General features: G+C 42.5%; 8 protein-coding genes across 20 annotated transcripts; 4 read left to right on the top strand and 4 right to left on the bottom strand.

Moving 5' to 3' along the window:
• Positions 1–44,302: 44,302 nt before the first annotated feature.
• On the bottom strand, positions 44,303–62,217 carry hdlbpa (high density lipoprotein binding protein a). Of its 4 annotated transcripts, none has more exons than XM_058072807.1 (28): positions 62,097–62,217; positions 58,974–59,045; positions 56,990–57,105; positions 56,741–56,907; positions 55,671–55,886; positions 55,378–55,584; positions 55,067–55,282; positions 53,205–53,411; positions 53,025–53,132; positions 52,845–52,949; positions 51,046–51,124; positions 50,253–50,392; positions 50,074–50,178; positions 49,888–50,001; positions 49,708–49,794; positions 49,495–49,626; positions 49,204–49,422; positions 48,853–49,074; positions 48,555–48,773; positions 48,326–48,464; positions 47,118–47,251; positions 46,947–47,051; positions 46,664–46,798; positions 46,433–46,576; positions 46,174–46,353; positions 45,697–45,813; positions 45,482–45,619; positions 44,303–45,399 (listed from the first exon to the last, which is right to left on the bottom strand). In XM_058072807.1, exons 3-28 carry the CDS (start codon positions 57,063–57,065, stop codon positions 45,310–45,312), a joined length of 3,801 nt encoding a protein of 1,266 aa, XP_057928790.1. In that variant the 5' UTR covers positions 57,066–57,105; positions 58,974–59,045; positions 62,097–62,217; the 3' UTR covers positions 44,303–45,309. The 4 variants fall into 4 exon arrangements, with proteins under 4 accessions (XP_057928790.1, XP_057928787.1, XP_057928789.1 ...); XM_058072804.1 differs by having other exon boundaries at positions 47,118–47,257; positions 62,097–62,193; XM_058072806.1 differs by lacking the exon at positions 62,097–62,217 and adding an exon at positions 61,995–62,058 and having other exon boundaries at positions 47,118–47,257.
• Positions 62,218–66,515: 4,298 nt separating this feature from the next.
• Positions 66,516–98,678, top strand: farp2 (FERM, RhoGEF and pleckstrin domain protein 2). 2 transcript variants are annotated; one of them, XM_058072809.1, is made up of 28 exons: positions 66,516–66,663; positions 67,085–67,303; positions 77,479–77,583; positions 78,964–79,006; positions 79,112–79,190; positions 79,685–79,782; positions 80,284–80,398; positions 81,540–81,687; positions 81,766–81,861; positions 81,940–82,103; positions 82,187–82,255; positions 83,410–83,467; positions 83,625–83,880; positions 90,213–90,397; positions 90,884–90,973; positions 91,867–92,000; positions 92,066–92,147; positions 92,221–92,458; positions 92,988–93,118; positions 93,188–93,256; positions 93,338–93,427; positions 94,324–94,406; positions 94,501–94,619; positions 94,891–95,073; positions 96,385–96,530; positions 96,763–96,870; positions 97,743–97,894; positions 97,973–98,678. In XM_058072809.1, the coding sequence occupies exons 2-28, from the start codon at positions 67,103–67,105 to the stop codon at positions 98,064–98,066; spliced, it is 3,336 nt and encodes a 1,111-aa protein (XP_057928792.1). In that variant the 5' UTR covers positions 66,516–66,663; positions 67,085–67,102; the 3' UTR covers positions 98,067–98,678. The 2 variants fall into 2 exon arrangements, with proteins under 2 accessions (XP_057928792.1, XP_057928791.1); XM_058072808.1 differs by lacking the exon at positions 96,385–96,530 and having other exon boundaries at positions 94,891–95,054.
• A 3,089-nt stretch (positions 98,679–101,767) lies between these two features.
• boka (BCL2 family apoptosis regulator BOK a) lies at positions 101,768–109,226 on the top strand. Of its 2 annotated transcripts, none has more exons than XM_058072828.1 (5): positions 101,768–101,911; positions 102,016–102,337; positions 104,114–104,242; positions 108,513–108,676; positions 108,750–109,226. In XM_058072828.1, the coding sequence occupies exons 2-5, from the start codon at positions 102,121–102,123 to the stop codon at positions 108,810–108,812; spliced, it is 573 nt and encodes a 190-aa protein (XP_057928811.1). In that variant the 5' UTR covers positions 101,768–101,911; positions 102,016–102,120; the 3' UTR covers positions 108,813–109,226. The 2 variants fall into 2 exon arrangements, with proteins under 2 accessions (XP_057928811.1, XP_057928810.1); XM_058072827.1 differs by having other exon boundaries at positions 108,799–109,193.
• A 592-nt stretch (positions 109,227–109,818) lies between these two features.
• Positions 109,819–115,813, top strand: atg4b (autophagy related 4B, cysteine peptidase). 2 transcript variants are annotated; one of them, XM_058072823.1, is made up of 13 exons: positions 109,819–109,913; positions 111,300–111,401; positions 111,480–111,551; positions 111,619–111,717; positions 111,797–111,898; positions 111,968–112,040; positions 112,926–113,005; positions 113,081–113,277; positions 113,549–113,627; positions 113,693–113,838; positions 114,005–114,061; positions 114,151–114,244; positions 115,247–115,813. In XM_058072823.1, exons 1-13 carry the CDS (start codon positions 109,904–109,906, stop codon positions 115,318–115,320), a joined length of 1,185 nt encoding a protein of 394 aa, XP_057928806.1. In that variant the 5' UTR covers positions 109,819–109,903; the 3' UTR covers positions 115,321–115,813. The 2 variants fall into 2 exon arrangements, with proteins under 2 accessions (XP_057928806.1, XP_057928807.1); XM_058072824.1 differs by lacking the exon at positions 109,819–109,913 and adding an exon at positions 109,929–110,535.
• Positions 115,183–117,592, bottom strand: dtymk (deoxythymidylate kinase (thymidylate kinase)). The gene is made up of 5 exons (XM_058072829.1): positions 117,446–117,592; positions 117,236–117,344; positions 116,904–116,994; positions 116,631–116,828; positions 115,183–116,562 (listed from the first exon to the last, which is right to left on the bottom strand). Exons 1-5 carry the CDS (start codon positions 117,573–117,575, stop codon positions 116,452–116,454), a joined length of 639 nt encoding a protein of 212 aa, XP_057928812.1. The 5' UTR covers positions 117,576–117,592; the 3' UTR covers positions 115,183–116,451.
• Positions 117,593–118,805: 1,213 nt separating this feature from the next.
• On the bottom strand, positions 118,806–123,008 carry agxta (alanine--glyoxylate and serine--pyruvate aminotransferase a). The gene is made up of 10 exons (XM_058072826.1): positions 122,760–123,008; positions 121,450–121,642; positions 121,276–121,340; positions 121,112–121,212; positions 120,965–121,035; positions 119,755–119,938; positions 119,603–119,672; positions 119,261–119,356; positions 119,069–119,197; positions 118,806–118,996 (listed from the first exon to the last, which is right to left on the bottom strand). Exons 1-10 carry the CDS (start codon positions 122,916–122,918, stop codon positions 118,889–118,891), a joined length of 1,176 nt encoding a protein of 391 aa, XP_057928809.1. The 5' UTR covers positions 122,919–123,008; the 3' UTR covers positions 118,806–118,888.
• Positions 123,009–123,960: 952 nt separating this feature from the next.
• Positions 123,961–131,899, bottom strand: zgc:103559 (Allantoinase, mitochondrial). Of its 3 annotated transcripts, none has more exons than XM_058072817.1 (12): positions 131,851–131,899; positions 129,460–129,605; positions 129,241–129,392; positions 127,969–128,083; positions 127,753–127,899; positions 127,633–127,678; positions 126,541–126,634; positions 126,259–126,445; positions 126,058–126,196; positions 125,755–125,927; positions 124,673–124,705; positions 123,961–124,599 (listed from the first exon to the last, which is right to left on the bottom strand). In XM_058072817.1, the coding sequence occupies exons 1-12, from the start codon at positions 131,882–131,884 to the stop codon at positions 124,438–124,440; spliced, it is 1,428 nt and encodes a 475-aa protein (XP_057928800.1). In that variant the 5' UTR covers positions 131,885–131,899; the 3' UTR covers positions 123,961–124,437. The 3 variants fall into 3 exon arrangements, with proteins under 3 accessions (XP_057928800.1, XP_057928802.1, XP_057928801.1); XM_058072819.1 differs by lacking the exon at positions 131,851–131,899 and adding an exon at positions 130,316–130,703 and having other exon boundaries at positions 123,962–124,599; XM_058072818.1 differs by lacking the exon at positions 131,851–131,899 and adding an exon at positions 130,316–130,702 and having other exon boundaries at positions 123,964–124,599; positions 129,460–129,691.
• On the top strand, positions 124,062–141,327 carry ttc39c (tetratricopeptide repeat domain 39C). 5 transcript variants are annotated; one of them, XM_058072816.1, is made up of 17 exons: positions 124,062–124,587; positions 125,788–125,921; positions 132,013–132,033; positions 132,109–132,319; positions 132,667–132,715; positions 134,622–134,750; positions 134,844–134,958; positions 135,873–136,236; positions 136,306–136,474; positions 138,035–138,128; positions 138,213–138,320; positions 138,388–138,497; positions 138,572–138,695; positions 140,087–140,184; positions 140,255–140,359; positions 140,457–140,495; positions 140,574–141,327. In XM_058072816.1, the coding sequence occupies exons 4-17, from the start codon at positions 132,162–132,164 to the stop codon at positions 140,661–140,663; spliced, it is 1,752 nt and encodes a 583-aa protein (XP_057928799.1). In that variant the 5' UTR covers positions 124,062–124,587; positions 125,788–125,921; positions 132,013–132,033; positions 132,109–132,161; the 3' UTR covers positions 140,664–141,327. The 5 variants fall into 5 exon arrangements, with proteins under 5 accessions (XP_057928799.1, XP_057928797.1, XP_057928796.1 ...); XM_058072814.1 differs by having other exon boundaries at positions 132,007–132,033; XM_058072813.1 differs by lacking the exons at positions 124,062–124,587; positions 125,788–125,921 and adding an exon at positions 131,459–131,867 and having other exon boundaries at positions 132,007–132,033.
• Positions 141,328–141,781: the final 454 nt, after the last annotated feature.

Here is a 141,781-nt window from a genome sequence, read left to right as displayed (position 1 = left end):
ACTCATTTCCTTTTGGCCGAATTCCCACAACGGCTTAATTCCCTTTATTAGCTACGTTCCTTCTTCTTTTCTTTACCCAATGAAAACAATTCTCAAGTGTGTGTTTTGTTTTTTGCCGTTGCTCTCAATGTGGCCTTGATGCTTCTGCCCCCGGTTTGAATGGAGAACGATGAAGATGGGGGGCAGAATTCGGTGGGAATTTGTCAGCAGTGGGACACAACGGGGAGGGGGAGTAGTCTTTGTTATTCTTGTTGCCTTCATGAGGAGGTGACCCCTTTGTGTTAACAAAGAACACAAGGATGAAACCGAGCCCCGTATTTGTGCTTGATAAAGCCTCCGCACCCCCCCCCCCTTCTCCTCCTCCTTCTCAGGGGAACACTTTAATTTATGCTTCTTCATCTCCCCGAGCGTAAGCACGGCTGCTAACGTGTACTCAGGGAGGGGGGGGGGGACCTCTCGTGCGTGCTGTGTCAAGCCTTGACGCCATCGTGACAAAGTTCCTCATGCTTTCACTACACATTACTGACACGTGCACACACACAAAGTGCATGTGTGCTGAATAAAGACATCACTACGCACACCCAGTTGTTGTTTGTTTCGCTGCATTTCAACGCTGAGAAGCCTATCAAGGACCGACACTATAGTTGGCAGTATGCTCTCTCACCGGACACTTCATTAGGTACACCGTGTAATACTTTACCAGGTACACACACTTTTGATGTACACATTCGGAGAGGTACGTCCAACCGGCAGGTCCAATTTGGGGAGACTATGTCTCTCAGTTGGTCTCAGGATCCTCCAGGAGGAGCGGGTCGAAGTTGCCCTGCACAGGGAAGTCTGGGTTTCTCTGCACCCTGGACCCCTACCTGGACCCCACCCCATCGGATGGATAGATAATAATAATAAATGATACTTGATCTTGTCACATGTTATATTGCCATGCTATCTTATGTTAGTTATGGTATCCATCCATCCATTTTCTATGCTGCTTATCCTCACTAGAGTATGCTGGAGCCTATCCCACTTGACTTCAGGCGAGAGGGGTGGGGTACACCCTGGACTGGTTGGTTATCTAATCTTATGTTCATATTCACATAATAAACACATAATAATAAATGTTATACATATTTAATATAATAATAATAATAACAATAAAAAATAATAATAATAATTTGTATTTATTTTATATTTATATTTTATATTTATTTATATTAATACTATATACTATATATTATATAGTATTATATTATATACAATATTATATTATATTTATATTTTATTTATATATACTTATTGTTTTATTTCTTTGTCTCTACTGTAAAGCGTCTTTGAGTATTCTGAAAAGCACTATACAAATAAAATGTATTATTATTTCATTATTATTCAGTTATCTTATAGGCTCCAACATACCCGTGATTCTATTTTATTGTATTTTTATTCTATAATAATAATTATTATAATTATAATAATATATATTAATAACAATAATAAATTGTACTTTGTCTTATTTTATTATATGGGGTTGTCATTTAAATTAAAGGTTTTGCAGTGTGTTATTTTATTTTATTTTATTGATAATAATAATAATAAATTGTGGTTGGAATCTGAAATAAAGGCTGTCCTGAAGACCTGTAATTACATGCATTACTAATATTGTGTAGTATAAAATATGCAGTATATGTAGAGTATATAAAGTACGTATATAAAGCGTAGGTATTGCTTTGCCTGGCAACATGTTTGTTTACTTGTTCCCATCATGTATTTGTAGCCCCTCCAGTTGGCCTTCATTGTATGCCGAGTCAATGTAAGCGTAATATAATATGATTATGGTAATTACTAAGAGTGTGAGTGAAGGACTGGTGGAAGCACCTGCACCGATTGCCATACCGCACTAAAAAAAAAAAAACATGCAGACGGCGAACCTGGCTGACATCCTACAGATGACGCCACTCCGCACGTCCTCTCAGGAGCCAGTTGGACCTCCGTGAGACGCCAGCGGGCCCGCTGTGGTCGTCAGAACCATTAGCGGTCCAAAGCGGCGACTCAATGAAGCGCATTGTGCTAAAGAAGCCATGTAATTGAAATATCCAGAAAGAGATAACATTGACTCTAAATGATAGGAGATGAAGGGGTGCGGGTGGGGGGGGGGGGTCCAAAGAAGATGAGCCAGTGGTTGCCTTGAACAGTCTGCCAGGGAAGGCCTGAATAGACGAGCCATAGAAACATGATGAAAAGATCTATTGTTGCTCGTCAGGGCGGCCTATCTCTCAAGGACATCTAATTAATAGACAACAGCTGAGGCCGTTTCAAATGGTAATATTCTTCTTCTCTTAAATGCATCGTTTTCACTGGCTCCTGGCTTATTTTAACAGACATTAGATGGTGGGGGGGAGGTCAGTGAGGCTTTTCATGCTTTATTTACACCTTATACTTTGTTGGCGCAGGCATTTTTCCAGCGCATCTTCAATGCACAAAAGCAGCTTTCAATATTCTTCCCGTCTTTGGCACCATCTTCTCTTGGAGAAAACTTTGCTTTTCAGCCTCTCGTTTACAACGTGAAGAAAAGTTAATGGCGTCACAAAGAGCAGGTAACACTTGGAGAGATTATTGCACTCCTCGGTCCACTCCATCAGGTGGATCAGTTCCCGGCCTGCCCCATCCTGGGTCTGGAAGGGTCAGCCTGTTGAGTTCTTTGGTTCCTGTTCTGTCATTCGGGATCAGTTCTTACATTTGGACATGCATCGTTTCTTTAATCTCGATTTTATGGAACTTAACTTGAGCTTTTTTTCGCAACCAAATTTTCCAAAAATGACATATATTTTGTTTTGCTTATTTCTCATAATATTATGACTTTGATATTTTGTTTCAGATTATTCTTGTTGTATACAACTTTTTTTTACCTTAATATTCTGACTTTATCATGATCAAATTTCTAGTGTTTTTCATTTGTAATTATGACTTTATCTACATACTTCATTTACATTTTTATTTGATTGTATTTTTCCTAATTTTCCCAAAAGGTAAATTAGTTTTTTTTAAATTTACATAATATTACAACACAAATATTACAATATTACATTTAAAAGAACTCTATAATACTGACATAACTTTCTAAATATTATGCAATTTTTCTTTAAATATTTTGATAAATTAAAATTAAAATTAAAATTAAAATTAAAATTAAAATTAAAATTAAAATTAAAATTAAAATTAAAATTAAAATTAAAATTAAAATTAAAATTAAAATTAAAATTAAAATTAAAATTACAGCAGTTTTCTTTATTTTTTTTCAAAGACCGTATCTATTTAGTTTTGTTTGTTTCCCATAATATTACGACTTCAAAAATGTTAATATTTTTAATTGATGGGACTTGTTAGAGTTTAGAGTGCAACTTTTTTTCTTAATATTTTGACTTTATTCAAAAAAATTCAACATTATGCTACTATAATTATGTTATTTTTCCAGAGAATATTATGACGCTATTGTCGTAAAAATTTGTCTTAATATTCCAACTTTATTCTTGTTAAATTAATGCAGATTTTTTTTTTGTTAAATATTTTATTTTGTTGTTTTTTCCACTTGTTCTCATCAGTGCTTCTGTGCTTCCCCTTTGAAGGCTACATGTGGTTCTGTAGTTTTGTTTCTTCGTTGTTTGCCTTCGCCCTTCATCATTCGTCCACCATCCGTACAAGCATCGCACATTTCTTCATTTCCAACAAGTCCCTGCCAATTGTGAAGAATTTGTGATTATTTTGTGAAGCGTTTCAACATGAAGGTACGTGTGTTAGTGACCATGAAAAGGTACACACACATAAAAATGAGGAATCTGCCCCTTGTTGTGGCTCAGCACCAAAGTCCAGATCAACTCCCATCAGCGTGGAAGGTCAACATATCGCTGAAGCGCCGCAATAATAGAGACATTTAGCGGATGATGGGGAGGGGGGGGGGGGCACGTTAGTCACTGCATTTTTCATGTTGTCTCCCCGGAGTGGGAGAATGTAAAAATCAATAGCGGCGATGTTAAAGATGCAGCCCCCGGTGTCACATCTGTGCTGCCCTCATCTTCATCTGACTTTCTCGACGCCGCCACACGCCATGAACGATGCGCCTGCGCCGCTAACGAGCCACAAATTGGTGAAGGTGGGGCGCGTGTCCTCGGGCCTGGCGTCGAGGCGAGGTGAGAGTTCAGTCTTTAGATGCAGAGGAGGCAAATCGAGCGAGCGGCGTTGTCTTGGGAGTCGTTTGCCTCTCGATTTTGGAATCAATGAAAGGGAGCCGAGGAGGGGTCGTCGGCGGTGGGGCGGGGGGGGGGGGGGTGCGGCTTGTGTAGCAGAAAATGGCAGTAGAGTTAATGACCAAGCCAGTCCCAGAGGGGTAGTCCATATTAAAGCTATTTCAGCACTGACAGCACTCAGCATACGACCCCGCTGATTAATAACTAAACGCTGCTCCAATAAGAATAACAATAAGTGTCAGTCAGCGGGGAAAAGGAAGCCGCCGCACGCTTTCATTCGGACACGTTTTTAGTGTAATGCCTCGTTATTATGGTGGAGGATAAAAATGTTTGCCATATATACAAATTATAAAAGTTTCAATGAATCAAATGAATGTCTTACTACTATGTTATTACTATATTACATATATAATGTCATATAATAAAAATAATAATAGAAATGATAAATAATTTACAGTAATAACAATAAGAGCAATAATAATACAAATTATATATATATATCCACAAATATATATACACACATATATTATATTTCATATGAAATAATATACTCATACTACCTTATATGTATGAGTATATTAATGCAACCATGTACAATCTTTTTATAGGTTTCTGGGGACCACTTTGTTATTTTCATTTTATAAAAATACTAAAAATATATATTTCATGTTAGATTTTTTTTAGTATATATTATACAGTGGTGTGGAAAAGTTTTGCCTCCTTCCCAATTTCATATTTTTGGCATGTTTTTCCACACTTAAATATTTCATATCATCAAACAAATGTAAATATTACTCAATAACAACACAACTAATAAAAAAACAAAGCTTAATTTTTCACACAGGGACATGGGTCCCTGTGTGAAAAAGTGATTGCTCCCTAAAGCTAATAAGTGGTTGGGCCACCCTTAGCAGCAACAACTGCAATCAAGCGTTTGTGATAACTTGCAATGAGTCTCTTACAGCGCTGTGGAGGAATTTTGTCCCACTCATCTTTGCAGAATTGTTGTCATTCAGCCACATTGGAGGCTTTTCCAGCATGAAGCCTTTTTAAGGTCATGCCACAGCATCTCAATAGGATTCAGGTCAGGACTTTGACTAGGCCACTTCAAAGTCTTCATTTGGTTTTTCTTCATTCATTCAGAAGTGGACTTGCTGGTGTGTTTTGGATCATTGTCCTGCTGCAGAACCCAAGTTGGTTTCATCTTGAGTTCTCCTTCGGGATTTTTTGGTAAATTCGTGGTTCCATTTAAAGTTTACAAGGTCCTGAAGCTCCAAAACTGCTCCAGACCATCACACTACCCCCACAATATTTTACTGTTGCTATGCTGTTCTTTTTCTGAAATGTGGTGTTATTTTTAAACCAGACGTAATGGGACACACACCTTCTGAGTATTTTTGCCAAAAGGTTTTGGGGATCATCAAAAATATTTTCTGGCAAAATTGAGACCAGCCTTAATGGTGTTAATGCTCAGCAGTGGTTTTGGTCTTGGAACTCTGTCATGCAGGCCGTTTTTGCCCAGTGTTTATATGCATTTTTAATAGACGACATTGCACAACCAATTCCAGGCAGCACACCTCAGCTGTATCATCCTACAAATAAATTGACTTCAAAATTCAGAATTGTTAGTGTAAAAAGGGCGTGTATATGTTTTTTCAGCATCAATTTGGAGAAAAAGGAAATGCATTCCCGTAAAGATCAAACGGAAAGTAGCATCACCTTCCCATCATGCATCTGTGACAAGAGGTTCACAAAATTGCATATAAACTAGATTTACAGCAGGGTTTGTGGCGAGGACATAAAAGTCAGTAAGGAGTTTTTTCATTTTTACGGTCGGGTCGGCGTGTCAAAGCGGTCCTTCAACCCTCCTTGCAGCCGTAAGGGGCACTTGAAAACGGCGATGACGCCGGGGATTGTTCTGAATGCTGATGGTGGCGGCAAAGGCCTCGTCCTTACATATTTACCGCGACCGACGTGTCGGGGGGGCGAGTGGGGTGACAAGGCCAAGTCCCACGTGTCCGGCTACACGGCAGATTAAAGGTCGGCGAAGGCCCAAAGTGTTGCCCTCAATGAGAGCAATCATCATGTGGATGCGGCCTTCGATTTATGACGGGAACGACACACTCTCCGGGGACTCGTCTTTTTTTTGTCATTTCCAATGCGTGACACGCCCAAAAGGAGGTTGTATGGAGTGTTTGACAGGCTTGCAGTTTAACAAACGTGCGTTACAACCTAACTTGGTTACTATTTTCATGCAAACATCTGCTTGTTAAATCAAAACTGATTTGGCTATCTTGCCCTGTGGTATACCTTTAAATAAACAACGGAGCCCTATGGGAGTGCTTTTACGGTAAATGATTGTTAATGTTCATGTTAAAGGTTAAATAACTGTTAAATAACTGTATAATAACTGCAACTGGATAACTGTAATAGTTATCCTCCCTATCCGTGTGGAAGTGGTAAGTTTTTGGCTATTTAAGTTTAAAGGAAACGACTTGAAGGCTACCGTTTAGGTCGCTAGCGCTCTAGTTTGCGAGTTTAGATTGTTAGAGCAGGGGTGTCCAAAGTGCGGCCCGGAGGCCATTTACAGCCAGTTTTTCATTGGTCCTCAGCACACTAAAAAAAAATTATTTAACAAGAGAACTAAAAAAAAACAGTAAAAGTGGGAACAACCAGCAGTCACCAATAACACAAATCTGGAATGCAGGCTATTATTTGCTTTAAGAATGAAATAAATGTATTTGCATTTCTGCATGGGTTGGTTTATAAAATGTACTTTGATTTTCGATATGAGGTCGGTGGAAAAAAGTTTAGCGTCTCCAAAAGTGTCCAATAAGAGACTTGGGATGGGTCTGAATCCTGGCGAAATATCACAATAATGTGACATATGAGGTGTGTTAAGAAGGAGGAGTGTCACAACGCCATCTACTGTACAGAGCTGGAATGACAAGCTGCATTCACAGACAGTCCCATTATAATGTGTTTATGAGCGAGGGCCATAAAGCTGCAAAAAATAAATTGGTGAATCTGTTGATTGGTTTTCAATGAATCGCTTTTTGTCGTAAAAATGTGAATGTGTTCCGATTTCAGCCTCTCGAATGTGAATATTAATTTCTTAATTGTAATATTTCAGTTAATATAAAGACACACTGTGTGTGTGTGTGTGTGTGTGTGTGATGCAGTGTAGCTCCACACCCCCACTGCAAAGGACAGCCACAATAACAAACATATTGTCAAATTGAGACAAAAATGAAGCATTGTAATGTTTGTTTTGGTTGTCATTAGGCGGTGCAGGTGTACCTAATGAAGTGCATATTCCAATATGATAAATGGGCTCCACATTGTGCGAGGGTGTGTGAACCTCACACAATAGCATTAATGCGACATTATATAAGAGTAAATAGAGTCCTGGTTGAAGAGTTATTAATAGACGCTGGTATTCTCCTCCAGCATCTAATGTGAAACAACACCATTTTCCTTACAATGCTTCCCCGCTTCTTTTCTTTACGCGCAAACAGAGCACTTTGATAGCGGCTTTTGTCTGGCCGCTCTTCCTCCTCCATTATTGCAAAAGAATTGTCGCCGCACATCCACAGAGGAAGTCACACGCTGCAGATTAAAGCGGTTCGGCGTAATCAGCCGGCAGATTTTAATTGTACGAGCGCGGGCTGGCTCTGTTTTCTGCCTGACAAAAATCTGACAGTGGCTTTGCATGGCAAACCTGTTTAATGAATGACTAATCCAGCCCGAGCGCATTATGGCGAACTGTCACACGCACATTGTACCAATATTAACTTGAATTTACATTATCATCCGCTGGTAATGCCGGAATATTTAGATTCCCATTAACGCGTGGCCCGTGAAGAAGCAAAACAGCAGTGAACTCAATCTGCTTTCCTCCTCTTATGATTGGCTGTGCCGCGTGGAGGAGCGTTCTTTATTTGGGATGACACCTCGCAGGCTTTTCCCGCTCGTCGCCATCAGGCTGGCAAACAAAAGGCCTGCCCGCATTACTCAAAACGCTCTCCTCAAAGCGGCGAAGACAAACTCACGTTACACAATCAAGCCGGCGCTGTAAATCAGCCGGGACAAAGGCGAGCGGCACAATCGGACCAGAGCTACGGGACAATGAGTGAAGAAGTACTTTCCTGCTGCACTTATTTATCCCCTTTATCCCCCAGCTCGCTGTTTAACCTCCCTTTTTGTTTTGAAACACCCCATCATGACACGTATCTTAGCAACATTAGCCTCCAGCAATGCGATGACTGCTAAATGTGACGCAGACTTTAAATCAAATCAAATCAACTTTATTTGTAGAGCACTTTTCCTGCAAGGAGATGCAACACAAAGTGCTTTCCAGAATTAAAACAATTACCACAATTAAAAAGGAAAACAATGAAGAAAAAAGAAAGCCCCTCCTTCCCACCCTCCATACTAGACCCACACACACACACACACACGCAAGCACACAATCACCCACAGTAGGGACGACATGGCATGGTACTGAGGAACAAGGAAACGCCACCTTTGGGGCCGTCCACACTGGGAGAAGCTGCAGGCCGTGCCATCGGAGGACCAGCACCCGGGCCCTCCGACTCCGTTAGACGGGCGGACCCCCACATTAAAGGGAGGAACCCCCCAGCCGGCCGTGTCGAAGGGACCCAAGGATGGCACCCCCTCAGCATACCCAAGCAGCCCCCAGTGTGGAGGACCCCCCCCTGAGGAAACACTGGAGTTGGAGCTAAAGACTAAGACCATAAAATAGGACTAAAAGATAAAACATAACACTGGAGTTAAAAACTGATGATTAAGAGCATAAAATAGGACTAACAAGATAAAAACAAAACACTGGAGTTAAAAGGTGAAGAATAAGAACATAAAATGGGACTAAAAGGATGAAAACATAATAAAAGCTTAACAATATTAGTTCAGCGATATCAAAAATAAACATCCATTCACATGACCTCATATCGACCTTTTAGAATCAGGAAGTAACTGTACAAATCTATAGAATTCTTGTTCCCGGAGCTCACGTTCAGATCATCCAAGGTCAGTTGGGTTCTTTTTTTTTTAATCACAGGCCAGGTTTGAAGATGTTTTTGTGAATATTAATTAAACATTAAATATGTGTCAAAATGTTGGTCGGACCAGAAGCAGTGTTTTCTCGCCAGGAAAGGTGCATCAATGTTGGACACGCTGTGCATCCTCGCAGCACCTTCACATCCAACTTCTGAGCTCCACGGCACCAGCGGTGATTCTGACAAAGTGTGTCCGACAATGAGTGCTCCTCCTCGGGCAGGCAAGTTTGGAAGCGGCACCCTTATGTCTGACTTCTGACATCCACCACACCAATGGTGTGTCTGACAATGAGTGCTCCTCCTCGGGCAGGCGAGGTTGCCACACGTTCGGCTTCTCCTGAGCTCCATCGAACCAACGGTGCTATGTTTACATTCTGAGTTCATACGGTAAACCAGGGGTCTCCAGCCAGTAGATCAGAAGCTGCCAGTAGCTCTTAAACACTTTTCAATTAGCTCCTCAAAGACTTTATTCATTTATTATCAACTCCCATACCCAACTTATTAGAAAGTGGGGTTCATTCATAGTTAGCATAGTTAGCATTTTGGGCATGTGACCAATCACACCAGAGTGGGTGTGCCCGGAGACGGCCCGAGGGTGGAATAAATTAAAACAGACCATTGTGGCGGGAAGCTCAAATCCAAAGAAATACAGCTGGAATAGGTGCAGATTCTGGAAGATCAGCTTTCTGTGCTGGTTATGTGTAGCTGCTCTATAGGAGTCCACAACTCAATACAAAGGGTTGACAAATGAGCATAATAGGTCCCCTTTAATATAGAAATAAATCAATATGTATTGATAAATGTTGATAAACGTCATTCAGCATTTATATGCATGTGGAATTGAGTTCTGCTTGTACAACTATAGAAACGTGTTTTGTGTTGTCAACTGTTGATGACATTAGACCAGGGGTCTCAAACACGCGGCCCGCAGGACACTAGTTTGAGGCCCCCGCCTTGATATGAAAGTTTAATGTTAGCGCGGCCCGCACAAGTTTGATATGGATGCTGTATGGTATCATGTACCCAGAAAAAATTATTACGTTTGATTAATGTTCATGTTAAAGGTTAAATAACTGTTAATAGTTACCCTCCCTATCCGTGTGGAAGTGGTACGTTTTTGGCTATTTAAGTTGAAAGGAAATAACTTGAAGGCTACCGTTTAGGTCACTAGCGGTCTAGTTTGCGAGTTAGCATGTGTCTCAAGACCCTGCAGTTGCGCAATAAGTTGTAAATAAAAAGAGCATAAATGTGACTATAGTCGTGTTTTGTCATGTCTACAGGGCTCTAATAATGCTTTGTTAAAATTAATCTGAAAAAAATAATTTGTCTACCCACCAACTATGTGGTTTAAGTTTTTATTATTTGCCGTTTTATTATTATTATTCTTATATTTATTTATTACTAATTGATTGATTTTCTTTATTCTTGATTTGTTTATTTTTCATCTTGTTTTTTGTAGAAAAATAAAAAGCAAGATATTTGAGAACAGTGGAATGTTTTATCAGAGCTTTTCTTGTAGAAAATCGAAACCAAAGCAAAGTTTATTCATTTTTCTGTTTTTAATAAATGCGTTTTTTGGGTTTTTTTTTTTTTTGGAAAACCTGATGCGGCCTAGTCTCGCCCAGACCCTAGCTCCAGTGGCCCCCAAGTAAATTGAGTTTGAGACCCCTGCAGCTGTTGGAGTCACAAAGAAGTGTACGTAAATGCACGTAAACGTAAAAATCTACATTTTAAACTCTGATGTCTTGTATTCTTTATGCTATACTTTGAATACAGTATCAGGAGTATTGGCACACAGTATCAGTATAAGATTGCTGACACCAGCCTGAATCTGACCCAATATCAAATCGGAAATCAGCGTCACCACACATCACTACCGCACGTTTGGCTTGACGCAGTCGCCAGGTGCCGCAAGGAGGGGGGGTATAAAAAAAGGGAAGAGCAAAACAGCAAGTTTGGAATATTCCTGAGGCAGCACTTGGAAGAGGCAAAGCACAACACGGAGGCAAAATCAACGCTTTTTAGCCCGGAAATCCTTTCACCCTCTCACATTCAGCAGATCAGATTAAGAAGGAGCTTTAAGAAGATTCTGACACACACAAAAAGAAAAACTTGCGAGCCGTGGGAGGGGAGAGTCGTGTAGGGAAGGTGGGGGGGGGGACGGTGGGGGTGTAAGGTGGCGGAGAGCGGTTTGTAATTCTGAGGCTTGAGGCAATTCATCAGCCAAATGGAGTTCCCAATGCAGCATCTCGCCAATCCCTTTTGCCCTGTCAACGTTTTAATACACTGCAGCCATGGAAATCATCTTGGAAATTTGGGCTCTGACTTCCACGCTCGCTCGCTCGCACACTTCAGCAGCCTCCCATTCGACATGCGCGCGTGTCGAGGTTCACGACGTGGCACTCGTGTGACCCACTTTACTTCCTGTAGACCCAATATGGGTTGTATTTTATGTACATATTCACCCAATATTGTTGATATTTTATGTGTGTACAGCATTTAGCTAGCTGCACCATTTAGGTAGCATCCTACTGCACGTGCTGTCCCAAAGTGGGATGCCAAGCTGTTTTGATACCCTAACAACTTTTAGACCGAGGTGTCCAAACTTTTTTCCAGCGAGAGCCACATAGTCAACCATAAAATTATGGAACTTTGAATTTTATAAAGCAACAATACCAAGAAGATATACTATATTGTCATATTGGTGAAAAAGCCTATTATTGGATGCAATTGGCTGGCGACCAGTCCAGGGTAGATATGGATATGGCTGATACGGACCAAAACTCATATCCCGCCTCAGGCCCAAAATCAGCTAGGATAGGCTCCAGCATTCCCTAAGCATAAGAGGTGTAATCATGCTGCAGCCGAGTTAGCGCTTCCATCTTATGTTCCCCATGATCGCAACCTTTATACTGTCTTTTTTGCTGTTCACTCCCACTATGCAGCCTCACTTTTTTTTGAATCTCCGCAAGGATGTCTGGTCGCTCGGCGTAGCGAAGGCGTGCTCAAAGATAACAGCTGCTCCCGAGTGTAAACAATGGAGTAAGTGGCAAGTTATAAATGTAACAAGATGAACATCCATCGCTGCACACTTGCTAAATAATAAAGTAATAAATAAAGCACGATTAAACACAAAAAAAACACCATAATGAGCTTGCACTCAGGCGGCGCCATCTTGAAACATGGCACCTCTGCATTAAATCCAGTTTATATCGACATGAACCATATGCTTGTTTTTGATATTGTACGCAAAATAAATAGACGTTTTAAAAATATCGATATATTGCCCAGCCCTCGTCCAGGGTGTCCCCCGCTTGAGCTCCAGCATGCCCCCATGACCTTAATGGAGGATAAGCGGATGGATGGATGGAACTTTGGTCTTTTTCCCGGTTCTGCTGTTGGGTTGTTTTTTTTCTAATATTCCAAATATGTCAACTTTCTAATTGAATAATCTTCAAAATTTTATTTCTAATAATGTTGAGTTTTATCATATTTTGACTTTATTCCCATACTATTAGAACTTTTCCCCCAATATAATTTTTCAAAAATGACCATTTCGTTTCGTGTATTTTTCAAAATATTACAACTCTTAAAATGATTTTTTTTTCTTTAATATGTCAAATATGATACTACAATGACATTATTGGATCGATTTTTTTCTTGGAAGTATGGACCTTTTTTTTCCTCTGTAGAATACACATTTTTTTCTTTCAATATTTTGAGTTATGTTAATTTTTTTTCTATTTATACCGTTTTTTTAAAATTCAAGTAAATGCAAGTAAACCATCTCACTAGCCAAACTGATCGGCACTGGACTGCTGCGGAAAGTTTGTTTTTGATTCAAACTAAATTTCAAGACTGGACGAACGAAAAACTGGCAATACGGAGTTATTCCAACAAGTGAAAGAAAAACTCGAGGAAGTCGGTATCATGTGATGTTGATGTTTACGCTTTACTGCGCATGCCCCATTGACTATTCTGTTTGATTAAAGCACCGCATGTAGACACGCGATTGGAATATTCCTTTCCATGTATACCATTGCTTTCGGAAAGATCATTCAGAAAGAGAAAAACTCATGTAAACGTGGCTACGGTTTTCACTTTTCATTTCCTCAGTTAAGGGTAACACACCCCTTAGCATCACGGACTGTGGTGCTGCTGTGTCACGTAGTATTGTCACAGGTTGCTTTTTAGCATCATCTCCAAGCAAAGACACAAATCCCTCCGAGGTAAAGGGCTTAAACTCATCTGGTACAACTCTTTTGACAGGTTCAAATTCTTCAAATAAAAGGCCCACTAATTATGGGTCCTCCCAGCAAGGCAACGGCCTTGGTTGTCTCATTTTTCTTTTGCAGAACAGCACAGTCACGGACCATGTGACCTTTTGTATGGCACTAGTGACATTCCACCTGACCTGAAGTGATTGACCTAGCAGTGGGGATAGATCCATCCTTTAGTCTGCGTTCTTCAAGTTCCTTTAAACTGATATGTCTTTTCTGCCGTTCACTCCCTCATTCTTTGTATTCCATCCTTTTATTTTTAGTTGTTCCAACTTGCGTTTCATTAATTGCTTTAAATGGAACAGCAGTTCAGTTTCAACCTCTTCCTCAGTATCCTCTGATTTTGCCTTAAAGTCATCAGGGAGAACTTGCTTCTCAAAAAAAAATAAACCACAGCCTCTTTAATGTCATTCTTACTGCTGCCTGTCTTGACAGTGATGCCATACTGAACAGCAATTGAGTACCTCCGAAGTTGGGGTTTGAACAAAGGACTCCAAATTGAACTCCATTGTACATACAGTGGGCGGCACGGCGGTCTGGTGGTTAGTGCGCAGACCTCACAGCTAGGAGACCAGGGTTCAATTCCCACCCTCGGCCATCTCTGTGTGGAGTTTGCATGTTCTCCCCGTGCATGCGTGGGTTTTCTCCGGGTACTCCGGTTTCCTCCCACATTCCAAAAACATGCTAGGTTAATTGGAGACTCCAAATTGTCCATAGGTATGAATGTGAGTGTGAATGGTTGTTTGTCTATATGTGCCCTGTGATTGGCTGGCCACCAGTCCAGGGTGTACCCCGCCTCTCGCCCGAAGACAGCTGGGATAGGCTCCAGCACCCCCCGCGACCCTCGTGAGGAAAAAGCGGTAGAAAATGAATGAATGAATGAATGAATGTACATACAGTGTTCGATTTTCAGAAACTTTAGGGCAACCAACATAAAGTTTCCCGGACTGTTATGTTTCCCCTCCCAAGTAGAACACAAACGGGTGAAATAAAGGTTGCTAAGGGGGAAACTAACCTAAACTGCATGTAAACCAAAACTGGGTCTTGGGTTCTAAAAGGTGGCAAGGGAATATTTAATTCTTCCTGCCACCCACTAAGTCTATCAAAATGACCCAGTTAAAGAAAAGAGTGGAAATCACAAATCACAAAACACAAAATCTCACACAGCACAGTTTATTCTCACTAAATACCAAGAGAGTCAACTGATGGTGTTGACTCTCACACACTCGCAAAAAAAAAAAAAGAAGAAGAAGTGAGCAGCAAATGCTCCTTTTATACCCGCCCAGCCCTGCTGATTACTCAGACCTTCAGCTGGGAGTGGACACCACAGGTGCTTCCACTTGCTCCTAACGAACAAGGTGATTCTTGTGTGGAAAAAACAAAACTCCTAACATAATAAACAGTAGCACAGCAGATCATGGCGAGCGAGCATGTCCTGCTTGGCGGAGGGCGCTGCTGCACAATGAGCGCTTCGGCTTCAAATATGCCGCTATCGTTTTCAGAGTGGGGGATCATAATATTCAAATCCGTATTTAACCTTTCAAGGCAGAAGGATTATGCGGCAAAGTCTCCATTCCGAGCGCTTTCCTCGCCCCTGACTCCCCTGCCATAATAACGATCATTATCGTCATTGTGCGCAAAGAGGATTATCATATCGTTATATAAACCCAGGAACACCCCGACTATTACCCGCTCTTTTCACTCTCATCAGCGGGTCGTCACAGGTGACCACGCCGCTGGTCGTGGACGGCATGAATGGAACTTAGCGGACATTCCGTTATAACTTTTCATGCTTCACGATGACATTTGTCAAACAGTGTCAGACGATATCGCCACAAAAAAACGCAGTTATTAAAATCTAACATCAGTCGGGTTCTTACTTGGGTGTACTGTACAATCACACCATTTCAATAAAGTTGACAACCTGTCACTCAAAAACAAACATACTTACCCAGACGATCGTTCACCTCCGCTTCAACTGTCATCTTGTGGGAAAGCAGTCAAAATCAACAGGGTTCATAGTTACGTAAATATCAATAATTACGGCCTAACGTTTGGACTTTGACCCAACCTGCATTCTTGTCAGACATCAGTCCAAATCAATACGGATGACGATTAATCAGGTAATCAGCTCGGTCCTACATGAGGTCATATTACAGGAATAATGTTGTAATATTAGAAGGAAAAATCCTGAAAATCTTAGTAGCATAAAGTTAAAATCCTTTATTCATTCATTCATTTTCTACCGCTTTTTCCTCACGAGGGTCGCGGGGGGTGCTGGAGCCTATCCCAGCTGTCTTTGAGCGAGAGCCGGGGTACACCCTGGACTGGTCACCAGCCAATCACAGGGCACATATAGACAAACAACCATTCACACTCACATTCATACCTATGGACAATTTGGAGTCGCCAATTAACCTAGCATGTTTTTGGAATGTGGGAGGAAACCGGAGTACCCGGAGAAAACCCACGCATGCACGGGGAGAACATGCAAACTCCACACAGAAATGGCCGAGGGTGGAATTGAACCCTGGTCTCCTAGCTGTGAGATCTGCGCGTTAACCACTAGACCGTCGTGCTGCCCTAAAGTTGAAATATGACAGAAAAAAGACATTTTTTTAAAGTCATAATAAATAAATGAAAGGGACACTTTCACACACAGACACCACCTTACTGTTTTGTCATGACTTATTTCTTGAATTCATTCTGTGTCTGACCTTTGGCCCCATTTTGGGTTATTGAGGTGGGATGTATATTTATTTGTATTGGAAATTGTTTTCTGCATATCATGCTATATGTTTTGTGTTAACATTTTTGAACTTCCAGAACGGATTAATTGGATTTACATTATTTCTTATCGGAAACATTTATTCGGTTAGCATCCATTTCAGCTATAGTCTGCAACGGTTTCTGCAACAAAACTGAGCGTTTTTAGCCATCCTAAGCTTCTTTTACATATCACTTCCAAATGTGCAAACCTCATTATCTGAAACTTTGGCAGCGTTTAACAGGAGAATACTACATTCTAACTACATTTATAGGTCAGAAAAATGGAAAAAGTATAATAGTTCCCCTTTCCAAGATAATCACCAAGATCTTTGGGAAAATAAATGTGGTCCGACAAGACAAAAGTGGAACTTTTTGGAAGGTATGTATCCCATTACATCTGATATAAAAGTAACAGCGCATTTCAGAAAAATAACATCACATCAACAGTAAAATATGGTGGTGGTAGTGTAATGGTCTGGGGGTGGGGATTACTGCTTCAGGACCTGGAAGACTTGCTGAACCATGAATTCTGCTGTCTACCAAAAATCCTAATGAAGAATGTCTGACCATCCATTGGTGATCTCAAGATGAAACCAACTTGGGTTCTGCAGCAGGACAGTGATCCAAAACACACCAGCAAGTCCACCTCTGAATGGCTGAAGAAAAACCAAATGAAGACTTTGGAGTGGCCTAGTCCAAGTCCTGACCTGAATCCTATTGAGATGCTGTGGCATGACCTTAAAAAGGCTTCACGCTGGAAAAGCCTCCAATGTGACTGAATGACAACAATTCAGCAAAGATGAGTGCAAAGCTTGTTTTGCACTGAACAGGAAGTGATCATGTGACCAAATGATGAAGTTGATGGTTGGAAGTTGGGTGTCGTATTTTATTATAAAAGGACACAACAACATTGCCACCAAACATTGACCATTTTATACTAATATTTCCCATTTCCTGGTTTAATTAGTCAGCATGCGGCCATGTTGGAGCTTTGTGGTCAGGTGACAGGCGAGGATGCCAGCGACCTGAGTGGTGGGTTCAGGATTAAACACGTTCAGGCTTTTAATTAAATCATAGCTGGACTCAGTCTTACTGACAGCAAGGTCGCTAACGCATTAAAGGAAGTGTTGTGAGCAGATTGAGGTAGGCCAGGTTAATTAAGCAGGCGTTACCTTTCCCTTACCTACAGCATTCGTCTGTCTCACAAGGGCCAATGAGTTCCAGTTTTTTGCTGCTATCCTTGTGCGGACGTTATCTCACAAATCGTATATCTGCTCTTCCACAATGGCCACGCACAAAAAGCGGCGCTCGCCCGGCATGAACCCCGCAGCGGCGCAAATGGGACGCAACAAAGGCGGCGAGATAGCAACCGCTGTGTCGGAGGTGCTGAAGGACAAATCGCCTCTCTGAGTACCTTCATCTAAAAACGTGTCCATAATGTCCGTCTTATTACCGGCTGCTGAGGAGGTCAAGACTCTTGTGGGAAGCTTATTTCTTCCCAGAGAGCACCGTCATCGCGTACGCACTGTCTGGAGAAATTCATGAAATTCATGAACACGTCTTTTATCACTTTGTGCATTTAACAACTATTTAACAACTCCATGAAGACTCACAACATGACAAGACAAGAGATGATTTTTGCTCCAAAAACAATGTTTTCACGATTAACTTTCGTAGAAAATTTAGCCTTGGTTTTCAAAGACTGTCTGGGTTTTCATACAATTTTTCCCTGTACCGTGTCGTTCAACAAAATGAAGTACACTCACAAAGCACCGTATGCAGTGCTGACTCACTAACCATGCATTTTCTATAAAGTGCGACGACTAAATAACCCGCCATGGGGTCAAAGAAAACACGTGTTTTCGGTTTGTGAATTTATTGTGCGAATGCTTGATCATCCACACCTGTAAAACTGGTGTATACCATATCTAGATAGCACCTAGAACACAATGTATAATTGGCTTGTGGATTTCCACCATATTGGCAGGTGGTCCCACAACGTTAACAAACGTAAGAAACAAAATTCCAGCAACCTTGGCCAATGGACGTCACGTTGTTTTGTGCATGACGGAAGTGACTGAGCCCCATGTATGCAGGTCAGTGCACCTCAGTTAGCATTTAGCTAATACGAATGCACACTAGAAAATTATACTAAACTGTGGTGCGGCTTGTTTGTTCTAGACACAGTGCCACTGAGGAAAAGAAGAAACTGGAGGTAGCAGAGATGAGGATGCTGAGGTTCTCATTGGGAGTGACCAGGATGGATAGGATCAGGAAGGAGTACATCACATGTTAGAGGCCTTGGAGATAAAGGCAGAGAGGCCAGACTGAGATGGTTCGGACATGTCCAGGCGGTTGATTTGCTGTACCGACCCTTGAAGGTAAAAGCCCAACGAAGAAAGAAGACACATCCACCACAGTCCAACATCCACCAAGAGCGTTTTCATCTCCTTTGACACATTCTTTACCTTCCTCATCCTGTGAAGATGATGAGGGAGATGAGGAAGAGGCCAGATGCCATCTGTATTGTGGCTACAATCATGGCCGTCTTTTACGGCCGCCCACGCGTCAGACAACACCGCATTTTAAGTGACGGATACGACAACAGCTGCAAGTGATACTTTCAACATCTTGTGACCGTGAGGAATTCTTTGTTTTGTCTGTGGCTTCAAAAACCTTCGTCAGCTGTCTGTCCGCGATGGCGAGATACCACACACCAGACCTGATCTTGCTGGGAAGTCGGAATTAGTCCCATATTTTTCCCTTTTGTGTGCCTTACCTGTGAAATTTCATGAAAGAAAAGCAGGCTGGGAAAACCTCTTTGAATCGGATCAACACGATACTAGACAATATCATAAGATACAAAAGAATGTGCTCCAATCTGAGTGATAATCTAACTATTGTACGTTTGTATCTAAATCAGGGGTCTCAAACATGCGGCCCGCGGGCCAAATGTGGCCCGCAGGACACTAGTTCGAGGCCCCCGCCTTGATATGAAAGTTTAATGTTAGTGCGGCCCGCGCAAGTTTGATATGGATGCTGTATGGTATCATGTACCCAGAAAAAATTATTACGTTTGATTAATGTTCATGTTAAAGGTTAAATAACGGTTAACCCTTGTATTATGTTACGGGTCAATTTGACCCGTTTCAGTTTTTGTGTTGACCAAAGTACTGGTTATCCTTTCTTTTTCTTCATGAAATTTTGTGACTTTTCCTCATCTAGGGTCATGAACACAAAAACTGAAACGGGTCAAATTGATCCGTAACATAATACAAGGTTAACTAGCATGATTTGTTAACCCTTGTATTATGTTATGGGTCAATTAGACCCGTTTCAGTTTTTGTGTTGACCAAAGTACTGGTTATCCTTTCTTTTTCTTCATGAAATTTTGTGACTTTTCCTCATCTAGGGTCATTAACACAAAAACTGAAACAGGTCAAATTGACCCGTAACATAATACAAGGGTTAACTACCATGATGCTAGCATGATTTGTTAACAAATCATGCTAGTTAACCTTGTTAACCTTAACTGAAACGGGTCAAATTGACCCGCAACATAATACAAGGGTTAACAAATCATGCTAGTTAACCTTGTTAACCTTAACTGAAACGGGTCAAATTGACCCGCAACATAATACAAGGGTTAATAGTTATCCTCCCTATCCGTGTGGAAGTGGTAAGTTTTTGGCTTTTTAAGTTTAAAGGAAATAACTTGAAAGCTACCGTTTAGGTCGCTAGCTCCCTAGTTTGCGAGTTAGCATGTGTCTCAAGACCCTGCTATATGTTGTAAATAAAAAGAATATAAATGTGACTATGGTAGTGTTTTGTCATGTCTACAGGGCTCTAATAATGCTTTGTTCATTTTAATCTGAAAACAATAATTTGTCTACCCACCGACTATATGTGGTTTCTGATATTATGATACAGGTCGATATGATATGGTACAGTCCAGTATGATACAATACAATATAATATTTTGGGTTATTTCAGTTTGTCCCTGGTGTTCAGACTGAGTTAGGAAGTGAGCAGTGCGTCATTGACCATGCAGATGTTTATCAGGAAGGCCGGTGACTCCATTGTGAGCGTTTTGCAGGTCTTTCAATGTCTGGGCTGCACCGTGCTACCTGGAGATTGGCTGCAATTATATTCTCTTCATGGCTGGCTGGCCTGCAGCTTACAAACAAGCTGCTTATGGAAGCCCGCCGCAGATCGCCGATAATAGAAGCTTCACATCCAGTTGACACTATTTTCCCCCCACCTTCCCTGGGTGGAAAATAGCTCAATTGCAGTGACAGGACAGCGGCAAACAATCTCGGCACCTGCACCGGCCCAGGCCCGTCTTGCTCAGAAGCGCTGCCAGCGGCTCTGACAGGGATCGGTCGGGTTGACTTCATATTTACGCCTGTCACTTCCACGTCGCTTTGCTTCTGCTCGCCTTCAGTCGGGACTCCACGCTGGGACGGGAACAGGTCGGTGCTGGGTGACGGGCTCTTTGCTCTCTTACATAACAAACATTGGTCCAGCTAAACTATCGAGACGCCTGCGGGAAATGAAAAGTGAAGAAAGTGTGGAGTCTGTGCAGCTTCTGGAAAAACTTTCTGTGGGAGTTTTTGTCCAAGGGTGAGGTCAGGGGTCACATGACGCTCTTCCACACCAAACTCATCCAAGCATGTATTTATGTACCTTGATTTGGCCACGGGAACAGAAAAGTTCCCACAAGGTTAGCAAGGTCAGCATACACTTTCTCCACTCTTATTGTTGTTGTCTATTTAATTTTTTCCAAATATTAAAACTTTCTTCCGAAATAATCTTTGAAAATGTACTTCTTGTAATATAGATTTTATTCCCATAATACTATCATAACGTTTTCCCCAAAATAATTTCCAACAATGACTTTTTTTCTTATATTCTTTAATATTTTAACTCTTTGCTATTAAACTGTCAGAATTCTTCCTCATAATATTACAGTTTATTCTGATAAAATTGCGACTACTTTTTCTTCATGACAACATTTTTTTTCTCTTAATAGTTTCACTTTATTCTCATAAAATGACATATTTTTCCATTTCTGTTTTTCCAACTATTTCAACTTTCCTCTTGTACATTTTCTTCGTAATTATGACTTTATTCCCATAATATTTTGACTTTATTCCCACAACATTATTATAAATTGTCCAAAAAATGACAATTTTATTTTGTTTGTTTTTAATATTACAACTTTTTAAACAGATTTTTCCTTTAAAATGTCAACTCTATGCTACTAAAATATATTTTTTTAATTACAAGGATATTCCAAACTCTCATTAGAATACATTCATTCATTCATTTTCTACCGCTTTTCCTCACGAGGGTCGCGAGTGGTGCTGGAGCCTATCCCAGATGTCTTCGAGCGAGAGGCGGGGTACACCCTGGACTGGTCGCCAGCCAATCACAGGGCACATATAGACAAACAACCATTCACACTCACATTCATACCTATGGACAATTTGGAGTCGCCAATTAACCTAGCATGTTTTTGGAATGTGGGAGGAAACCGGAGTACCCGGAGAAAACCCACGCATGCACGGGGAGAACATGCAAACTCCACACAGAGATGGCCGAGGGTGGAATTGAACCCTGGTCTCCTAGCTGTGAGGCCGTGCCGCCCCCATTGGAATACAATTTTCAATGAAAATTTTCTTTGATTTTTTTATTGTAATTTTTTTCATTTTTTCAAATTTTAAACATTTTAAATTGAACCAAATTTTCCAAAAAGAACAACTTTATTCTTTGCTCTGTTTGTTTTTCCTAATACAACTAAAAACAATATTTTGTACAATATATGTATTTCTTGAATATTGTTACTTTATGATATTAAAATTATTATTTTTCCTTGTATTATGAGGTTACTCTCTTCGAATTTAACTTTCTTCAGCTTCTTCAACTTATTATTGCAAAGTTACTTCAAATTTTTCCATTTTTGCTGTGCTGCTGTCCATAACAAAACTTTGCACACCCCGGTTCTAAGGGGTTTTCTGCTTATGTTTTGAGTCTACATAATCCATGAAACAGCTGGTTTTGACTTTTGGACTCCACAAAATGTGAAGTTGCTTCCAAAGTTTCACATTTGCAACTTGGTGGGAGGCGCTGGGATGTTTCCAAGCGTGTTAGCAAGCACACATTGCATGAATGATGCAGTAGACGAGGGAAAGTTACGGCAAACAACTACAAGTCTCCCGCCTACACTGACGTGAAGCCAAGACATGACGAGAAGTCAAACTGACTTCTTCTTCTTGTGTATCTATTCTGATGTGTGCGTTGGAATGCAATGTCTCACATTTTTCCGAGATAAAAAGCAAAGAAGAATAAAATTGATGGCACGGATAGCTCAGAGGCCCTCATGTGGGCCCCCAGTGCTCGCGGGGGATGCGTCTATCTGCAGATAAACAGTATTTACCAAGCCTTTGTCAGATACACATCAGCTGTGAAGCCATGCGGCCGGCCTTCATTATACTGTGTGAAGCTTCCCTCATTTAGCTCAGATAGCATCTGCTTTATCCAGCCACCAAACACCCGGATCCCTGATCGCCCCCTGCGCGGCTTCCAAGCAAGATGGTGTTAGCAAATAAGACCTCCCCTTACCTTACCTGTGTTAGACCAGGAGAGAAACAGGAAGAAGGGAAGACCAGCAGAAGACAAGACGTTTGAGCACTCATCACATAGTGCTGATATACGCATTCTGGAAGTTCACCGTACCGCCATAACATCTTCTTGTGTCTTTGGCGTTGTAAATAGTGGTCGATTTTGTTCCCTTCCAGTCCTTAAGGCAGCCGTCACGGCCATTATAGGTGTCTGACAACAGCTGAACAAAAGACGAAGAAACAAGGCCAAGATTCCTCATGGATTGGAAAGTGTTTCCTATACACGGAATCCCTGATTCCAGACCCAATGTCAATTTCCTCAAATGTAGGATTCCTTCTTTATAAATGGAATATTTTAGTTTGCACATAGAAAACCTGTTTACAACCTTCTAAATGCAATTCTAACATTATTAGAGCTCTCTCTGCAAAAAATAACTTATTCTATTCATACACCCATATTACCCAATATAGTAGACATAAAAATAAATCAGCCACTTAAAGGGGACCTGTAGTGGCTATTTGTCCTTCACTAAAATAATAAACGTAACTTATAATCAAAAGGCCACTGATGCACCATGGGTTTTGTTTTACGCAGGCAAAAGAGTCATTGTCCAAACAATCTTGTTCCGTTTCTTCTTCTTTCCTTTTATTACCAAGCAAGCAAACAAACAAAAAAGGAACGAGGGCCTTTTCCTGTTGCCTCTCTTGCGCTGGTACAAAAACCATAGGCCCACCCCGGTGCATGCTGGTCCTGTGAGCACTGCCTACCTAAATATATTGCAGGTGCCCAGGGTGTTATCCAATGAAATTAACTACTAATTAACCCCAACAAAATATGATAGATAAACAAATATATAAATAACAAGAAAATATTATCAAGTAATCCAAACAAAACAACAACAACAAAAAATAAATCAACAGATATCAGAAACCTAGGAACACACCAATAAATAGCTCCTACAGGACCTATTATGCTTTTTCCACTTTTCTGACCTAAAAATGTAGTGTATTCTCATGTTAAACAATGCCAACGTTTCAGATAATGACGTTTACGCATTTGGAAGTCAGCCCTGAAAGAAGTTTGATGGCTCTGAACACTCGGTTTCAGAGAGTTTTTTCTGACAATGGCTCTCTGTGACATCACATGCATGCACTGTAGGCCAGATACACCCTGAACACAGCTCTGCTTCACTCTGTTTACGGTTGGTAGCTATGGCTCCGAGGAAATCTTTCTACGAGGCAAGCTCAGGCGGAAGTGGTTGGAGTTGGTGATTCCCAGCAAGATAAATATATTTTCATCTGTCAACGGTATTTCACAAAGGACAAGATGAACCACAGCGTGAAATATCTGCAAAGCCAGAAGCAGCGCGCTGTCACCGGGAAAGGTGCATTAATGTCGGACACACTGTGCTGCTGTGCGTCCAGCACCACAGCATTGGCTAGGAGAAGCCACCCACTCCAGCCAGTAGCTTATGAGCTACCAGCAGCTCCGAACCACTTTTCAAGTATCTCACCAAAGGGTTTATTCGTTTATTTTATCAACTCCAATACCCACAAAATTAGAAGTGGGTTTCAGCAGTAGCTGAAGTAGTAAGTACAGTACTTAAGAGCGCTTGGGAGTGTGACCAATCACAGTGGAGTGGGCGTGCTCGGAGGCAGGCCATGGGTGGAATATATTAAAAAAGATAGGTGCACATTCTGGAAGATCTAGAAAGTTTTGTGTGGGGGTTATTGTGTGTCGCTGCTCTATAGGAGTCCACATCGCAAGATAAAGGGTCAAAAATGAGCATGATAGTTAAATAGTAAATAGTAAAAGTAAATAGTAAATGTATTGCCGCGCTAGGGGAGCTGACTGGGAGGGGCGTACAGGAAGTGATGTTGAGTTTAGCTTAGCATGGGTTACCGGTGCAGCAGTAGCCTGTGTTTGGGATTATTGCACCTGCATGCATTAATTCCACAAAAATAAAAATAAAATAGGACTGGGTGATATATTTTATGATGCTATAAATGATAAAACGTAAACACGCCACGTTGATGACATCGTGCCCCAGCGGATACATACGATAAATGAAATGCTGTCACCGTGAGGAGAAGGAAGTTAATGTGTGGAAGTACTCTCAGACCGCTCAATCGTGGCACAAAATCATTACAAACACTGAACAATCCCCTTCTGACTGAAACAGGTTGAAATAGTGATAAACGCTGGTGAAAGTTGGTAGAATCTCCTCTTCCAGAGCGTGAATGGAAGCTAGCAGGCGTTAGCTTGATTGTGGATAACACGGCTAGCTAAGAGATGATGCGTGTGGAATAAAAAAGAATAAAATAATTGTAATTGCCTGCATTTGTAACAAGTATTTAAGTAGTTTTGTGGTAGCAAACTCCCAGATGTATACAGTAGTAACCTCCTTAGTGGTATTTGTTGTGTGATCCTGCTAAGTGTGTGTGTCCTCCTAGTTCCTGTTTCGCTATGTCAACATGGCTGCCGTGAAAAAGCTGATTGTGGATAACACGGCTAGCTAAAAGATGATGCGTGTGGAATAAAAAAGAATAAAATAATTGTAATTGCATGCATTTGTAACAAGTATTTAAGTAGTTTTGTGGTAGCAAATTCCAGATGTAAACAGCAGTAACCTCCTTAGTGGTATTTGTTGTGTGATCCTGCTAAGTGTGTGTGTCCTACTAGTTCCTGTTTCACTATGTCAACATGGCTGCCGTGAAAAAGCTGATTAAAAGAGCAAAGCTAGCGGTGACACACAACTGTAAGTCAACACAAAAAACATCCGCGCGTGTTGATTCTACGCCGCCCTGCTCATTCGCTCGCCGCAGTGTTGTCTTGTTTGGGTGAGACGACACCTCTTGCTTCCTGTGACACTGTTGACATGTTTCACCCCCCCCTCCCGAGAACGCCCGGCCCGCTGAGCATAAACAGCGAGGCCTGCGCTCGCTCGCTCGCTCTGGCTGATGGCAAGATGGGAGCCGTTTCCATATCAGATTCCCGTCATATTTCTCCAGCTGACTAGACTAAGCACGAGGCCGAGGTATGAGCCGATAAAGGGTGTCTTTCACACTGCAACAACACGTACTGCAGCGCTTATCGCCGCACGGGCTAACATGCAATCACAAGGAGGACAGGGCCGAGATTGTTACATTTGCTGGTTTGTTGTTTTTTTTTTTTTTTTTCTTTCTTTGCTTTCGGGGGCTGTGATAACGGATGAAGAATCCAAGCAGGGAAGTCCATCAGTGCAGGTCGACACGGCATGAGGCGCTGCACAGGCAGGCCCACATTCATGCCAATAAAATGAAGAAGCACAATATCATATCCTGTGGAGCCCCGCACATTTGCTGCCTGGCATATTTGTGGATTTTTGATACTTTTTTCTTTCCCACATTTCTCATTCACCATATGATGGTAAAATGTTTTTCCCCTGTACAATTTTTACTCATTTATGTCTTTACGCTTCACTGATCATGTGCACACTTTCTTCGGTAAGTCCTTGAATGCATCCTAGGTGCAAAGGTTTGTTTGGCTACGGAAGCACAAGCTTCAACGGTCAATACGGACCTCAAATCTTGCCATGACGATAAGTCGGTACTGTAGGCGCAGCTAAGAAAAACTCCTCCAGCCTGCTAGCGCTACCCTGACAACCAGGCTAAAGTCTACACTGTGACTCCAGTTCCTTGCATTATCGTTCCAAAACTATTTTAGGCCTCAATGAAAATCTGTTAAAAATTGTTCCCAAATACATGTTATTTTTTTCAAAATTATATTATTTTTTTCCATTTAAATTTTTTGCAGCAATCCCTTATTTATCGCAGATAATTGGTTCCAGACCTGAGGCCGCGATTAGTGAATTTGTGAAAGTATTCCTTCTTTATAAATGAAATATTTTCATAGCTATGACATTGAAAACGTGTTTACAATCTTCAAAATACATTTTTTAAAAACATTATTAGAGTCCTCTAGACATGAAATAACACCCCTATAGTCATCATTACACTTACTCTTATTATATAGTAGATATGATCAGAGAAAGTTGACCTTGTGGGATAGTATAATGGGTGGCAGACTCAGAGGTGAGTTTTAGCTTGTTGTGGGCGATGGCTGCAACAGTAACCAGTGTTATTATTATGTTATGATTATGGTGCTTGATCATTTAAACCTGCAATAAAGGCCTGTTGTTCCGGCGATCAAGTCTGATGCTTGTCTCTTTTAGTGACATCTAGTGACCAATGTAGAGTACTGCATCCGCAAGTTGAATGCTCATCTTAATGGCTTTTTTATGCTTAATTTGTGGGTGCAAATATGTACAATTTGCAATAGTCCATACTCCCAAACGGAAACAGCGACCATTTATGAATAATTTTTTGAAAAAACGCAATATAGTGAGGGTAATGGACAAGTGTGTTTGAGAGTCAGTGAATAAATTGTCATCAAATTCAATATTGGAAGCATTTCATTCCGATTATGTCTATGTTTGTAAGATTCAATCGCCAATTCTGCGATTCCGTCAACACGGACATCATAGGGCCTAACAATTTCCACTTGAATTTTTAAGTGTGTGAGGCACATTTAGGGATCAAACATTGATTGTGTAGTGAGTGAGCAATGGCAATCGAAGAGAGAAAAGGAGAGGTTCTGGTAAATGACTAATCCAAAGTTGACTGATAAGATCAACGGCAAGCTAGCGGGAGGTTTAAGAGCAAACCGTGGGTCAAAAAAAAAATGTCCGCATCAATTACTGTCGGTTTTTCACAATTGGCTGGTGGTCCCAAAATGTAATTTCTACTCAAAGCATGAATCTACTGCATAATAAAAAATCATTTTCAAGAAAAGAGAATTAGGATTTAATTGCAACAGCAGCAATGGTGAACTTTTAAAGAGCCCCCCCCCTGCTCCCCCACATGGAAACACAGTGTGGTAATAATATATTCATCCCCAGGTAAACATGGCTGCCATGTCCTCTATAAACAAGAGCGGCGAACAAAGTGAAAGTGATCATTCGCCCCCCCCTCCCCTCTCCCTTTTGAGGAGGCTCTTCTTTAATTCTGACAGTAAACTCGTGGCTGTTACGGGGTGTTAAGCAGGATTTAAAACTTGTCAGACAAGACATGTTTGAAATTGCTTTAAATAAGTGCACTGTGTTGCTGTCAAGCACAGGCTTAGAGGGAAATATCCCCACAATTGAAGCACTCATCTGGGCTCAGGGAGCTGCAGCCCCAGCAATAGAGCCAAGGCGGCTTCACAGCTCCCCCTCCCTGTTCATGCAAGGCCTTGTGAGGCAGCACCCCCTGCTGGACAACAGCGGTACCGCATAGTCCTCCCTGGGCTGTGAAGGATGATGACATCTCATCCAAAGATTTTTTCACGCAAAAAATGTTTGCGCCCACGAAATGAACGTTTCCACTCCTGTTTCTAATCGTGTTCATTCTAAGAGCATCAAATACAACACTGTCAAAATAGCAGGAATAGGAGTTGATGTCAACATTATTTGGGCCTGAATTGTATGAGCAAATATCTAATATCTAATATCTAATATCTTTTGGGGTTTGGGGGGTGGAAAATATTATATTTGAAAAGCCAGAATTTGCTGCTAGAGGTTTCTGGTGAAGGGAATTAAAGAAAATAATATTGAACTCCTTTTTTGTGTTGTGTGTATTTAGGCCAATAATTTTTTGGCATGGAAAAAAAGGGTCAAAATATAATTAATTGAATCATCAAATGAAGTATTTCATTAATTAAATTAACTATTTAATTCATCTCTAACATGCATGTCTGTCTATTATTTAATTTGATATTAAAGTTATGGTTTAATTCACACAACACAATTCACACTTTCAGTCATTATTAACTAATGATTCTTATTTTAATACTTTCAAAATTTATTTTATTTACATTCATTTTTTTCTTATCTGTCCATTTTATGTGACCTTTATTTCTTTGATTTATTTATTCATTCTCTCTTGATCGAATTAAAAATGTCAGGAAATATTGCAAAAATGATCACTACTGTGTCCACACATGCAAGATTGTGAGTAATAGACACAGATTAAATAAGCTCTGCTTCTTTCTACTCTTTTCCCAGACATACCAAAGATATAAATCGCACTGTACCGTTTTCCGGATTGACATGATGTATTTTTATCATTCATGACGGTATTTCTGTAGCTGCAGCTCCTTTGTTTTGATGATGAACACAATGGTATATGTAATATGAACATTTACAGTTGTGATTTCTCGATGAATGCATACAAATGGGCCTGTTTTGCAGTTATGTTTTTTTTAATAAATACAGTGTAGTGTCCACAGTGCAATGTTGAGGCCTAAGGACAAGACGACACATGGATCACAACGACTGGAAGGAAAAAAGGGTGTGATGGGGGTTGGGGGATGCGTGGGAGGGGGACTAAACCTTTGCTGCAGCACCTTGTCCTGTGATCTGAAGACCCCCCCGTTCCACCCCACCCCACCAAGGCGAGCCGTTATCACCCAAAAGGGGGATTAGATGGTCCAGTGTGAGGGCCTTGGAGTTATTAGCAGCTTCTTATAGGGAGTAGAACAGCAAAGAGCAAAGAGAGTGATTGCGAGAGAACAGTTGAAATATGATTTCCTTATAGCTATTAATATGTATGCCTTAAATAGAAGCACACCGCTAAGCAGCTTATGATATTATGAAGAGAATGTTCCCTCAGGGGCATAATATGGCAGCAGTGACAGCAAGGAGAGATTCCTATTTACCCAGATTGGCTGTACTTACGTCAAGCATCCTCGGAGCTTGTAGGAGGGAAGATGGGGCAGCGGCAACGGCTCGGCTTCGATAAGCACTCACCGTGAATAAAAGACAAGCATGAAAGTGAGCTTTAGCCTCTTTTCCAGATTCCCCGGCAAATGTAGAGGCAGATAGGGCAGGTGCCTTTGGTTCCGCGCGTGATTAGCCGCCTGTGCGCCACTGTTCCCACAAGAAATGAGACACAGCGCAGACATTGTCCAAGCTTGTCCAGGTGGGGGACCTGTCATCGCAGACGCGCGGCTTAGCTGGTGCGGCGCTCCCAGCGAAAGATTAGGACCCGGAAAGTCACATTCCCTGTGTTTTTTTTTTTTCCTTCCCTTTTCTTCAATGAATGCTTAATTCCAAACAGTTCCTCCTCGTTCCTTCTGCCTGCCTGCCGTCACTTCTCATTCTCTTTTATTTAGGATAGGGCGTTGGTGTCTTAAGTACAAGTCGTCACTGAAAACGTGACATGCTAAAACATTAACACTGTTTGTGCAAGTGAATTCATCCTTTAATGAGCCCTGTTTGCATATTCATGACGGCAAAATGATGCTTTTGACTTCAACGAGCATGGACTCCATCAACTAATTAGCTTCTGTGCTATCTAGCCAGCATCCCTCATTTATGACAGTTTATCGGTTTCAGACCCAACCGTGATAAGTGAATTTGTGTGAAGTATGATTTAATATCAATAAATGGAATCGTTAGAGAATAGAAAACCTGTTTATGACCATCTAAATACAGTTGATATGATGAAATAGCAAGCTACAGAGCGAAACATTTAGACTCAAATTTATTTATTATAAACTTAAGAAAGGGCTTGAAAATGAGTGGGGGGAAAAGGCAAAGGAAGGAGCAAAAACTGTACCACTTCCACACAGAATAGGAGGACTCTGCAACCATTTCTGATTCCAGTCCAAGTTAAGGTACGTAATGTAATGTAGGATAATACTGTATCAATACTATAATACTGTATCAATGTAACATTACTGGCCAGTCAATAATACTACATATAACTTGATCGTCAAACATTCATTATTTTTTGAACGCCTGTGACTGAGTGAGGGAGCAATGTTTGAACGCAAAGTGGCAAGGGACAACTGGTTGTTCCCGCAATTGTGTCCAAATTTGGCTAGCTCGCTACAATGCCCTGCAGGGGTGAGGACTTCCGTCCTTTGAGGAATTTGACCACAATTGGGGGGGCTATATTTGTCCTTGGTGGACTGCGCGTAAAGCTGCAAGCAGCACTGAATGGGCTGTGGCCACCATATTCTTCATCATACAGTACCAGGATATCATCGTCATCAAACATAAACAATATTATTGTCAACATTTGTTTCGACAAAACTAACCACTTGGAACAGTGAGGGCAATTCTTTTATTTCTGAGATCAGAGAGCAACATTTCAGCTTTTATTTTCAGGTATTAGAACAAGGTGTCAAACACAAGACCCAGACGGGAAGATTCAGACCGGCATGGCATTTTATGTGGACCGCAAAATGACAAAAAGACAGCTATTTTATTGTAATATATTATTATATACAATTTATCATTATTATTTTAATGATTAATTGTATTTTTGTAACCCTCCTTTGTAACTTGTTCTATGAATTAATTATTATATTAATATTGTTACTGATTAAAATATATTCCTGAGAAAAAGTATTTTTATTTAATCAAAAATGTCATCTTAATCTTTTGTAATCTGCTAAATGTAATTGTTCACTTTTAAAGAAAGATTCTTTGGATGTCAAATCAAGTTAAAATTATTATTCTATTCTATTCTATTCTATTCTATTCTATTCTATTCTATTCTATGTATTATGAATAATTATTAGAAATTATTATTACAATTATACAATATTTGTATACCCAAATGTGCACTTTGCAGCTTGACGTCTTTCAATATAAGTTTGCTGGTAAAACAATACAAAGTGAAAATGAAAATAATCAAATGTGTCTTGTCATGTCATACCGTACGGCACCTTTTGTTTGAACCCACCACATTTTTCATGTCATCAAAGGTATTGGAACATGTGAGTGACATATGTGTCCAATTCCATTGCTTATTCAATCAATAAATGTCACTGAATTTGCAGTTTCAGACGAAGTAGGATGGGTTTTGCATGTGCAAACTGAATTTAGAGGTGAAAATGACATGAAAACCAGATAGCCTGTGGATGAAAGTAATTGTAAAAAATAGTAATTGTGAGAGAAGATGGAAAAACAATCAGAAGAAAGAACATGGGTCACAGCCAGTCCAACCTATCCAAAGGAAGGAAAAAAACAATAGTGTACTAACAGAAGTCAAAGAATCGGAAGGCCATGCAGGAATGTACAGTATATGCAAAAAGTAGCGTGAAGCTACTTAGAAGATAATGAAAGTACATTTTACTGCCAACATTTACAGCCAATGTCTCCCTTTTGCTCCACGAGCCTGACATCTAGCAATCCAGAGCCGGCGGGCTTAGCAGTGAAAAGAGCAGAGCCATTACAAGGAAAATGATGTCCAGTGAAGTCCAAGACACTAGATCAGGGGTGGGCAAATCTTTTGACTCGTGGGCCGCATTGAGTTAACAAAATTGTCCGGAGGGCCAGAACATATATTTAACACACACACACACACACTATTTTATGCTTATAATATTCCTTGAGTTATTTTGAATTTTATTTTCATTTTATTTTATATTTTACAGCTTTGTTGTTGTTTTTTTATTACTAAATAAGACATCCAACCTGCAAGTCATGTTGCCAGTTTGTATGTTTAAAGTTGAAATACTTGGAAAGCAACTGGCGGGCCGGATTCAAAAGCTTGGTGGGCCGCATGTGGCCCCCGGGCCGTAGTTTGCCCACCCCTGCACTAGATGATCAGTTGCTGTGCAATTTATTTACGGGAATAGACTCAAATGAGGTCTACAGTGTAACCTGTTGTGCAAGTTCTGTTCATTTTTTAAATGTGAAAAATAGGAACTGATATCATTTCTAAACTTTACATTTGTATGTGTGAGAACTCCCTCTTTGCAAGTTTGTATTGTTTCACGGAATGTTGTCCGTTATTTAGAACAAAACGGTAGCAGCCATAATCTTAATCGGAAGCTCAGGTTTTGTAAAGATAGGCCAGAAAATTGGAATCGGTGCACCCCAACCCAGAAGTCATATTTCTGACCATTAAAGGCCACCATAGCTATGTTTACATGAGAAGTTTTTCTCTTTCCGAATGGATTCTTTCCAAATGAACTTTCCGAAAACAATGGTATACATGGAAAGGAATATTCCAATCTCTTGTCTACATGCGCCATTTTTAAAACTGAAGAGCGCCTCGAGCTGCGTGTTACCTCATATCTGAGCATGCGCTGAAAGAACGCACCCGGGATGAATTTAAACAGGAAAAGATCAAATTCAATTTTGCTAATATATATGTATATATTTTTTAATAACACTGGACTTATGAATAAAGTATAGACGTGTTTAGATTCTGTTCCACAGATGGCGGTAATGCACACGAAATCTGCTTTCCAACCGGCAATAAACAATAGAAGAAGAACGCACCCTGACAACTTTCCGTTTGAGCGGGTACAAGATACCTCTATCGCAGGGGTGCTCACACTTTTTCAGCATGCGAGCTACTTTTAAAATGACCGAGTCAAAATGATCTACCCACTACAAAAATGCAAAACATCTATTTATTTTCAAATGTATTGAGGATTATTTGTACGTACAATGTATGTTGATGTACCTTATATAACCAAATGAGCCAATATTGCAAAACACACATAATTAACTATGAACATTTTTTGTAATTACCTGAGTTTACTTTGATGACTTGCACTGAATTGAACCAGCCAGGGATGCATAGTCCGGACAGTAGCTGCTGATAGCCAGCCTCAAGCACACTTCCAAATGTTTATCAGTCATGGATAATATCCGTATCACAATATCCGTATAATATTCCATATCCGTATGGAAGTGATATGTTTTTTGCCTTTTTACTTGGTCCAGCTCCTTCGCTCATTTTAGTGACCATAAACTTTAGCGAGGGCTTAAAATCTCGCAATTCGCCGACTAGCTTAGCACTTTGCATCGTTGTTTACGCATGAGCGGTGACCTAAAGGTCAAAATTCAGTTGTCATCTGACTGGTTGTCCTGTATGTCAATCAAGTAACGGGGATGGATGATAGGCTGACATCGTAAGTTCTGCTGCACTTAGAGACGTTGTTTGATTTGATTGGTCGCCCGAAGGGCAACATTCAGTTGTCATCTGAATGGCTGCCCTGTATATCAATCAAGTGACGGCATTGATGCTGGGATGATATTTTTTTCATGTCACGCCGCGATCGACCAGCGATCGACCAGTACCACCTCCGCGATCGACCGGTAGCTCGCGATCGACTTAATGAGCACCCCTGCTCTATCGGATTGGGGAAAGGAATATTCCACACCTGTGAATCCGATTATATATTCATTCAGATTGGCACTTTTCCCTTCGGAATGAGGTGTATACAAAGGTTACATTCTTTCCGTTTGAGCAAATAAACCGAATGCAATTGGAATATTTGGGTCCATGTATACGTGGCTCATACTGTGTACTGTCAAGTGTAAATGTGAGCCAAAGAAGGCCGAATCAGAGTTCTGGGCACGGGAAGGCAATCACTTTTATCTTTTTACTTTAATTTGTCGTAAACATTTACAGGGATGGCCATGTGAGTGACCTTTGTCACGGTGGAGCATCAAGTTGTTTTGCTCTCGCTCGTAACAAACCACAACATCCCGCTGGGCTGGAATCTTCCATGCGGCCTATTTCCCGCCGACATTTTTGGCAAATGACACAAACAGAATTACAGCGGCCACACTTTAATGAAACGTTTCATCTCAGATGTCAAATTAAATTACACAGCAAGACGTCATCGTGGTACAAGAAACGCCACTACAGCAAGCGGCGCGTGACCCCGTGATGTCCCGTTAAGCAGCTTCACATTGACAGCTTGTCGAAGAGGCCCCGGCGGGTCAAGTCTTGCTGTTACGGCGAATAACACAAATATGGTAATATGCGTATTGATGGCGGGCTGAGCGCCTCGCCAACAAGCCCCGACGCTGATCTCGCCATGACCTCCGTGTTTACCCACCCAATTATCCCCCCGCCATCTCCACGCACGAACCGCTAGGCGCCCGTCCCCAAGATGAAAGCAAAAAAAGTGTGGCGAGGGGGAGGACGAGGTGGGAGTCAAAGAGTTTCATTTAGAGAAGGAGGGAGGTATTATGAGCACATTTATCCCAAATTGGGAAATAATGAAGAAAGATTAAAGCCATCCCCGCGTGAGACGCTGCAAATGGACAACCAGTCCCGCGCATGACAATGGAGACTTGCAGACACCATTATGGGACATGTGCACGTGAAAGCCTCTTTTGATAGATGGAAACTTGAATCAGGCACGCGCACGTGTCTTTTATATACACGGGCTGTGGAGGTGACAAGACAAGAGATAAGCAGCCACAAAAGAGGCTTTTAAGGTATTTTGGACTGTCATTACGGGCCAACCCGGCAGGTCGCAACCTCCACTTCAATATTGAACATGTGCGTTTGCTCCTTTAGCGCCCAGTACGAAAACCTAACTTTCACCGAGTCCTGACGTGACTGCTTTTCTCACTCTTTGTGCAAAAACTACTTTAACCACTTCCAAGAAACTTTGTGGAGAGGTAACATCAGCACATAGAAATCCAGCATGTTTTCCTTATGATAACAATGATAACAATATGACAATATTTCAGGCGGCACGGCGGTCTGGTGGTTAGTGCGCAGACCTCACAGCTAGGAGACCAGGGTTCGGTCCCCGCCCTCGGCCATCTCTGTGTGGAGTTTGCATGTTCTCCCCGTGCATGCGTGGGTTTTCTCCGGGTACTCCGGTTTCCTCCCACATTCCAAAAACATGCTAGGTTAATTGGCGACTCCAAATTGTCCATAGGTATGAATGCGAGTGTGAATGGTTGTTTGTCTATATGTGCCCTGTGATCGGCTGTCCAGGGTGTACCCCGCCTCTCGCCCGAAGACAGCTGGGATAGGCTCCAGCACCCCCCGCGACCCTCGTGAGGAATAAGCGGTAAAAAATGAATGAATGAATGAATGACAATATTTCCCATCCAAGTAATCCCTTGCCGGAACAACAGGCTTTTATCACTGCTATTTTAGTTCCCCGTCTACATTTACTTCAGGTGTGTGCTTCTTTGTTTTGATGGTGCATTTTATGTTAACATTGTACGTGCTTGTTGCTGCTCTATACATTAAATACATGTATTTTCACATCCATTGGGTCCAGTCTCCCACAGTAGCCAAGTATACATGGACCCAAATATTCCAATTGTATTCGGTTTATTTGCCAGTGTTCCCTGCAGGCTAATGGGAATGTTGCTCCAGGTGGTGAAGATGGCTTCGCGGAGGGCATCCACTGTCTGAGACTCATTCATTCATTTTCTCCCAAAACTCACACTCACATTCATACCTATGGACAATTTGGAGTCACCACTTAACCTAGCATGTTTTTGGAATGTGGGAGGAAACCGGAGTACCCAAAGAAAACCAGGGCTCTACGTTAAAAACAAAAATGACTTGCCCATGGGGAATCCTTAAGGTGAGAACTACTTGCCCGAACTTGCCCCATGTAAAATGAAAAGACTGCCATAATGATATCATATATCAATATATGCTGATAATTCATCAGATAATAGTACTGATGCATTGTATTTGGAGGAATGTCTGAAAATGTGTGGAGATGTATGTTAACATGGCAAGCCATGCTACCTTACACATGGTAGTCGTAGTAAGCAGTGATATTTAGAAGTTGTGCACCACAATGAAACATTATTGAATAGACACATTTGTGTACTAGTAAAGTGTTTTGAATCCAGAAAAAAATGCTCAATGGTCAAACAATCATTTGTGAAGCAAAGGTGAGAAAAATACAGAGAAATGAAACCGCTAGGTTTTGTAGCTTGTGCAAAATCAGCACTTGGTATTGGATCTAATGGGTGGTGTTTCATTGTGACCACTTCAAATTGTCACAGCAATGTGATTCACTCACCTGTGCCATCATTTGATTTGCTGCCGCTAATAAAATACTTGTTTAGGAGGCACTGGTTCATCACTTTTTGGTGTTTTCCTTCAGAAGTTGTTGAAGAATTAGACGATGTTGGCAGGGACGCCATGATAGATGTTTTCCTAGTAAAACAATCGCTGATTGGTTGATCGCGAACAAGAACGGGTGTGGGTAAAACGCGGCTTGTGGATTACGGACCGCGGTCTAAATAAACGATTCTGATTGGTCCATTTCAAGGTTTGCAAGGATTGGTTTGCAAATTACCACCGGAATTACGCAGTCCGTGTTTTACCAACACCCAACAAGAAGCGCTTTAAAAAAAACTCTTGGCAGTACGGCATGCTAAAGTGCACTTGCCCGACGGGAATATTAATGATTGGATTTACTTGCCCCAATTTTGTTTTAACTTGCCCCGGGCCATCGGTACAACGTTATTGTCGAGCCCTGAAAACCCACGCATGCACGGGGAGAACATGCAAACTCCACACAGAGATGTCCGAGAGTATGTCTGGAACTGATCTTCGTTTTTGCCACCCACCCCCAATTTTCCTGAAGAAGAATGTCCGGTCATCTTTTCATGACCTCAAGCCAAAACCATCTTAGGTTCTGCAGCAGGACAATGATCCAAAACACACCAGCAAGCACACACAGCACATGATGTCATGATCAATATTTTGTGTAGTTTTCCATGACAGTTCTTTGCTGCGTTCACTTATACACGCAAGAGGTTAAAAAGCAGCCATCTAGGATGGCGAGTACAGCCAGCCATCACGTCCACCTTAAGCTGAGGAAATACACACAAGCAGCTCTGAGAATTCCTGTCACAAGTTATTGGGCAGCTAAGAGTGCGGGAAATCCTGTGGCGCAATATTCTTCCCAGGAAATCTCAAACTGTGAATAACACAAGCCAAGCAATTTAAGCAGGAAGGTCATAGCAAAGTAAAGCAGGAAGAAAAAAAATAAGGGCTTTTCTGAGAGAGTGAAATAGATGAGATATGGCGAGAGATGAGTTGACGGCCTTCCCGGGCAGGTCCACAAAAAGTAATGAATATCCCTCAGCGGGGAGAGACTTTGAGGGACTGTCATTCTGAATGAAGTGAGATAAAAATTATATTTCACCCAGATAAGGCCAAAAAAAAAAGACACAAAAGCAGAAAGGACACATGTCTGCCTGATGCTGCCCTTAATCCAAGACGAGGCCTGACAGCCTGCGCCATCAAACGTCACAACAACTCAAGCATCCAAAATAAATGATTGTGCTGAAATAGAAAAATAGAAAAAGGCATTCTGATAAATATTTTGATCAAGGGATCGGGGATCGGGGAACGGGCCATCTAAAAGTTGCTCAAGCAGGTTTATAGTGCCAAGCAAAGTCGAGACAATTTACATTGTTATTGTTGGGACTGCCAATAGTGGAAATAAGCAAAAAAAATATAAAACAATGCTGAATATGAAACATATTAGCGTTTACTTGCAAACTACTAGCACTGTGTCTGTGTAGCCCAGGGGTGGGCAAACTACGGCCCGGGGGCCACATCCGGCCCGCCAAGTGTTTGAATACGGCCCGCCCAATCTTTCAAAAGTATTTAATTTAAACTCAACATACAACCTGGCATCATGGCCTGAGCCAACCTTTTGTCAACCATGTCAAACAACCAATTTCGTTGTTTGACATGGTCTGTTGTTTACAAAGTGCTCCTGAAAAAAGAGACACAAGCACATAATAATAATAAAAATTAAAATAATAATTATTATATTATTATAACTATTATGATTATTATATTTATTATATTAATGCAAATTATTATATTAATTATATATTATAATATTGTTATATTTGCATATTTTACATAATAATAATTATTATTTTAATTTTATTTTAATTATTATAATATTTTATTATTTTTAAAATATTTAAATATAAATATAAAATAATAAATAATAATAGCAGATTGCATGACAATTTTACAGATACAATAATACCAGGTGGACTGTTACGTGTAAAATATATAGTCTGCCCCCCCCCGGAAATTTTGTTATATCAATGCGGCCCGCGAGTCAAAAAGTTTGCCCACCCCTGGTGTAGCCACTCAACAGTAGACCCACCTCCACGTACTGGTAGACAAACAGGTTGACAGGGCTCACTCTCTCCGTTCATTCCACTACTATAGAACCAATATGCAGAGTCCAAGAACCCTTGTCATCCAGCCTGTGTGATACAGAGACCAGGAAAACAAACCGGCATATCTGCACATGTGAATTTATCAAGGCGGCAAAATTATCGACTTTAATCGTTTGATGAATCGATTTATCAATTATCATGACTGACCTACTCATGACCAATGGTGCAAATTAGCTCAACTTCAGTCCTGTGGGGAAACACTGGTATGAATCGGATTTTGTGTTAACTCCAGTAACCAGTCAAACTTGCTATCCGAATCTTTGAATTCAAACTTTTTTTTTTTCCATCTGTCAATTGACGCTCCTTTGTGGGCACACAATGAATTGAGCAGCCATAGATTGGGTTTTGTGTGATGGAAAATATGGCGTCCTTCACAAAAGAATACAGTCATGCTTCTCATTCCAAATTCTAGATGCCTTTTCTTTGAATAAATCATCCACGTCTATTGAATCCTTTTCATTTCACAGAGTGTGAATGACTTGAAGCTGCAGAGTTAGCTGCCATTGAAGTGAATTAAGGACCATTTGCCAATATTGTGGATCAGGCACGGCGAGAAGAAAAGCAGCATTCTTGTGTTACCTGGCCAGGGAATAACGCCACAATGGACTTCAAACAAGGAGTGCCGCACAATTCACCGATTGATTTTTTACTTGAGGGACCTTGCAGCGTTGGTGACAACAACATATTGCGGCAATGACACGCATAAAAGGGATGCGTTTGAATAGTGCTTGTATTAGCCTCTCAGCCTTTGCGGGGAACAATACCAGCTGTTCTTTGCACATCAATGCCTGACCTCAATCACATTATTCCTCATTGTGGTGCCGCTAAGTTAAAAGATCAAACGTGTTCACTGAAGTTTTTTGCTGGTCAGACTTTGCGAGCTCCCACCTGACAGCGACGCGCCTGTCTCCATCACTGATGGGACGCCAGCAAGGACAAACATTATAGGAATATGTGACCCCCTCTACAGTCCAATAAAATGTCCACCAAAGTCAGAGTTGTCGGCTGTCGAGTGCATCCCAAAGCAACAAGTTGCACCTTACTGAAAAGCCATAACAGCTTGTTTATTGATTATGACTATTAGTATCATTTTCTTGCTTTCATATCACATTTTTCATTAAAAAAAACGGGAGGGGGTGGGTGCAAACATTGAACATAATTGCCATAAAAATAAAATATAAATACAAGTATTCCCTCATTTATATTATTAACATATTGAGGTACGCATCTATGAAGGAAGGGATGAACATTTTTTCAATGACTATTAATCAATATCAAACACCAGCATTGGACAAACTGTGGTGATAGTTAGCATGTTAACTGTGGTGGTGTTGGCATGGCTCAGTAGGTGCTGCTGTTTTGGTTAGCAAAGGACAAGTTAACAAAGGTCAAGTTCGACATAAGCAGGTTCCACTATATTTGGACATCAGACGATAGCTGATGCTTGTGTATCACTGGGGATATAACATGATATTATAATATTATATTTTGTCCCGCACTGGTAGCCATGTCCTGAATTATGAAGTGTACATAAAGCAAATGGGCCACAAGTGAATGTCTAGTGTGCATGTGTGTGTGTGTGTGTGTGTGTGTGTGTGTGTGTGTGTGTGTGTGTGATGTGTACGCAAGTAAGGTGCCCACACTCTCACCTGAGTGACACTCACTTGAGCTGTGCTCCACTCTCCTCCTCCAACAGCAGATAAGACGCTTATCGCCGCCCACAGTGAAGATTTGGCCTCAATCCCGCAGAAGCGACGGAGCAGGAAAACCACTGTCTAGATTCTCGGGCTGAACTAAAAGTGACAATGCTCCGTCTGACAGCAAATACTAAAGGGCTGTCGGCCCGGGCGAGGAGGCTGGAGTTCGCACAATGTCGCCATGGAAGCGCCTCGCAAATCCCTGCTTGCTGCTGTCAGGGCTGCGCACCGTCCGCCATGATGCCAGCCTGCCAGCATCCACAGCACTCTGTCAATAATCTTTCTATTCATAAAGCTCTAATAGATACTTAAAAGTGTCCATACAGCAAGGTTTATCAAATATTTTGTATATTTACTCAGAAACTGCATGCGTGGGTATGTTAGCTAGCTATACTAGCTTACAGCAAGGCAAGGCTTGGTAGGGTGGCAGGGTCTGGCTCATTAACAAGTTTTCTACATTAACCTCATTAGTAAACATTTTAAAAGTCAACCAAAACAACCTCCTTAGCAGCAAAGAGAAATATATTCTATCTAGATTTGAATCGATCTATCTTCGATCTTTATTCCCTGTCAATTAGTAGGACCCGTCTTCCGGTGTTGTCTACGCCCCGCCCCCAAAAGCATCCGATTGGCTAAGAGCATACAACCAAAACTTGGCACCCAGATGTCGATTGACACCCGCTTGAGCCAATACGCTCAAGAAAAAGACTACATTCAAGGACTACTTAAGCGTATGAAAATTCATAGTCGATTTTACAGGTGATGTTTACAAGAATATGTTTTGTGAAAATGAATGGCAGGAATGTAACAAGTAAACAAATTAGTAGGGTACTCCAAAGTATATTATTTGGTGTCATGATGAGTCACAACAGTCGCCACATTTTCACTTGTTTTTCAATATGAATGCATGACTGTAGGACATTCTTTTTGTAGTTGAACCTCTAAGGTCAAATACAATCTGTTCCAGGATACAGGTTACCTCAATTTATTTCTTTTTTTTAAGAATTTGTTCTCATTTTAAATACATTTATCTCACAGAATGATTGAATTAACCTAATAGGGGAATGCTACACACCTCATCAATGCTTGATGCTTGCTGATCTGAGGTCTGGCATGACCTCATGTACTGCAGCGCTTCCAACTGCGACTTCATGCAAACGCTGACTGAATTAACTTCATTTTTTTAAACCATAAATGAATGCGGTTGCTGGATTTCAACTTGCATGCAGGACAAATCAGGAAGAAAATTGGATGTTTTTTTTTTTTAAGGGAAGGCTGAAAGTTTTGTAACATTTCAACTAGCAAAGCCTTTTATGTGTGTGTGTGTGTGTAGGCACATTGTGGTCATGTGAATGTGCTGCATCTCATCACATGATTGAGTCTTGACAGTCTCGTGGCGTAGGATTCCACAGTCTGGCAGCCTCCTCAAATCCAAATTGACCTACACACACACACACACACACAGAATGAAATATGAAAATGCAATCCAAAAGAAACCCTTTTTCTGTGTCAAAAAATGAAGCAACTCAGTCAAACTCATGGATGAGACATCAAGTATAACTACTGCAGCATACTATTATATCTGCTTGATAAAGTGCGCTTAATGGCAGTATAAATATATGATAAATATATATTGAGAGAGAAATATATACATTAATTTTGACCAAACATTTCACCTTTCAGTGGTCTGTTCTCAGCTTTTGGCTTACATTTTTTTCAAATAGGTTTCTCAAGTGCCTTTTACAATGACAGAGCACGCATTGAATGTATTCATAGTGACACCCAGTGGTGAAAAGTAGAACTGCAGTAACATGACGTCACACGACGCTGTACGTAATCTTTTAATGAATGTTCAGTATATCGTGTTTCTTATTATACTGTATGCCATTAGGTTAGCTTCATTTATTGCCATTTTCTTTTTAAATAATATCCAAAGATTGTGTTGTTTTTGGAAAATGGAAAATTTATCATTTAAAAAAAGTCTCTGTATTTGGGTTAGGTAAGTAAGAAGTCTTTTTCGTAATAATTCGTGAAGTAATAATCTTTTTCGACTCTCCCGTACATGTTTAGTACATATGCTGTATTGTGTGTTAGAAGGCGGTCATTGGACACGGATAACACACAGAATGGCCGCCAACAACATGCAACGCCTCAGAAGGATGACAAAAAAAGCGCCCTAAGACACAAACGCACCTCTTAAGTGTTGCTTTCATTTTGTAAAGTGTGAAAGTACTGTGGCGGCACCTGTAGGGCCGCCCCTGGATGCTTCTCCAAAGACTAGCTGGCGGAAGCAGAGACAATTTAACTGCAATCACCTGTTATCTTCATCTGACAGACACACTCCATTACAAGGCGGAAAAATTGCTTTTCTCGCCACCAGCCATCACTGTTAAATTATCTTAATTGTGTCATGATTATGCCTCACAGCTCTGGTGAGAGCTTAATGCTGGAACACACACACACACACACACAGCCTATGAAGTGCACTTGTGCAGCGTTCAAGAGGAAGCCGGACAACATTTACAACATCAGCTACACAATCCAATGCAGAATTGTCACTGGTACCAATTAATACTGTGATCCTTTTCTTTCACCCAAAGGCCTTTGTTATAGTATTCTGTAGTATTTTTAAATGGGTCTCAAAAGTGTATTGTTCAAAATGTAGCCTTAATGCTAACACGCTGTTTTGGTGTGTGTAGCTTTAATGCTAAAGGGCAGTGTTTGTCTCCAAGAAGCTTGTCAGATGATAAACACTTCAACTTATACTAAAATACACTCAAACTCTGCACTTGCCCAACATGATAACATGATAAGAAAGTGCTAATGTTACACTTTGATTTGAACATCATGCTAGATTAGCATATACGCTGAATAGAAACTTGATCAAACTTACAAGTCCCTTATGTGTAGCTGATGGATATATATATATATATATAGTTGGAACAGCTCAATTTATAAGATGTGCAGTGAAGCCTGTTTTTTTTTTTTTTTTTAAACAAACTAAAGTGCTAACATTACACTCACATTTGAACAGCATCGTCATGCTTAGTTAGCCTGTTCAATGTTGACTGCTCCCACGTCTGGAAATGACTAACGGAGTTAGAAAAGCTACATTTTTAAGATTAGGAAAACCTGTTTGTTTGTTTTTTTCAAAGCTAAAGTGCAAGTAAAAAAAATCCTGTATAGTAAAATTTTTTCACCCAAAAAAAATAAAAATATACAAATAAATAAGCACAGTGTTTGTCAGTTCCCCCCCAAAAAATGTATCCATTGAAACTTTTTTGCACAGATCCACGAGCGATTAAGCAATTGTGTAAGAAATCTTGTTCAGCGATGAAAGAGCAAACGCGTATCTTCAAATCAAAAAACGATCGGTCTGCACCAGAAACTACTAAAGTGTCATTGTCAACATGAACACCCCACATTTGATAGTTTGAAGAGCTCAGTTTAAGATGTGTAGCGAAACCTGTAGAGAAAAGAAAACTTACAACTCCCTCGTCTGCAGCTAACGGCATCTTCAGCATCAGCATCTTCCCTGACCTCAAGCGGTGAGCATCACTCCCAAAAAGACACAGGTTGGTACACAAAGATTTTCCATTTTTATTGACATTTTTGGACGATTTCTTTTCCAGTGTCATCCTTAGTAACCGTTCACCACAGTTGCATATCGTTGGATGAAAGCTAGGAGGATGTAAACAGCGGGGCCGGGCAGAAGCGCGACACGAGAGTGAGCATCCCGCCAAGCTAAATCTGCACGACTTTACTCTGCAGAGCAAGTAAAGACACCTTCCAGTTGTCCGTTTAAACGGCACCACCGCGTCACCTTGGCCTGATTTACATCCTCCTTGTTGTAAGGCTGATATTTCGAAACAAAAAAAGGGCGGCTAGGGTCATTGCTATTCAAATAGAAAATGTGCCTACCAACTGGAAGACAAAGGGACTGGACACTGACCCCAAAGAGGATGAAGGACACCAGGCTTCAAGAGACGAGTTGGCACATGTCGTTTAAGCTCACATTTTCTTTTGTAACGTATTTCATTGTAAAAAAAACAACAAAAATTAACTTAGTGTGAGGTTTGAAGAGGTCTGGGACTAGTGTTTTTTGTCTTTATTTTTTTTTTTGCATGATCTCCAAGCATCTGGCAGTTTCAGCGGGTGCTTGAAAGAACCTCCTTCCTAGTGATAACAATTATAAGGCGACAAGGTGAGCAGACCAAACCGCACTCCAGCAGCTACAAGCACTGTGCTTGACACGTGAAAGCACAATTTCCACTTTAAAAAGCAAGTGATGGGGCAGCAGGGTACTAATAGAGCGGCCCCTCCCCCCATCCCAAAGATTTCATAAGAAGGGCAGCTCTACAAAACACATGCTAACATTTAAATGCTTGTTCCTTTGAGCATTTAGATATTTGTTTGTTTTTTTAATGCCACTGACACTGAGGAAAAAAGGCATTTTCAAGTTGATGGATGAGTGACACTGAGAATTTTTAGGGTCAGTGGTCAGTCCGTAGGGACGTGGGGGGTGTCAAGAGGGGGCGAGGATGGGGAAGATTGTGTCGAGTTGAAGATGAAATGGAGCGCCGCCACTTAGAACCGCTTAGGTCCCCAAGGAGAGGCCTTGGCCGCCACCGGAGCCCCGAAGCTGGGGAAGTCCTCAGAGCTACTCATGTCCGGTGCCTGGCAGGGACATTTACAAAAACATGTTCACACCCAAGTGGGGAGGATGCTAAATGTTCAGTCCTGGATGGGGCGGTCTCACCTTCTCATTGCCCGTGGCCCAGGGAGCCTCCCTCACTACGAAGCCTTTGGATGGTCCACGCTGTTCATCCATGGATGAAGCACTGCCCCCGGAAGACCTCATGTATGCCTTTGCCTCGTTCTCCACAATGTCTGCCATCTAACAAGGGCAGCACGTTATCACGGTTCTCAAAAAAAAAAAAAAAAAAGACCTGGTCTTACAAAAACAAAGCTTACGTATTCTTCTTCGAGGTTAAGCAGGTGGTCGATGGCTTCGTCCACAAGCTCAGGACGGCCCGTCACAGTCACAAGGTCAGGGTTTGCGGCTCCTGTCTGAGGAAACCTGAGATCAACCTGCAAACAAGACCGACTTTCAGCCATGTCTAAAAACGTCCGGTAAACTGAAAGCACAGTGAATGTAGAGGCTAAAAAAAAAGTCCAGTCCATCAACATTGGCTGCATTCTGGTTCCAAGCAACTCAAAGGCCACGACCATCATGTAGGATAAGGATGGTATCCTTGAACATGTGAAAGGATCTGCTGTTATAAATGAGACAGTGATAAGTAAACCGGTCGCTTCCTCCTCCCAATAAGGCTGGCTCTCCCTCCCTTGCAACACCACTTCCAGTATGCCAGACAACCACAGGAATGTTAGAAAGTTGCACCCAAAACATTTTTTTTGCATGCCCCCCCTCCCTCAAACACCCACACATACCTTGAACTCATCCATGATCTTGCGGATGCCCTTGCCCTTAGCACCGATGATGCGCGCATGGACTCTGCTGTTCAGAGTGATGTCCTCGGAGATCATATCCTCCAGCTCGTCCACAAAGGCCTTGATGGCGTCACGTGCAGCTATGGCTTTGTGCTCATACCCTGTAATGGTAATCTGATCCTGTGGTGAGGGGAAAAAAAAAATCAATGCTAATCAACATTCCACAATAAGTGACACTGAGGAGAAGAATGTATAATACCTGGTTTTCATCGTTCTTCTCTGGGAACTGGATGTTCACATCGTGCTTGGTGCGGATGCCTGTAATACTGGCGCCCTTGCGGCCGATGATTTTTGGGTGATATTTGGGGTCCACAGTGATGGTCAGTTTGAAGCTCCTGAGTGCCTGCAGAAGGGGAACCAGGCCACGCGGGGTTAAGATGTTTCTCACAGGCTTTGAGACCACCAACAATGAGCGTGTGGCGATACCAACCCTATCCTCCTGCTCGACCTGCAGCTCTTTGACGCGCTCCATCAGTCCTTCTCTGGCGCGCTCCAGATGATTGGCCAAGCCGGTGATGGCGATTTTATCAGACTGCTGCTCAGGAGCAGGCACTTGAATATTTACCTGGTGGAAAGGAGGGATGTCACAGATCAGTAGGCTTTATAGGACGAGGAGGAGGAGAGGACTTTGTATTGTAAATTAAAAAACAAAAAAAGGGGGTAAAAAAAAGTATATTTTCCCAATCCACAAGCAAACCTGCTGAGCAACGTACCTCAAATTCATCCATCATCTTGCGAATTCCACTTCCTTTTTGTCCGATGATGTAACGATGAAGCTCAAAAGGCACTTCCACCTCTATAGTGACTGGAACCAAAGCCTGAGAAGGAGAGACTAAATTAGTGAAACTCAAAACACACACAAAAAGAGATTTTGGATTCAAAACCTTCAGTGCTTCTGCAGCAGCCTCGCATCGCTCTTGGCGGCCAGAAATCACAATCACATCACACTTTTTCGGCGCGTTCGGATCAACGGCCTCCTTCACTTCACCGTTGGCTTCTCCGTTCTCCTGGATGACCTCTGCAGCTTCAAGAAGAGAGCAGCAGAGAGCAGAAAAAAAGCATCAAATTAAAGCTCAACAGGCATCAATAGTCCAGTAGAACCTGCTTAGGTTCACATAGCTTATGTTGGCAACTTAAGTCCTAGTTCTGAAAAGTGCCATTAAAGCCTAGGTCACAACTGGCTCTACAGGCTCCTACGGCCAGTCCACTTGCAAAGAAATGCATAGAGTATGTGAAGTGTTGATTTTCGAGCTGTAGACGGTCTGCAGTGTTTCTTTGTCATGTCAAACTCAGGTGCTTACATTTTTTTCAGGTTGCAAGACAACGTTCCGCCCTCTAAGTCTTTGTGCGTCGTCCATACAGCCAATGTGTGTCTTACAAAAATGTTAATTTCCCAGAATCCATGGTTCTATATGTATCACACAAGTCTTTCGGGTCCTAACGCAGCAAAACAGCACAAGACCACCACCATATTTAACTGCTCCAAAAGGTCTTAGGGATCATTAAAGGTGTTTTCAGGCAAAATTGAGACAAGCCTTAAGGTTCTTTTTATTCAGCAGTGGTTTTCCTCTTGCAACTCTGCCATGCAGATCTTTGCATGGCGTTTTGCCCAGTGTCTGTCTTTAGTGGAGTCATGAACACCGACCTGAACTGAGGCAAGTGAGGCCTGCAGTTCTTTAGATTGCTCATTTTGGTTCGTTGGGCACTACAGGGAAGGTTCTCCACTGTTGCATCTTTCGGCCATTCTTGGAGTCGCTGGAGTGACAGAGCTTTAGAAATAGCCTTATAACCTTTCTTGACTAGTCATTTATTTATGTATTTTTAAAGCTGCTAGATAAATTGAACTCTGGTGTGATAAAGCACTTTTTTGACTAATATTTAAATTTGTTTGATGGTCTCAGACATTTAAGTGTGACCAACATGCAAAAAAAAAAGTAAGAAATCAGAAAGGAGGCAAACGCTTTCACACCACTGTACATGTACACTTTGTGAAAAATATGCATCTCGGCTTCATGATAGAGGTGAAAAAGCCTATTAGGATGAACTGTGGTGAACAGTTTCAAGTCTTGTGAGCTCAAGCCAAGTCTTTTACCTTGAGGGTCCTCACGCTCTGGGAACTTTATATGTACATTGTGATCTCGGGTGATCTGCTGAATTTGCGAACCCTTGGGCCCCATGATGGAACGATGGAACTTCTGAGGAATTGTACACTCGATGGTCACTTGAGCATCCTAGAAAAACAAATACAGATGGAATTCTTTCAGCAATGTCTCAGGGAGGGGGGAAGCACATTCCAAACCTACATGTGTGTATGCACTCACCAAGTCCTCAACAATCTCCTGCATGCGCTTCTTGGCTGCCTCCACACATTCTTTGGCTCCTTTGAGTGTGACCTTGTCGCTCTGCGTGCCCGTGCGAGGGAAGCTCACCATCACACCGCCGTACTCGTCTGCCAGGTCCCGCAGGACTTGGCCACGGCGAGCCACAAAGTGCCGATGGTGCTTGGGGTCCACGCTCATAGTGTCCTCGATGACGTTGTCCTGCAGGCGGGGAGCAAACGTTAAACATACACTTTGTACACAACACTTTTGTGTTGCCATGGCACGTGTGGACCCGTACCAAGCTCTTGATGAGCTCCTCCAGCTCCTTCTGAGCATCACGCACGGCCTCCTCAGTGCCGATGACAGTGATGAGCTCCTGATCTTTGTCCTCCGCCGTGGGGAAAATGATTCTGGCTCCAGTGCTGTCACGCACTTTACGGATGTTGCCGCCGCCTTTACCGATGAGGAACTTGTGATACTCTGGCTTGGCACGCAGCTCGGCTGTGTGGCTCTTAGTTTGCTAAGGAATAAAAGAGATTTTAATGAAAATACAGCGGAACCCGTTTGTCGACACAGATAGAAGCGCCTGGAAAAATAGTGTCATATTGCAGGGGTCCACATTGTGGGGAATTTGAATCTGCGTACAAACCTTCTCCTCTGCCAGGGCCAGAAGCTGCTGCTTGGCTTTCTCCACCTCCTCAACGGGGCCTCTTATAGTAACCTTATCGATTCCTGAGCCTTCGCTGGGGAAGTGGATGTGCACACCACCGCACTCCTCCATGATGGAGCGCACAAAGCGACCCTTTGACCCAATCAAGGAGTTGTGCAGCTTGGAAGGAATGGATACATCCAATTCTGTGATGTTTGCCTAAATACAAGACATTCAACAAATAATGTTGGCGAGTGAGGCAATGATTGTGTGTGCGTGCAAGAATCTTACCAGTTCTTTCTGGATCGCCAAAATTCTCACTCTTGCAGCCTCACAGTTTGCCTTCTTGCCTGTGATGATAATCATCTCAGAGTTGCTGTTCTCAGCAGGCAGGTCAATTTTAGTGTTGGTTTCCTCACGAATCTGCAAAGTTGTCAAAAGTGAGCATCGGTCCAAGCTGAATTTCAGTGCTTACATGTGGTTGATGTTTGCAGAATACACAACCTTCTTGATGTTTGAGCCACCTTTCCCAATGATGTTCCTGTGGAACTGCTTGAAGATGGGGACTGAGACGGAGTAGCTGTTCTCCACCTTTGCGGGGACACTCCAGGTTAGCGCGGCAACATGGAATCAGGACTAGTTTTTCCAATATGTGACAGTGAACGTTGAGCTTGCAAGAGTTACCATCTCAGCCACAATCTTCTGCATGAACTTTGAACACTTTTCCACCTCAGTTCGCGGTCCCCTCAGCTGAACAATGTCACTCTTCTGAGCGGGGTCGGGGAAGTTAATGATGACCTAATAATACATATTTATAAAAGTGAGGAAAATGTACAAAGCAGAAATTTTTAATACGAGTGTCCAACTCACCTCTGGGAATTTGTCGCGTACTTCTTTAATCTTCTCCCCTTTTTGGCCAATAATGGCTCTATGAAAACGATGTTCGATGATCAGGTCCTTTGTACGCTCGTTCTCCTGCGAGGCGGTGTACATTAGAGTTACAGTCACGTTAGGGTCTTGTCAAGCAAAAAAATGGTATGTGCGCGAACCATGCGCGACGCAAGCTCAAGCAGCTCCTTCTTGGCCTCTTGGACGCCCTGGGGGTCCCCTTCGATGCGGATCAAGTTGCTCTTCTCGTGGTCAGGGGGGATGCGGACAGTCACCTTGTGCAGCTCCTTGATGCGGTTGACTAAACACCAAAATCAAATTACATGAATTAATATGAGTGAATTCCCAAAGTGGGATTCCTTATTTATAAATGCGAGATTTTCAGAGTCGGGGCATAGAAAACCTGTTCACGATCTTCTAAATGGGTATTTTTAACATTAGAACTCCCTAGATATGACATAACACCCCCGTAGTCACCCTTACACTTGTTTTACCTAACATCGTAGGCACAATAAGGCACAACAATGGCTGAAGTGTGTACCAGTGCCAAGTGACGTCGGTGGTTCAGAGAGTTTTAACTTGCTCTGGGCTACGGCTAAAACAGTAGTTTGCGTTTATTGTGCCTGTTGTGATATCATTCAAACACACGCTTAACAGCCTGTGCTGGCGATGAAGTCTGGTGCTTGTGTGTCTCACCCAACATTAACATTACTGGCACTGGTATTTGTGTTTAATATATTTAATTTTGGCATTTTTAATGATTGAAAAGGCTTCATTTAGGCAAACGTCACATTTGCTTAAATATGCAAGCGTTTACTAATAGGCCGTATTCACCTTTGAAACCCTGATTTAATTACTGTATTTTTGAATGAGCATGATAGAGTAAAGCCACAAAATTGGAAGCACGAGGTGGTTAGGGATGACTGTATTTGCAGTGGACAGTAGAATACTTACTGTTAGCACCTGCCTTTCCTATCAGATGTCTGTGGAATTTGGGATCCACGCTGATCTCAGTGTAGTCCATGCGATTCGCCTGTTACGGCAAAGCAATATACAGTGAAGAAAATAAGTATTTGAACACCCTGCTATTTTGCTATTTCTCCCACTTAGAAATCATGGAGGGGTCTGAAATTTTCATCGTAGGTGCATGTCCACTGTGAGAGAGATAAACTAAAAAGAAAAATCCAGAAATCACAATGCATGATTTTTTAACAATTTATTTGTGTGATACAGCTGCAAATAAGTATTTGAACACCTGAGAAAATGAATGTTAATATTTGGTACAGTAGCCTTTGTTTGCTATTACAGAGGTCAAACGTTTCCTGTAGTTTTTCACCAGGTTTGCACACACTGCAGGAGGGATCTTGGCCCACTCCTCCACACAGATCTTCTCTAGATCTGTCAGGTTTCTGGGCTGTCGCTGAGAAACACGGAGTTTGAGCTCCCTCCAAAGATTTTCGATTGGGTTCAGGTCTGGAGACTGGCTGGGCCATGCTAGAACCTTGATATGCTTCTTACGGAGCCACTCCTTGGTTTTCCTGGCTGTGTGCTTCGGGTCGTTGTCGTGTTGGAAGACCCAGCCACGACCCATCTTCAATGCTCTGACAGAGGGAAGGAGGTTGTTCCCCAAAATCTCACAATACACGGCCCCAGTCATCCTCTCTTTAATGCAGTGCACTCGTCCTGTCCCATGTGCAGAAAAACACCCCCAAAGCATGATGCTACCACCCCCATGCTTCACAGTAGGGATGGTGTTCTTCGGATTGTACTCTTCATTCTTCTTCCTCCAAACACGCTTATTGGAATTATGACCAAAAAGTTCTATTTTGGTCTCATCTGACCATAAAACTTTCTCCCATGACTCCTCTGTATCATCCAAATGGTCATATGCAAACTTAAGACGGGCCTTGACATGTGCTGGTTTAAGCAGGGGAACCTTTCGTGCCATGCATGATTTCACATCATGACGTCTTAGTGTATTACCTACAGTAACCTTGGAAACGGTGGTCCCAGCTCTTTTCAGGTCATTGACCAAGTCCTGTCGTGTAGTTCTGGGCTGATTCCTCACCTTTCTTAGAATCATTGAGACCCCACGAGGTGATATCTTGCATGGGGCTCCACTCCGATTGAGATTGACCGTCATGTTTAGCTTCTTCCATTTTCTAATGATAGCTCCAACAGTGGACCTTTTTTCACCAAGCTGCTTGGTAATTGCTCCGTAGCCCTTTCCAGCCTTGTGGAGGTGTACAATTTTGTCTCTGGTGTCTTTGGACAGCTCTTTGGTCTTCGCCATGTTACAAGTTAAAGTCTTACTGATTGTATGGGGTGGACAGGTGTCTTTATGCAGCTAACGACCTCAAACAGGTGCATCTGATTCAGGATGATACATGGAGTGCAGGTGGACTTCTAATGGGCAGACTAACAGGTCTTTCAGGGTCAGAATTCTAGATGATACACAGGTGTTCAAATACTTATTTGCAGCTGTATCACACAAATAAATTGTTAAAAAATCATGCATTGTGATTTCTGGATTTTTCTTTTTAGTTTATCTCTCTCACAGTGGACATGCACCTACGATGAAAATTTCAGACCCCTCCATGATTTCTAAGTGGGAGAAATAGCAAAATAGCAGGGTGTTCAAATACTTATTTTCTTCACTGTAAATACTGTCAATATAACTATTAGGTATAACTATAAATATAGAGCTGAGGTTCCACACTACTTTGGGGAACACGACTGACGTCATTACTCACTAAATCTGTAACAATGGCTTCAATCTGGCTGTGCACCATCTGCACATCTTTGGTGGGACCCTCCAGGGCGATTTTATCTTCTCCCTCTGTGAACTCAATGTGCACCTGGATACCAAACATATGACTTAACACATAAAAATGTAAACACTTCTTCAAACCAGCATCCACTATTCAGCCTACCTTGGGCATTTGTTGTGTAATTTTGGCCAAGTTCTGCCCCTTCTTACCAATGATGAATCGATGGAGCCAAGAAGGAGCTGTTACCGAGGAAACAGTGTAACTGTTTGCCTGCAAATACAAAACGTGCCTTTTGAGGAAATAAGAGTGATACACAAACACAAATTAGTCATGATTTGTTACCTTGGCATAGACTTCAGTGAGAGCCTGACCAAGGCGGTCAGGCTCCCCACGAAGGATGACGGTTTCTGAGCTGCTGTCAGAAGGTGGGATCTCAACTGAGACGCCAGTTCTATCCAGGATCTCCTGCAGGGTGTTTCCCTTGGGGCCAATCACATACTTATGCTGAGATTTCTTCACCTCCACGGCAATGGTGGTGGCGTTCTTCTTCTGCAAAGCACAAATAAAGCTGATCAGATGCTTTGTGCCACATCGGCACACATCCATGGGTAAGACTAGTGCCATAACATCTGCACACATTTGTGTGTAATAATTTTTTTTACAAAAATAAAAAGCAGGTTGTGCCACATTAGTACCTGTAGTACTTTAAAACACCTGTCCAAACGTTTTCCATACTCCCGGAAAAATCAAGGGATGACGGACCACATGGATTTTACCAAAGATGTCAATTCAAGGGTTTTGTCATAACCTTACAATGTGTTCTCCTATAACTAATTCCCAGCCTAATGTTCCTAAATTTGTAACTTCATTGTTTTGTTTCTCATAATTTAGAAAATACCATCTATTCATTAGTCTTAAAATTGAGGTTTTCCTAATATGACTTAATTCTCTTAAATTTATGACTAAAATGGCAATATTATGAATTCATTGTCCAAATACTTTGACCGTCATAAAATTTCACATTTTTCTTAGTATTTACATTTTTTGCTTCTAAAAATTATGCTTTTTCCTAATACAATGATGTTCTTTGTTAAAATTATGCCCTCCACTGTACAATTACAAGTTTTGCTGGAAAATTTTGACATTATTATTGTAAAATTACTGCTGTTTTTTCCCATTTTTGCTGGGGTGTTTTTATTCCCTTCTCTTTCTCTCTTTTTTTTCTTTAAAAACATTCAAGATTTATAGCCTGTCAGTACAAGTGTAGGCTAATAACACGGATCAGTGAAATCAGAACTTAAAGGTTTGTCTTGCGTTGTAGATACATTTTTGAGCCAGTAGAACAATAGTCTTGTTGCCAGATGAAGGGGATTTCAACCACAAAACAAGCAATCATGAATCAGTCACTGGATGACATGTTCATTTCTAATCTATACACAATCATGCTTATTAACTAATGTACTTTATTGTAAGGTTAGAGTACATCACTGACATTAGGATATGTATACTGAAATGTTTTTTTACACAGCCTCTGATATATGTGCATTGTAAGCTCAAAAGGTCTTTAAGATGACATCTCTGATGAGTGAACAGAATGAATGGTAGTGCAGTAAAAATGCGGTTTGGTGTTTGTGACCCCTGTCTGCTTTAAAATGCATATGATTATTTTTAAAATTGGTAGCTTAAATAGAAGCGGCTGCAGCTATAAAGCCAGCAGAGGGCGCTGTGTCACAGATTCTCTTAAAAGGGGCCTATTATGCTTTTTCCCCCTTTCCTGACCTATAAATGTAGTTAGAATGTTGTTTTCTCATGTTAAACGATGCCAAAGTTTCAGATAATGAAGTTTGCGTATTTGGAAGTGAGCACTGGAAGAAGTTTGGGATGGCTCAAAACGCTCGGTTTTAGAAGGCGTGGTAAAATTGCCCTTTTGTGATGTCACAGAGGGGCTGGGTTGTATTTGTTGAATTGTATTTTTAGAATGTGCCAAAAAAAACAACAACAACAATATTGGACATAAAGCCTGCAAGCACTGCGTCGACCCAACCCATGTTTGTTTGTTGTTTTTAATTATGTACTTAATAACAAATATTATTGTTACGGTACTTAATTCGGGGACTAAAGATGGATATTAGCCACTCTTGTATACTGAACAAATCTACATCTTTAGTGGCGGCACACCAAAAATAAAAAATACAAATTCATACCTTGTCTTCGTAAACCTTCTTGATCATAGCCATAGCAAGGGCCACCTGCTCCTTCTCCCCAGTGATCACGATCTCTGTCTTGTTCACGCTTGGAGGGGGGATGTTAATGCGAGCGCCGGTCTCCTGCATCATCTCCCCAACTATTTTGTTGTAGGCACCGGTGATGAACGGGTGGTACACCTTGTCAATGTTCACCCTCTCAACGGCTCGCTTATCCTAAAATTAAAAAAAAATGTGCTCAATAATCTTGTATGTGCAATAAAATAAACATAATACCTCTACTTCCTTGGAGATAGTAGTATTCCAAGTACCTGCTCGGCAGAGATCAACAGGATCTCATGCTTTGCCTTCTCCAAGCCTTCCTTGGTTCCAGAGATCTTGATCTGGTTGCTGGGGTCATCGGGTCGGGGGATCTGGATTTTGGTGGCGGTCTTCAGCTCAAGCTCCTGCAGCTTCTCCCCATTTTTTCCTATGACAAAGCGATGGTGCTCCTTGGGGATGCCAACAGTAGCCGAGGCCTGTCAAGATATAAATATACATTAAAAAAATATATATTTGTTATCCACGGTAAAGACTGGAAATAATAATGGACCAAGCTATTCACCTGAGTCTGCAGTCGGGACACAATCTCCTTGCGAGCCTTCATCACAGCGTCCAGCTTTCCAGACACCATGATGGAGAGGCCCTGATCTTTTGCCAAGGAGAGCTCCAGGTGGGCTCCGGTCTTGTGCATGATGTCCACACAGACCTTCGCTTGATCTCCTTCCCCAAACTGGTTGATGTCCTTGTACTTGCGCTCTTCCAGAGGAACATGGAAAACCTAGTTCCACAGGGAAGGCATTCCAGTTTTAGAATATGATGACCACACAGGCTCTTTCATCATGTTGCCTAACTCCAAGTGCAACAGGGCGGAGTCGGTCCAAATAAGTGAAAACATCTGCACAGGCGGACGTAGTGTTTCTTACGCAATCCTACCTACACTTGGTGGTCCCTGATGAGTGAGACGCCCATCCCCACATCAGATTTCAACAACTGCCACAGTCCAAGCAGTCTAATCAGAAGCTGTAGTAATTCTAACCTTGATTAAATTTACTTGAGCTTTGTTAGATCAAAACACAATTATGGCAGAAGACCTTAAAATGTGATATTAGCTTCCACTTCACTATACCCTGAATCTGCACTCGAAGCATCATAGGAGGTGTACTTCTTCCAGCCAATAATAATCTGCAGGGTTCAAAGAGTGTATCGTCTTCAATATATTACTTAAAATCGTTTCATTTTTATAAGGTGTGGCAGCTTTTATTGGAGTGCCGCACCGCCACCATCAATTACATGTAGCGTAAACCCTGGTTTTATAATCCGGAAGTTACCATAATTTCAACTGTTTTCCTCTATAAAGAAAGCACTTTTGAAATTTGGCAACGCTTAAATTCAAACAATGCCTCTTCACTAGGTCACTGCAATGTGCATGGCAGGCCTGTAGTTGGCGATGTCACTGTGTACCGTTTCGACATGTGCAATAAAGCCACTCAGTAGCATGAACTTGTGTCTCAGAATTTACAGGCGCCGATTTTCTGTTTATACAGAAACAATAATACAGTTCCACATTAAACCAGTTTTCCAAGGTTTCTGTTTTGGGACACAAATGGTAAATAGTAAAAAAGGCGCTCATACCTGGGTGATGACAGAAGACTTCAGAGGACGAATTTTGGAAGCCCAGGCGCTAGCAGTCTCCTGGGTGCCTTCACTTGTGGCCGCCTTCTCAGGTAGAGGTGGGAAGGCATCCTTGTAGGTGGGAAGGGCATCCTCCTCCTCTCCTGCACTGGCTCCAGTCCCAGCAGCTGATTAAATGACACAAGACAAGGCAGGGCTCGGCCTAGTTCTTCAGTTTTGACATCACCTTCCCAAAAAACAAGTACTCACCACCAGCCTGCTCGGGCAAGAGCCCAATGCGGTGCTCATTGAAGCTTTCCTGCGTAAGTACGGCGACTGAGCTCATGGTCAAAATCCCACGCTAAACACAGAGTCCGAGTGTGCCACTGAAAGGAAAACATGCATACAAACACATTACCTGACTTGGCATGACTACTGCTATAAATTAGCGTTAGTCAAAGAGAGTGGGTGTTAAGGGGAATCGTGTTGTCCTTCACATGTAGAGCATAGCAAAGATATCGAGATTGGACTTTGTGATTTTTTTCCCTCCATTATCTAATCTGGCTTTATCAAATGTCACAAGGGACTCACAGCTCGGGAGTCGAAGGTTTCACGACCTTCGTGTTCACAATGTTAAAACACTGAGGATCCTTCACCTTCTTGGCATGCGTACACAATCACGTAATCACCGACACGCACACCAGCTGGTTGTACCGTTATCGCTACTCCAAACTAGTTACAGTTCAAACTTTCATAACAGCCAGCAATTGAAAGACTACCAAATATTCCACCAAGTTAAATAAAATTACTGTAAAATGACTAATTTTTGGTGTTGATTTCTTTCCTTTAATGAAAAAACAGCCGTGGGCCACAAATGTCCCCCCAGGTCCCACTTTAGACACCACTGGTTTAATAAATGAAGAAGGTCCTTAACTTAGTTCTGTTGTGATTTGGCACTATATAAATACAAATCAAATGAACTTGACCTTCAGGGTATGGGGGTGTGGATGGTTTTCTTCACCAGTGAAGCTCCAGTCTTTTGGGGGGGATCTTTTTTGGTAAAGGAATTCAAACAGGAGCGAAGAAAGGTGGTTTTAACCCCCCAACAATTCTCCAAAAAGCATAGAAAGACTCCGAACCGGAATGTCATGAAGAACTGGTTGGTCAGAGACGTTTGCCTACTTCAGCTTTCAGTCATGGGTACATACGAATAACCACGCCCACAATCCTAACCCCCGTATATATTTTAGAAACCCCTTTGGATGGCCTGTTCCTCAGACTCCATGAACAAAGGCGCTAGCCAACACTCATGACTTGAGTACAACCGACAGCACGTTTCATGAACTTAGCACATGTACGAAGATATGTTTGGACGTCATAAAGGACACACTAGAGGTAATCTCGATGTATAGTCTTTGGATGTTATACAAAACAGCATGGAAAGCTATGACGGCTCCAGTCCATGTCTGGCTTGACATTTTTGTGGTGACAGAAAGTGCAAAACATGTAGAAGAACCAGAAGAACAATTAGGTTACATAATTATTTACTTCTAATGGGATGTCTGCCAGAGAATAAAATGTCATAGGAAGGATCACCGTTGCCAACTTAGCCGCTACAGATACTTCCTCCCCCCAAAAAACGACTAGCAACAAATCTAATGAGACTTTTGGAGATACGTGGAAGCATGCATCGCTCTTTTCAACAAACAGCGAGTGCTGCTGTGGGTTCTTCAGGTTCTTCTCCCATCTAAAAGTGCTCTGTTTTGTTCAATTGTACCTCTTGTTTGGCTTTTCCTGTTTTTTTTTCCTCACTTTTTTGCAAATTTGATTACATCATTACTGCTAAAGATTTAACCACAGTAATCCCTTGTTTATTACACCATTACTGACACCTCGTGACCAGCGTAAAATACTACATATCACCGCAACATCTTTGAAAGCCTTATATTTGTATTTTGGTTCATTTAGCCATTTTTGTGCTTTGAAATGCTTAATTTAAGCAGGAAATGTGTACAATTCACTTAATATGCATATCTTTGGTCAATAGTAGGCCATATTCAACCACAATACGCAATGATTTATCAAGATATTTCTTAAGAACTGAGTGAAGCCGCAAAATTTGAAGCACAAAGTAGTGAGGGATTACTGTAATGAAGGACAATGAAGGCAGGGAAAAAAAATTATATTTCTATACTTGGTCATGCAAGTGTAAAAACAAGTTAACCAATGGTAATAGTAAGTGGTAAAAACTCACCAGCTAAATGGTCAGTTACCAGATAATCCGTCCTGTAAAGTTGCAAGTTCCCGTCAGCCTGCCAGCTTTTGCCTTTGGAGCAAAGACAACAAGAGCAAACAGATTAGGATTGTCATCTACAAAGAGATTCAAGTCTGAAAAGTACTGATAAATCCATCAAAAAGTTAAAGGGGACCCATTTGTGCTCATTGTTTTTACCCTTTGTCAAAAAATGTGATGTAGTCAATTGTAACCTGATGCATATTCAAATGAAATTAAACCATTACATTTGTATCGAGTTGTGGACTCCTACAGAGCAACTACACACAATAACCAGCACAGAAAACTTTCTACATCTTCCAAAACCTGCACCTATTCCAGCTGTACGCCCTTGGATTTGTGCCGTTTTAATTTATTCCACCCATGGCCCACTTCCGGACACACCCACTCAACTGTAATTGGTCACACGACAAAAAGTGCTTCCTAACTATGAACAAACCCCACTTTCTAATAAGGGGATAGGAGCTGATAAATGAATAAAGTCTTTGGAGAGCTAATTGAAAAGGTTTGGTTCAGAGGAGCTACTGGTAGCTTCTGATCTACTGGCTGGAGACCCCTGGCTGACCGTGTATGAACTCAGAGTGGTAACATAGCACACCGCTGGTGTGGCAGAGCTCAGGCAAAGCGGGGCATGTGGCAACCTCGCCTGCCCGAGCAATAGCGCCGATTGTTGGACACACTTTGTCAGAGGCACTGTTGGTGCCGTGGAGCTCAAAAGCCGGACGTGAGGGCGCCACGCGGACGCACAGCATGTCCGACATTAATGCACCTTCACAAAAACAGTCCCGTGTCAAATGGCGTTAACAGATTAAAATATTTCTCTCTTGCTGGGAATCACCAAGTACATTAACTTCTGCCTGAGCTTGTTTTGTAGCAGAGTAGCAGAGCTTGGGGAAGGGGTGGAGAAGAAGAGCTTAAGGGAGGGCAGATAGTTCATTCGGCTTACAGCCACGCTCATATAAAGGAAGTCCGCCCCTCTGTGACATCACAAAGGGGAAGTTTCACCACAAATGGTGAAAACATGAACGGTATTGACCCTTCCCAGGAGTGGCTGGCCTACCAAAATGATCAAGAGCGCAGCGCCGACTCATCCAATAGGTCACAAAAGACCTGCTTCCAAAAGAATTGCAGGCCTCGCTTGCCTCAAGTCAGTGTTCATGACTCCACCATAAGAAAGACACTGGGAATAAAACGGCCTGCATGGCAGGGTTCCAAGACCAAAACCATTGCTAAACAAAAACATTAAGATCTTTGCGAATACTTGAACTTTTTGAAAGGTGTGCGTCCCATTACGTCTGGTGTAAAAGTAACGCATTTCAGAAAAAACAGTAAAATACAGTGGTGGTGGTGGTGTGATGGTCTGGGGCTGTTTTGCTGCTTCAAGACCTTGCTGTGATAAATGGAACCATGGATATTGCTGTCTACCAAAAAATCCTCAAGGAGAATGTCCGGCAATCTGCTGGTGACCTCATGCTGAAACTAACTTGGGTTCTGCAGCAGGACATTGATCCAAAACACACCAGGTCCACCTCTGAATGGCTGGAGAACAACAAAATGAAAACTTTGGAGTGATCTAGTCCTATTAGATGCTGTGGCAAGAGCTTAAAAAGGTGTTTAACTGAAAAAACCTCCAATGTGGCTGAATGACAACAATCTTGCAAAGATTAGTGTGTCAAAATTCCTCCACAGCACTGTAAGAGACTCATTACATGTTATCACAAACGCTTAATTGCAGTTGCTGCTAAGGGTGGCCCAAGCAGTTATTAGCTTCACTTTTTCCTACCATTAATTTATAGGACTTTAAAATTCCAGTTTTGATTGATCTTTGTTCTCTTTCCAATAAAGATATTTCAAAATAGTACATTTTAAAACTGTAGTTATAATACTCTGAAACCGTGATATTTTTGCCCAAAGTGATCCTACAATCAGTATCTCGTGCCAGCCCATGCCTGGGTGGAATGTTGCGAGAACATTAATATGTATTATATGCGTTATACACAAAATATTTGTCATATTGCAATTAAAAACATTTTATCAAGACAGGAAAAGCGCATCATGTTGAGAGGACAGCATAATTATTCCAACATTATGAATAGGGTATAATCGGACTCAAGTGTGTGCAATTACATCTTTATAAGTCTTTTTCCCCTTTATTGTTGTATTGCAACACTATGAATATTACTGTAACATTTGTGTGGGGTTAAAGACAATAAATATGCAGCAGGTACCAAAAAAGTTTAGATTTTGAGTTGTGTTGGTAAGGGTTTGCTTTAAAAAAAAAAAAAGCTTGATGGTTTAGCCCCTCAACATGTATGGTCTGGTTAGCTGCACTGCGACTGCCTTTAGGATACAACACTATAAAGATTACTATAAAAGATCCTAATCCCAGATTAGGGATTTAAATAGACAGTCAGTGTGGACGCTAGCTAAAACTGACAGCTTCAATCCACACTCAATGCTAGTTAGCTAGCTAACAACGAGCTAGACACATCGTGACAAAACTACATACACGATTCTACTGACTAATGGAGACGTTGATATGTCATCAGCTAACCATCAATTACTAAAAAGGGTGATTATATTATACGACCTTGGACGTCTTGTTCGCAAATCCGGTTAGCTCGTTAGCAAAGTTGCTACAAACTTTGTCTTGAGGAGCTCTGGAGTGACACGTAGCTGACTCGGCTAAAGCTAGCTCAGCCGCTGCGACACAACTTCAGAGAACATTAAAGACGCGGCATGACAACAGCCAGAAAATATGTCGTCATGTGAAATGTCAAAATAACTTCGTAGCATTTTATCATACGAGGTTCATTTTTTTGTCTTACAAACGAGCCGCCTCGGTTGCCAGGGTTGTTAAAAAGTATAAGTTAACTTAGCATTAGCTCGTTAGCCGCTAGCTGGCTAAGTCCACGTAGGCATACATTTCCGTGCGGTACAGACACCAAGTCAGGCCAGAACACACGCCGACAAAAGTGTCACCTCAACACGTAACATTCCACCCCGAATGCGTGACCTCAGCAAATGTCCAAAGACTGCCATGTTGTCACGACGCCAAAGAAACATATGTGCAACGCGACTTACTTCTGTTTTATGTTCTCGTCTGCCCAGAAGGTGCAGAAGCAACGATGAAATTCCACTGGCGAGAAGGTGGGAGTGACGCCTGACGCGTATATACCAGCACCGTCCTCCAATCCTCGCCGCCGACGTCACGCCAGAGTCCGGTTACACGCCAGTCATCCTTCCAGCTCCTGGCTCCACTCTCCAGTCAAAAGTCCTGCTAACATTGCAAAAAAACACACGCAAAAAAATCCACATTTAAAGTTCAAAACGTGTGCGGATGAAGAGGAGCAAAAATCAGCAGGGTTACGGCAGGTTTTCTTTCATATTTACATAAATACCTCAAAACTCAGGAAAAAGGTAGCGTTCATCGTATGGGTTGACGATCTTGAGCCAGTGATGGTCAAACACTAAAAAAAATGTTGGGAGTTAAATTCAAAATGTTTTCAAAGTACTTGAATCATTCATTCATTCAGTTTCTTATCCTCACGACAGGGGTGCTGGAGCCTATCCCAGCTTTCTTCGGGCGAGAGGCGGGGTACACCCTGGACTGGTTGCCAGCCAATCACAGGTACTTGAATCATTCATTACTTATTTTAATTTTCTCATTATTTTTGCAAGGTGAATTAATGTTTAGAAATTAACTTGATATGAACAAGTACAGTATGACAGCCACAAAAGTAACCATTATGTTACATTAATACCTCCAAACTGAACATTATTATTGTAATTTTTGCAAGTACTTGATTTATTTAAGACTTATATTATATATTAATATTGTGTCTTATTGTGTGTTAATCACAAGAATTTTTATTACTTTATTTTCATGCACATTATACCAAGGTGATTTTTTTAACAAATACACATACTACAGTCCCTATCATAAACATTAATGACTAATACCATTAATTCCGCCAATACCTCCAAACTGAACAGTATTGGAATCATTTATTACTGAGTGAGTGTCTTTGTTTATTTTTTGTTCATTTGTATTTATATTTGATTCAGATACCATAACAAGGTAAATAATTTTTTTATTCATTTATTTTTAACTTTTTAGCTCCATAATATGAAATCCCGTAAACGCCAGCTTGAGAGACTGTACAAGAAATCTGGCCATCTCCAAGCTTACACAGACTTTCTACAGCAATATAAAAATGCCTTAAACACTGCCCGGTCACAATACTACTCCAATTTCATTACATCTGGTTCCAACAATCCTAAATCCCTTTTTTCAACAATCAACACACTGCTAAAGCCAAATGACAACTCCTCCTCATCCTTCACCACCACCAAATGCAACAACTTCTTAACCTACTTCCAGTCCAAAATTACCAAAATATACAGCTCCATAAATCCCCCCTCGGCTCACTTGCTGCCCCCCGACCCTCCGCTATCTGGTTCCACCCAACGACTCTCCAAATTCACACCTATCTCACCCGTGCAACTCACTGAAATAGTAACCGGTATAAAAACTCCAACATGCTCCCTGGATCCTATCCCTTCTTCATTCATCATCTCCCCGCTGATCACAAGTATCATTAACTCCTCCCTTATTACTGGATCCGTCCCACAGTCTCTCAAGCTGGCGGCAATCACCCCCACACTCAAAAAGTCTGGTCTCGATCCCAATAACCTCTCCAATTTCCGTCCCATATCCAACCTCCCCTTTCTGTCCAAAATCCTTGAACGTGTCATAGCTGCTCAACTTCAAACTCACCTCAACTCCAACAGCCTGTTTGAATCCTTCCAGTCCGGTTTCCGTCCCAAACATAGCACTGAAACAGCTCTTCTTAAAATCACCAATGATCTTCTTCTCTCCTCCGACTCCGGCCATCTTACCATCCTCATCTTCCTAGACCTCACCGCAGCCTTTGACACCATTAGCCATTCTATCCTCCTGTCCCGCCTCAAAACCAGCCTCAATATCACTGATTCTGCTCTGTCCTGGCTCCAATCATACCTCACCAATCGTCAACAGTTTGTGCAGTTTGTGCTCCTCCTCCATAGTCCCTTTACCTCAAGGTGTTCCCCAAGGTTCGGTGCTTGGTCCTCTTCTCTTCATCCTCTACATCCTTCCACTTGGCAATATCATCCGTCATCATGGCCTCAATTTCCACAGCTACGCTGATGATATTCAACTATATATTTTTACTACCTCCATCAACTCCAATATCTACTCCACCCTCACCAACTGCTTAGCTGATATCAAAACTTGGATGGAACAAAATTTTCTTAAACTTAATAGTGACAAAACACATTTTATCATCATCGGTCCCAAAAACATCACAACACCCACCCATAACTTCTATCTTCAATTTGACAGCGCCACCCTCACTCCAGCCCCGCTCATCCGCAACCTTGGTATCCTCCTGGATCCCACCCTTTCATTTGAACCCCACATCAAACAATTAACCCGGACTGCATTTTTCCATCTTAAGAACATAGCCCGACTCTGTCCATCACTTACATTCTCTGCCGCTGAATCCCTGATCCATGCATTCATCACAACCAGAATTGACTACTGCAACAGTATTCTTTACGGTACACCTTCCAAAACCCTCAACAAACTACAATATATTCAGAACTCCGCTGCCCGCCTCCTCACCTCCACCTGCTCCCGTCAACACATTACCCCTGTCCTCCAAAACCTCCACTGGCTTCCCGTTCCCCAACGCATTCACTTCAAATTTCTTCTCATAACCTACAAAGCCCTCCACAATCTGCCCCCCCCCCCCATATCTCACAGACCTCCTCCATCCACACAATCCCCCACGTCCCCTTCGCTCCTCAGACTCCAACCTCCTGTCACTCCCCTGTAAGACCAAGCTCCGAACCTGGGGAGACAGAGGCTTCTCCATCGCTGCCCCACCCTCTGGAACTCTTTGCCCCATTCACTCTGTGCTTGCCCTTACCTTCCCAGTTTCAAAAAACAACTAAAAACCCACCTGTTTAAATCTGTTTTTAATGTCTAACTTTTTATATCTGACTGCTGTGCCCCGCCCCGCTTTTACTCATGTTTTAACTGTGTATTAACGAATGAATGTTGTATTTTGGTGTGTCTTCTACTGTTTACTTGCTTTTATTCAACTCCATTCTTCTGTAAAGTGTCTTTGGGTATTTTGAAAAGCGCTATACAAATAAAATGTATTATTATTATTATTATTATTAAAATATGCCAAAAAATAAAATAAAATATGCCATAGACATAAAGTATTGTCATACAGGTCATACAGGGTAATGATGAGCATCACATTTACTTACTCAACCAGTGTTTTGTTTTACATTTTTGTGGAAAGTACCTCAAATATTTTAGCATGCTTTTCTTGTCTCCCAGACTGCAGGCGTCCTCTTTCTGACTCGCAGAGGGCAGCGGGAAGAGGCTGGCGGAGAGGGAAAAAAAGGTGAGATGCCTAAACCTCTGCCAAAAAGAATGCAGTAAAGGTCACAGAGTGTACTGTGAATGTACAACTTGGCTGTGTAAAGAGTAAGTGTGCCTATTTTAGATCACTGTGGAGAAAGCGTTGCTAATGTTGTTATGGCTTAAATAATGCCATAGTAATCATATGATGCATCACTGCAAATAACATCTTTTTCACATTTACAAAAAACATGTCATTTTTTCTGTTTTCCTTGTGTTCCATGTTGTTTTATTTTAAGAATATGCCGATAATAAACCAGCTCCCGGGGCAGACTTTGGACACCCCTGACCCATAGATAACGTCATCACTTACACATGAAGGCCTCATTAAGTATATAACTATAGTATCTATCTATATTGTTGCCTGTATAAATAGCTCACAAATAAATTCTGATTATAATAAATAAATGAATAAACAAATGTAAAAATTAAGGAAAACGCAGTCAATGATCTCAGTGTTATTTATTTAACTAATAAACGTATTTTATTTACTTGGATTGGAGCATTTGTCCACCCTCAGTTCATATAGTACATTCAACACCACTAGGGGGCGTTGCTTTACAAGGAGTGATCTTTTTCACGCTTGTCTTGAGCAGTTTAACTGCAGACTGAACTGTCATTTAGGTGCAGCATAATAACTGTGCGTATTCTAAAATTAAACTGGACGGGAGCCATAAAGCGTTAAAACAGAAGTTGTTTTCTGGGAATCGTGTCTAAATATGTCCTCGCGTGGTTACGGTAAAACCTGTTGCATGGCACCGGAGGGGGTCGAACTTTAACCCAGATTTTAACCCAGATAAATTAATAACGACATGACCGGTTTGTTTGCAGTGTCCAATCCAGGCGACCATGAATGTTTGACAAAAAAGTAAATTCCACCGTGTTAATAGTGAGCCACATGGTTTGGAAGGACGGCAACATGTAATCCTGTCATCATCCATCAGGGCTAATTTGAGCCGAGTTGGGAGCTCAATTCTAGCTAGCCAGAGCTGCAACACGACGCCACATATGCAGCCAATCAGAAGCTGGCTTGGCGCGAAGCAGCCAATGAGAAAGCAGCGTCTATGCGCACTACTTTGGACGACTGCACGGCGGCCATGGACGGGACGAGTGGTGTTCTCGCTCATGTCCCAAACTTTTAGCAGTTTACCTTCGACACCAGCTTGAACGGTAAGTCTTTACTCTCTTCACCTTTGTTTTCGTTTTATTGTAAAACGTCTTGAATAGTTTTGCAGGATTCATCGCCAAAGTTAGCAAAACTCGCCACGAGCGCAGTGAACGAAAAAACAACGCCACGTTAAAAGTTTTTTCCGCTCCTTAATGACGTTTTACTGTTGATAAAAATGACGAATGCAACAGTGACGTAATTGTGAGACATCTACGTCTCCCGAAACATGTTTCTATTTATGCACCATCTGGCTGACACTATCAAAGTTTCTCATTGAGCTTTGTCGGCTTAAACTATGAATACTGAACATTAGTGATGCCATACATACAGAGACCACAGTAACCCAAGAACATTACGGCATTTGGTATGTCACAAAACCATGATTTTCATATGTGTGTCATTTTGTGTTCCTTCTTTCCTTAGGAGCTGCTCTGAGTAGTCATGGGGGAAATAGAGGGGTCATACCGGGTCCTGCAGACCCCAGGCACGAGGCTGGGAGCCCAGTTCAATGCAGGTATCAGCACGTTGGAGCCGGGTCAGAGCCTCAGCGGCAACATGATCAGTGGGACCAATGGCCAGGGTCGAGGGCTCCAAGTCCGTGTACAGGGGCTGGACGAATCCCAGGAGTTCTTTGACTTGGATGTAAGTGTTTCCTCCATGTTCTGTTGCTCACACTGTGATAAGTCTGTTGTTGGTCACACAGCAGGCTACTTTTGACCCGGTTTGCGTGTTTCTGCCTGGCTCGGTGACAGCTGCAACATGGCTTTGGTGCTGAAATCCCTTCCTCTGTCTTATGGCGTCTTATTTGGCCAAGCAAGTGTAGATCACACCCTCACACTTTTAAGTTTCTGCTCTGTGAATTCTTCTGTATAGGCCCGAGGAGGCCATGCTTGATGGTGTTTACACTTCTAGATAAGATGGATGTCTTCACTGAGGACATCAACCCTATGAATGGGCATTGTCCCAATCTGAGGTGATGATTAAAAACCAGTAACTTAAAGGAGGTGGAGGGTTGCTTTCATGGATTTTGCCTTGCAATGATTAGCTTAATCACTGCTGACTCACATTACAACACAGTGTTCACTCAGATTGTGAGACTTACTGTTATTTACTTTTTGTTACAACAGTCCAATTTAACTATTTGGTTGAAGATCCTCAGATGAGATCATGCATGTTGGCGAGAGGTATTGTTTTGATTGTGGTTGTTTTGGAAGCATAGTTTGTTAGTAGGGCTGTGCAGAAAGGTCTATATCAGGAGTTTTCAAGGGGAAGAAGTCATAATTTTTACAAGAATAACTAGAATATGAGGAAAAATAAACAGAAAATACCTTTTCACCAGTATGACAAAGCTGAGATGCAGTTTTTTTCTTGAAATTTTAATAACATCTTAGCATATCTCCATGTTGCTTTACCAAATATCAAAGTGGCCCTTGCATCCTTTCATTTTTTTACTATGTAGCCCTAGAATGAGGCTGCCACAAGTATTCACTTTTGTGCCATTTTGACCCCAGTTGGGACAGCAGAAAGTAGGGATATAAATGTAGTTGACGATTTGATGCGCATCTAGACCGGTTAAGGTTAAGAGAGGATTCAAAAACTATGTATTTTAATAACAGAAGAATTTTGATACCATTCAATACAGTACAAACGACACGATTCAACGGTTACATTCTACTAAGTAGACAATTGTATAAAAGCGTGATTCTTACTGATTTTCAAATGTGTAATAGACCACACCCTATCCCCCTTCCTGTAAGGCAGGGGTCTCCAAACAGGGGTCTTTTTCTGGTAGGGAATCAGGAACTCCAACCACTTCTGCCTGATGTTTGCCTCTTTAGGAATTGTAGACAAATTAAGCTTTAGCTTACACCTGAAGAAACACTTCCTTGGAAACATTGCTAACACAACTTGGGGGAGGGCAGAGAGCGTATCTGGACTACAGTGCCCGGCACTCTGTGACGTCACAGAGAGACAACTTTTTGAAACCGAGCGTTCAGGGCCATCCCAAACATGGCTCACTTCCAAATGCGCAAACCTCATTATCTAATCTTTGGCATCGTTTAACATGAGAACACAATATTCTAACTACAGCCAATCACGGGGCACATGTAGACAAACAACCATTCACACTCACATTCATACATATGGACAATCTGGAGTCGCCAATTCACCTGGGAGAAAACCCACGCATGCACGGGGAGAACACGCAAACACCACACAGAGATGCCCGAGGGGGTGATTGAGCTCGGGTCTCCTAGCTGTGAGGCCTGCGTGCTAACCACTTGAACACCATGCAGCTGTTCATTAATATATATAAAAAAAAAACATGAGTGAATATTTAGAATGTGGATCCCCTGTATGTCCTTCGTACATTTTCATGACTTGAAAAAAAACAAGACAGGGCATGATAGCATAACGTTTTCTTTGTAGCTTTATAAATAAAAAAAAACGACGTATCATGGCTAATTTTCCCTCCCTCCCTGCGGCCCACTTTCACAAATTGCAGTCCTGTGTGAAATACTGCTGCAGTTGCATGCTTGCACCCGAACATAGCATAAAAACGCTTTCAACAGTGGAACCATGGTGCATTTCCGTTGTCGTTGATAGTGCTTATGTCGGACCTTATTACACTTTAGTACCGTGAATCTTCATGAAACCCGACCTCCTTTTCAACTATTAACATCCCAAACTGTAGCAAGAATTTTGCAAGCAGAGTTCTGCACTCACGGTCTTCACCTTCAAATTGTAAACTATCATTTTGCACAACGGAATCTATCCATAGACAAGATTGAAGGAAGTTGCTTTTCCTCCCTTTTCATTATAGCGACCGTAGAGGAAAGTTGCAGCAGTCGGTTTGCGTGTGCTGATGCGCTTTCCTGTCGGCGGCGTCTGGCCAACTTGCTGCAGGAGTCATTCAAAAGCCGCATAGGAAGCAATAAGGAAGTCGCTATAGAAGAGCAGGCTTCCTGTCAGGAATGGCGACGTCTCCACTGTGAAAGAGCTTAATTGATGAGGCTTTAGCTTGAATAAGTAATGATTGTGTCAGGGTGGGCTATCAAGACTAACTGCTGTGCCCGAGTAAATCCTCAAGTAGCCACAACAATAAGTCTTGTGGCAGACGCAGCCATGGCGCACTGCTGAGACCAACATTTCATAATCTAGCGTACCATATGTTGTCTCAAACTCTTGAGACCAACACAAGGTGACAGTCGCATGTTTAATTTGTGCGGAAGTGGCTTCATGGGGTGCTCAGCGTGAACAAAAACAACTTTCAAGATATTTTGGAGGGGAGGGGCGGCTTGAGGCAGATTTAAGATGGGGACGCCCGATACTGAACTTGAGCTGTGGGTTCTAAAAGTAAGTAGTCGGCATGGAAAAGAGAATGTACGGGAATGTATGCAGCTATGGCTGTGATCCTGCTGGCTTGTCTTTTGCCAAGAACAAAATGGGCCTCTGAGTGCCTTCCCTTCATTCAGTCCAAGGCATAGTGGGCCGGTTAGAGAACAGCATCTTTTTCTTTTGTACAGAAGCACTGTTGAGCGAATAACGTCAGCGTGTTTGACTTTATGACCAGCAGAACTTGTGCAAAATGGGGCAGTCTGAAGGAGGGCTGCATCATTATGAAAAAAAAAGTGTCAATCTGTGCAATATGTTCAGGTCAGTGGCCACTGTGTTTTTCAATATATTTTCAATTTGTAAAAAGCTTCATGTGTGTACGTTATTACAGTAATTCGTAATTTTTCATGGTGAATTAGTTCCAAACCCGACTGTGGTAAGTGTATTAAGTAGGATTCCTGCTTTATAAGTTGAATATTATATCATAGTTATGGCCTGTTTTACGATCTTATAAATACGGGTTTTAACATCTCTAGAAATGAAATAACACCAATGTAGTCACATACTGTGTTGCTAGTTTTGAAAAGTTAACGCTAGGTTATAAATTATGCCTCGCACGTGTATTGTTGAAGTTTGTGGCAATAAGCCGAATAGTTGATCAACTTTGAGATTCCACACGCTACCAACAAAGCAACAGGACAAACTGAAGGATACCAGCGCTTAGCTTGCAACTGACAACATTGCTACAAAGACTCCGCAAGATGCTCGTTTGTTCTGAGAGTTTTTTATTTTTAAAACTGAGGGTTATTTATAACTTACCAGCTCAACAGAGGGCACGTCTTTTGTGCTGAAAGACGGGTCGTTTTACCTTGTTGACAGAAGTAGTGATGAAGTGATGCCAGCGACAATGCAAGTGAAATGGCAGTTTTTGTGATGCAGCACTTGAAGTAACATTTGGATCACATTTTTGTGTGTGTGCGAAGACAACTGGAGTGAAGCAGCTGCAGTACTTTTTTTCCGAGCTGTGTCCTTTTTCTTTGCCGACTGTATACAGGAATAGACACCAAATTGCAGTGGCGAATGTTTGAAATGGTTGTGGCCTTCCAGCGACCGAATGCTCTCTCGCGCTCCGGCAGCTCAGCGACTGCACAAATGTTGCCGCACTTTGGCATGCAATTCATGGGAACCGATGATCACTCGCTGCAGTAAAAGTAGCGCAGCGTTGTCTGTCGTGTGAATGCCGGGGAGTCACCGCGTTCACACTGTTGCCAAGATCATCGGGAAGTTGGGAATTTCAGTGTCAACTGCCAATGCAAATTGAACACGCAGTTAACAACTATGGTGGCAAGATTATAACGTAACCTCTATTGCTTGTACTGTTGTGTGGTAGTACGCAGCTCAGATTAGAACATTACACACAACAAAAACTGGAAAAATGTCTTGCAGCTTTGAATATCATCCAATATTGATTAAATCATACATATTTTTGGACTATTTGTGGAGTATTAGAAAATGCTTGATCAAGTGATATCCCTCAGAGAACAATTTACTTATTTATGCATCTTATAGGTTTACGGACATTGTACTGGCAGCTAGGGATAATATAGTGGGGTTCCAGGTGCTGAATTAAGCTTTTAAGCTCGATAAAAGCTGCCTGTTACCTATTATCGTAATGATTTCCCATGTGATGCTGCTTCAAGTACATGATGAGAATGTTGGTGTTAAACGTCAGTGGTTCTGTGCCACCACGGGAAATTTGTGCATAACAAGTTTTGCACACAGACACGGACTTAACACTCTCTGTTGTTGGGTTCTATTCGACTGCCGTAGATAGATGTGCTGGGGCTGAGTATGGAATCAACTGCATTTCTATAGGAGTGCCAATTATCAGTGATTTTCAATGCAGGCACGCAAATATAGCACACTAATACAACTAACAAAAGGAATATTTTTATACCAGTCCTAAATCCTGCGAACTGTTGCATACGAGAACATCGCAAGATTCCATGGGGTCTTGTGAGTTTCCGATGTCACAACTTTAGGAAGTCCATGTGTTTTGTAAGAATTGTTTATCTAGAAGCAAGGTAGCAAAGGGCAGATATTGTTTTTCATGGGGAACCTATGACCTACCTAAGGGTCACTGCTCCTCTGTTCTTACTACTTCTCAGACAGCACTTTTGCGAACAAAGCACAGTTTAGCACCTTCATCCAGTGATGTCCAATTCTTATTTACTATATGATATTAGCCATTAGCCCGTAGCTGCTTAACAGGGGCGTTTTCAGCTGTTTTCATATTGTAAAGGGGCTTTGCGAACACAGCGTCTTCTGCATGGGAATCGGTGTGTTGCTGGAGCACTTTCTCTGCATGAAGTTATGAAAAAGTGATTGAGGCAACCAGAAAAAGCTCACATATTATTGCAGTCAGCCATCTTTTCAAGGCAGGTTTTTTGATACTGTTGCATTTGACCTCCATATATTGTACACGTAATGAGGGAGCTGGTGCCTGCTCATGGTTCTGGTTGCACGTCTTCAGCAAACAAATCAAATTAGTTCTTGGTGCTTTTATGTTTTTTACCTGTCATGGTCCTCGTCATCATCACCGTCACCAACAGCAGTAGACATTTGCTTACATGGATCTTGTCCTCAGGCCCCTCCCACTTCCAGCACAGGAGAAAGCTCAGCCTTGTATTTTTGGGACAAGGAGGCAGGGTCAGCGAAACAGAGGCTTCTTTGATGCCGCTCAGCCTGCCCCTTAGCTGGCCTTCACTTCTCGCAGCTCGCTAAAAAGGCCAAGAGCGACCATGTGGACCCTCGCTGCGTAAAAGATGGCGGTGCAGTCAGTCAGGGGCATTCATGGGTGATGCAAGTGGACAGGCTTTGCTTTTGCTGTTGGCAAACAAGCGCATAAATACCAAGGTTGACAACCGCAAGGGATGCAGGAAGGGTGGTGTCCCTTCAGGGGGAGCTAGTACGCACTTGGAGCTGACCAGTGGGGGAGGGGACCGACTTGGGAAGAGAAGCCCCGCTAAAGTTTGGGCCAGGAATTTCAACCACAGTGAATAGAGCATTACGCAGGATTTTACTGGCCTTTTTTGGGGTGGCTGCAGCCTTAAATGCCTGATTTTATGCAAAAAAAATTTTAACTTAATTGTCTGTGATAAAATGGTGACTAAACAGTGCAAATACTCTAAAGGGTCATTGCACTAACAAACATTACATAAATACTACTTTCTATACAAGCTGCACACTGACTACTCTAAATATAGCCAACTTTAATTTAGAATTCTCCCCTGAAAAGAAGGGTTGAGATACAGTATATGCCGTTATGACTATTATCATCATATTTGAAAAAAATCAGGAACAAATCACCCACAGGACTGCAAACTATCTCTGATGGTCCAATTCTATTAGTGGTAGGCTGCCACAAAAAATTAAATGAATTTGTATAGGAAACACTGTATTTTCCTCCAAAACTCACTTATAGTGTGTTTCATCTGGTGGCATTTTTACACATGGTGAATAATCCACACAAATGAGTGGTGTCATCACACGCCTACATTGTTCTCAATGTAAACAAGGAAGTGGGGTCGTGGGTGGGCCACACGGGGACATATTTGATTAACTTGGACAGTTTGAGCGCTACTCTGGGACAAATGCGATTGGTTGGCTAAAATGTGGAGGGACTTCGTAGGCATGGGATAAAGTTGTACGGTCACGCATTATTAGTTGAAGTTGCTGGTGGAGTGGATGATCAAACTGGTTTAACATGATCATGGCACACAGCCTGGGGTTTTAATTTGTCAGAGGAAGAAATTGACACTGTCTCGGTTTTTGTACTTTTGGTATTTGTACCGTTGTGTTTTTGTTGGACCTTTTTTAATTTATTGGAACAAATGAATTACGTCTCACCTCGCTCAGACTGGTCCTGATCCAGTAGGCACAGGTGCACAGAGCAGACTGACATTTGATCCAGATTCCTGCTCTTTATTGGCCGAAGAAATCAGCAATCATCTGAGCAAGCATCTGAATTACATAAACAAATCATGTTGAAATATGCTTTGCTGCGTGGAGTCAAAACCTGTTTGACGGTTGTAATATGCATGCTAGTCCAGTAGTTGGTGATACCACTTTGTTGCTGACACGACCGACATGATTATTCATCTGTTAGTTCTAAGCAGCGTGGTGTAAACGTCCCCTTTTAAACGACTTTCTGACAGAGACTCTTCCGGAAGCCTAAACTATGCACTCAGCAGAATATACGAACCCTTAACACCCCACCCCCATTGCCAGTGAGCGGTTCCTCCAGAGTTCACGGCTACAGTATGATGTTGACGGAAGGTCCACCCAGGATTGAAGATATCTTCTGACGTGGCTTCTCGCAGCCAAACATCTGTTTGTTATAATCCTTGCAGCTTTCTGAACTTGATTGGGTGACCCACTGACCTTCCAGCCTTGGCACTTCTTACACATTATACACACACACGGTCAGGGTGTGAGCTCGCCGTCACGTCACAGCATCACTGATTTGCCTGAAATTAAAAATGCCATATGTTGTTTTTAGCTTGTGACCCACACATTCAGGAGCATTTCAGCTTACATGATGATGTTTTTTTTGCTACTATGCATGTATTTGAGTCAAGGACTTCTACAAATAAAAAAAAATATATATATAATTGGCAGTATTTGAGGATAACGTACGCACAACGGGAACCTGGTTAGCATTGCTAGCAGTAAGTCAAGCCTGTTCCCGGTGAATGCTGGCCTCTTCCAAAGTTGCACTTTGTCACCGAGTCTGTTTATAGTTTCTAGAGACAGAATTTATAGGCAGCAGTGAAAGAGGGTCCAGTTTGGGGGCCTTTGACTCATCTCTGCTACCTATGGTCCTGATGGCCTCATCAGGATCTGTGGGCCGGTTTGCAGCAGAGTGTGTAGCTTCTGGGATGAGCCTCAGCACCTCCTAAATCTTGAGACCATGGTTCTCAGCCTGAAAAGAGTGGACGGAACCCTTCAGCTCGGGAGTTCAAGTTCTTGGGTTCTCGATACAGCGTCTGCGGTAATGCGATCGCTCTACCGAACAGTCGTGGTGAAGACAGAGCTGAGTTTCCTCAGTTTACTGGTCAATCTATGTTCCCACCCTCGCCTATGATCGTGAGCTTTGGGTCATGATCAAAAGAACGAGATTGCGGTGTCCGAAATTAATTTCCTTCATAGGGTGGCTGGACTCAACCTAAGAGATTCTTGGAGTACAACCGTTGTTCCGTCACATAGAGAGGAGCCAGCCGAGGTGGTTGAAACATCTAGTGTGGATGCCTCCCTGGTGAGGTCTTCCAGGCATGACCAGCCAGAAGGAGGCCCCTGGGGCAGAACTAGGACACGCTGGAAGGATCATGTGTCATAGCTGGCCTGGGAACGCCTCAGTGCCGGGAGTAGGGTTCTGATTGCATGTGTCAAAAAAATAAAAGTGAAGTGATCATGATTGGTCCATGCCATGTACCGTTTGACTGTTGTTGCTGTCATGAAGCGTAAAGATGGTATCTTTGAACCTGAAACTATCTGCTTCAATGCAATAGACCAGGGGTCGGGAACCATGAGAGCCATGAAGGCCAGATATTTTAAAATGTGTATCTCTGAGAGCCATATACATTTTTTTAAACATTGAATGCAATAAAATGTGTGCATTGTTATGTAAGACCAACAGTTTTAGATATAATGGGCTCTTTATAATAATAATTACGTAATAATTACGTAGACCAGGCACACTACCCCACGCCAATGGGGTGTGGCCAGCACACTTTCGTGAGCAGCGCAGTGTCTAATAATAAATCAAATACTTGTTGCCATTAATACAACTTCTGCTGCTGCATGGTTTTGCACCGTACTCCGTATATTTAATTCTTTTGGCCATCTTTGTCAGAAGGCTTGCTTCTGCAGCTTTAGCTATTTGGCTAAAGGAGGAAAGTTTACATTTACATGTTGACATCTCAATGACCGAGGTAGACTACCGCATTATCCAGTAATAATCAAGTTTTGGTGTTTGACCTGGAAAATATCATCAGGAAAGATGGATATGGTCGGCCATATTGCAGTAGAAAATAGATGGACGAATTAAAATGCATAAGAAAGTTTTGATTTTTAATATTATTTTTAACAGTGATTTCTGTGATGTTTACTTGAAAATGTTAGCAAAAATAAATTTTTATTGTGGTAAGAAATGCTTGAGCGCCAGATACAGTCATCAAAAGAGCCCAACCTGGCTCCCGAGCCATAGGTTCCCTACCTCTGCAATAGACGGTAATAATTAAGTATTGCAGTGATTGTAGGTGTTCAGACTTGCACTGAAACGTGATTTACATAGTCAGAGTGGAAGTCGTGCGTAGATCGAGGACCTCCTGCAATCAGATTAAAAGTTGGCTTGATCTGGCAGGAAGTACTAGACTTTTTTTGTTAGTTTTGGTTGAATTGGTGTTCGTAAAAGTGCGCCAGAATGTGGTGATTTCCAGTAAATGATGACATGACATTGCCCCTGGAACGGCAGTCATTGAACCCTGCAGAATGTTGTAAAGTGAGACAAGACACCTCAAAATGTTCCTCCAGTTAGCCGTCTGGATTGTGAGTTGAAACAGAGTCCAAGACGACCCGTGGAAAGTATTTAATAGCAGATTTTGTTCTCTGGTTTGGGGCTCACTGAAATCCAACCCTGTGGAATCATGGGGAAAATGAGTATTTCACTGCAGATTGTTACGTTATTAGCTTATGGTTTGTCTGCATGTATAGGTTGTATTTTATTATTATTTTTTCAATGATTCATCAAAGTAGTGAAGAGACAAGCTACAGTGCATCCCTAGTCGCTCCATGGCTTGGAATACTTTCACTAATGCAGGGCAGTTCTTTTTATATGGCCTTTTTAAAAATACTATTTTACATTACAACCAGATGTTTGAGGCTGTAATTTTCCCCAAAAAGTTGTGCTGCAATTCCAAACCTCAAGTGACGTGTGCGCTTAGCAAGTAGTAATTAGTTCTTCGTTTAGTGAAAATAATCTCCTGAGAGCTTGCAGGGAGCCAAACCTGGCCACATTTCCTGCTGGCGTTTTAGCAAGTGGGACATATTTGTTGTCATTTGTTGGAGTGGAGATGAAGACTCTGAGAACATTTTTCAGATGCAGCAAACTTCCGGACGTGGCACCTATACACTACTCCCAAGAAGTTTGATGCTGGGCGCTCCAATTAGCACGTAACTGTTTGGGAGGGGGGGGATCTCTATGTGGGGGTGCAGGCTGACCAATCACAGCAGAGGATGTGTGAATGCAGAAAGTACCATGTACACAACTTGTGATTTATGGAGTATTTGATTAAAAGAAACATACTTTGTCGGTTTGTATATTATGAACGCTTGATTAAAGTACCTCCCTCCCCCTTCACTGTTCTAATATTTAATCAAATTTTCTAATTTAATCTGTCTCCTTCTTTTTTTCCTTGCAGACAAAAGCATTGGGACAGACGCTCCTCTCTGAGGTCTTTCTGCGAGGCAACCTCATCGAGAGCGATTACTTTGGCCTGGAGTTTCATAACGCACAGATGAACTGGGTACGTTCACACACACACACATGAAGTCACACATGTCTGCGATAAACAAAGGCAAGCAGCGCAAAGGCTTGAAGTTAACGGTTTGGTGACAACACCACTGGAGTTCTCGCTCAGCGCTTCTGGTTGTGCTTCAGCACTTGATATTCTTGGACCTGTTTTAATCCATCTGGCAGCAGGCCTGCACGGTAATTGCAGGCTTTCAATTGTTGACTCTTCAGAAAAACCCAACTTGGACCCTTAGACCTCCAAGAAGGTTTTTGTCAAAGCAGGAGAGAAGAAATATGATGCATTTGTGAAGTATGTAACAGTAAAAACATTTAAAAAGAGCTATTCTATTGGCATCGGCCATGGGGGGACAACTCATCACATGTTTTCTTTATTTTTCACTACCATAATAGGTCTAGGGCAGGGGTGCTCACACTTTTTCAGCATGCGAGCTACTTTTAAAATGACCGAGTCAAAATGATCTACCCACTACAAAAATGCAAAACATCTATTTATTTTCAAATGTATTGAGGATTATTTGTACGTACAATGTATGTTGATGTACCTTACATAACCAAATGAGCCAATATTGCAAAACACACATAATTAACTATTAACATTTTTGTAATTACCTGAGTTTACTTTGATGACTTGCACTGAATTGAACCAGCCAGGGATGCATAGTCCGGACAGTAGCTGCTGATAGCCAGCCTCAAGCACACTTCCAAATGTTTATCAGTCATGGATAATATCCGTATCCGTATCACAATATCCGTATAATATTCCATATCCGTATGGAAGTGATATGTTTTTTGCCTTTTTACTTGGTCCAGCTCCTTCACTCATTTTAGTGACCATAAACTTTAGCGAGGGCTTTAAAATCTCGCAATTCGCCGACTAGCTTAGCACTTTGCATCGTTGTTTACGCATGAGCGGTGACCTAAAGGTCAAAATTCAGTTGTCATCTGATTGGTTGTCCTGTATGTCAATCAAGTAACGGGGATGGATGATAGGCTGACATCGTAAGTTCTGCTGCACTTAGAGACGTTGTTTGATTTGATTGGTCGCCGAAGGGCAACATTCAGTTGTCATCTGAATGGCTGCCGTGTATATCAATCAAGTGACTGCATTGATGCTGGGATGATATTTTTTTTTAAGTCACGCCGCGATCGACCAGCGATCGACCAGTACCACCTCCGCGATCGACCGGTAGCTCGCGATCGACTTAATGAGCACCCCTGGTCTAGGGTGTCCAAAGCACGGCCTGGATGCTGGTGGCTTGTTGTAAAAATAAATTAAACCCCACCAATAAACAGCAAAAATTGAAAAAAAGGGAGATATGTGGCATTATTTTTGTCTCCACAATGTATGCCCCAACTGTTTGTGTCTTTGCAGCTCTGGCTGGAGCCCACAAAACTCATTGTGAAACAAGTCAAAAGTAAGTTGAAATAACAGTATGTCCCATTCCCAATGAAACTGGCAAAGGCGGATAGAATGTAAACAGTTTTTGTGTGTGTGTGTGTGTGTGTGTGTGTGTTTTCAGGACCAGCAAACACCCAGTTTAGACTCTCTGTAAAATTCTTCCCTCCAGACCCTGGTCAGCTGCAGGAAGAGTACACAAGGTCAGCCGTTGTAATTTCCGTCTGGATATTACATTCATCGTCTTTCTGTGCCTTTTAAAGATCAACCATTTTCTCTCCAAGAAGCTAAAGATGATTTGTTGTCGAGAGAATATGGACTCTCCTTGTGTTGCGATGGTTTGTAGTTGCGTACGCACTCCTGTATGATATTGATACTGTATAAAAAGGAAAGAGAACTAGAGAACTGGACAGTGATAACTTGGCGATGTTCCTCTCCCTCCCTTGCAGCCTCCCTCCCAGGGATGCAAGACAACCACAGGGATTTAATTTTTGTATTTATTTATTTTATTGCTGTATTTGATCTGTCCTTCATGTCTTCTGTTTACAGTGCGAGTTGTATCTATAGAAATGGAACTCAATTTCCTGTATTTACATGCTCTCAGGAGACATTTTTATGAAAATGGAATGGTGCTTATTTCAATGACATTATCAGATAGACACTAAAGCCCATGTTTTTTGTGTTTCTTTGTTTTTAGGTACTTATTCTCCCTGCAGATGAAAAGAGATCTGATGGAGGGACGCTTGATCTGCACAGAAAACACCGGAGCCCTTCTGGCCTCTCACCTTGTCCAATGTATGCTTCATCATGATCAAACCTGCTACCCATTTATCAGCGGTTTTAACATCGGGCTTCTTAAAGTAGTGCAGTTTGTTGCATTATGAAATGAAGCGTATACAGATTTGACTCTTGGACATGTTAGTTCCACATCCAAAACTGAATATTTGTAGCCTTTATCTGGCAAGAAACCGTTTTGTGTAACTCAATATGCTCACTGTGAGCGAGTAGAGCCTTGTGATTTACCCCAGCCAATAAGCAAAGAAAAATATTGACTATAATGAAAGAGATTATGGAAAGCATGCATCTCCAAATATTGTGAGTTTTTTTCTTTCCACCTCAAACGCGAAAATAAATTGGATTACGAAAATAAAACAATGGATGTGCATGCTTTTCACTGGACAGTCATCACGATAAGTCGTTTTGTGTTGAAAGAGTTTAAGGGTTGAAATCACAGGTGTGGTAAGCAGAAGGCTTTTGTCTTTACCTCACCAAATACTCACCAAAATTTGTCCCTAGCTGAGATCGGAGACTACGACGAGGCGGCGGACAGAGACTTCCTGAGGAACAACACACTGTTGCCTTACCAAGAGAAGGTGCAAGAAGCCATCATCGACTTCCACCGGCGACATCTGTAAGTTGAATTTGTGGTGCAGCTCTTTTGCTTTTGCGCATGTACCGTAACATTTTGCACATTAGCCACATTTTGCGATGGTAATTGTTGGTCTTTATACACCGTGGCATGTCTTATTTTGCTGCCCCTCCTGTTTTCCCACACATCACTCCCCTCCTCGTAAGGGCCGCTCTGTTGTGAGGCCAACACTGTGCACTAGTTGGCTCTGAAGATCTTTGCTAATCTCTTCCCTCGATTGCCAGCATGGGAGCACAAGCGGCGAGTTCCTCCCTGACTAATCCCCCCCCCCCACTCTAGCTGCTCTATTAGCCTTAAGGCCAGTGGGGCAGGGGAGGGCCCTAAGGAGATTTCACTTCTTAACGGATCAACAAAATTAGAATGTGGGGATGATTGGATGGATATGCCTTTCTAACATGCTGTTTGCCTGTAATCACTTGTTTTTTTTATGATCTAGCTCAAATCCAGGAAGTTAAAAGGTTTGCTATATCTGACATAAAGATCAGAACAGGCTTGTTGAAGAATTCAGTATTTTAAGCCAAGGTCACAACTGGTTGTATGGGCTCCAGCAGCCGGTCTCCATGCAAAATGCACTTGCACTTCTTACATTACATTTTTTCAGGTTACAAGATAAACTATCACACTTTGTACGTCATCCATGCGTCCAACGTGTCTTTCATAAGTTTTGCTGGTGTCAGATTTGGGCAACATGTCAATTTTTAAAATGTGTATGTGCTAGTGGCCTCACCTACAGAGAGACCGTATGACCGACAAAAGGGTTTCCTCCATTCATGCCATTGTTCTATTGAACGAGGTGCTGAAAGCAATGCAGGGAGTGAATGCTCTTGATGGCAATACATTAAAGCAGTTAAAATTATTAATGATTAATTCATTTATTATTGTCTCAGGCCTAGTGCCCACGAGACTTCGTGACAAGAAATCTTGTCATGTTTTTATCTGGTGAGATGTTGTGACACTTACTTAAATAAATTGTAAGGGTTGAAAACAGTCTGTTCAGAATTTCCCCGTAGGAAATGGTAAGAGGAATAGTCCATTTGACACAGTTTCCACTCAAATGCCTCAAGGGTTGATGCATTTTTGTGCGAATGAACTGAAAATGTTCACATTGTTGTGTCTCCTCCAGGGGCCAGACGCCCGCTGAATCCGATTTTCAAATCCTGGAGATCGCCCGCAAACTGGAGATGTACGGCGTCCGCTTCCACCCGGCGGCCGACAGGGAGGGCACCAAGATCAACCTGGCCGTGGCTCATTTGGGCCTGCAGGTGTTTCAGGTGAGCTGGCGCCCTGTGACGAGGCGCCCGCCCAGCATGAACACGGCACTTTTTTAGAGCAGTTGTTTACCCTCACAGGGCCACACAAAGATCAACACCTTCAACTGGTCCAAGATCCGCAAGCTGAGCTTTAAGAGGAAACGCTTCCTGATTAAGCTCCACCCAGAAGTCCATGTACGTAACACCAGGGATACATCTACTGCTGCTGTCTTTTTTTTTTTTTTTTTGTAAAACAAGTCTCTTTGGATTCAGGGCCCCCATCAGGACACCCTTGAGTTCATGATGGGAAGTCGGGACCAGTGTAAAGTCTTCTGGAAGATCTGTGTGGAATATCACTCCTTTTTCCGTCTCTTCGACCAGCCTCAACCCAAACCCAAAACGATACTTTTCACCAGAGGCTCTTCCTTCCGATACAGGTACCCACTATGATTTCCCACAATGTAATTATTCCTTTCACATCGATACACAAACTGTACTGATGCTGACCCCTTTCTGTCAGTGGGCGGACCCAGAAGCAGCTTGTGGAGTATGTTAGGGAAAATGGTGCTAAGAGAACCCCGTATCAGAGGTATATGTGTTTCATTATTATTATGTGTATTATATAATATAATTTACTGGTATATTACTTTTTAATGTGCAATATATTATCAGTATATTTATAATTTATGTATCCAGTCGTGCCTCGCCACCGTGGTTTGAGCATTGCTCCCACACGTCACGGTTTTAAAAAAAATGTTTGACTAAAAGATAACCATTTAGTGGTTGAATATAGCCTATTGGTAGTAATAAAATGAAGTACAGGTCATATGTAGTATTCTACACTGGTCACTATGCGTCTGTAATGCCACATTGATAAGACATTACTAGGGATGTCCGTAATTATTGGCACGATATCAGTATAAAAATGCGACATTGGTTGATATCGGCGTTTGATTTTTTTCCCTGGTCATGAAAACCGATATAAAAAAAATGCTCTATACAACACATGGAGCTTTGTCATGTTACATGTATCGACTGATAGTGGTATCAGAAATTGAGAGTTGGACAATATCAGCACATCGTTTTTTCGGCATAAAAGCCTACATCGGACATCACTGTATATTACCTTGCATAACATTACATTACATGGGGAAAAAGTTCTCCTCATTCCGTGTGGAAGCGGTATGTTTTTGACCTCTTTACTTTGTTTCAAACCCTTTAAGTTTAGAATAAACAAATTAGAGGCTACCTTGGTAGCTTGCAGTGCTTAAAAGAGATCCCAGAGCCTGCACGGAAGAGTTGCGCAATGTGGTGTAAACAAAAATAGCAGCAGTGTCCGTTATTTGTGTGCGTGCATGCAAGATGCATGTCAGACTGGCTGCCCCGTATAGAGTCATGTGACCAATGTCCAACAAGAAACTTTCCCAAAGCTAAGGTGTTATGTCTTATCACTTATTATGTCTACTATATTGGCAAATAGGAGTGTAAAGATACTATAACTGTGGGGACTTATGTCATGTCTAGAGGGCTCTAATAACATTAAAAAGCATTCTTAGAACGTCATAAACTGTGCTCTAGCTATGAGAATATTGACATTAATATTTAATCATAATTTGCAGAAATTCTCATCACAGTCGGGTCTGCTTTTAACTGCTATAAACGAGTGATGACTGCATATGTATATTTTTATATAGTATATTTTTCTCATTAACAATACCAATGATAATTCTGGTGGTTTGGCAGGAGGAACAGTAAAATACAAACATCGTCTCGCTCCCTCACCATTGATGTGCCTAAACAGGTGAGTGACGCCATATTAGTCCAACCATATTTTATTATTGTGGTATAGGACTGCTCTTGTATTGGGTCTCATCAGTGTGTCTAATGTGTCCACTAATGGATAAGTGTCATTCTCCTCTTTCTTCTCTCTTCTCCCGTGTGTTGTATTGTCGTTCCAGAGCTTGTCATTCAGTGACCGTATCAGGACGGTGGGCTCCCCTCCCGCTTCCTCCATGTCCTTCCACTCACCGCACATCTCCAACATCAGCCCGCGAAAAGAACGGCAAGCTCAGCAGCAGCCTTCGCCCACCAAGGCACCCTCTTCACCATCTTCCCAGCAGCCGCATTCGCCACTCCAAAGCGCCAGACCCCCCAGCCCCCCAAAGGAAGAACCGGTCAACGATGCCACTCCCCCGTCTCACTTCGCTTTTCAAGGTGCCCCCGCCAGTCAGGCCGCAGGACACTGCAGCCCTGTGTTTGTGTGTGTAGAAAGCGGCACCCCGCAGTTGCAAGCGTACAAAAATGATGATAGTAAGCAGGGTGGGAGGAGGGGGGGCGGTTGCCACAGGATGGGGGTCCTTTCACCTGAGGCCTTTGAGGCGGAGCTCTTGCGTACGAAACAAAAGGCCAATTTCTCGCTGTTCAGCTCGCCACTCCGTGTCACAGAGGAGTTCATAGATGACGATCCCACCCAAATGTCCTTCTTTGGCGGGGGGGTGGAGGCCTACCCTTACGAGCAGGACGAGAAGGTCGAGGAGTTTGATTACGTGGAGGAGTGTGACTTCCCTAAGAACCAGCTCTTTAGCGTAGGCATGGAGGACCTCAATGGGAGCATCAATCCCTTCCCCGACAGCATCGTCGGTCACTCTGAGACCAGCTCCTTGCTGAATAACCGCTCGGAGTGCAGCTCCCTGGACAACCTGGGGCTCAGCTCCGCCGGCGAGTCCATGTCAGTTGGCTTCACTGCCCCTGACTCCTCCTCCTCGCTGCGCCTGCCGGGCTCCGACATCCAGTCGGAGGCCAGCTCCATGGTGAACTTCCCGGCGTGCTCAGTGCGCTCGGAAGGCAGCTCGGCCGTGCAGTTCAGTGATCTGGTGGAGCAGCTGGAGCAGCTCAGCTACCCGCCCACCGCCACGGAGGGCTCCGGGAACGGCAGCTCCGATTCCGAGTCCGACTGGGGCTCTGACTGCGTCCTGCCCCCTGAGCAGAACCTCTTTTATAGTAACCCGCTTAATGGGAGTGCCGGGATTGAGGGCTTTCTCCTCCAGTGCCATAACCTGCAGGCCCTGGCCTTAGCGGACCCCCCTGCACCTGCTCAGTTTTAGGGCCTTTTAGTTGAAAACAATGTCAGTTTGGCGGTTTTGGAGCCCGAAAATTCAAACGAAACTGTGCGTACGTCAAATAGTTAAGTCACATTTGCGTAGATATTGAAAAAGATGTGCATGCACATCGTGTTTCTTAGTACATCACCATGCCAACTACTGGCCTGGCATGCACATTTACAGTATGCCACAGTTGGCCTTGTGCTCCTATAAATGTAGCTTGAACTGCACTCGAGGGTTTTAACCTGAACTTAACCATAACATACACAGCAGCACTTCTTCTAGTTAAAGATATGATGATGTAAGCCATAGTAAGACTTAAAGATGGTTGCAGATTGATGTAGCGCTGCTATCCAACTCACCGGTGCTCCCCTCGTCTGTGGTGCTTAACATAAAAAAAAGGAATGCTGTCTATTCGCATAGGAATTCTGTCCTTGCTATCAGGACGTAGGGTTCGGCTATGACCACATGAACAACGTTATTGTCAAATGCGCATCTCCCCCTTAGACGTCCATCTTACACTCTTATTATTTACCAGCTGTCATGGGCAGCTTGTCTAAACAGAAGCCTGAAAAAGGCAACCACAACTGACATCACAGTTTAAACTTTGCTCCCTCTATAAATATTTTTTCCCCCAAATTAATAAATGATCGCTTTTCGTGATTGGCTATGGCCTATTATTTGGTCAAACAATATGCATATTTAAGCAAATTGTCCTTGTTTTGCCCAAATTAAGCACTTCTTGTCCTCCACCCATTCTGCTCCACTACTAGGTCAACTGAAATTATTTTCTCTTGATTATATCTTTTGGGTGATATGAGTGGAATGGTGACTAAATTGTATTTTTAAGCTCCTAAATCGGTTTTCTATGCCATAACTGAAAATATTCCATTTATGAAAAAGCAATGCTACTTCTATTACTTATTCACTTATCTTGGTTGGATCTGGAACCACCTGACCTCAATAAGCGAGGGATGAGATGTACAAGGATGTGTACATTATCTTTAGGCGCATGCACACGCCGCTGTTTTCTGCCCGTGCAGCGGACGCTGAAACACAGTTAATAATTTTATGTTCTGTTTTTAAAGGAGGTTGAAAATATGAGAGAATGTCGGACATTTCGTATGACACAATCCAAAAAACGGTTTTACTCCTACACACACAGGCTGAAGAAAAAGCTCAGTTAGTGTATTCGTATGCACATGGCTTTTATTGTAGTTACTGCCATCATGTGAGGAGTAGTTGCATTTGAAGGTTTTTATTTTAATGGTGCAGCATATGTCCATGGCTCAAATACAATGTAGCAAAGTATAGGATTAGGTTTTGTGTTGTCGCTGGTAGTTTTCAACTTGCCGCAGGTTTGAGATACTTGTCTTTATAGACGGTACTTCCTTGTCTCTGGTGCTGGCTCTCCTCTAGCGAGTGGCTGCCTTTTCTATTCTCTCAGGGCGAAGTGGGAAGTCGGTCCAGCGATCCATTTGCTTCTGTGTGTCTGCAGAAACACCACTCTTATTTTCACTTCACTGACCTCTGCTGGCTGCAGCAGGCGTCTTCTGTGAATCCTCACCCCGGTAGTCGCTAAACGCCTCACGTGGCGCTGTATTGAAGTATGTAGGCCATGCGCTGATGAGCCACTTTGTCCTCACTGAATGTATCCGCGTTTGATATTAGCATATAGGAGACACGACCACGCTTCGTTGTAGACTTTCCCGAAAAAAAAAGGCTGCATGTCCATCGTGTTAGACTTGTCCTACCACTAGTGCCTCACAGGATGTGGTGTTCAGCGTGCTTTGCTATTGTTTCCATTCAGGATGCCGCCATTTTTATTCTTTGTTTTACAATTTGCACATTTACTTGGACTTTTTCCGTAAATACCGTATGCCGTGCTTTGAGCTGATGAAAACCTTCCCCCGAATAGACACCTCCTTTGTTCTTCCTCAGGAAAAATGATCAGGAGCTAGCTGGAGTTACCTTTTTGTTGCCACATTTACACCAAGTGGTACAGTTTGGCTCGGTATGCCATAGCCTTATTTAGTAAGTAAAATAGCATGGCATCATTCAGAAAGGAGATCTCTTCTTTTGACTAACGCATGAGGCTTTTTTTTGAAAAAGAAGCAAAAGGATTAATAAAACGTACAATAAACAAACTTTACAAATAATTGATGTGGAGCTCCCTAGAGGTGGGCGATACAAGTTCTGGTATCGATTTAATAACAATTTAATACAGAGCAAATATAACATTTTTCAAGCCCTTCATTTGTTAGAATAACATACGGGACAAATATTTTAGTATGTGGTTTTTGTCATATTCTTAAAAATATAATTTATGAAGAAAACCGCAAAAATATGCATTAATTTTACATGAATAAAGTCAAAATATTACAAGAATAGTGTCATCAGGACAAATAACATCATTTTAGAAGCGGAAAGTCACAATTTTACAAGAATGAACTCATAACATAAAGAAAAATAACATTTAGATTTGTTAGATTTGGAATATTAAAGAAAAAATATACTTTTAAAAGCCCTAATATAAGGTTGGGCAATAAAGTCATAATATTACCAGAATAAATATCAGAAAGAAAGTTGAAATATGGCGGGGGGGAGTTGATAGTAATAATAGGCTTTTCCACCTATATCAAAGCTGAAGGGCATTTTTTCTCTATATCTTCTTAGCATATCAAAATATAGCAAAGTGGCCCTTCCAGCCCTTAATTTTTCACTATGTGGCCCTTGATGAAAAAAGTTTGGACACCCCTGATATAAGACAATGTAGCTATATGTAAGCATTTAGTCCCCTATTACGTGCAAAATAAAGTCAATTGTGTAAAATAAGTAAACAAAAGCAAAAACAAATATACAGTGGAACTTCAGTCATTAATTTCCTACAGAGACAAAAAACAATGCGTACAAAAATAGAGGCCATTTTTTTCCCTATGGGAGATAAATCAAATGGTCTGTTCCAGACACTCAAAACCAAAATGCTTATGGACAATAATTTAAATTTTTTTAAATTTACACAACAAAACACAGAAATATTTGTGAAAAAAATATTCATCTCGTCACTCCTAGTATTGATCCGGTACTGATGCTACCCTGATATCGAAAATATCCATTTGGATCGATCCGCCCACCTCTATAGCTCATAGCTTCGATCCGTCCATTACCTTTGCCGCTGGAGCCCACCCCAGCTGACTTAGGCCGAGAGGCGGGGTATCACATTCATACCTATGGACAATTTGGAGTCTCCAATGAACCTAGCATGCGTGTTCCCAATCTCCTGACTGTGTGGCCAACAGTGTGCAAAAGTTCAAAGCACACTTTACTTCTTTATTGAACACCAAAGACTCCTCTTCAAATAAGTGCCAATGCTGCCAGCCACCATTTTTGGAACTTTTTTTTGTTTGTTTTTTTTAAACCTGCAGTGTTGCTACTTGTGATCCCGTTGTATAACGTAGCATACAGACACAGAACTAACCGGTAGAGGTGATATTACCTCACTGGTGTTGTGTTTTCTTTTTGGAATAGTCTATTTTGAATGTCCCCTCTAACTCAAGCGTATTTTCTACTACCTGAAGGTTAAGGTTTGGTGTCTCTGCACTTGTTGCAAAGTCTGCAGCACTTGCGCTTCAGTGCCTCTTAAAGCACTTGGCCACGCATTGTCTCGGATGCACGTTTCTTTAGAGCAGGGGTCCCCAAACTTTTTCCAGTGAGGGCCACATGACTTTTCCCTCCTCTGAAGGGGGGCCAGGGTCAGGGTAGTTTGTTTGTTTATGTTCTATGACTGGGGCAAAGTGTGGTTGTAGTCACGTCACAATAGGTTACCATTTCCAGTTCTATGACAGTAAAATGTACATGCTTTATTGTTCAGGGGGCCGGGTCAAATGTGGAAGTGGGCCGTGTCCGGCCCCCGGGCCTTAGTTTGGGGACCACTGCTTTAGAGTACATCCCAGGGTATTTGCCAAAACAGACTAGTTGTGTGTCACTTTGAAGGAGTGCATTGAGCCACCGGTGTTCCATAGGAGCATTGTTTACTTGCCATTTCTTTAGTTTTTTTTCATTAGTACATTGACTTTACTTATGTGAGGATAGAAAGCGAGACAACAATAAATCCTTTCAAAATGGAACAAGCTGACATATAACCTGTACGATTTCTATAATCTGTAATCAGACAGCATATTCTAAATATAATTATTTTCTGGCGGACCTGGTGCGTACGAGTGAGTGTATACCACCGCCTGTTGTACGGAGTTGTGACGACAAGTTACATTTACAGACAGTCCCATTATACTGTGTTTATGTGCCAGGCTGAACGGGTAGCACCAAATCTAGTTGTGGCAGGCCGTATCATATTTTTGGACTGTACAGGTTATAGGGCCACATTTATTTAAAGTTTTGAAATGATTTATTGTGCTCTTTTTTTATTTTTATTAGCTGTATTTTAATGACGGGGCTGAGACAGCTAAAGCTAACTGCACTTAGACATCCATTAATCAACGTGTATGTTTACTACATCCAAGTAAGTAAAGCTGTACCTATTGTTTGTATGTTCTACTCTGAAAAATAAAGTAATTACTTTTGGGTAACACACATGTCAGACTTTTTAACATTCTTTTGGAGATGCAGGATGGAATTTTTTTTCTGCTTCAAAAGCCCAGAACACGACAGATTGATTTCTCTGGCCTCCGAAAGCGCTTTTAGTCCTGAAAGTTACATCACACATGGAGGAAAGTTGCGGTTATGTTCCGTGTGTGTGTGTGTGTCACGTGTTCTTGTGGAGGTCTAGGACTTTTATGATCCCAAACTGCTACAAGTAACTACATTCGGAAGGGCAGCAGCAAACATGCACAGTAGTTTTCTTTTCTTGCAAAGCCAACCATGTTCCAGCTGTGTGTGTGTGTGTTGTTTGGACAGGCGTGGAGCCAAAGTCATTCCAAAGAAACCGCCCCCACCCCCATCTATGGTGGCTCCTCTGGTGTAGCCGCCTGCAGGCCGCTTGAGATAAACTATAAACAACTCCACGCCCTCTAGACGGACCACATTCCTGATTAGTTGCGAGCAATTATTTCCGGGTCATGGAGAGACTTTTTTTTTCCCTTCCCTGTCGGCCTTTCTCCACTCCCACTTTTTTTCCCTTTTCTTTTTGTTTTATTTAGATAAGTGGAAGAGCAGCTGTGTTGACCTGTGAGGAGCATTTAGGACCCGTGCAGTTTAAAAAAATATATTAAAAAAAAAAGCTGGAGATGTACTTTAGCTGCCATGTTGTCTCAGGCATGAATCATTGGTAGTCCACGCTTCTCCAAACAATCGCAGGGGAAGCAAATATGGCAACCATTAACTAGTCTGGCTCATTTCTGCCCCATGTGTCAAGCAAGACTGACGTTCTCAAATGTGCCCGTAACATTTTCGTCCCCCACATCCTAATTGTTGTTTCCTTCACCGCAGACACGGCGGTGGACAGCCCGCAGATCTCGCCCTTCGACGCCAAGGGCCCCCTCTGCCTGTCACCCTCCTTCCAGATGTCTACTCTCAGCCTGCCGAGCCAAGCCTCCTCGCCCCTGCAAAGCCCCATCCTGAGTGAGGTGGGCAGCAATGCCAGGCTAGACGAGGAGGAGGAGGGCAGGAGGAAGGTACACTTCTTACATGCAATCCATCTTCAGCATTGGAAGAGATGCAGGAATTCACGTAAACGGTTAAAATGCTTTAAGGAAGCGCCAACTGCAGTGGTCAACAACCTTTTTGAACCCGAGGAAAGATCTACCCCTACACATATAGGGGTTTTTTATTTTTTATATACTTATTTATATATTTTATATAAATATTTATTTTATATACTTATATATTTTATATATTTATTTTTTATTTTTATATACAGTCATCCCTCTTATCACGGTTAATTGGATATAACTGCAAAGGGAGGAAAAAAAGGCTTTTTGTGAAAAGATTAAGTATAACTTTCACTTTGACACAAATTTTAACCATATATTCATTCATTCATTACCGCTTATCCTCGCAAGGAAAACTGTTGAGGCAGAGAATGGGCTTGAGTTACTTTGTGGGGTGCAATCTTTGCACGCCTCATCGCAACTTTGAAAGTTTCTTCTTTTCCTCCTCAGAGATATCCCGCCGACAAGGCCTACTTTATTGCCAAAGAGATTTTGACCACAGAGAGGACCTACCTGAAAGACCTGGAAGTCATCACGGTGGTATGCTTCCTTTTTGACCCCCTTCCGAAATTTCAGAGCCATGTTTGAATAATGGAGTGCGTGTATGTTGATGGGGGGCACACATGGGCTTCTTGATGGGTTTACAATACTCGGCTATGCTGTCCCAGCGAGGGACACATGGTGAAAAATGAAAGGACGCAAGGGCCACTTGGATATTGTGTGAAGAAACACATAGCTATGCTAAAATTTTTATATAGTATTATGTATTTATTCCCATAATTATGACTTTTAAAAAATAAGGTATTTTTCTTTATTTCAAGTCTTCTACAAATTTTCGTCATTATATTATGATTTTATTACCTGTGACTTTTTTCATAAAGAATACATTTTTCTCTTATTGACTTTATTCTCGTAACGTTAACTTTTCCCCAACCTAATTTTTCCAAAATTACAAATTTGTTCTTTTTTTTTTTAACATTGTAACTTTAACCTTTAAATTTTTTGATTATTTTTTCTCCTCTTAGGTTAATTTTGTAAACATACTGCTGTTTTTAAAAAGTGGTGTTTTTGTTAAAATGTTTTTTTTTTTTTCGAAAGTGCCATAAAACAGCAGCAGGCCCCAAATGGCCCTTGGGCTTTACTTATGACACTCCTGAATTAGCCAAAAGAACTATTTCATGCAGTATCTTTGCAAGGCTGAACATACTGCAACAATAGAATGAAATAAACCAAAGCTTTTAGCCATTCATTAAAAAAGACATCATCTACTTAAGGATATGCTAAGTAGCCATACTTATGTCTTTTTTGTAATAACATCACACATAAAAACATGGAGATTGTGGCTTGTTTTGATAAAAGTGCAGCAAAAACCAAAAACATATGATTAATACACAGCAACAACTTGAGTAGTGTTGTCCCTCTGCTGCCCCCAGTGGTTCCGCAGTGCAGTGATCAAGGAGAACGCCATGCCTGAGGGTCTAATGACGCTCCTGTTCTCCAACATCGACCCCATCTACGAGTTCCACCGAGGCTTCCTCAAGGAGCTGGACCAGCGCCTGGCTCTCTGGTGGGTGCCCTCTAGTGGTGGGGTGGTGTAGTTTCAGTTAAAAAGACAGCTGCCTTTATCCACAGGGAGGGGCGTTCCAACGCTCATGTCAAAGGGGACTACCAGAGGATTGGTGACGTGATGCTGAAGAACATGTGTGCTCTCAAGGTGAGATGCCCTCCTCCTCCTTACCGCGTTCACCCCCCCCCCTCCCCCATACCGACTGGCTGTCCTCCTGCAGGAGTTTACTAGCTACCTGCAGAAGCATGATGAAGTCCTGACGGAACTGGAGAAGGCCAGCAAGAGGCTGAAGAAACTGGAGATGGTCTACAAGGAGTTTGAGCTGCAGAAGGTCTGCTACCTGCCCCTCAACACCTTCCTGCTCAAGCCCATCCAGCGCCTCATGCACTACAAGCTCATCCTGGAGAGGCTCAGCAAGCACTACTCGCCCACGCACCGCGACCATGCCGACTGCAAGGGTAACCCATGTTTAGTATCCATCCGTATGTCCGTGGAGGTTCACCTTCCGGGAAAATGCCTACTTTTGCCACTCTGCTAGCTTAATGGTTGATGTTCTCCAATGATTTTGGATAAACATTTGCAATAAGTGGTTGTAATAATTCCACCCATCCATTCTCTGGGCCACTTGTCCTCACTCAAATCGCAGGTATATGCTGGAGTCTATCCCATCCGTCTTTTGGGAGAGAGGCGGGGTACACCCTGGACTGGTTGCCAGCCAATCACAGACATCCCACACATCCCACATCCCATTTCAATTCACATAATCGAACGCTTTCAAAGTATAAAATGTATAGTAGCTACTCATCAAGGAATCGTTCAAGGAACTCGAATCTCAACACTTGACGACAAAATGATCGGTGAAGCATAAAGACTAACGTGTAAAAATTGTGTGCTTTTTTCAGAAATCCAGTGTATGGATGGAAGCTCTGTTTACTGTGTGCACAATGATTAGATGAGCATGAAGCATGGGTTTGTTTTTGTGTGCAGAGGCTTTAAAGGAGGTGGCAGACATAGCGACGCAGTTGCAGAGCAGCCTCATCCGACTGGAGAACTTCCAGAAGCTCACCGAGCTGCAGCGAGACCTGATCGGAATAGAGAATTTAACAGCACCGGGGAGGGTGAGGGCAGCGTCCTTAAAGAGAGCAGGTTATGGAACATTCCGTGTCTAACTGACTTGTCTTGGGTAGGAGTTCATACGCGAGGGCTGTCTATACAAGCTGACAAAGAAGGGGCTGCAGCAGAGAATGTTCTTCCTGGTGAGTGGAATTTTAAAATGAGCTCTTCCAAGGAATCCTCGGCCATTAGCTCCATTCAATGTTGTTGCTGTCATCTCTCAGTTCTCCGACATGCTCCTCTACACCAGCAAAGGCGTGACGGCGACCAATCAGTTCAAAGTGCACGGGCAGCTGCCCCTTCACGGCATGATTGTGAGTAATCCACTGTCGCTGCGTTATGTTACCTGCGTGCATGATCTTCAGGTGTATTGTTGTAAGGTTGGCAGGACCGATCTTGTTAAAGGTCCTTTTTGGCCATTTTTGCACTGCACGGTACCTGCTAGGCATTGATGCTTTTCCATTGGAACATTCTAACATTGGCTATGTTTACATGCAGTCAAATAACCCTATCATAACCGAATTATTAGCAATTACACTGGTTGAGCACGGATATATAAACACCAATAAACCTGAATATGCTCATATTAAATTAAAAAAAACACAGATTACTCCTTTTCTAACCTGAATATTGGGTCATGTATACGCCTATCGGGATATCCCCATCAAAAGGAACATTGGTTTGTGTTCCATTCGAAAGGAATCATGGGTTTTTGACAGGAAGTATTGAATTTTAAAACATGCCTGCACACAAAAAAAAAACTTTTTCACAGTATTGGTACCATTTTGTGTGCGCATTGGATAACAGTGGTAAGTAGAGGTGGTACCGTGCAGTGGAAAAGTGGGCATACAGCGACAGAGGCGGTTAATTTGAAGAAAAGGGTGGGGCTCTGCTAACACTGCATGTCTCTGCTCCACTTCCTGGCCGCAGCTTATAATTCTGGATGCACCGGTAAGTCGGCTGAGCTGGACCAGCTCAGCCACTCCTAGCCCCCCTCCTCGTCCTCCATTGTTGCTTGGTAGCACACCCAGCAGATGTTCCTGAAAGTCCAAAAACAACTCTGCAAAGTCATGAAATGTGCCGCTTGGTGTGTTTTTGCTCTGCGTACTGATGAAATTGAAGCTTATCAGCATTGTCGTTGTTCTTGAAAAACAAGTCATTGCTTTAACTGGAGGAGGCACAGCTAGTCTGACTGGCTTTGTGTTTGTAGGTGGAGGAGAGCGAGAACGAGTGGTCAGTGCCGCACTGCTTCACCATCTACTCTGCACAGAGGACCATTGTGGTGGCTGCAAGGTGAGGGCATTTCCATGAATGATCAGCAGAGGGCGTAATTGCGCTTCAAATTCAGTAATTTCACAACAATTTATTTTTATTGTTGCACGTCCAGCTCCAAAGTGGAGATGAGCAAGTGGATTGAGGACCTCAACATGGCCATTGACTTGGCCAAGAAGTCGCAGGAGAAATCCAGCATCTTCCTGGATGGCAGCATCACAGATCACTCCAACCGTAAGAACGTAGTCATGTGATCTGTTTCTACCCTCCCGTTTCTACTCAGTCCCTGGACACTTTATTAGGCACACCTGTACAATCTAACACAATCAAATTCTGTACCGTCAATGAAAAGCCAGTATTATCTTTGTAAAGGTAGATTTTTTTTCTATTGGATCCCATTTCATGGTGTACCTAATGAACTGACCAGCGATTGTGTTAGATTCCTGTCCTGCCTTACCCCTTCCCTCCTCCTCTTCCACCCCCTGCAACCCTTCCCCTTTCCCAGGGTCATCAGATGAGGTTTCAGTGGAGCAGGAGTCGGAGGACGACATGAACTCGTCGCGCACGTCACTGGACAAGCAGACGCACCACCGCGCCAACACTACCATGCACGTGTGCTGGCACCGCAACACCAGCGTGTCAATGTCCGATCACAGCTTGGCTGTGGAGGTACTACCTTCCTCCGCCTCGCCTCGCCCCACGTCAACGAACACACGCACATGCTTTAAAAAAAAAAAAAAACACGTAACTACATCTTGGAGAAGACGCATCCACCACCGACCCCTGTTGTTCGTCATCGAAACTTTTTCGCTGTCCTTGAACGTACCCATGCTGCCTTCAAATGTCAGCGTTCGGATTCATGTTCTAACACTTCTCCTCAGTTTTAGTGCAACACCCTAACGCCTGTTCTCCCTTTCTAGACTAGCATGCTAACTCTCCAGTGTTGGAATCTAACACTTCTCTTTCTCCTGTGGAACACAATCATGGTCTTCAGAGCAACACCTGGATTTTCTCCTTTTCCAATCTCACACCCTCGCACATTATTTTCTTTTCCAGAGTAGCATGCTAACTCACCACTGTTACATGCTAACACTTTTCCCTTTCTAGTGGAACACACTCACTTTCTTGTCTAGCATGCTAACGTTTCTCCTCTTGACCAGTGTAACGTATGAATATTTCTTCCTGCTGAGTGTCGTTCATGAAATCCTCTCCAGTGTGACAAGCAAGAAAACATTTCCTCTTTCTGTCCAATGCTAACCCGTCCTGTCCATTGTAACTCACTAACACTTCCCAATCCTGCCAATTGAATACGCTAATACTGTAAAACACCTCCACTTCCTGTCCAGTTTGACATGCTAGCCCTTCCTGTCCAACACGCTAACACTTTTGTTCCTGTCCAGCCTACCACACTAACACTTTTGCTTCCTGTCCAGTCTTAACATGCTAACCCTCTCTGTCCACTCCAAGATACAAACACGTCCTGTAAAAACTCTTTAGTGTAACATGCTAACACTTCCTGCCCAGTATAACATGCTAACACATCCTTCTCTGTCCAATTTTGTCCAGTATAACAAGCTAACACCTCCACTTCCTGCTTCTTCTTGTCCGTTGTGAGGCGCTAACACTTATTCTCCAGTGTAACATGCTAACACTTTTGCTTCTTGTCCAGTATAACAAGCTAACACCTCCACTTCCTGCTTCTTCTTGTCCATTGTGAGGCGCTAACACTTAGTGTAACATGCTAACACTTTTGCTTCTTGTCCAGTATAACAAGCTAACACCTCCACTTCCTGCTTCTTCTTCTTGACCATTGTCAGGCGCTAACGCTTATTGTCCCCTGTGTTGTGCTAACACTTCCTGCCCAGTGCCGACTTCCTAGTTCTTCTTCCTGTCCAGTGTAACACGCTAACACTTCTTCTTCCTGTCCAGTGTAACACGCTAACACTTGGATATCTTCTGCTTCTGTCGCTTCTCTTTCCTGCTTTTTCACTACCTCCCCGTTTAGTCTTCGGCTCTCCAGCGGTTTCGCCGGAGCTGCCTCCTCGCTACCTGCTCGGCCAGGGTCAAAGACCAAACACCATCACACATGTTTGCTGGTACCGAAACCAGAACCTCTCTCTCATTGATTACCTGCGCATGAACCAGGTACAAGAAGCACAGAGTAGTCGTGTAGCAGTTCTACGATAAAGCAGAGCTATTTATTCTAGATGTAGGAAGTTCAATAATAATCATCATAATAAATACCTTTCTAGAAACCCAGGGTTGCTTAGTCATGCATCTTGAGCCAGCAGCTCCTCACACAGCGCCTTAGACACTTTTCCATGATGATGGTGTCACACTCTCCCACCTGACCGCCTGCCTGTGTCGTTTCCTGCAGAATCAGCTGTCGGGTTACCTCCTGAGGAAGTTTAAGAACAGCAACGGCTGGCAGAAGCTTTGGGTCGTTTTCACCAACTTCTGCTTGTTCTTCTACAAGACACACCAGGTGAGCACACACACAAGAAAAGAATGAAATGATGAAAGGATGAAATGATCTGTTCCACGTGCACACTGTGGCCATCATGAACCTTTATTAAGGGTACATGTTGTGAATCATGTATTGTTTTTCAAGTGTCATACAAGTGTAAAAAGGAGTGAAGCAGTATTAATTGTATGAAATGTTAACTTTATTCGGATGCACATTGTGGCGTCTCGCACCCCTCAATGAAATTATTAAATTAAAATAAAAAATATATACATTTAAAAAATAAATTAAAAATTAAAAATACATCCCCAAACATTTTTAGATTTAATAAATTAAAAAACTTGTTTAAATTAAAAAATAAATAAAATAAAATTTAATGAAATAAAAATATTAAGAAACCCAGGGTTTGAATTTTCCAAAAATAAGGGGAGAAAATGAAATGCAAACAATTGAAATATTTCAAAAACACTTCTTGTTGAATTGTTTACATTGAAAAAAAAACCTAATTAAATACAATTTCAAAAAACACCCATTGTTAAAACATTTTGATAAAATTAAAAAAAAAGAAAAATATATGTAATCACCAAACGCATCTTGTTGAAATGTTATAATAATGAGAAAAATAACAGTTTTAATTTAAGAAAATAAACAAATCAAGCACCCCTTCTTGAAATGTTTAAATGTTAAATAAATAAAATGAAATTTAAGAAAAAATAACAAACCTTGTTGAGGCAGTCCTTTTAGTAGTAACGAAAAAAAAGACCTGTGATTGAACAGTTGCTAGCATCTTGCCAGACACTGGGCATGGCAGCAGTACGAACTCTCAAGTTTTCTGCAACTCTTCCAATTCTGAATTGTACGCGTTCAGAGCTGTTCAACCTGTTTTTGTACAGGACGACTTCCCGCTTGCCAGTCTGCCACTGCTGGGCTACACGGTCAGCACGCCCGAGGAGGCGGACGCCATCCACAAGGATTATGTCTTCAAGCTGCAGTTCAAGTCGCACGTCTACTTCTTCCGGGCCGAGAGCGAATACACCTTTGAGAGGTCCGCCTCTCCCTGACGTCCTTTTATTTTTGACTTCTTTGCTCCCTCGCTAAGCACTCTGTCATCTTCTGCTGGCAGGTGGATGGAGGTGATCAAGAGCGCCGCCAGCACAACGGGCAGGATGAGCCTGCTCATTCCCAAAGGAGGTCCCCTGGAGATGAACGGAAACTGACAGCCCACCTGCGTCTGGAGGCGGGGCCTCCGGGACGCTAATGGCGCAATAACACACACACTTCTCACCTTTTTAACTGTATTAATTTGTGGGCGTGGCCAAAGCAAGCGTGAACTTTTATGGGACCAACTTACAGCAAAGGAACCGTACGTGGAACATGAAGGTGCAGAGGCGTGGTTGACGAAGAAGCTGAGGAAGGTTCTAGAAGGTTGGAAGGAGACGCATTTCCACTTTGAAGATTCGGCGCCGCCCTCAGGACTTTTCTAATCAGTATTAACGAAGGCCGCTCCGTCTATGGCGGTCGTTGGCGTATACTACTTCTCCTGTTAATCGTTACCCCCCCACACCCTCTGCCCGTGTTGCGTGGCATAACGGGAGGAAGCCATCTTTGTGAGGTCACACGATGGTGACGCGTATAATATGACTGATGTCTGGAATGGAAGTCATGTGACCTTGCGGCTGTCGCAGTATGTTCTAGTGCTCTATTTATTGCGTAGTGTGTGGGTGGTGGGGCCGCGTTCCCCCCCTCCTGGCCTCATTTATTGTAGTCTTCATGTTTGTTATGATCATTTCCTTTGAAACGCCATCAAATAAAAACATCATTTCACACGACTGCTGTGGCTGTGTGATGTTTTCATGTTTTTAAAGGCGCCAGCCACAATCACTCTTTCCAGAACCACAAAATTCATCCTGTTGACATGACTGGAAAAATTCTACTCATTTTTCCATTATCATGGTATTAATATCAGATAATGTAGCGGAATAGGTCTTTTTCCTGGAATACTTGCACAAAAAGGCAACATTCAAGTTCAGATGAAATATCTTCCAATAAAAATCATGCATATCAACAAAATGTGTTTCTACAAATAAGGACTACTAAAGTATCAATCATGTCAATCACACCTACTGTATTAGAAAGGTGCTGTTGGCTTGGCAGCTAACATGCAGGAGCTAAAACCAAACCATCGTCTTAAACATGTCAGTGCTGAGACATGACATCACTGAAATGATACGCAACAAGGGAAAAAAAAAACATAATCTCTATACCTGGAGTGTGCAAAATGTTTCCTGCAAGGGCCACGTAATGAAAAATGACAGGGTGCACTTTGCCACTTTAGTATCTTGTAAAGCAACAAAGGTAGATATGCTAAGAAAAAATGCACGTCAGCTTTGGAGGTGAACAAGCCTCTTAGTACAAACCTCAGTACCCATTTTTGCTGTTTTTTTTTCTGATACTGATATGTTACATGACATATCTCCTATTGTGGAATGAACTCATACTGTATGTGTTGTATACAGCTTTTTTTAATATCTCTTTTCATGGTAGGGAAAAAATCAGATACTGATATCAACCGATTTTTTGCCGATATCGGGCCGATAATCATCATTATCACATACTACAGTATAAATTGGCCCTGTACCCTAGAAACCGCCCATGAATGATACGGGAAAAGGCCGAAATGATACTGTGTCAAAGTCCTGATAAAATATAGAGTTTAACCATGTCCGGTATCAGCCCCTGTAGCTGTCCACTCAGAGCCCGCTGCTCTGGTATCGTGCCCGTGAAACAACCAATCAGAGAACAGCGCACGAGCGTGAACACACAGCGTTTGTTTTGTCACTGTAACTATAAATATTCCTAGTGCTTCTCCAGTCACCAAAAAAACCCAAACTTGATTAATGGAACTTTAATTGTCAGACATTGATAAGATAAGACTGTTGATAAAATATTATTGTTGAAATATTTTTGCAATTATTGTGTTTACACTGTTTAGATATAATACATGTAATAAACTGAACATTTTCTGGAAACAAAATGGTCTTTTGATTAAATAGTATGTTATAATAAGCTCATGGGCGGCACGGCGGTCTGGTGGTTAGCGCGCAGACCTCACAGCTAGGAGACCAGGGTTCAATTCCACCCTCGGCCATCTCTGTGTGGAGTTTGCATGTTCTCCCCGTGCATGCGTGGGTTTTCTCCGGGTACTCCGGTTTCCTCCCACATTCCAAAAACATGCTAGGTTAATTGGCCACTCCAAATTGTCCATAGGTATGAATGCGAGTGTGAATGGTTGTTTGTCTATATGTGCCCTGTGATTGGCTGGCGACCAGTCCAGGGTGTACCCCGCCTCTCGCCCGAAGACAGCTGGGATAGGCTCCAGCACCCCCCGCGACCCTCGTGAGGAAAAAGCGGTAGAAAATGAATGAATGAATGAATAAGCTCATGATTAAATAGTATGTGATAATAAGATCATCACATGGTTTGTCTGGTATCAGGCCCAGTATCATGCCCCCGCGTGCCAGTATCAGCCCGAGACCGAAGGGGGCATGATACCTGGCCTGATACCAGACAGACCATGTGATAACCTATAAGTACCTATAATTATTGGAGTTACGAAAAGAAAATATACAAATATTAATTAAAAAGAAAGGAAAATTAAACAGCAAATATGGGGGAGAAAGCATAGACGGACGTTTGTACAAATTATGGGCTAGTACTAATATAGTACTAGAAATAGTACTACAATATGACTAAGTTTTCTTGAAATAATATAACTTAGCATAGCTACATGTTTTGCTTTGCAAAATATCAAGGTGGCAAAGTTCCATCCTTTTATGTTTCACTATATGGCCCTGGTTGGATTAAGTTTGGACACCCCTGATATAGACAATCAGAAATATTGATTAGATCATGTGATGGCTGCAATGAATCCAATCATGATTTTACAGCCTTTCATGCATTAGTGCTGGGACACCAGCAGGCATGAACATTCCACAGCGTGTCCCGACACTTACGAAGCGAGGGCGGGGTCATCCGTAGAGCAGGTCCAACCATTTTTTTTTTTCGCCCCTGGGCGTGGTGGAGCTGCTAATTGTTTGAGTAAACATAATAACACGAGAACAGAGATTTATTCCCCCATCAGCAAACGTTCATTCAGTTCAGACCTCATAAAAGGTTTGCTTTTATGACTTGTTTATTATGCAACAAGTTGGTCTGACCCCGCCTCTAAATGTCCTCACAAGAATGTCTGAAAGGTGGCGTGTGTGTGCAACAAGCAGCCCGTGGGCAATGTACAGCACCACACAGCATTTCAACCGACATGCTAATGTTCATATAAATCAACGTTGCTTTGATAATGCAACATTTCATTTTGCACTTTGAGACAAAAGAGACTTGCCGTTTACACAGTAACAAGCGACTTAATATGACTACGAGACAAAAATTTTGTGCTTCTCACTTATACTTGAGTAAAACGTTAGCCAAGTAAGTATACTTTTACTCTGGTATGATATTTTAATAAACTGGCCACCTTTGCTGGATGCTGTCATTTCCATCTCATTACCATCTTCTTATAAACTACTTTTTAATTATAATTCATCAAAAACTTGTTTATTTACATATTCTAAGGAGCTAGCTTTCATTGCTAGCTTAACATACACACACATTCAGTGACGTCACGACCAATCAGGGCTGCCACTGCTATGATTGACGTTACGTCGCATAGTGACGTCAATCATTACAGCCACGTTACATTTACAATTTACAATTACTCATTTTAATTAAATAGCGTGTTTCGTGTGTAGAGTCCAGTAGAAGTCATAACCTGTAATTTCATTGTTTGACGTCTTTATAATATGAAATGTATGAATGTGTGGGTCGTGGCTGGTGTGTGAAGGGGCGGGGCTTATGCGCTTATCGCCATGAAAGTGTCCTTACAAGGAAAGTTGAACTTGGGACTACTTTTTCTTTTCTTTTGTCATCACTGTCTCCTCTGCTTTTTGTGGACGTCTCATTGATTATTTGTTCATTTATGAACATACAGTATATCGACAATCATCATCGGGTAAGTCCATGTAGTCCCCGTTAGTGCTGATAAAGTTTATGTATTCAAAGTGTTGATCTCATCTTTATGTCTGACCTCGTTTAATCCACTTTGTCCTAATCCAGGGTCACCACCTTTCCAGCAAGCACGAGAGAGGCGTGCGCACGCTGCGGTGCCCGCCTCAGAGGCAGTGGGAGGCGGCGAGCTGAGCGACCCATGAGGTGGGGGACATGGAGATGCTCCGCCGCTCCTCCGTGTTCGCCGCTGAGGTGTTCGACCGCTCGCCCACCGACAAGGAGCTGGTGTCCCAGGCCAAGGCTCTGTGCCGGGACTACATCCAGTCCAGGTTGAGCCGGGCCGGGATAGGATGGTCCAAGCCTGAGCAGACCGGGCTGGCTGCTTCTTGGGGGACTCAGGGGGAGGTCTCGGCGGTACTCTTGTGGTTGGGTAAGATCCAAACTGATCGGAAATGCGTGAGTTTACACTCAAGTCTGGACTTCTTCAATGAGGAGACTTCAGAAGCATAATAGGGATGGAGTCTGTGTTGCCAGATGGGAAATGACAAATCATTGTATCTTGACATTGTTTTGAGGTTGTTCAGGACCATCAACTACAGTATTATTATACTATTATTATACTATACAGTATTATATACTATTACCATATACTGTAGTGTATTTTATAATGTAGTTTTTACCTTAAGACAAACTAGCAGTACTGGTGGAATGAGCAACCACTGAAACAACAGCGGCGGCACGGTGGTCGAGTGGTTAGCGCGCAGACCTCACAGCTAGGAGACCAGGGTTCAATTCCACCCTCTGTGTGGCGTTTGCATGTTCTCCCCGTGCATGCGTGGGTTTTCTCCGGGTACTCCGGTTTCCTCCCACATTCCAAAAACATGCTAGGTTAATTGACGACTCCAAATTGTCCATAGGTATGAATGTGAGTGTGAATGGTTGTTTGTCTATATGTGCCCTGTGATTGGCTGGCCACCAGTCCAGGGTGTACCCTGCCTCTCGCCCGAAAAAGCGTTAGAAAATGAATGAATGAATGAATGAATGAAACAACAGCGCCTTTACCTGGTGCACTGCAGGATGTATCCTGTTTATGCAGTCAAATGTCTGCACATTGTGGGATTTTTGGAATTATTGATCATACAGAGAGATCGAAATACGGGAATTATCATACGTTTGCCAACACTGGCACCAGCATACGCTACGACGGATTGCTCCTCCCCCTCCAAACCGTCCCGCACCTCCAAAAACAGGAACCATAAAGGCTGTGATTAGTTGTCTTTGAGTACAACGTCACACACACCTTTGATTTTGGATCAACATTTGCAGTACAAGTGACAGTTCCAGCTCCAATAACATGCTCTTTAATTGTCATTGTTCGCTCACAATAAAGGAAACTAGACTCTTGGGAAAACACCACCCTTAGTGTTTTGGCTGCCCATCACATGCTCGATCCAAATGAAGAGCTATAAAAGGATCAAGATAGCGTCGGTGGGGACGGCGTAGTGACTACGCAGAAGCATAATCCTGGCTTAATCGTACGTCATAATCACGGCACCTCGGTTTCAAGGTCATGGTTTGGTTATTTTTGGGTTCAGTAAGGAAATAAAACATACAATTTCTTTAGTGATATTGCCTGATATACTCTAAACCACAGAATATGCTTCTCACTATTATTAATCACGTTTTACCTTCATTCTTTTTTAGACGTGAATACAGTATTTGGCATTAGACTTAGCTGCTGGAAAATGTTGGATGAATTGACTTGCATGACAGTGCCCTCTGCTGGATCTGTAGCTGCAGCAATAACCCCCCAGAACCCGCAGATAGCGTCATCAAAACACATTTCTATTTAAGTTGACATCAAAAAATGTATTATTTACAATTTAACGCAGAGAATATGATGCGGCTGGCTGGCGACCAGTCCGGGGTGTACCCCGCCTCTCGCCCAAAGACAGCTGGGATAGGCTCCAGCAAACCCGCGACCCTCGTGAGGATAAACGGTAGAAAAAGAATGAATGAATATGATGCTGCAAACTCAATGTGAATCACAAATAGACTTAGTGTTATAGGTGTGTTATAGGTGTCAAAGCAAATATAACTCATTAATATGGAATTATTTAATTTTCACAATATTCTAAGGTACATATATATCATATTTGGTTCAACATTTGCATTTGAAAAATGATAATAATTGTCTTTTGTCCAGGTGATGAGCTGGAGTATCTTCGCCCCAATGTCTACCGCAACGTAGCGCGACAGCTCAACATATCGGTGGCGTCGGAGAGCGTAGTGTCGGATGCCTTCCTGGCGGTGGCGGCGGACATCTTCTCCACAGGTAGTGAAATGTCCGAGCTTTCACATGGGCGTTTACCACTGATAAGTTATAAGGAAGTTTATCTGACGATAAGAGGAAGTTCGCAGTCCCACAATAAACGTGACTTGTTATCAGTCAGTGATCAAATAAATCCTGCTGTTGCACCACCGAGCTTCAAGCCAAGGAAGTGAAGCGTGCTGCTCGCTCCGTATTTGGCATTGGGTTGATTGTTGCAGACAGTTTTTGGACCCCACCCTGAGATCTCTTTCCATAGGGAACGTTAATGAGGGTGCTCTACTCATGCAAAAATGATTTGTTTGGGGACATTGCATACAATGATGGAAGCTCACAGTGCTTAATGCGATGCTTTGTGATAGTATTTTGGGCATAGGATTCACTTAAAAATCAATATTTCCATAGCACAACTTTATTGAGAGGTGTATAAAATCTTATTTATTCAGCGAAATATTTGATGCAGTTAGCTTAATAACTAACATAGAAAATGTATTTAAGCCTGATTGTGAACTGCACAAGTACACCACATTTTGTGGTGTGTGTAAAGCAGTAAAATAAAAAACATGTATTTTTAGAAATGGGACTCTTGGGATGCTTTGTTGTGTACCTAGCTAGTAAATTGTAACTGTGATTTTAGGCACAATGTGTTAATACATTATGTCAACATGAAAATTTGGGGACTTGTCGTTCTACTGGGGGACTTCAATGCCCATGTGGGTGTTTGGGAGGAACGGCCTCCCCGATCTGAACCGGGGGGTGTGATGTTATTGGACTTCTGTGCGAACCTGTTTGTCCATAACTAACTCCATTTTCAAACATGAGGATGTCCATAAGTGCACTTGGCACCAGGACACCCTAGTCCACAGGTCTATGATCAACTTCGTAGTTGATCATAGTCCCAGTCGCGGAATCAACTTTGTAGTTGATCATAGTCAAAGTGGTAGTTGCCCCCGCATGTTCTGGACGTTCAGGTGAAGAGATGGGATGAGCTGTCAAGGATTCGGCACAGACCTGGGAGTCCCAAACGTGTAGTGAGGGTGTGTTGGGAACGGCTGGCGGAGTCTCCCGTTTGTCTTCAACTCTCACCTCTGGCAGAGCTTCGTCTGCATCTTGGTGCAGGATGAGGTTATCAAGTCCGAATGCGTGCTGACGCATCTGATCAGAGCTGTGGCTGTAAGGTGGTCAGTGCCAGTCGTGGCGACAAGCCCCAAAATGCGATGGTGGACACCAGAGGTCAGGGCTGCCATGGATGGCTTGTGGGACTCCTGAAGTAGCTGACAGATACCGTCAGGCCAAGCGGCATGTGGCTTCAATGTTGGTCGAGGCAAAAGCTTGGTTGTGGGAGGAGTTCGGTGAGGCCATTGAGCATGGACTTTCAGTCGGTCTGGAAGAGGTTCTGGTGAACTGTCCGACTCCTCCAAAGGGGGAAACACTGCCCGGTCCGAACTGTTTACAGTGGAGACGGGGGCCTGCTGACCCCAACTGAGTATATAGTCGGCCAGCGGAAGGGACACGTTGAGGCCCTTCTCAATCCCACTGACATATCTTCCGTAGCGGAAGCAGAGTCAGAGGACACATAAGCGGACAGTTGCATCCCAGTCGCTGAGGTATTTGGGGTGGTCAAGACTCTTGGCTCTTCAACATTGCGTGGAAGTCAGGAACAGTACCTCTGGATTGGCAGACCGGAGTAGTAGTTGCTGCCTTTCAAGAAGGGTGACCGGAGGATGTGTTCCAACTATAGGGGGATCACATTCCTCAGTCTCCCTGGGAAAGTCTATTTCAGGGTGTTGGAGAGAAAAGTACGACCATTGGTCGAACCTCAGCTAGAGGAGGCACAGTGTTTTCGTCTCAGTCGCGGAGTACTAGACCAGCTCTATACCTTCACAACGAGGATACATGGGAATTTGCCCAACTGGTTTACATGTGCTTTGTGGACTTGGAAAAGGCATTTGACCGTGTCCCTCGCTGTGTCCTGTTGGGGGTACTCCAGGACTATGGCAACGGTGGCGCACTACTACGTGCCATTCAGTCCTTGTACAACCGGAGTTTGGTTCGCATTGTCAGCTGTACGTCAAGCCTGAACGTCGGCCTCCGCCAAGGCTTCCCCTTGTCACCGATTGTGTTCAGAATTTTCATGTACAGAATTTCCAGGCGCAGCCAAGGCGTTGAGGGAGTCCAGCTCGGGGGCTGTAGGATCTCCTCTTTTACTCCTCTTCCATTTGCGGACAATATGTTCCTGATGATCTCTTTGGGCTGAAGTTTGCATCTGAGTGTGAAGCTTTTGGGATGAGACTCAGCACCTCCAAATCTGAGGCCATGGTTCTCAGTCGGAAAGGAGTGGAGTGTTCCCTCCGGGTTGGGAATGAGGTCCTGCTCCTGGAGGAGTTCAAGAGTGCAGCAATGCGGTCGCTTTACTGGACCATCGTGGTGAAAAGAGAGCTGAGCCTAGTTCTCAATTTACCGGTGGATCTATGTTTCCACCGTCACCGATGGTCATGAGCTTTGGGTCGTGACCGAAAGAACGAGATTGCGGACTCATCCAAAGAGACAGGAGCTCAGTCATCCGCAAGGGGCTCAGAGCTAGTTGAGGTGGCTCAGGCATCTCGTCCAGATGCCTCCTGGATGCCTCCCTGGTGAGGTGATCCGGGCATACGATGCAAACCCAGGACCTGAAGGGATTATGCAACCCGGCTAAGTGGAATGGAACGTTTTAAGTGCAGTTTCGAATAGGAAACAAACGAAAACATTAAGCGTGTTTTCATAGTGATTCATTAGCGTCACTACTCACTAGCCCATCTTGAGACACATAGCGGTAAAGCAATAATGCAGACAGGCCCTGCGCTAGCTTTAACGTACATTGTTGTCCCTCTCAAATGATTTGTTTTGATGAAATGTACATTGAAAAAGCAGCACAGTGCTGCTAAAGTGAAGTGTGTTTATGGAATGTAAGAGGAGATGGATGGAGGCCAGCGTCAGGACATCCAAACAGTACAAATATAGTCTCAAGAGGTTCCTGTAAAACCAAGCTGCTGGCCTGCGGCCTCCGAATTGGGGGCAGGGGGATTCTTTATTCTTTATCCTGGGTGGGACAGAGCCGTGTGTGGTTTTTTCTAACACGCTCATCCATCCTACAAAGAAAACTGCTGACATTGCAGTCATTTTCCGCCCTAAAAAACGCTCCTCCAAATGGAAGGGAAGGCAACTCTCACAACAGGAACGTCAGCCAGAGCAGCACAGACTGTTAGCAACAATCAAGATAAGCATGGATTGCAATCTTTGTGTTTTTTATTCAGCACTCTACTTCCTGGTTCATGCATAATGACAGGATGAGACCATTTTTAATTTGGATTAGCAACATTTTCCCGTTGTTTTATGATGTTGGTGGTTTTTGTTTTGGATTATTTCTGTGTTTGGAGGTTTTTCCGCGCATCAGACATTGTAGTTTTGAGTTTAAATGAATAAATCATGCTGTTTCCTGGATGAGCCTGGTACATTAGTCAAATATTTTGAATATTAATGCATATTTGACTTTTTTTTCCTATATAAAGCATTTTCAAGCATAACAATGGTAAAATTCAAATGCAAGGCATTCAGAAGATGCATTCAAAGATGTTCTGTTGATCTCACAACAGGCACAATAATCCCTAACATGAACTACTGCACCATAACCCACGCAAAACAAGACTCATTTATGTATATTTATGAGACAGTATTGATGTTTGAAATAGCTTATTTTACGAAAATGACATTATTTTTTACTCCTAATATTACAAGTTTATTCTTGTAAAATTATGACTTTTTCCTCTCAATATTTCAACTTTCCTTTGTTAAACAACAGCTGTTTTTTTTCTATTTCTGCTGTTTGTTAATTTATTTACCGGCTATTTCAAAACTATATTTTTCTGCAACCTAACTTTCCAAAATGTACCATTTCCTTTTGTTTGTTTCTCGTATTATGACAACTATGGGAAATTTTTCTTGAATATTTCAACTTCATGCTCCCTAATATTATGTTATACTCATAAAATCGCCTTTTCCCCATTGTATTAAATTTTTCTTAAGTTGTATTAAGTGATATTTTGTTTTTATTCTTGTGAAATTACTGCTGAATTTTACTGTTTTACTGTCTTGGTAAAGTTTATTTTTAGAATGATCAAATACATCAACAACTACAGGACCCCTTGCCAGATGTTTAGAATATTATTCCAAACATAAATTCATTTAGCTTTATTTATTGTATTTTTCTCTCTTTGCTGTATATTTTCTTCCTGCTCAGGTGTGACGTGGGGTAAGGTGGTGTCCCTGTACGCTGTGGCGGGAGCGCTGGCGGTAGATTGCGTTCGCCACGGCCACCCTGCCATGGTCCACACCATCGTGGACTGCATGGGCGAGTTTGTCCGTAAGAGTCTGTCCACATGGCTGAAGCGACGAGGCGGATGGGTAAGTGACATGTGCAGTATGTATTCAACATAAGAATCAATACATATGATTACATATGCTTTGGTTTAACCAGCATTCGAGAGGTCATCACATGCTGTCAATCCTCACTTGTCTTGTGGCAGGCGGACCTGACTAAATGTGTGGTGAGCACCGATGCCAGCTTCCGCTCTCACTGGCTGGTGTTGTCGCTATGCACCTTTGGACACTACATCAAGGCCATCGTGTTGTACCTCCTCAGGGAGAAGTAACAAAGGCTGATCGCCATCTTTGGATTGTGTTTACACTAATTTGCACTGAGCTCTCATCATGGCACACACACACACTTCCCCTTCCTGCACCTTGTGGGCTCAATTGTCTATTTATTGTAGTAATATGGCACAACTTTGGTTAGAAAGTGTACTTTTTAAAAATATTTTGTTGTTCCGGCAGAACTGCCTATTGTACTGCTTTAACCTGGTTTCATCCAGGTTTATTTGTTTGGTCAGAATAAATGGATGTGGTTTTCCTCTGCTTGTGACTTTGGTCACTGTGATATTTTGCCTCATATTGCTGTGCTGTGTTGACATAATGCAAGTTGTGTTTGATTGAATTGTTGCCATTTCCCTCTATGGATAGATTTAATATTAAAGTATCACTTTTACTTTGTCACATAACACCAGCAGTTCCTGCATTTGTAAATGGTAAATGTTGGCCAATAGTAATTAATAATTTTGGGGGGGAAATCTCTGAATTTGTTGCGGTTCTCTGTTGCCCGGACCAACATGGCGGCGAAAGAACGACAATTGCAGCATTTGCAACAATTTCAGTGGCTTTCATTGTGTGGAATGCGAAGGAGACGAACATTTAAAGTCATGTAATCTTATGAGGAAACGAAAATATAGTGCGCAAATAAGAACTAAACAACGTTCATAATGACGCAGGTGAAACCGGAAGTCGCGGTCTGAGTAACTTGCCTCTGTTGCGCATGCGTGGTGACGTGACAGCATACACGCTGTGATAGCGCCATCTTGTGCTCCGCAGCATTTTTACTACCATCTCTCGTTTTCGAAAGGACGCACACGTCACCTGTTTTTGGTTGGTTTGTAAATGCCATTGATCAAATTCTATTGGTTGAATCTGAGATTATCCCGCCCCATTTATGACTTCCGCACCAACAGTATTTTCCTATTGGTTCGAGCGTGTCGGAGTGCAGAGAACAACAAACAAGTCAGTGGCTAGACGGTCGGGATGGACGCAGGTAGGCGAGATTTTATGGGGGGGAAATAATGTTGTGACTTTTAAAAACTACACAGCAACAATAGATAATTAACAACAAAAGCTCACACTGACAGTCTGATGCTCTTGCCAAGGCCAACAGGCAGTCACATTCCTTGGGAGCTTCGTTTGCGGTAGCCTGCTAAAGTGATGACCAAAGCTAACTGCTAATTTACGCTAGCTTGATGTTTTGTTTTTGGTTGTTGTTGTTTTTTTTAAACCAACCACTCTGTTTGGGTTCTCTTCCGGCATTGTGCCACCAATTGTGTCGAAGTTGTGTGTATTTTGTTTACATCACTCATAATAAGTCGTGTATGTTTCGATTGTTAATGCTAATTGGCGTCTTTGCTCAGTCATCATCACTGTCAAGTGATTGACAGCTCCCGTATTGCATGAAGGGAGACAACTGTTGCAAACTAGGCATTTAGCAACGCCTCTTTTGTAAAGTCACAGGGTAAAATCGAACGGAAAACAATTTGGGGGGGCTAAAATCCTCCCAAATTGATTGTTAGAGAACTAGGAATGGACTCTTTGGAGATGTACCTGTGCTTAGAATTAAGTAAACACATGTGAATGATACTGCGCCTACCTGGAAAGATCAAAGGGTGAGCATTGATAGTTTCCAAGTAAATGTGAGTGATCATAGACTATAAAAGCTATCAAACCCCCTGACACTGTGAGATATTAACATAAGATTTCCTCCCAAAAAGACTGGTGACTCATTAAATCAAAGGGATCAATTTGTTTAAGTGCCTGTTAGTTTATGTTCCATCTCTTACAAAGCGGACACATATGCAACCAAACGTGTTTTTCTGTCCCACCTGATTATGAGACACAGTTAGTGATTATATTGGCATGAATCACCCCTCATTGACAGCATCCTTTAATTTTAATCTCACAGTTGTTCAATCTCACAGTTAGTTTATGTACTTTCTTTACATTCCTGAAGTGTTCTTAGGGAAATGGGAGAGGAAGTACAAATGCATAGTACAGTATTTGCATACACAGTAGTAGTTTGTTAATAATTTATGGCAGGGTGGCGCACACATACATTTATGTGAAAGAAACACTGTCACCTGCGATTGGCTGGTGACCAGTCCAGGGTGTACCCCGCCTTTTGCCCAAAGTCAGCTGGGATAGGCTCCAGCATGCCCCCGCGAGCCCAATGATGATAAGTGGTATAGAAAATGGATGCATGGAAACACTGCCAACCTGTGCATTTAACAAAATTGTTTTTATGTACATCTGCCGTAGATTGACTATGTGATCTTAGGGCAGCACTTTGTGTTAATGGATCATATTCGTATTGGCTTTATCTCCAAGCCTCTCCACTGTGTTTTAATTCATCGTCTCCTGTTTTCTTCTGTAGCTACGTTGACGTACGACACGCTTCGCTTTGCTGAGTTTGAGGATTTCCCCGAGACCTCAGACCCGGTGTGGATCTTAGGAAAACAGTACAGCGCCCTCACAGGTGGGAGTCACATTTGTACATGCAGGTACTTTTTATTTAAAATTACTATTCTGCGTTCTACTTCCTGCTCTCACACAGAGAAAGATGAGATTCTATCAGACGTCACCTCACGGCTTTGGTTCACATACAGAAAAAACTTCCCTCCAATCGGTGAGTCAAAGGAAGGGTGGACTTTTGAAGGTTTGAGCTAAAAACCTCACCGAGGTTGTGTGTGTAGGCGGGACAGGTCCCACGTCAGACACCGGGTGGGGCTGCATGTTGCGGTGCGGACAGATGATCCTTGGCGAGGCGCTGATGTGCCGACATTTGGGCAGAGGTACAATGTGTTTTATTTTTTTGCGTTTCAACTCCAGCAAGTAGACAGAGCCCCATTTAACTCATTACCCACCCTCTAGACTGGCGATGGTCGGCGGGTGAGAAACAAAGAGAAGAGTACATCAGCATCCTCAACGCCTTCATCGACAAAAAGGACAGCTACTATTCCATCCATCAGATCGGTGAGTTGTCACATGTCTTTGCTTCCCGAGTTCTCGTTCTAATCTGACTTTGATCTGTGAATTCTGCAGCCCAAATGGGAGTTGGAGAGGGGAAGCCGATAGGACAGTGGTATGGACCAAACACAGTCGCCCAGGTTCTCAAGTAAGTACTGACACTCGAGTTACACTTGTCAATGACAATGTACAGTAATCCCCCATTTAATTGGTTCCAGACTCGGCTGTGATAAGTGAATTTCCACAAAGTAGGATTCATTATTTCTAAATTAAATATTTTCGTAGTGAGAGTATAGAAAACCTTTACAAAATTACTAAGGGTGTGGAAAATAATCGATATTTATCGATGCACATGCACGCGATGCATGTGCATCGGCTCATTCACTGGGTATGGATGCAATTGATGGGGGAAATCTCAATTCATTGCGATGCGTTTGTGGGTATCGGTAAAATCCGATGCAAGTGCCTTTTTGTTAATGTTCAACTTCACCCCGTATGCTGTTCCCCAAGTGCAATGAATGCACCATCATTATTTCGCGTTTTGTATTGAAAATGGACGGAAGCCGTCACACTGAGTGTCATTAAAGTGTAAAAAGAAGCAAGGTGGTGTTAATAATTAATTAACTTTGTGAGTTAGTGGCTCACCAAGTGGGTTAGTGTATGGTGAGGCTGCTAATTTTCTGTCTTGCCTTATCGTCCCTTAGTGATGTTCACCCTTTTTGGAAGAGGTGTCTCAAAAGGGCCAATGAAAACGCGAAACGCATGCATAGTTCCATCTGTTGCTTGCACAATTAAGCTCTTGTGAAGTATGCTGTGTGACAGTGGGTTGAATGCCACTTTAGAGCAGTGTAGAAGCAGGAGAGAAGATGAGCCCCTCATGCTTTTGTTATGATGCGTCTAAATTGTATCTCAAAATGACTGCAATTACCAACAAGGCAGTCAGTCAAAAATAGAAATGGATTTCCTCCTGCAATATTGATGTCTGACAAACATACAAAAGATGAGCCGGCGTTAAAAGCCAATTTACTTCCAGGAAACTGGCGTTGTTCGATACCTGGAGCAGACTGGTGGTGCACGTGGCCATGGACAACACAGTGGTCATCGAGGAGATCAGTGAGTCGTCACGAGTCACTCGCAAATAGCGTAAAAAGACGCACAAAATGACAACGGTCCTGTTGCCCGTGACAGAGCGTCTGTGCATGCCCTGGCTGGACGTCGTGGGAGCATGCGGCGATTCGGGGGCGACCGGCGGGCTCAACGGCTGCCTAGAAGGCGCGTGCGCTCTGGCTGAGGAGGAGACGGCGCTGTGGAAGCCGCTCGTCCTGCTCATCCCGCTCAGGCTGGGACTGAGCGACATCAACGAGGCCTACATCGAAACACTCAAGGTGATAAGAAGTATTGGGACACAAACAGGAAATTGAGTTTTTGTCCATTTGTGAGGTCTGAGGTCACCTCTTCTGCAGCAAACTCATCCAAGCATGCTTTTATGGACCACGCTTTGCACAAGTTGGAAGGATCCAAAATGTCTGCTAAGATGAAGAATAACACTCTAGGTGGCCTCGCTAACTCCTGATTAAAAAGGCTATCCCAGTACTTTTGTCCCAGTTTTGTAATCACTCCAGAATGCTAAAAGAAAGTGGTGGTCTCTATTCACAGCAATGCTTCATGCTGCCTCAGTCGCTGGGCGTCATTGGCGGGAAACCAAACAGCGCTCACTACTTCATCGGTTACGTCGGTACGTCCACCGCCCTGCCTGTCTTGCATCTATTCCACTTCCTCCTAATCGTCCTTTCTCACCAGGGGAGGAGCTCATCTATCTGGACCCACACACAACGCAGCCGTCCGTGGAGCCGTGCGATGATGGCCAGGTGCCCGACGAGACCTACCACTGCCAGCACCCACCCTGCCGCATGCACATCTGCGAACTGGACCCATCTATTGCTGCGGTGAGACACGGGAAACTTGAATGACAACTTTTAATGTCAAGATCTGGCTGTCAAGCAAGCGTGTTCCAGCAGGGTGTGCTGTGTTGTTTTCATGCTACATATTTGTGCACAACAAAAGGTCGTCTTGTTTGCAGATCGCTGTAACTCTGCTCTTTCTTTCTTGCAGGGTTTTTTCTGCAGAACAGAGGATGACTTTGACGACTGGTGCATGCGCATAAGGAGGGTATGTCAACACTGCGTTTCTGTGTCGTTGGCCAAATTGCATTCCAGCTGTCTGTCCATTGTGTTTATGTGTGTGTCTATGTGTTGTAGTTGTCATGCAATCGAGGCGGCTTACCGATGTTTGAGCTGGTGGACAGTCAGCCATCACACATGGTCAGCGTGGACACCCTTAACCTGACTCCAGGTAAGCACTTTACACTTAAGTGCAGCGGAACCTCGAAAGATCATTCATCGAGCCTATCCCAGCTGTCTTTGTGCGAGAGGCGGGGTACACCTTGGACTGGTCGCCAGCCAATCACATATAGACAAACAACCATTCACACTCACATTCATACATATGGACAATTTGGAGTCGGCAATTAACCTAGCATGTTTTTGGAATGGGGGACATGCAAACGCCACACCGAGATGCCCAAGGGTGGAATCGAACTTGGGTCTCCTAGCTGGGTGGCATGCGCGCGAAAGATCAATGTCCCCAGTTTGGAATTTGATCAAAATCATGCATCCTATCATGCATGATATCACAGGGGGATCAGCATCTTGTGTCGTCCCTTAGATGAAAGTCACATTGCTTAACGTATTGTTACACTTATATGGCATAAAAATACTACTTAAAACTAGGGGTAGTAATATCAGTATCGGTCTAATCTGGCCATATTTACTCGAGCCGATATTGAAGAAAAAAAATTACACAGTAGCACTGAAATAAATAGCTGGATACTGGACAGTGTGAGGTAGGTTTCTTCGACTCCCATTGTTTTTTGTAAGGGAATTGGGTATAAATGAGTTATGGATATAATCCCATACATATAGCCTGTCGGGCTAATTGGACACAGATCAATGTAGTTTGATCATAGGAATATAAATTGATGTATCGTTATACCCGTAGTAATTTTATTGTACCAAGGGCCCAAAAAAACAACTGGCCCACGGTCGCACCTAGCTCCTCAATGGGCAGCTTGTGGGCCACGACTCCCAATCTAACTGGAGAAGTGTTCATTTATGCACTACTTCCGCTCTGCAGGCGGTGTCAACAAGGTGTACTCATGAGAAAGAAAGATACCACACCATCCATATTTAAAGCATTACCTGTAGACACACAGGGAATGTTCATCTTTAGAGGTTCTTTGCACATCTCATCATTGCTGCTGAGACAAATTTTCACAATGTTGCATTATTTGTGCAGACTTCTCCGACTCTGACAGGCTGGAGCGGTTCTTTGATTCAGAGGATGAAGAGTTTGAGATCCTTTCCTTGTGAGGAAGACATGAACAATAACGTACTGTTGGCAGTGACAAAAAAAAAAGGAAAAAAGATTCTCTGCCTCCGTGTCTGAGGGGAAGCCGCATGGGGAGGAGCGCCAACTGGAGACGGTTCCACTGCAGAGGCTGCAGTCGGCATGCGTCAGTCACGCAGCGTTCCCTCCCCAGCGGCAGCGGCCCTTTTGAAAACGCACGTTCCGTCCCAGAGCGAGGGGGGGCTTGTCGGCTCGTATGGACATCCTCACGTACGTGTTTCCATTTGAGTCTTAACACGATTAACTGTCGATGATTCTGAGGTGATAACGGTGCCTTTCCACAGTCCATACCTTAACTTGCTTCCAAGTTGCGCTGTGTCCACACCACCTGTACTCATTGCAAAGTATCTCTGCCCCATCACTTCCATCTGCAGATTATTTATTTACTCACCACTCAATATGTAGACAGACGAGAAGAGGAACAACTAGGAATAAACCCTGACAGATATTTCACCATGCCGTCTCAAGTTTATTCATGTGTGGTGCCATGAATGGGCGGGGGGGCACATGGAAGTGTTTAATCAAAATAGGAACACTAAATAATTGTTTTACAAAATGTCCTGTTTTTTTACTGTTGTGGCTTTATTATTTAGATATTTAATTATAATAAAGTACAGTATCACTTTAATTGCATTGCAAACCTGAATGATTATCTACATTATTTTTCCCCAATATATCATTTTGGGTTTTTTTTTCAATTTATTCTCTTTGTTACACCTTTTTCCTCACCATACCTTTCAACATTCACATCTGGAAATGAGGGACATATTTATTAATTATTAATTATTTAACCTAAAAAGTCTGACTTGGCTAAGGCAAGGGTGTCCAAATTGCGGTGTTGTTGACTGAAGTAGCATTAGCTAATGGGTAAGTGAAATCAATGTGCCAGGAAAGAAGTGTGTCATGGTTTATAACAAAATATTGTAAGTATTACATTTTAACATAATGTGCATGATCACATAAAACGATGCTAAGAGTTTTTATAGTGGGCTTCGTGGTTGAAATAGATAACTCCCAAACCTAATGCTGTTTTCCCTCTCTGCTCCTCTTTTTCTTCGCGTGTGACAGACCACGTCACATGTTATTGTTGACGCTCACTTCCACAGCTCTCCCAGATGCTGCTCCTGAGCCAGGTGGATGATGTTGAGACTTTGCGCTGTGATGTTGTTGTGTACGTCCTCCACACTCTGAGAAGCATCGATGACCTGAGAGAGATGTTAGGCATGAGGAGATTCTCCACAGCGTTGTCGTCTGCGCCGAATTGGCCACTCACCTTCCAGTTGACAGACGAATCCTTCATGAGCTCCTCAAACCTCTGCTGCACCGTTCTCTGGAAGACACTGTTCTCATACCTCTCCTCCCCAAACTGACCTCGGAGCGCCGCCTCTGCCGGGCTTAGCTGCAGGAACATGACCAGGTCTGGCTTGGGGAGACCCACGTCTGGATTCATGCACCAGTCCAGGCTGAAGCCCTGATCAACGGTTGACAAAGCACAGTGACATCATATGGTGGGTGCAGAGCTGTAGCTGGCGGATGAGCGACTCACTGGCTTGGCGCTGGTGAACGCAGCACCGGAGAAGGCGTATCTGTCCACCACCAGAGTGGTGCCTTGCTCCAGTTTGCTCTTCATTTCAGGCCTGAAAAGTGGAAAGAAGAGTTGGTTTTGTGTGACTACTTTTTGTTGTGCACTGATACATATCCACTGTCTTACAGCATGTGGTTAAGGAACACCAGGTGTGGGCGTTGGAGTGGACATCAAGGCCATAAAGGGTAATTATTGCCTACATTTGTTCAAGGTCACTGAATGGTTTTGGATTTAATTTGCTGACTGTATGCCTACTATCGACATCTGCATAGATATACCCACACCAAACGTACACCATTTCCCAGCGGTTGGCGGAGAAGAGGAGGTGCACCGTGTGGTCCTCCAAGTCGCTCTTCTTCTCCAGGTAAGCACTAATCAGCTTTCCGATGGTGGTGGTTCTTTCTGATAGGGACGAACAACAGTTTTTGATAAACGTGTTGGAAGTAGTAGGTCAATTACTCCTAACGCCGCTGAACTAGCCCGGAACTAAAATCGGGGCTCACCAGGAAACCTCATCATCTCCGCGGCATGTCCGTTATGCTGCAGCGCCTGAACCAGCTTCTTGCACTGAGTAGTTTTCCCTGCTTTGTCCACCCCTTCCAGCACAATGAGAGCACCTCGTTTACACGCCATAACGTGAATACTGGCGCCTTAACACATTATTTTTCTTCTTCTTCTGTTTATTGGCAGTTGGCATTCTTCTTCTTCTTCTGTCTTTTTCAGGGTGCATTACCGCCACCTTCTGAACAGGAGTGTGGTAGAGAATCTAACCCTTCTATATAATCTATGTATTAAAGTATAAATACACTGCTCCAAAAAATAATGAGAACACTAAAATAGCACGTTGTAGATCTGAATTAATGAAATATTTTAATGAAATACTTTCCATAGTTGAATTTGCTGACAAATCACACAAAAATGATCATTCATTCATTCATTCATTTTCAACCGCTTATCCTCACGAGGCTAGCGTGGGTGCTGGAGCCTATCCCAGCTGTCTTCGGGCGAAAGGCGGGGTACACCCTGGACTGGGCAAAAGTGATCATTCATTCATTTTCTACCGCTTTTTCCTCACAAGGGTCGCGGGGGGTGCTGGAGCCTATCCCAGCTGTCTTTGGGCGAGAGGCGGGGTACACCCTGGACTGGTCGCCAGCCAATCACAGGGCACATATAGACAAACAACCATTCACACTCACATTCATACCTATGGACAATTTGGAGTGGCCAATTAACCTAGCATGTTTTTGGAATGTGGGAGGAAACCGGAGTACCCGGAGAAAACCCACGCATGCACGGGGAGAACATGCAAACTCACATGCAGACCTCACATGCAAAGCTGTGAGGTCTGCGCGCTAACCCCTAGACCACCGTGCCGCCCCTATTAAAGTATATATATATATATATAGTAAATACAGCTGGGAGACCCAAGTTTAATTCCACCCTCTGTGTGGAGTTTGCATGTTCTCCCCGTGCATGCGTGGGTTTTCTCCAGTTTCCTCCCACATTCCAAAAACATGCTAGGTTAATTGGTGACTCCGTAGGTATGAATGTGAGTGTGAATGGTTGTTTGTCTATATGTGCCCTGTGATTGGCTGGCGACCAGTCCAGGGTGTACCCCGCCTCTCGCCTGAAGACAGCTCGGATAGGCTCCAGCACCCCTGCGACCCTCATGAGGATAAGAAAATGAATGACTGATTGAATATAGTAAATACCAGCATATTCATGATTCAGCAGTCATGTCCCTGCAAATTATTTTTTATTTCTGGGAAAATCCATCCTTTTGTGCTTTTTGGATCCTTTTTTTCCACAGAAAACAGAAAATCTCACGAGCCTTATGGGAAATAATTTAGTGAATGAAAAGTCTTGAATTTGCTGCCCAGGATTTATTCCAGTAATGACTAAACAGCATTTTCTCTCTCACTGTATTCAGGCTGAGGATAGAAGCGTCACACTTTGCTCTTGTGGCAGTGTGTCAGAGCATCCTTCAGGGCCGCCAGCACCATGTCGACATTGGTCTGGCTGCTGTTGCATCCCATCAGTCCCACACGCAGCACCTGGAACATCCACAAACATCCTGGAATAAGCAGGTACACACTCCACAAACAAAATACTCATTTCCTTTTCACCATGCCGACAGACGGTCCGAGACCCCCGGAAATTTCTAAATTGTGAGTTTTCATAACGTAGGCTGTGATCTCCTTCCAGTCGTATCCGTGCGGAGCGACGATTGTTGTAACAGTCGGCAGCCTTGTGGTCTGGAAGAACATAAAAAACTGTTATTTAATTTTTTACCTTAATAGTAAATAAAAGAAAATCACCTTGTCTTTGACGAAAAGCTTGAGACCCATTCGCTCCAAGCCGGCATGGAAGTACTCTGCCACTTTCCTGTGTCTTTCCCAGGAACTTTGCAGACCCTAAGACAATCAAATGTTCATAGTTGGAGCATAGAAAACCTGTCTACGGCCCTCTTATTATGCTTTTTAAATATCATTAGAGCCCTCTAGACTTGAAATAACTAAAGCCTGAGTCTTTTGAGATGTAGCTATCGCCACCCTGTTTGCAAACCCTCAAAGCAATATTTACTGCGCTATAAATATAAGCGTCTGTCTGCACAAAACTGCCGATGCAAGTGACATCGAAATGCTGACTCATGACAGCACCTCCTCCACCAAGACAGCCAGGCCCTCCCTCAGGGAGTAGAAAGCAGAGACGGGGCCCGTGTGGTGGTACCTAAAGGGGAAGAGACGTCACTATTAATAGTTATTAATAATAATAAAACGATGTGATTCATCAAGAACCAACGTGTTCTTACACTCTGGTGGGTTTGCCGTCGCACCCCCAGTAGTTTGCTAGCCAGCTCAGGTCCAAGAAGAACGACACAGGCTTTGATCTGCGGTTGAATATTTTCTGGCATGCTCTCTCACTGAAGGAGATGGGCGCCGTTCCTGGCGGGGCGTTCAGAACCTTCTGAGAACCCGTGTACAGGATGTCGATCCCTGAGAAATGAAAGGATGCAAGGACCATTTTGGTATTGGTATGTGCTGAGCAGTATATAGGTCAAGATTAAAACTGCATATCAGCTTTGTGGTATCGGTGAAACAACATATTATGAGCATCAACTTCACTATTGGCTCTTTTATTCACATTTTTGCTGTTGTTTTGTTGAAAATATTTCTACTTTTTCTTGCAATGTTATGACATTACGCCCATCATTTAATATTTTGACTTTATTCTCATAACATAACTCTTTGCGCCCTAGGAAAGAAGTTTGGGTAGTGTTTTAAATCATGTAAATAGGGCAAGATATGCAACTATTACAAGTTATTGTCAGTGTTCGTGTCAATGCATGATCACAGCATGGATATCAAACCATGCAACGTTTTTGGAGTTTTTTATTTAGAGGACTTCATAGTCGAAATAGGTGTATCCCAATAACAGCATTGTTAGCTAGCTCATATTAACTAGTTTTCTTGTGTCATAATTGGGAATGATGGGTAAAATTCTCCCAAAAAGTGCAGTTCCCCTGCTTACTTAATACTTTTTTTAATAATTTTCAACATTTTACTTGATTTTCTGTTGTTTTTTTCCATTTTTGCTGTTTTTCCCCCAATTATGTCTACTTTCTTCTTCTTAATTATTTTCTGGTAATTTTTACCGTAATGTTTTGACTTAATTCTTGTAACATTCTAACTTTATGAAAACCTAATTATCAAAAAAAGACAACTTTGTTTTTACCCCCCATATTCTGACTTAAAAAATATTTCTTAAATATTTAAACTTTATGCTACTTAAATGATGTTTTTCCTCCTAATATGATATATTATTCTCCTAAAATTAGTACCTGCTAGGTTACAGCTTTTATACAGCTTTAACTATAATAATGATTTGGAGTGCATGAGAAAGTTGACAGGAAAATATGGCTCTGTTTCATTGTATGTGTTTCCTGAAACCATCTAGAAACCTCAAGAAATAAAATCTACATCCTGTCGGACACCATCCTGGAACGTCTCGTGTCCTGTCACCTTGCTGGTCCATGTAAACGGGAGCTCCTCCTATCGACGCCACTGAATCCACCAGGAATAAGCATCCGTACCTGCGGACACAAGTCAGAACCGATCCATCAGCAGTTGTGCAGATGATGCCGACTGACGCTTAACTGATACTGGTACTTTTGACACAGCTGTCCGATGCCGTCCAAAGGATGCAGGACTCCAGTGGATGACTCTCCGTGTGCCAGGAAAAACAGCACAGGCCTGTGTTTGGATAACGCCTGCCGCAAATAATATCATGACAACTTTTATTACGTGCTGATACCAGGTAGAGTGTCTCTTACCTGCTCTATTTCTGCATTTGTGAAAAATCCACCAGGGGGCGCCACAATGGTATTTACCCTGGCACCTGTTGAGTTGAAATAATAGATATCAAAGGTATCCTCTACTGAGTACTGAGTACTAAAGATTCAACAGGATTTTAGCACAATTAGCACAGGCGACCATCATAGCGTCACCTATCCTCTCGGCCATATCCGCCGCCCGCTCTCCCCAAATGCCGTTGACCGCCGCCAGCACGCAATCTCCGGCCTCCACGGCGTTGAAGATGGCACACTCCATGGCGGTGTGGCCCGTGCCGCTCACCGCTAACGTCATGGGGTTCTGAGTCTGGAACATGTACTGGATCCCGCTCCTGATGTCAGCCATTATCTGCAAGAAAAACCAACAGCGGAGGTTCTTCTTCTGTCAAACACGCCATGCAAGCGTAAAGCTCTATCTCATCTCATTTAACCCAGGACCAGGACCTACGTGTTCGAATCCACACTGGGACCTCGACTGAGGCATCCAAACCTGTATCTAGGCATCAAGTTTAGGCTACGTCCTACATCTTCTAGTCCATCTAAAACCTGGTTCTCGGTGTCTCCTAGTTATCCATAAAACCGGACCATTGCACGGAAAACAAGCCTAAACAGCTACCTAAGCATTTCTATCATCCTAGAACCAGACACTCGGCATCGTAATCAATCTGTGATGAGAACTAACACAACACTATCAACCCAGATGGCGAGGAATCCATGCCAAGCTAAAACTTCCACTGACAGGCATCACATTCAAGGTCAGATCCTGACCAAGGCATTCCAGTCCTTCAAAATCCAACTACTAGGTGCGCCAGTCAACCTAGAATCCCTAGAATCCTACCCTTGCACAGAAGTCAAGCTAATACCTTTACCTAGGCATCTCTACCAACCTAGGACACGGACCAACCAAATCCACCTAGAACCTCTATCAGTCGGGCCAGTTCTGGGATACCACTTAACCTACAACCACGACCAAGGGCATGCTTAAACCTGTACCGAGGCATCTCATTTACCCTAGAACCAAGACCTAGGCCTTCCAGTCCACCTAGAACCCGGACCTCGGCATCTCAAGCAATCTGTGGCAAGACCTTCCATCAGAATGACGAGTAATCCAGCAACGATAGTAACAGTAACTATAAGTATCCCATTCAAGCTGAGACCTAGGAATTCCAGTCCACTTAAAATTGAGTACTAGCAGCCCCAGTCAACATAGACCCTGACCCTGAGGACATTGACCCATTGCTTTCCGATCAAGATAGACTCCACCGCTAACCACTCAAGTCTAGAACCTAGTTTATGTCGAACACATGACCAATAAAAACAAAGGCTTCCTGATTAGCCTAAAACCAAATCCTTGGCTTTCAACTCACACTTAAACCCGGAACTAGCCAACTAAAAGTGCCCTGTTATTCTTCCACACTCAGCACGACTGTTGTACATAGAATTGATTTGCATGTGGACCAGTTTACTTCAAATGTCTCCGGATGCATGTGACCGATGACTGGATTGGCTCCGGCCTGCAGGATGCGTGGAGGAACATTCGACGGTCCCGGTCCAAACATGTGCCGATGAGGAACGGCCAGCGGTCTCCGCAGACATTCGGGTGGCGGCACGGACAGAGAGGACATGTTTCCCGCACGGCGAGCAGCCTAGGTGAGCGCACCAGAGGAGGTCTTCGGGTCAGGATGGTCTGTGTCCCAGACTTGTTTGGCTAATGTTGTCCTGCGTGCGCTCAAACATAAGGAGGCCAATCAGGTTGAGTGTCCATGTTAATGAGTGACTAACGTCTGTGCACTCAGGCCAGTGTTTGTTTTTCTAGGTTAGATTTGAAGACTGAGAGCATCATGAACGTTAATGTGCAACCAATTAGACTTCTTTGGGGTCTTTTTTTATATGGCAGGCTTTTCAAACATAATGGCATCCATGTTTATTCACTCCAAAATCAGCATTATTATCTATGTAAAGCCATAACTGTATAGCCATTCAATCCAGGAGGCAAAAGAAAGGAATCTTTAATAACTTTTTATTCAATTTGGATTGGGAATACATTTCCCAGCATGCATCTTTCACAAGGTTAGCCAAAGTGTGGCCCAAGGGCCATTTGAGGCAGGCGGGTGTCATTTTATGGGCCTGCAACTCATTCTAAGAATATAATTTAACAAGAACAAAGTCAAAATATGGACTTAAAATTAAACAAAATGTCATGTTGGAAGAACAGTGTAATAATAAAAAGTATCATGTCATTTTAGTAGCATTTTCTTAAAGTTGTAATATTGTGAAAAACAATGAGAAAAGATTTAGGTTTTTGAAAATGAGGTTGGGGAAAAGTTATGTAATGTATGAGAATAAAGTATTAATTATGAGAAGAACATTAAAAGAAAATTAAACAGAAATGGGGGAAAAAACAGCTTATTTTACCAGAATAAACTTAAAATATTCTAAGAAAATATTTTAGTAGCATAGAGTTGAGATATTAAAGAAAAAATATATTAGAAAAATCAAGTCATGATATTATAAGAAACAAAATAAAGTTGTAAGTTTTGGAAAAATGTTAAAATGTTACAAGAATAATGTCAAAATATTAAAGGAATAACAATCATTACAAGAGAAAAATGACATGTAGAAAGTTGGAAAATGAAAAACCAACAACAGCAGAAATGGGAATAAATTTGTATTTATTAAAATTTTATGAGAAAATAATAAAAATATTCAGAGAAAAAAAGTTGCATTTTAATGGGAGTTAAGTCACAATTTCATGAGAATAAACTCGTAATATTAGATGTCATTTTAGTCCCATAGAGTTTAACTATTAAATGTTTTTTGTTTCATAGTCATAGTATTATGAGAAACAAAATTTAGGTTGAGGAAAAAGTCACACTATTCCAAAAAACAACATTTATGAGGATTATTTAAGAAAAAAGTTGAAATATTTTGAAAATAAAATAAAAAAAACTGTAAAAAACAGACAAAAGCAAAAACCCAAGTCATACTAATGATATGAAGCTGAGATGCATTTCTTTTTCCTACAAATATATATATGTATAACTTCTTAGCATGCATGTGTTGCATTACACAATATCAACACTGCAGCCCTGACTCTGTGTCCACTTGAACCAGCTGAAAATAGTCATGATGGAGGAAAAGTCATCACATCTGTGTCTTCTCTTCCTCCGGGGTGGTCCTTGGAGGGATGAGGAGGGGCTTCCCCAGAGTCTCAGAGCTGAAGGAGCCATCACGGTACACCAGCCGTCCCCCCACGATGGTGGCAGTCACCACTCCTCGCAGTGTAACACCCAGGTATGGAGTTAACTTACACACACACACACACACACACACAGTCAATCAGTGCCCGAAAAGATCATTTAGACTCCTTGTCCCCTACCTTGTTCTTATGATGGATGCCTTCCGCTTTAATCTGAAAAAGAAGAGTAACAAAATGTCAAAAGCTTCATCACCCCCCCAGTGTCTGAATGATGTTTTCTGTGGCATACGATAGATATTGTAGATCAGTGGGTTTCAAGTGGTGGCTCGCAGGTTCATTCCGGCAAGTCAAACATTACATAAAGATATGTAATATACAACTGATATACCAATAAGCTTTGAAGTCAATTTGAGCAATATTTACAAGTAAAATATCAGATTTTCTGGTATTTATGATATTCAATTTAACTGAAACCAGGGCAATACAAGCATAGTCAAAAGACAAATTGCACGTTGAGTGCTATAAATGTGTACGTGTTTGTTGAATAAATCAATATAAAAACAAAAATTACTTAAAATTGTAAAAAAAACAATATGATGAAATGACTTAAATGTGTAAAAATAATTTTAGAAACTATATGAAAATGACTACATTTTTTAAATAAAATAAAAAATAATAACCTTTTTGAAAATGTGAAAAAAATCTAAGGATGCTGAGGGCAATTTTGATATCTGTTTTTTTTTAATTAAAAATGTATTTAAAAAATGTAATGAATTTTTCCATTTTTAAAATTTTGTAAAATGGCAGAAAAAAAATCACATATTAAAAAAAATATTTTTCTCTTTGCACTTTTTCTTTTTGCTCCATTTTTTCCCCATTTTTTTTTGCTGTTTTTGTGTTTTATTTATTCCTACAATGTGCCGCAGGCACCCGGGTTTTAAACCTTATATGTGCCTCCCACAATTACTAAATACATTTGAAATAGAGTTTTACACATTAAGGAGCAATTCCTGGCAGACAATATACAGTATTGTACTTAAAAGAGATGCAGTTACACAACATCACATTTGTTAAGGCATCTTCCTGCTGGAAAATTGGGAATTGACTTGTGAGACAGCGCATTTTGCTGGATTCATAGCTGCAGCACCCCCTGCAGATAGCGCCATCACACCTCCTTTTTTATTTTAATGAAATATTTAATATCATTTTTAAGGGGATTTTGGGTACTGCCAATACATTCTGGGTTACCTTTTGATACAAACCTCAAATTCTCTCTCCGGGTCCCAAATGACCAGGTCTGCATCATAGCCAGGTTCCAGGCTGCCCTTCTGCTGGCCGAGACCACACAACTGGGCCGTGTTTCGGCAGAGCAGGCGGACCACATCGGCCAGCTGGAAGCCTCTCAGACCAGCTGAGGTCCAGAACAGCGGTAAGCCTGAAAAATAACATATGCTTCTTTACAAAAAAAAACCCCAAAAAACTCCACATTTTCCTCAGTTTGCATCCCGTCGGTGTGTCCCAATACTTCTGTCCACATTCTATAGCTCATTAGTGTTGCTTGTTACCAAACTGCAGAGATGAAATTCCTCCCCAGGCCTGACTGAAGTCCCCACAGTCCAGCTTCTTGAGGTCAGGTGTGCAGGGGGAGTGGTCCGACACCACCATGTCGATCTGTCCAGCTTTCAGCGCCCCCCATAACAGCTCCTTATGGTAGGAGAGGGGAGGGGGTCAAACCGGTCGGCGGGTGCTAATTACACGGTGGTTACCTGGTTTTTGGCTTCTCTGATGGGGGGGCAGCACTTGAACTGCGTGGCCCCGGCGGGTATGTTCTCCGCACTCAGGCTGAGGTAGTGGTGGGTGGTCTCCACCGTAAGGGGAGCGCCGGCCTGCCTCGCCTCCTGGATGAGGGTCAGCGGTTGAGCGGAGGACAAGTGGACCACATGGCAACGCACCCTGAAGCACGCACACACACACACACACACACACACAGACTGATGGACACACACTTGATGATTGTTATTGTCACGGCGATGAGGTACTGCACTCACTGGTACTGCAGGCAGAGCTGTGCCACGGTGCGGATGGCTTCCACCTCCATCACGTCTGGTCTGGATTGCAGGAAGGTGGTGTACTGGTTGGGGTCTGAATCAACACGAGGGACACTTTTTACTGTGCTGTGTTCCATAGCCTCTTGATTGACAGCACATTTCTTTTTTCTGTAAAACACCTAAAGTGAAACACGCTTGAGGTTGCACAATTTAGAACCCACCCAATATCCTGGGGGGGTTGCATCTTCTTTGGCTTTTTACGTGTTTTTGGATCGTCTCCAAGGGTTACGTCACATGAGACCTCAATTCTGTGAGCATCCAAGTGTCTTTCGGATCGCCGCTATCGATGACTTCACAGGACACCTCGGTTCAGCGAGCATCCCGGCAGAGTTTTGCTTTTTCTTTGGCTTTTTGTGTCTTTTGGATCGCCACTATCGAAGACTTCACAGGAGACTTCAATTGTGGTTTTTCTTGTGTTTTTTTTTATAGTCATTATGAATGACATTAGGGCGGCACGGCGGTCTGGTGGTTAGTGCGCAGACCTCACAGCTAGGAGACCAGGGTTCGGTCCCCGCCCTCGGCCATCTCTGTGTGGATGGTTTGCATGTTCTCCCCGTGCATGCGTGGGTTTTCTCCGGGTACTCCGGTTTCCTCCCACATTCCAAAAACATGCTAGGTTAATTGGCCACTCCAAATTGTCCATAGGTATGAATGTGAGTGTGAATGGTTGTTTGTCTATATGTGCCCTGTGATTGGCTGGCGACCAGTCCAGGGTGTACCCCGCCTCTCGCCCGAAGACAGCTGGGATAGGCTCCAGCACCCCCCGCGACCCTCGTGAGGAAAAAGCGGTAGAAAATGAATGAATGAATGAATGACATTACACATGATGCCAGTTCAGTGAGCATCAAACCATAGTTTTGCTTTTATTGTCTTTTGGACCATCATTGGATTGTTTTTAGGACGTGTAACCGTGGCCACTGTATGCTTTCATTTTTTTGGATGCAACCCCCCCCCCCCCACCGTGGAAAACATTTGGACCCTGCTGCCAGAAGCTAAGAGCGTACCAGCAGCAAGTAAATAAGTGAAAGTTACCGCCATCGCCCCCGCTTGTTTGTTGGACCTCCCTCTCAGCATGAAACTGAAGGAGATAAAGAATAAGGCATTTATTTTATGACGACAAAAGAATACTGTCCTGGTGGGCGCCTCCCTTACCAACAGCACACTTCCTGTGCCTTGCAGCTGCTTCATGGCAGCGTGCAGGTCGCAGTCGCTCACATGGGGGAACTCGTCCACCCCGCTGTGGATGAGGAAGCACTTGAAGCCGGCCACACCCGCCTGGATCATGGGCTGGAGCTCCAGCTGCAAGTGGAACGTTTGTTTCATTTTATACATGGTTGAGGATGTTAAAGAGATTTCGCTCCACTCCACCTGATTGCCAGGAATCACGCCCCCCCAGAAGGCCGTGTCCACGAAACACTTGCCCGTCGCCTCCCGCAACTTCTGCTGAAAATTAGCAAGCGTGGTGGTGGGAGGGATGCTGTTTCTGTGACAAAGAGAAAGAATTCACTCGAAAATCCATGTCCTTACCTACTCATCCACACCCCCCCCCCCCCCCCCCCCCACCCCCAGGTTAACAACCATGCAAGCTATTCTCCTGCATGCCTATGCCTGTTTTTGGGTACCTTTACCTTTATACCCCACCTTAAAAACTGCTTAGCTTGCTTCAGTTGCTTTCAACCTTTTGACATCATGGGCGGGGGTGCTGGAGCCTATCCCAGCTGTCTTCGGGCGAGAGGCGGGGTACACCCTGGACTGGTGGCCAGCCAATCACAGGGCACATATAGACAAACAACCAGTCACACTCACATTCATACCTATGGACAATTTGGAGTCGCCAATTAACCTAGCATGTTTTTGGAATGTTGGAGGAAACCGGAGTACCCGGAGAAAAACCCACGCATGCACGGGGAGAACATGCAAACTCCACACAGAGATGGCCGAGGGTGGAATTGAACCCTGGTCTCCTAGCTGTGAGGTCTGTGATTAATGCAACTATAAAACCATAATTAATGAGTTACAAGAAAGTCTTTGTCCACCAAAGAAACCTGAATATGACATTCTTGAAGGTTTGTGCATGAATTTTCTGAGCCAAAATGGCCGTTTTGGCGGCAGTTGGGCATGTGATGGCAATGTTGGCTTACCTAATACAAAGGTGTGGTCTCGAGTCTGTTGATGACTCGACAATATCATCAAAGACTTGCAACTCGACTTTGACGACAATGACTTGAATTTCTGTATTTTATTTAGTAAACACTTAACAGTGCTGATGACTTGTAAGGACTCAAATTTCAAACCTATGAGTTCGGACTTGGCTCAACCTGTCTTGACTTGACTTGGACTTGCACGTCATTAATTGAGACTTAGGATTAAGGACTTAAAACATTATGGTTTTCTCCCACCACTTCATTGGCGACAAGCTTTTTTCACCAATACGCAGGTGATATGTCGCCTGTTTACGTCTGCTTTGAAAGCAACTGCTCTTTCTGCAGCAAACATGCTTCCAAATGACCACAGTTGCTACGTCACGGATGCCTGAGAGTTAAATATGATTTGTTTCGCTGCCCTTTAGCCTCGTCCTGAGTGTTTGGATGCAGGGTATTAATTGATTTCAGGATTTATTGATTCGAACTTCGAACTTACAGCGGCATGTCCACAATGGTAGTAACACCTCCCGCCGCCGCCGCCCTAGTGGCGGTCCAGAAACCCTCCCACGAAGTACGGCCGGGTTCGTTAACATGAACGTGGCAGTCCACGATCCCCGGCATCACCACGCTGTCACCCACATCCAAGACCTGCAAAAGCAACACTTCTTTAGGCCCACACGTGTGCGCACATTGATGAGTCTGAGAGTCACATTACCGCAGAGGCAGCGTCCTCGGTAAACTCCTGGTCTGAGAGCACCTGGTGGATTTTACCATTCTTAATCACGACCACCCCAGGGTGGACTTCTCCCGATAGAACCCTGGTGCTCCTCACAGCCGTCACTGTTGATCCCAGCTCCATGTCTGCATTCACGTCCAGTGAGTGTGTCAAAGTGCGCCTCTGAAAGTGGATCAGACACTGTGGTGCCACCGCCCTCCGCTAAATGCCCCTAAAGATAAGCACTGTTGACTTTTTGTGTAACACTTTCATACTTCTACAACAACAAGAGTGTCCAAAATGTTCTAAAATCAAAGGATACGGGGGCCACTTTGATATTTTTACATTTTATAAAGCAACCCATGCAGATATGCAAACAAGTTCTATTATTTCAAGATTCCGTTATCGATGACAAAGTGTATTATTACTTTTTCTCAACTGCTCCTTTTCCCATCGTTGCTGTTGTTGTTCAATTTTAGAAATAGTTCAACTCTCATAACATAATGTCATAACGCCGTGACTGTCACATTATATTCCACATTATAATCTGTTTTGGGACTTATATTATTGCAAAAATAGTTGCAATAAGATGTCATATGGGAAAGATGGAGGGTTTATTTTTTTCAGAGAGAAAAAATACTTATGGCACAATTACAAACTGTTATTCAGATCAAAATAATTATTTGAATCAAAGTCCCTTTATGTTAAAATATTTATTTGATTATCATTCAGGTCATTCATTTGATCAGAAACAACTATTTTACGTATTCACAAGATGTCCTTCATTCTTGGGTGTGGCAAAATAAACAGACAGTATTAGAATATCTGTTTTAAGCATGCATGCAGCAAAGTTTACCTTGATTCAATGCTTGTCTGCAGATGTCACCTTATCATTCTGTGAAAATGTTATACCAACTTTAATGCAGTAAGAAAACACGCTCGCCTCCGCCCAAATGATCCACAAAAACTTGTTCTAGTTGATGTATCTGTCGGATGCTTTTTTAAAACCTAAAGTCATCGCTGACGTGCATTGAAATTCAATATTTAAATCGCGTCAAAAAATAGTGTAATGCACTGTACATAAGTAAACGCATTACTTCCGTGTTGGTTTCTGACCACGTGACAAGTGTTCAATAAAGTTATTGTAAAGTAGGAAGGAGACATACCTATTACTCGCGTCAATAATAATAGTGTAATGCACTGTACATACGTAAACGCATTACTTCCGGGTTGGTTAGGTGACACGTGTTCAATAAAGTTATTGTAAAGTAGGAGGGAGACGTACCTAACTACGTAGACGCCGCATCGAGCGCTGAGCCGTACGTCAACGTCGCCGCCATATTGGATGTCTCAAGGCTGCGCTGTAAATGAAGATAAGTAAATGTTACTTTCATAAAGACCCTTTCTGCAAAGATATTTAAATTGATGCCTCACGTTTATACACTCATATACGCACTAATATACTTGGGAAACAGTTAGCAACAAAAACTGTATTTGATCTCCTAAGATGACTAAGATAAGATAAATATACAAAGTATATCAAGTATGCCTAAAAATAAATTAAATCTTTACAAAAAAAAATAAACTGTATGCTTATATAAAACATGTAATACTATTCAGAGATGTGTGGAGTAGCCAACAAAACAACTGTACTCATGTTTTAAGAATATTATTACTGTAGAACAATTTTACTCAAGAAAAATTAAAAGATTAAAATACCTACTTTTTGGTGCCTATAACTGTTTCCCATGTATATTAGTACGTGCCTGGTTGTATGAACGAAAGGCAGTAACTTACGTTTCTTTGCAGAAAGGCGCTTTATGAAAGCAAGTGCTCATTTTCAGAGCAGCCTTGACACATCCAATATGGCGGCGACGTTGACGTATCCCAGCAGTGGTCAAACTCCCGCGATGTTTATGGCCGGAGCTGCTCGTGTAACGAATGAATGCTAGCTGAATGTTACCTAGATATATTGTTCACATATTGAACCATTTTATATCAAACTGTGGTATAGTTGATATAATTCAAAGGGAAACTAGAATGCAGTGATCCCCTTCGTGGTTGAATTTGCCCCTATCGGCCACCGTAGTATTAATATCGACAGTGGCCAGAATTTGCAGAATCGCCCAGCCCAAGTTTTCAGGTTCAGCCCCGTTGGTGTGCGTCATGACGTAATGCTCCATGTGTCACATGCTATTGGCTGAGCAGTCTGGTGGAGTGAATTGTGCTTGTTATTATGATTATGTAATGCGCCGGATGCTGCACGACGGACAGAATAAGGCAGGGAAGCAAATGGATGGATGGATGGATGAATGTGTGGATATAAGAATGCAAGGATAAATGCATGACTGAATGAATACGTTCGAGTCCAAGTGAGGAGTGCACACATACCTTTCGTCAGCACACAGGTGAATGCAGCGTGCATTGGTGACTTTAAATGCGTGCATTGCAGCGTGATCTTGTCGTTTGGACATCACTGGCCTCTCCCTCTCTCACTTTCACTCTCTCTCACTCTCTCTCTCTTTTTCTCTCTCTCACATACACAAGACACAGGCGTGGAGTGTGCGCTAAACGGTACGACTGGGCGCCTTTCTCCTTTGGAGTTCCATCAAGGTAGCGTTAAACCAATGCGGCTTTGTTGCGGAGCAGCAGGAGCCGTATCAGCATCATCATCTTCATCCTTATCACCGCCCTGACAAGCAATGGCGGGCCCGGAGCAGCAGCAGCAGCAGCAGCAGGTGGAGGAGGAGAAGGAAGAGAAGGCCGAGCAATTAGATGATGCGGAGATGGCGCTGCAAGGCATCAACATGCTGCTGAACAACGGCTTCAAGGAGAGCGACGAGCTCTTTAGGAGATACAGGTATGGGACTCGAACCTCACACCTTCTCTGTGTGTGTGTGTGTGTGTGTGTGTGTGTGTTAACACGTCATGCACGACACGAGATGAGACGAGTTATTGTTATTATGTACAATATCTGAGCAATGCTGTAAGGATAATTCACAGTCATGACGTCACATCCGGACTTTACGGCAGGCGACAAGGAAGGGGGAGGAGCCAAGCTATTGACATTGTTTTGTAGTCAAGACACATCAACAAGTTTTCAAAAGAAAGTAAATTCATAGCCATTGTAAAAATAATAATACAAAACATATGTTTTATTGTATATTGCATTACACTTTCACTTTCTTTACACCTTCTTTGTGTTAGGACCCAGAGCCCGCTGATGAGCTTTGGGGCCAGTTTCGTCAGTTTCCTGGTGAGTGTGCCCCCCCCCCCCTCCCCAAGAACATTACATCAGATATGGTGTACAGTAGAAGTCCATTCCTGTGCCTCAAGGTTCATTATGAAATAAATATTGCATACCATTATGTACCTTTTCTTGGGGCCTTAAAGGTACTTTATGTTGCTCCCAACAGTAAAAGTCAGATGACCAAATAATGGATCCGCCCATAAAAAGGCCTAAAAATGCGTATATTCTAAACTTTTGTATTATCAGTCGCAACGTGTATAATTTTTCTCCTTTTTTTTTACAAATATGTTTTATGAACTTTCTTCTTCTACATTGTTTTTTTTCTCATACTACATAATACATAATAACACTTTATTTTTTTTATATAATATAATATATGGTATAACCCACCTTTTGTAACCTTTTCCCAAGCTAATTTTCAGAAAATTTATATTTTTGCAATTTCTTTTCTCTTAATATTATGACTTTACTCCATGGTTGTCCACAGGGCCCCCCGGTGGGTTTTATATTGGTCTGCGGCACTTTCTAAAAACTTAATTTAACAAGAAAACTAGAAAAACTAAACAAAATGGAAAAAACAGAAGCAATTTTACAAGAATAAAATGAAAATATATAGAGGCATATTATAACATTTTAAAAATGCTATTTCAGTAGCATAGAGTTGAAATAGTAAAGAAAAAATATTTTTTTCAAAATTGTAATATTATGACAAACAATCAAAACAAAATAATTTTTATGAAATGATGTTTGTGAAAAAGTTATAAATTCTGGTAACAAAGCCAAAATGTTATTGGAATAAAGTCATAGTATGAACAAAATGTATTTAAGTGAAAAGTTCAAATACTTTTTGGAAAATATAAAAAAAAAAACAAAAGCAAAACTGAAAAAAGTAGCATTTTCCTTGAAACATATAACTTTTTTGCATATGCTTTACAAAATAACAACGTGCCAAAGTCGTATCCTTTCATTTTTCACAATGTGGCCCTCACTGGAAACAGTTTGGACACTCCTGCGTTATTCTTAATGTTTTTGTCATTATTCTTGGAAAATAACTGCTCTTTTTTTTTGTTTTATTGCCGTTGTTGTCTTTAAGTCTTTATATATTATACAGTATTGTGCAGGGACACAATGTCACATCTTGTCAAAGCATCTTCCTGCTGGAAAATGTTGAGTGAAATAGCTGAAATAGCTGCTTCCCCGCAAGATACTGTAGCGCCCACAAACCACCTTCTATTTAACTTACCATTCAAGAGACAAACACCAAACCAGGAATAGGCGGGGATCAACTGTTTGGTATCAGCAGCACGACTCAGGCAGAGCTACCATTGCCACTTCCCATCCATGACCCTAATGGAGCTATCTCACATTAGTATCCTCATGATGGAGGACGTCTTTCTTTCCCCTGACACACAGATGATGTCATCCTCTGGACACAGATGTCAAATAACCATGAAGGTGGGGGTGGGGGTGCGCTGACTCTAGCAGCCATTGTGATGATTCATGCATTTGCAGATGTAGAGCTTCCTTTGTTTGTTTTGTTTTCTTATTAAATGATATTTTTAGAATGTGCCACAGGCTGCAAATGGTACCCAGACTGCACTTTGGAGACCCCTGCTTTATGACTAGAGGTCAGGGGACACACCTAATTAGTCAGTTTATCAGAGTCTGGACTCTGTAGTCTTCATCTTAGCGAGACATTTTGGACGATAATAGCATGCTTCCAGCTTTGTGGGAACATTTTTGGGAAGACCCTTTTCATATCCCAGGATGTCCAGTCGAGGAGAAGCCTTAGTCTTCAAGCATAAAGCTGTAATTAAGGCAACCGGACTATTGGGTTTTTTTGTGTTAATTGTGGCCCAGTGTGGCTGGTGAAAGGCCGTCCTGCATAACAGCATGTGGCGGTGCTTTGCAGAACGCCATGATGACATTCGAGGAGGAGAAGATGCAGACGGCCTGCGATGACCTGAGGACCACGGAGAAGCTGTGTGAGAGCGACAGTGTTGGAGTGCTGGAGACAATCAGAAACAAGATTAAGAAGAGTGTGAGTCTGTTAACAAAAAAAAAAAAACGGTAGAATGAAAAAGACACTGAAAGGCAAGGAGTGTTTTTGAGTCGGTGTGTTTTGCGTGCACAGATGGACTCCCATAGGTCGGGGGTCGTCGTCGTGGACCGCCTGCAGAGACAGATCATCGTTGCAGACTGTCAGGTCTACCTTGCCGTGCTCTCCTTCGTCAAGCAGGAGCTTTCAGGTGGGTGACTTTTAATTGATTTCTGACAAAGAGGACTGATGCTATTAGGTGCTAAAAAAAAAGTGTAGCGTTTAGCTTTTTTGATGTTGTAAAACCATCAGAGGGAACGCTCACTTCAGCTTGTTTTTTGTTTACTGCGTCATCGTAATAGAGGGTAGTGCCAAAATAATTACTCATCTTGAAGCCCTCATCAGCAGGCGTATTTTTCATTTAATTTGAAGTAAAAATTGAGTTTTTACTAGAAATCAGAGAGAAAAGTAAAACTGACTTAAAAAAAAACAAATACCCAAAACAGAAAAAAACCCTACAAGGCAAGCCACACACAGCCAGAAGAGACAATTACATGTAAAAACCCCCAAGCAAACCCCAAAGCAAATTAATAAATGAACAAATATTAGGTGATAAAAAATGGAGGGGGGTAAAGTTATGGAAATACGCTAAGAAGGATCCCCATATATTCATTCATTTTCTACCACTTATCCTCACGAGGGTCGCGGGGGTGCTGGAGTCTATCCCAGCTGTCTTTGGGCGAGAGGCGTTGTACACCCTGGACTGGTCGCTATAGCACATAGAGACAAACAACCATTCACACTCACATTCATACAATTTGGAGTCGCCAATTAACCTAGCATGTTTTTGGAATGTGGGAGGAAACCGGAGTACCTGGAGAAAACCCACACATGCACGGGGAGAACATGCAAACTCCACACAGAGATGGCCGAGGGTGGAATTGAACCCTGGTCTCCTAGCTGTGAAGTCTGCACGCTAACCACTAGACCACCATGCCGCCTCCCCAAGAACATATTTTGTAAATAGGAAGTGTTTTAGTGGTGATTTATACCTGTGAGCAAGACAAGTATCTTGCCGTCCCTTGTCAAAGTGTGCTGTGTAAATAAAGTTGTGTGTGCCGCCAGCTTACATCAAAGGTGGCTGGATTCTGCGCAAGGCGTGGAAAATGTACAACAAGTGCCACAGCGACATCAGCCAGCTGCAGACCAGCTGCCAGCAGAGGTCGGCTGACCGCGGCGAGTTGCTCTCGGCTGACAACGCCAACCACAACGAGGCGGTGGTGGAGAACGACGTGACTGCGGAGGCCCTGGACCGCCTCAAGGGCTCGGTCAGCTTCGGCTACGGCCTCTTCCACTTGTGCATCTCCATGGTGCCACCGCACCTGCTGAAGATCATCAACCTGCTGGGCTTCCCCGGCGACCGCCTGCAGGGCCTCTCCTCGCTGATGTACGCCAGCGAAAGCAAGGACATGAAGGCGCCGCTCGCCACGTCAGTATTTGTTACACTACTCGCTGGGCGCCATGATGCTCTTGATGTCTCACATGTCACCTTTGACAGGTTGGCCCTCTTGTGGTACCACACGGTAGTGCTGCCTTTCTTTGCGCTGGATGGCTCCGACACGCACACCGGCCTGACGGAAGCCAAGGAGATCCTTCAGAGGAAGTCGGTTGTTTACCCCAACTCCTCCCTCTTTATGTTCTTTAAGGGGCGTGTCCACAGGCTGGAGGTGGGTGCAGCCAACAGAGAGCAGTCATGAGTGGACACATTTGTACAGAATGCTGCTTCATGAGCTAGTTGGCAGATGTTTGCTAGTTCCATGCTAGATGCATGTAATGGATAGGTGTCTATGGAGGCTAGTTAGGTAGTGGGGTAACTAGACGGGCATAATGGATAGGTGGCTATGGAGACTAGCCAGGTAGTGAGGTACTGTAGCTAGATGGGTATAATGCATAGGTGGCTACGGAAGCTAGATCGGTCGTGGTGTCGCTAGACGGGTATGAAGGATAGGTGTCTATGGAGGCTAGCTAGGTTGTGAGGTACTGTAGCTATGTGTACTATGATGGCTAGGTGGCTACAGAGGCAAGATAGATAGTGGGGTAGCTAGACGGGTATAATGGATAAGTGGCTATGGAGGCTAGATAGGTGTGGGTAGCTAGTTGGGTATAACGGATCAGTGGGTGAGGCTAGGTAGGTGTAATGGATAGGTGGCTATGGACACTAGATAGGTAGTGAGGTAGCTTAGCAGGTATAATGGCAGGGGTATCTAGATGTGTATAATAGATCGGCGGGGTTTGCGGCTAGTCGGGTAGTCGGGTAGCTAGGCGGGTATGATGAATAGGTGGCTACGAAGGCAAGATAGTGGAGTAGCCAGACGGGTATAATGGATTGGTGTGTACAGAGGCAAGGTAGGTAGTGGGGTAGCGAGATGGGTATGATGGATAGGTGGCTACAAAAGCTAGATAGGTAGTGGGTTAGCTTGGCGGGTATGATGCATACGTAGGTGGGTATGGATGCTAGTTAGGTAGTGTGGTAGCCAGATGGGCATGATAGATCGGTGGCTACCAAGGCTCGATAGGTCATGGGGTAGCTGTGCGGGTATGATGGATAAGTGGGTATAGAGTTTTGATAGTGAGTGTGGTAGCTAGACAGGTATGATGCATAAGTGGGGATGGAGGCTAGATAGGCAGTGGGGTAGCCAGACGGGCGTGATGGATTGGTGGCTACCAAGGCTCGATGGGTAGTGGGGTAGCTAGACAGGTATGATGCATAGGTGGGTATGGAAGCTAGATAGGTAGCGGGGTAACCAGACGGGCATGATAGATCGGTGGCTATCGAGACTCAAGAGATAGTGGGGTAGGTGTGTGGATATGACGGATAAGTGGGTATAGAGTTTTTATAGTGTGGTAGCTAGACGGGTATGATGCATAGGTGGGTATGGAAGCTAGATAGGTAGCGGGGCAGCCAGACGGGCATGATAGATCGGTGGCTATCGAGACTCAAGAGATAGTGGGGTAGGTGTGTGGATATGACGGATAAGTGGGTATAGAGTTTTTATAGTGTGGTAGCTAGACGGGTATGATGGATAGGTAGATATGGAGGCTAGATACGTAGTTAGTTAGCGAGGTTGCTAGATTGGGCAGTAGTTTGAAGGCTAATATGGACATGTGAGTCTTTAGCAAAATTATGACACGGCTAGGTAGTTTAGGACTTAGGTTGCCAGATACAGTGAGTGCGAGTGATGTGTTCAGGTACCATCTGATCATTATGGTTTCTTCTCTATCCTCAGTGTCACATCAACAGTGCTCTGGCCTGCTTCCACGACGCATTAGAACTGGCTTCTGACCAAAGAGAGATCCAGCACGTGTGTCTGTATGAGATCGGTACGCCTCCCATCAGTCGGCCATGTCGCTGCCTCAGTGCTTTATGATTTTATTAAGTCTGATTTATTTGTCTTTGTGCGGCAGGCTGGTGCAGCATGATTGAAATGAATTTTGAAGACGCCTACCAGTCATTTGAGCGCCTGAAGAACGAGTCGCGCTGGTCGCAGTGCTACTACGCCTACTTGACGGGAGGTCAGCCTGTTAGCATTAGCGGCGCAGCACTGTTGCAGTTGTACTTAATGGTTTGTGTCACTGTCAGTGTGTCAGGGCGCCTCGGGTGACCTGGACGGAGCCAGCGGAGTCTTCAAAGACGTGCAGAAGCTGTTCAAGAGGAAAAACAACCAGATTGAGCAGTTTGCCGTGAAAAGGGTGGGCGTGGCCGAAGGATGAGCATCATGTCTGGGATGACAAGGCAGCTGAGCAGTGTGCTTTTGTGTGTGCAGGCTGAGAGGCTGAGGAAAATGTCTCCCAGCAGAGAGCTTTGCATCCTGGGCGTCATTGAAGTGTTGTATCTATGGAAAGCTCTTCCGAACTGCTCCTCCTCCAAGCTGCAGATCATGAACCAAGGTGATAACCCCGTTACACTCATGAATAAATAATATGTCTTTTTTTTCCACACTGAAGGGCACGTCGCGATTTAATTTATCTAACGTCCACATCAACAAGGCTGTGCATGAATTATGCATAATGCAGTTTACTACCTAGCAGCCACCGCTAGAGGGTGCAATTACATCGGTCTGTATTTAGCGCCTAAAAGGAATTGTTTCACATGAGTTGAGTGTGAAAACACTGAAAACAAATAAAATAATTACACAATGAGAATATAGGCATACTACTTTTGAGGAAAATGTGGTAATTTTCCAAGGATCAAGCCATCATTGGGAGAAGTCAATGTGATTATTCCCAAATCTAAACTTTAGTTTCATAATATTACAGCTTTTTTTGTGAAATTATTGTGATTATGATTATTACTTTTGTCTTTAAATACATGACTTCACAAAAGACACTAGGATTTATCAGTACGGTTTTGTTGTTGTTGTTTTTTTTTACTAAATAAGACATCCGACTTGCAAGTCATGTTGCCAGTTTGTTTGTTAAAAGTTGAAATACTTAGAAAGCAACTGGTGGGCCAGATTCAAATGCTTGATGGGCCGCATGTGGCCACCGGGATGTGGTTTGCCCACCCCTGTCCTAAAGTCTGATTACTTCCATAAAAATACACACTTTCTTTTCTTGAAAAACTACTGTACGCTAAACTTATTAAAATTACATAATTCCTGTATGTATAGTTTTTGGAAATATATATATATTTGTTCACATTTTTGTCTTAGAAAAAATTGTTTTATTCACATAAAAATCTTTTTTCTTAAAAGTAGGTCTGCATTTCTCCTAAAATATTATTTTATTTTCATAAAAATATGCCTTTTAAAAATATTAATTAATGCTCAACTTACAAAAAGACATACATAATACACACATAATTCAAACTTTTGTCTTGCAAAACTTTTCTTCTGAAAAAATTGTTCTTGAAACATTACGACTCTATTCATGTAAGGATCTTAAAAAATCTAGGCCTCTATTTCCCCTAAAATCTGTTTTGATTTAAAAAAATATGCCTTTTTTCATGAAAAAATACTATGCTCGACTTTATAAAAATAAAAATTTTCTGAGAAAATGTTGTTTTATTCACATACATTTTTTTTTTTAAGTAGGACTGCATTTATCCTCAAATATGATTTTATTCTCATAATAACTAGGGTCGCGGGGGTCTGCTGGAGCCTGTCCCAGCTGACTTTGGGCGAGAGGCAGGGTACACCCTGTACTGGTGGCCAGCCAATCACAGGGCACATTAGGACAAACAACCATTCACACTCACATTCTGGCTATATTCAGTTATTCTCCAAATAATATAATGTAATCTGAAATGTCTTTGAATGTTTCTTCTTTTGTGTGTCCAGTGTTGCAGCGACTTGATGACGCGTCTTGCAGGGGCCTCAAACATCTCCTCCTTGGATCCATCCACAAGTGTCATGGGAACATGAGGGACGCCGTGCAGGTACTTCACCAATTACACTTTGTCTGCCATTATGCAAGAAATGGTCACCTGCCGTGCGCGTACCTTGCAGGCTTTCCAGATGGCCGCCAGAGACGAGTACGGGCGACAGATTAATTCCTACGTTCAGCCGTACGCCGTCTACGAGCTGGGCTGCATATTGCTCGCCAAGCCAGAGGTCAGTCTGCCACATCTGGTCTGTTCTTACTGACAGCTGTTGTGTCACTCAGTCACCTTACCAAAGTGTAAATGTGATTTTGTTGTATGCAAACCAGACTGTGGGCAAGGGGAGATCATTCCTACTTCAAGCTAAGGTAACATAAAGAAATCCTTCATGGCTTTTCCTTTTCAGTCCTTCCATTCCACTGATTCTGTTCCTGAAACGTTTCCAGGAGGATTTCACAGGCTATGATTTTGAAAACAGGCTTCACGTGCGCATCCATTCGGCGTTGGCCTCGCTGAAGGAAGTAGTGCCTCAGTGACTCCAAAAGGGGGGGGGCAGGCAGCGTTTTTACACCACGTGGTAGCCACCCTCCACGGAAGCCTCATAAGCTTCCAGACCCGCTGGATATACTTGTTGATCCACAACAGGAACCACCTTGAGTAGGCATTGGGACCCTTCTGTTCCTCCAAAAAAAGTGGGAGATATGATTTATATTTACTTGCTAAACATGTTAAGTATGTTTTAAATCATCACTTTTATGTTTGCGGGTGCACGAAATGCAACCATGTGAGGCGAAAATGTCACTAGACGAACACAAATCACATAAATAAATAATAAAATATATGTTGAAAATGTAAAAATGAGGCAACAATGCATAATTTTGATGTTATTTCAAGGGGGACAAGACCTAAAAAAAAGCGTCTCCACCCTGGCCTGACAGCCTAATACACGACTTTTAAACTAGACCTGTTCGTGAAAGCAACAGTGTGCACTATGCATGGTCCATCAGGGTGACGTTCAAGTCTGAAATGTACACTTCAAGTCCCAAATACAGCACATATGGTGCTGAAAGGTGCTGGTTCATGACAAATAATTACAACAGTGAAACCTCGTTTTTTGTCCATCCTGAGAACCATTTTTCATCTATTTATTCCTCAACTTCAGGGGTTTCCAAAGTGGGGCCATTTGCTGACTGTGGCTGTTTTTTTTTTTTACAAAGAAAATATTGGCCTACATGCACATTCTAAAAAATATAATTTAACAGGATACAAAAAGCTATATTCAAAATCGTAATCAAACAAAAAAAAGTTGTAGTTTTACAAGAATAATGTTGTAATATTATGAGAATAAATGGAATCCTTTGTGGAAAGGACAAAGTAAACAGCCACAGTGATATTACTGAAATAAAACAGTCACACATATTAGTAATAGTAATAGTGGTAATGAAGTATGAACTATGATATTAAACACATATTCTAACATTATAGGGTGTCATTGGCTTTACATGTATTTCATTCATTCATTTTCTACCGCTTTTTCCTCACGAGGGTCGCGGGGGGTGCTGGAGCCTATCCCAGCTGTCTTCGGGCGTAAGGCGGGGTACACCCTGGACTGGTCGCCAGCCAATCACAGGGCACATATAGACAAACAACCATT

The sequence above is a fragment of the Doryrhamphus excisus genome, chromosome 5 (assembly GCF_030265055.1).
Source record: "Doryrhamphus excisus isolate RoL2022-K1 chromosome 5, RoL_Dexc_1.0, whole genome shotgun sequence".
In the NCBI taxonomy this organism is placed as follows: Eukaryota; Metazoa; Chordata; class Actinopteri; order Syngnathiformes; family Syngnathidae; genus Doryrhamphus; species Doryrhamphus excisus.
The sequence above is the reverse complement of the archived record's forward strand: the minus strand, read 5'-3'. Positions and strand labels throughout refer to the sequence as shown.

Bases quoted from the DNA above. Each gene is read 5' to 3' on its own strand.
- hdlbpa (XM_058072804.1), bottom strand. From the start codon at position 57,065: ATGAGCTCAGTCGCCGTACTTACGCAGGAAAGCTTCAATGAGCACCGC. The intron at 49,795-49,887 runs GTAACTCTTGCA...GTCCCCGCAAAG, and splicing joins AGAAGATTGTGGCTGAGATG to GTGGAGAACAGCTACTCCGT. The intron at 49,075-49,203 runs GTTTGTACGCAG...TTTATTCCTTAG, and splicing joins TGGCCCTGGCAGAGGAGAAG to CAAACTAAGAGCCACACAGC.
- farp2 (XM_058072809.1), top strand. From the start codon at position 67,103: ATGGGGGAAATAGAGGGGTCATACCGGGTCCTGCAGACCCCAGGCACG. The intron at 79,191-79,684 runs GTCAGCCGTTGT...CTTTGTTTTTAG, and splicing joins CTGCAGGAAGAGTACACAAG to GTACTTATTCTCCCTGCAGA. The intron at 81,862-81,939 runs GTACGTAACACC...CTTTGGATTCAG, and splicing joins AGCTCCACCCAGAAGTCCAT to GGCCCCCATCAGGACACCCT.
- boka (XM_058072827.1), top strand. From the start codon at position 102,121: ATGGAGATGCTCCGCCGCTCCTCCGTGTTCGCCGCTGAGGTGTTCGAC. The intron at 102,338-104,113 runs GTAAGATCCAAA...TCTTTTGTCCAG, and splicing joins GGCGGTACTCTTGTGGTTGG to GTGATGAGCTGGAGTATCTT. The intron at 104,243-108,512 runs GTAGTGAAATGT...CTTCCTGCTCAG, and splicing joins GGCGGACATCTTCTCCACAG to GTGTGACGTGGGGTAAGGTG.
- atg4b (XM_058072823.1), top strand. The intron at 114,062-114,150 runs GTATGTCAACAC...TATGTGTTGTAG, and splicing joins GGTGCATGCGCATAAGGAGG to TTGTCATGCAATCGAGGCGG. The intron at 114,245-115,246 runs GTAAGCACTTTA...TTATTTGTGCAG, and splicing joins CACCCTTAACCTGACTCCAG to ACTTCTCCGACTCTGACAGG.
- dtymk (XM_058072829.1), bottom strand. From the start codon at position 117,575: ATGGCGTGTAAACGAGGTGCTCTCATTGTGCTGGAAGGGGTGGACAAA. The intron at 117,345-117,445 runs GTGAGCCCCGAT...CGTCCCTATCAG, and splicing joins GGAGATGATGAGGTTTCCTG to AAAGAACCACCACCATCGGA. The intron at 116,563-116,630 runs GTGAGTGGCCAA...CATCTCTCTCAG, and splicing joins ATTCGTCTGTCAACTGGAAG to GTCATCGATGCTTCTCAGAG.
- agxta (XM_058072826.1), bottom strand. From the start codon at position 122,918: ATGTCCTCTCTGTCCGTGCCGCCACCCGAATGTCTGCGGAGACCGCTG. The intron at 121,341-121,449 runs GTGACGCTATGA...TCAACTCAACAG, and splicing joins GGATATGGCCGAGAGGATAG to GTGCCAGGGTAAATACCATT. The intron at 119,198-119,260 runs GTGATTTTCTTT...ATGTTCTTCCAG, and splicing joins AGCTTTTCGTCAAAGACAAG to ACCACAAGGCTGCCGACTGT.
- zgc:103559 (XM_058072817.1), bottom strand. From the start codon at position 131,884: ATGCACGCTGCATTCACCTGTGTGCTGACGAAAG. The intron at 125,928-126,057 runs GTAACAAGCAAC...GTTATTTTTCAG, and splicing joins AATTTCATCTCTGCAGTTTG to GCTTACCGCTGTTCTGGACC. The intron at 124,706-125,754 runs GTTTGTATCAAA...CTTCTTTTTCAG, and splicing joins ACCCGGAGAGAGAATTTGAG to ATTAAAGCGGAAGGCATCCA.
- ttc39c (XM_058072816.1), top strand. From the start codon at position 132,162: ATGGCGGGCCCGGAGCAGCAGCAGCAGCAGCAGCAGGTGGAGGAGGAG. The intron at 138,321-138,387 runs GTCAGCCTGTTA...TGTCACTGTCAG, and splicing joins CTACGCCTACTTGACGGGAG to TGTGTCAGGGCGCCTCGGGT. The intron at 140,496-140,573 runs GTAACATAAAGA...AAACGTTTCCAG, and splicing joins CATTCCTACTTCAAGCTAAG to GAGGATTTCACAGGCTATGA.